At 43.2% G+C, this 144,179-nt stretch overlaps 5 protein-coding genes and 2 non-coding genes across 11 annotated transcripts in view; 4 read left to right on the forward strand and 3 right to left on the reverse strand.

Moving 5' to 3' along the window:
• Nucleotides 1-2,310: 2,310 nt before the first annotated feature.
• LOC115194207 (tripartite motif-containing protein 16-like) lies at nt 2,311-7,775 on the reverse strand. 3 transcript variants are annotated; one of them, XM_029753683.1, is made up of 6 exons: nt 7,000-7,775; nt 4,630-4,725; nt 4,088-4,321; nt 3,681-3,840; nt 3,508-3,567; nt 2,311-3,409 (listed from the first exon to the last, which is right to left on the reverse strand). In XM_029753683.1, the coding sequence occupies exons 1-6, from the start codon at nt 7,588-7,590 to the stop codon at nt 2,880-2,882; spliced, it is 1,671 nt and encodes a 556-aa protein (XP_029609543.1). In that variant the 5' UTR covers nt 7,591-7,775; the 3' UTR covers nt 2,311-2,879. The 3 variants fall into 3 exon arrangements, with proteins under 3 accessions (XP_029609543.1, XP_029609542.1, XP_029609541.1); XM_029753682.1 differs by having other exon boundaries at nt 4,031-4,321; XM_029753681.1 differs by having other exon boundaries at nt 3,995-4,321.
• Nucleotides 7,776-7,845: 70 nt separating this feature from the next.
• LOC115194205 (HAUS augmin-like complex subunit 6) lies at nt 7,846-17,265 on the forward strand. 2 transcript variants are annotated; one of them, XM_029753680.1, is made up of 17 exons: nt 7,846-8,026; nt 8,128-8,312; nt 8,522-8,617; nt 8,706-8,784; nt 8,909-9,041; nt 9,536-9,680; nt 10,097-10,159; nt 10,283-10,340; nt 10,456-10,629; nt 10,908-11,107; nt 11,269-11,398; nt 14,498-14,600; nt 14,702-14,762; nt 15,060-15,195; nt 15,583-15,681; nt 16,011-16,143; nt 16,257-17,265. In XM_029753680.1, exons 2-17 carry the CDS (start codon nt 8,185-8,187, stop codon nt 17,042-17,044), a joined length of 2,526 nt encoding a protein of 841 aa, XP_029609540.1. In that variant the 5' UTR covers nt 7,846-8,026; nt 8,128-8,184; the 3' UTR covers nt 17,045-17,265. The 2 variants fall into 2 exon arrangements, with proteins under 2 accessions (XP_029609540.1, XP_029609539.1); XM_029753679.1 differs by having other exon boundaries at nt 7,846-8,312.
• LOC115195057 (small Cajal body-specific RNA 8) lies at nt 14,843-14,973 on the forward strand. The gene has a single exon (XR_003878596.1).
• On the forward strand, nt 15,763-15,893 carry LOC115195056 (small Cajal body-specific RNA 8). Its single transcript, XR_003878595.1, has one exon.
• Nucleotides 17,266-25,613: 8,348 nt separating the features above from the next.
• Nucleotides 25,614-106,834, forward strand: LOC115194208 (DENN domain-containing protein 4C). 2 transcript variants are annotated; one of them, XM_029753684.1, is made up of 34 exons: nt 25,614-25,903; nt 56,794-57,104; nt 75,546-75,798; nt 76,198-76,267; nt 78,015-78,184; nt 78,657-78,898; nt 79,131-79,197; nt 79,361-79,419; nt 80,506-80,650; nt 80,849-81,024; nt 81,205-81,305; nt 81,702-81,920; nt 85,413-85,558; nt 85,884-85,922; nt 86,095-86,228; nt 87,229-87,361; nt 89,814-90,020; nt 90,319-90,447; nt 90,595-90,742; nt 91,029-91,190; nt 91,461-91,586; nt 92,024-92,167; nt 92,363-93,537; nt 96,174-96,378; nt 96,569-96,672; nt 99,773-99,948; nt 100,324-100,509; nt 100,799-100,979; nt 101,434-101,544; nt 102,077-102,214; nt 103,865-103,982; nt 104,224-104,377; nt 104,490-104,554; nt 104,731-106,834. In XM_029753684.1, the coding sequence occupies exons 2-34, from the start codon at nt 56,806-56,808 to the stop codon at nt 104,865-104,867; spliced, it is 5,919 nt and encodes a 1,972-aa protein (XP_029609544.1). In that variant the 5' UTR covers nt 25,614-25,903; nt 56,794-56,805; the 3' UTR covers nt 104,868-106,834. The 2 variants fall into 2 exon arrangements, with proteins under 2 accessions (XP_029609544.1, XP_029609546.1); XM_029753686.1 differs by lacking the exon at nt 91,461-91,586.
• LOC115194209 (NLR family CARD domain-containing protein 3-like) lies at nt 106,542-120,080 on the reverse strand. Its single transcript, XM_029753687.1, has 9 exons — nt 119,857-120,080; nt 112,069-112,182; nt 111,899-111,983; nt 111,590-111,791; nt 109,601-111,392; nt 109,309-109,482; nt 108,761-108,934; nt 108,541-108,587; nt 106,542-107,706 (listed from the first exon to the last, which is right to left on the reverse strand). The coding sequence occupies exons 1-9, from the start codon at nt 119,904-119,906 to the stop codon at nt 107,171-107,173; spliced, it is 3,174 nt and encodes a 1,057-aa protein (XP_029609547.1). The 5' UTR covers nt 119,907-120,080; the 3' UTR covers nt 106,542-107,170.
• Nucleotides 120,081-133,090: 13,010 nt separating this feature from the next.
• Nucleotides 133,091-144,179, reverse strand: part of LOC115194210 (phospholipase A-2-activating protein) — a 15,099-nt gene continuing 4,010 nt past the window's right edge. The window contains exons 8-14 of the mRNA XM_029753688.1: nt 137,364-137,515; nt 136,934-137,153; nt 136,598-136,663; nt 136,438-136,509; nt 136,144-136,251; nt 135,754-135,921; nt 133,091-133,806 (exon numbers count right to left, since the gene is read on the reverse strand). Coding sequence (XP_029609548.1) covers nt 133,232-133,806; nt 135,754-135,921; nt 136,144-136,251; nt 136,438-136,509; nt 136,598-136,663; nt 136,934-137,153; nt 137,364-137,515 — 1,361 coding nt within the window. The 3' untranslated portion in view covers nt 133,091-133,231. The remainder of the gene's footprint in view (nt 133,807-135,753; nt 135,922-136,143; nt 136,252-136,437; nt 136,510-136,597; nt 136,664-136,933; nt 137,154-137,363; nt 137,516-144,179) is intronic.

The raw sequence follows: 144,179 nt of genomic DNA on the forward strand, positions 1-144,179 counted from the left end.
GGGAGATCAATCCTGCTCTTTTTGCTCACCTGGATTGACCAGATTTGTGGTCAGAGATGTCGTGAGTCAGGTTAACTCTGACATCTCACTGATCATCTCCTGTTCCAGCTCAGGTAAATCAAGCCTAGTGTTGTGTGACACTGGCAGGTGATATGCCATGCAGGCTGCCCAGAAGATTGTGTTGGTTATCTCTGCCAAGCTGCGAGGATTGGAGTCACTGGACAGGCCACACCTCAAGCCAAGACCAATTCATCTATGGAGAATATGGACATTGAGGCTTCTATTGCACCGTTGCCAGGAGAGGTAATGGCTGTTATGGCTGACTCTGAAGAATGCCAGCAAGAATCAATGGATGTGTTTAGAATAATGTTGCACACAAAGTACATATTTAGGCATCAAGTTGGTGGTCTTAATTGTGTTGGTCTTAATCTGGAACAATACGCATCAGAAAAACAAATGTCTTGAAGAGCCTTATCCTATGGCTGCATGGTGAGTCAAAAAAGCTCCAGAAATGCAATGTCAACCATTGAGAAACTCTATAGTGTTGACCTAAAGTCTGAAGCTATTAGCTTAGTTCTCATTAGGTCTAGCAGAAGTCTATCTGTACAAATGTCTGCTGGCAGACCTGAGACTTCAAGTAATCTGGCCAGTCAAACAAATCTGCCAGCTATCTCAGAAGAACATTTATCTACTACAGTTAATGTGGGTTCTGAGGCCTCTGGAATTATGGAGTCGTTTGTGCGATACACTTCATATCGCAAACAATCAGATTTGACAAAAGTGAAAGCTGTCCCGGTGGCTCGTTAAAAGGTTGCAGAATATGCTTTTTTACTCTCGAATTTTGCCCTCTAAAAGCTCAGATTGAGACAAAGAGGAGAATCTAGAGCAAGCTAAAAATGTTTCTTCAAAAGTATTTTTGATCCAGTAAGAGTGAGCCTATGCTTCCAGGGGCCACCTCACCATAAGTGGTTCTTCATAGAGGTCAGAGCGAAAGCTCCTATGATGGCTCTTAGCCCTCAGATCATTCAGCTTCACCTAGACTCTACCGCTAAGGAGGTTATGAGCATGATTGTGTAATTTTACAAGCCAGAGGTTCCTGAGAATATGTCCCTTTTGGCTATTGTGTTTGTGGACAATGTCAAGGCTTGGTTAAAGGACATCTCTGCCGCAAGTTCCTCAACTTCTTCATCTGAGAATTTGTGCGTTGCTTACAGTGCAGTATTTTGTGAACTCTTAGGTGAAACGTTTCATACAAAGGCAGCTAAACGATTGAAACAAGTCCTACACCAAACAAAAATATAGACGCAGCATGTAAAGTGTTGGTCCCATGTTTCATGAGCTGAAAAAAAAAATCCCAGAAATGTTCTATAAGCACAAAAAGCTTATTTCTCAAAAATGTGCACAAATTTGTTTACATCCCTGTTAGTGAGCATTTTTCCTTTGCCAAGATAATTCATCCATCCGATAGGTGTGGCATGATTAAACAGCACGATCATTACACAGGTGCATTGTGATGGGGACAATAAATGGCCACTCTAAAATGTGCAGTTTTGTCACACAACACAATGCCACAGATGTCTCAAGTTGAGGGAGCGCGCAATTGGCATGTTGACTGCAGGAATGTCCACCAGAGCTGTTGGCAGAGAATTGAATGTTAATTTCTCTACCATAAGCCACCTCCAACGTCATTTTAGATTATTTGTCAGTACGTCCAAACGGCCTCACAACCGCTGTATGGCGTTGTATGGGCGAGTGGTTTGCTCATGTCAACGTTGTGAACAGAGTGCCCCATGGTGGTGGCGGGGTTATGGTATGGGCAGGCATAAGCTATGGGAAATGAACACAATTGCATTTTATTGATGGCAATTTGAATGTACAGACATACTGTGACGAGATCCTGATGCCCATTGTCGTATCCTTCATCCACTTCAGCATAATAATGCACGGCCCCATGTCGCAAGGATCTGTACACAATTCCTGGAAGCTGAAAATGTCCCACTTCTTCCATGGCCTGCATACTCACCAGACATGTCACCCATTTGAGCATGTTTGGGATGCTCTGGATCAACTTGTATGACCGTGTGTTCCAATTCCCGCCATATATACTGTTGGATTCAATTAATTTCCATTGTATTATTTTTATCTTATTTTTCAAAAACAGTTGAGTGTAACTCATTTGGTTAAATGTAATGTCAAACAAAGTGTTCATGCTGCTTGAGATGGAACCCTGGATAGGATAGTACACGCTCTGATTATCACTAAAGCATTAGAAGGCTCCAAATGTTAAATAAGTAGTTCACTAATCAGACGTTCAACAAATACGCTGTTTATTTATCAGTTTGCATTTGGTTCAGCATTGTCAATATTAAGTGAACACTGTAAATATAGGCTCAGTTGATTAAAAGATAATTGATACAATATGGACCTGCAGGGGACCTGTAACATGATGTATTTGAGAGTTCTAGGACAAAAAGAAATACGATATGCAGAGAAAAAAACTATGTGTAAACAGTAGCCTACATAAAAATTGCCAACATCTCTGACATAGAATACGTAACACACAGCCAGGACAAGTTGAGAGATCATTCTGAAAACAATGTATTTCCTGCCCTACTACATGCTGCTTTCAGAGGTAAAATCTCACCAGAGATATGGATTATCTGGCTAGGGAGAACATTAGATTAACTTTATTCCTAAGCGAGAACATTACATTAGATGAGCTTTATGCCTAAGATTTGGGGGAAAATAACCTCATTCTATCTAGACTAGAGAGCTCAATCTGTGAAAGTCAATCCTCAGATTTATAAAAGGAAATGTTTATCTCTGATAAACAATTCGGAGTAGTAGGGGATGGTAAAGCATCACTCTGACAGGGGCCACTACTCTAGCTCACATAGCTCAGCAGTGGTCTTAAAACAATGAAGCCAAAACCCAGGATAGAGGGGCTGAGTGAATTTAGTCTGGACTCTGTGCAGGAGGGTCATTTTGTCCGAAACACTGTAGAAGGACAGAGTGCCCGCCTGGTGATCAAGATACACTCCTACTCTGGAGGACTGAGGGCGTGCCACTTCAGTCTTGACATTATTATGTCGGAAAAAGTAACCATTACTACAGCACTCTAAACTCCAGGACTTGTCATTGTGTCCGAATTGGCAATCGTCCACAGGCCCTGATCGGCTGATGTCTTTATATGAGACGCCTGCATAAATCTTCCACCCACTCCACTCCACCTCCCAGTAACAGCGCCCAGACAGACCTTCCCTGCACAGCACCTGACACAACTGAGTGAATCTGTCTGGACGGCTGGGGTAGGAGTAGCCTTTGCGCTTCAGTTTCACCTTTCTGTTTAGCTCAGACAGAAAGAGTTGTCTGTATAATGTGTGCGGGTCAAGGGTGAGCCGACAGGAATCTGAGGGAAGAGAAATTAAGAAATACAAATATGATATGAGTGTGGGTGAGCATCATTGGAGATATGACTGTTAGCAAATTCAGGATAAAGGGACTCACATTGTAAGAAGTCGGCTCTGGTCTTGGGTTCGGGAGGGTGTAGAACATCTACTAGATTCACTGAAACACACAATCACACACAGTAAAAGACTAACGATTAGACCATATAATACAGTGAAGACGAACTGAAATCCCATCAAAGTATGCAGATGAAACTCTCATTTCTAACCTACCTCTGGTGGAAATTCTGCACCATTCTCTCTTCAAGATACCCTCTAGTTTCTCTCTCAGGTTAGACACAGCCTCACTCACATCCTCAAAGTACGGAAGAGGATGGACAGCGATGGTGGGTAAATCTGTAAATACACTGGGACTGGCGAGAGACTGATAACTCTGCAGAGCGAGAGAGAGCACATAGCCACGAGAAAATGATTAAACAGTCAATCTTCTATGCGTGAACTAATAAATTCCTCAAATGAATCACTTTGCTTTTCTACGAGAGGGATGAGTTTAAGTCGGCTAGCTAGAGAAATAACATTCTACTTACTACTGTAGATAGTTTCAAAGGCTTTGGGAAACCCACCCCAGAATAACGAGTTCCTTTTGCAATAACAGACGGATGGTCCCTCAGTGTAGCTACCTCCAGGAAATGGATGTGATCCTCTGTGTGTGCCAGCTTCTCCAGCTCAACCCCTCTCATCTTCAGCTCAGCGATCTCCTGCTCCAAACGCTCCATGAGGCCTTCAGCTTGACTCACAGCTGTATACTCCTGGGCTATGATCAGCTCCTTCATCTCAGTGCGCCTTCGCTCAACAGAGTCAATAAATTCTGTGAAGATCCTCTCACTTTCCTCCACTGCTGCCTGTGCAGAGCGCTGTTTTATAAGACCGACAAAGACAAGAGAACGGTTCATGTTAAAAAAAATCTATTATCTCTCTAACTTGGAGCCCAGTGGGATTGGAGTGGCTTCTAACTGGCTGACTGGTTAAAAAGCAGTGAAATGGGTCGTGATTCCAGGTTGTCTTTGTTGCAATTATACTGTGCATCTTAGAAGATTGCAATATCATACCAATGTGGTTCCTGAGATATCAAACACTTCTCCAGGCAGTGTGGGATCTGATAATCTGTGCAACTCTACTGCAACAAAAACAACACGGTTAATCTACTCGGATCAATACTCACACTGAGAGACTCCACAGCCTTTTGCACTTCCTTCAACTCCTTCTCCCTCTCCTGGACTCTCTGCTTGACCTTCTGCTGACTCAGCCCTATCTGCTTCTGTGGACAAAAACAAACGTTATTTGTTTGACATTTTGCAGGATGAAATCTCTTGAGATGCACCATCTCATTTTCAAGTGTCCAAATGGAAAAAAAAAATCTAACAAACAATACTTAGAAACAAGAATAATATGGCAACTACTGTTTAACAATAATTCAAAACGTACATTAACAGCAAAAAAATCTAAATGTAGTTGTACAACTACTAATAGCCCTACAGCTATTAAAAACTACTGCTACAACTACTATACAACTAATGAAACTAAGTATAATATATACATACATATTTACTAATATCGCCACATGGTGATGTTTCTAATAGTTAAACACAAACAGTTTGTTCTTGACATTTTATAAAAATGGCGTTCTTAAGTTCACTGTGTGAAATCTAAGTTGATACATTTAAAAATAAATTGGTACCAATGCAGTGGTCTTCTAGTTGGGAATGGCCATGTACTCTTATAATCTCCACCCGGCACAGCCAGAAGCGGACTGGCCACCCCTCAGAGCCTGGTTAGTCTCTAAATTTCTTCCTAGGTTCCTGCCTTTCTAGTGAGTTTTTCCTAGCCACCATACTTCTACATCTGCATTGCTTGCTGTTTGGGGTTTTAGGCCGTGTTTCTGTATAGCACTGTAACATCTGCTGATGTAAAAAAGGCTTTATAAATACATTTGATTGAAATAAATTGGATTGTTATAATGTGGGAAAGTGCAAATATTGAAACTATCGACAAAATAATAAAAAAAAATTGAATACTTCTCCTTGCCATTATTATTCACCTGATGACAAGACGTGTAAAAAAAAATGTTTTTGCTGACATATGGTGGGGGTTCCTGGGTCACCGATTTGCCCGGGAGGGGGTTCCTCTGCAAGAAAAGGTTGAAGACCCCTCCTCTATTCATCAGGTTCAAATAATGTGGTTTTAAATCAAACAAAGTCCTATATCATGCTGTTTGGTACATGGTAAATAAACTCCACAGCTGGCAATTTCAAAATTGATGCACATAATTGAATAATGCTTGAAAGTGTTGATTGTTTGAAATATCTTGGTTATCTTTTGGAAAGCATATTGTTTATATTATTAACTACAAGCTTGGCTTTCTATACAGATCTTAGAATTGTTTTACTGTAGAAAGACCTTAGAAACTCAACTGCTGCTTCCTGTCCTAGACTATGGTGACATCATCTACCAAAACCTTAATGTATTTTCTAACAATATTTGCTAATTCATTATTGGATGCCATTATAAGACACATCATTGCACAATGTATGAATCACTAAATTAACTGTCACTCCCAGTTAGAAGACAACTGCATTGGTACCAATTTATTTTTCAATGTATCAACTTAGATTTCCATGTATATATTAGGAACACCTAATTATACAGCCTATTTGCTAGAAAGGTAACTCCAAACACATTTTCGCTTAGACGTGTGTTGGCAAAAATGTATGTCCATGTCAAGAAAGCTTACCAGCAGCACTTGCCTCACTGGTAGCCTATTCGCGGTTGCTTTTTCAAAGCCTGTGTCAGATACTCCAGTGAGTGTAATTTGCTCAATATTAGGATTTGAGAATATATATATTTTTAAATAGATATTTTTGCTGACCCCATGCAGTACCTAGGACCCCCGGTTGAATACTTCTGGTATAGAGGACTGTATCATTAGTGTATAAGTGAAAATGTGAATTCTGACAAATTAGAGGCAATTCATTTATGAATATAGGGCAAATAAGTAGGCCAATACGAAGCCTTGAGGTACTCCTCTACTGAGTGAAAGGAGTTCTGATTTGTGTTCTATGAAAACAGTGTTTTCTATTGCTAAGATAGGCATGGAACCAGTTTAGTGATCTTTTAGTGAAACCAATGTTCTTAAGTTTTCCTAGTAACATTGAATGAATGATCAACTAAATCAAATAAAGATGCCACCATTTAGTTTGCCTTGGTCAGATGAAGAATTTGTATATCGTAGTAAGTTTCAGTAATATTCTAGTAGTAGTAGAATGGTTGGGTCTAAAGCCAGATTGAAAAGTGTAATATTTTATTTATCTAGGTACTGATATATTTGGGAATGTAATCATTTCTCACAGATTTTTGCTATTGAACAGATTACTATAGGTCTATAGTTATTTGGGGCTAAAGAGTTTTCACCTTTATGAAGAGGGGTCTTTACTGAGCTACATGGTATTGATGTGATGTGACAATGCCAATCTGTCTCATGCCCATCTAAATGTGATTTTTATCACAATAACTGTAACATTAGCTTGATTCTCACCTGTTTCTCCATCTTTTCAGCTGTGATTGAGACTGTATCATGGCCTTTATGTTCATCCATGGTACACAGATAACAGATACACTGCTGATCGGTCCGGCAGAAAATCTCCAGCAGTTTGTCATGATGAGAGCAGATATTGTCCTGCAATTGTGTGGTGGCTTTGATCAGCTTGTGCTTCATCAATGGAGCTATATTATAATGAGGCTGGAGATGAGTCTCGCAGTAAGAGGCTAGACACACCAGACATGACTTGAGAGCTTTCTGCTTTCTTCCATTGCAGAAATCACATTCCACATCTCCAGGTCCAGCAAAGCACATAGCAGGAGGAGTAGGCTGGAGTCCTATCTTCTTCATGTTCCCAACCACCATGGCTAGCAGGCTATTCTTCATCAGAGCAGGCCTAGGAGAGAAAGTCTGTCTGCACTGGGGACAATTGTAGACGCCCTTTGGATCATCCTTATCCCAGCAGTCCTCAATACAATTGCTACAGTAACTGTGTCCACAGTTGATAGTGACCGGCTCCTTCAGTAAATCCAGACAGATAGAGCAGCAGAACTGGTCCTGGTCCAGGAGAACTCCCTGCTCAGCCATTTTAGTTATCACTCACAAAGACCGATAACTGTATAGACAAAGACACACCCCGGCAGAAATGAATGAATCTAGGTAGACGTAAAATGTATCTCCCAGTCCAGCAGTTGAACTAGTCTAATTGGAATTAAATAATTTCATTTGTACCAGTCGTGATTTCAATTGCAGACATCAATCACAATTCAAATGTAATTGTTGATAACCGACTAGCAGCGACAGATCGATTCGAGATCGGCAGGGGGACATAATTATGCGCGACACAGGAAGTGTGCACACCAACATCCGGCTGATCTAATTATTTTCTTAAAATATTTGGCGGTTTGAGGAAGACGTTCGTAAAAATTGGCCTGCGTAATGTCGAGTAACTACATATTTATGGTGTTCATTTATTTTTTATGTCGTTAACTATATTTGTATCCTTTGTTGAATTTCGACGGCGGTAAGTCGCATTACTAACTAGCCATGTTTGCTTTCTGTTTCTGCCCAACTAGCTAACTAATGTTAACGTGTTAGCTTACCTCGTATCTGTAACGTTTTCAGTCTTCTGCTAACTAGCAGCTAGTTTTTAGATCTAAACGTTTGCAGCTCGCTGGAAGTATGTCGAACATTCAGAGAACGAATGGCAAATATCTGTGGTGGTCGCTTTTGGGTCTTGGATTTCAACCTGAAGTCGCAACATCATCAGGGGCCAGCAAAGCCAATGTCAAACACATCATTCTTGGACCGTACGTGTTGATTGTCGTGGTAACGGCTAACGTTAACAGTTAAAGTTGACAGTATCAACATCAGTAGTGCAACCCTGTTTCAATCCAGTGAGACAAATTGGCGATGGCATGACAATTAGAATAAACTAATAGATAGAGACAGACGGACTCTATTCTCTCAGGTCAGTCAAAAGCCTGTTTTGACACCAGTTTCTTTCTCTCACCAACAGAAATATGTTTGACAAACCAAACAAGGATGCTTTCTACATAGTTACCCATTTCCTGTTAGAGAAACTCAACCCCACCCGCTTCCACGATACATACAGGTATGGTGATGGTCCCATTCCCAGCTTGTTTTTCTTCACACTTTTGTAATGTTCCGCAATCATGTAATATGCTGGGTCTTGTATGCAGGCATTGCTGGCCGGTGTTGGACCACAAAGCAGATGCTGAATTCCGTAAGGTGACCTGTGCTTGGCTGCGAGATCTAATGGTAAGGATTTGGCATTCATTTCAGATGTACAGGATTTGACATACTTGTTGTAGCAGATCTATACTGTCTGTAAGTATGGCTGTTAAGCAGGTCTAAAGCATTTGAACTTGATCTGTGCTTTCAGGATGAGCAGGGCAGCACAATTCCCAAAGTGGTGGTGTCACTGTTCCTCTCGCCTGGTGGTCCCAAGTTCGTCAACCTGATGCTCCATCTAGCCAATCATGTTGAGTTTCAGGAGATGCAGACATTTTCTACAGGTAGGAGGGCCAGAGAGGAGAAGGCGATGTGTGAAGGTTGACTCCACCCAAAATCTATCCACGAACATAAGACCACAAAGTGAGGAATATTTGTATGGAGGTCAATGTGTGTAACTTTTTTGTTGTTAATTTGCTACGTGATCAAATAGAAGTTTCGTAATGAGGTTTTTAAGAATGCACTGATAAGTGGATACACACAAAGATGGCATTTCAGCAACTTTAAAAAAAAAATACTGTCGGAGTTGTGCCTGTTCACACGCGTATCTGCCCTCTCTCATTGGCTAGAATGCTACCACCTGATCTCACCTGCCTTCCATCTTTGAGGACATGTATTCCCATTGTTACAGTAGTAACTCTACTATCTTGTCAAATAGATCATCTTTGGGAAGGCCTATGTATGACTAAGGTTTGGACTAAAGGCATACTCCATCGATTTTCTTCTACCTGTGAAATTGCAAGTGTCTGTCTAGTTGTTTTTCAATGTGTGTTATTAGATGGTACGTGGGTCCCAGAGGCGGCGGCAGACCCTGCCTCTTCAGTGCAAATGGCACTGAAGCGGTTTCAGCTGGTCAAGACCAGATTCCTGAGGGGAGCTGTAGAGCAGGACCGGATCCTGCAGGAGTACCAGAGGCAGGCCCAGTAAGTCACAGGCAACTGTACAAACCACAAGCATTGGATATGTTTCAGATAGTTATTTTTCTGGACATTTACAATGCCTAGAAAAGTGTCACGTTTTTGTTGACAATTTCAGTTGGATAAAAAAAAAAAATCCTTTCATTGGGTCGGTATCATGTGATTCTGACTAATTAGCACAGGTGCAAATGATGAGCAGGCAATCAAGCCTTATTATAAAACATGGTCACAGGGGTCAACTGGACTGTGTATTCACAGGCAGATAATTATTTTCCCTAATTTATATTCTGCCCAATCAGATCAGCTCTGAAACAAAGCTGATGCAAAAAGATCAGAATTGGGCTGCCTGTGTAAACACAGCCCAGTTGGTTACTTTCTAATGTGCCTAGTTTTGCCATTCTACATCTGTCCTTTTCTTGTAGATCTCAAGTGAAGTCTTTGAGGGATTTGAGGGCTGAAGAAGCAAAGTATGATGATTTGCTCAAGTATGTATGAGATATTCCATCTGTCCTTCAATTATTTTGTTGTTGTAGTTGCTCTGTTTTCAGTTCACTTTTGGCATAAAACAATGGCAGCTGGTGAAATTCTTTATTTTCCCCCCTGCACAGGAGTCACAAGAAAGAAGCTGACAAGGAGGAAACTCCTCAAGCTGAGAAGATTCAAAAGGTTTTTCCTTAATTTCATAACTGTCTAGTTCGTAAACCGTCACTGGAAACTGACATTCATTACATTTCTATCTGCAATGTTCTGACCCTTACACCTCTGAATGAACAAACCCCAGGTGCGCTCCCTGTGGTCATCCATCGACGGAGTGCTGTCTGCCCTGGAGGAGGAGCGGCGCGTGGTGGGGAGTGTGATCAGGGGAGATGTGGACCAGTACACCCTGGACGGGACGGGCCTGGCCCTTAAAATCCCCCGGGTTCTGCTGGAGCGGCTAGAGCAGTTACCCCACGTGGTGAGAAGCACAAAAATGATATCGTTGCCTTTTTAGGTTAGTGGGTGACAGTGCATTTGAAACTTGATCCATATTTCAGTGCAATGTTCCCAAATCTCTCCTCGAGTACTCTGATGTTCCACATGTTCTAGAACTAGCACAACTGATTGATTTAAATGAATCAGTAGTGATTAGTTGACCAATTGAATCTGGTATGCTGGAAATTCATAAAATAAATGGAACTTGAAGGGTGTACTGCTCTAGTCTGTGTGTTTATCACTAAGCTGTGTGTGTGTCAGTCGAGTGTGGGCAGTGTGTACGAGGCAGGCCAGCTGAACCTCCTCAGCATGCTGGAGCTGCTCCACCAGGCCCTAGGCCTCCTGGGGGAAGAGAGGGTCAAGATGGCAGGACACACCCCCATTGCTCAGCTCCACCCCCTGCTCCTGCAAGAGAGAAACCTGCAGATGGCCCGTGCCCTGGAGGTCCTCCGACTCATGAGGTGGGTTACAGCGACTATTTATTTTTTTTATATATAAAATTGATATTTTTTAAAATATATTTTTAAAACCCATCTTGAACTGTAGTAATAAAGCTATTTTAAATGGTGTTGCTCCTTTCTCCTTGGCATCACTGCATCCCACTGTCTCGCTCTTTGTCCAGGAAGAGGATTTCAAAGGAGGAAATTCCCGAGGTAAAGAGCGTCATCAGGAAGTTGGAGATGGAGTGGGACCAGAAGTGGGCAGACTGTCTGAAACGCACGCCGCTGACCTCGTTTCTCAACGAGGATCCTGTAAGTGCCTCTTAGGGTTTGTGACCTGGATGTATTAAATGGAGGCGCTGTCCAGATATAACCAGTAGCCCTTACCCCCTGCAGGCTAGTGCTATTCTACTACGACAACTGTAATCTTTAACTTTACTGACTTTATTGTCCCCATGGAGACGTTTTGTTGCAGTGTCATGTACATGTTTAAAGTGGCATTAAATACAAAACAAATTGACAATACAACTTTCATAAGTTACATTCCAATAAAAAGAGACCAGGCTGCTGGCCTTACTGGGTCGATAGGAACATTAGCCCAAGCTATTTAGGAGGGATATCACACCTGGCACTAAGTGTCTAATTGTGTTTTTCCTGCCGGGTGGTGCCCTATACCTGCGCCCAGAGGGGAGTAGTTCAAAGTCCGGGTACAGGGGGTGGCTTGGGTCTAAAATGATTTCGTGAGCCTTGCGGGGGGCCCTGACTTTAAGGATCTCATCCAGGCCTGTCTGTTTGACTCCATGTACCTTACTTGCTGTGGTGATAATCCTTCTCTGCATATATCTCTGGCTGACAGTGGCATTGCCAAACCAACAAACAATACAAAAAGTGAAAACTCAAAAGATTTGTGAAACACTCAGTATAGTACAGTCAACCTCAAAATATCCCAGCTTTTTGAGAAAGTACAGTCTGACTTTTTGTTGTTGCTGTAGATCAGGTTTGTACATTAACTCCACTGTAGCTTATTGTCAAAGGGTGACACCCAGATATTTGTTTTCCTCTACAGCCTCTATGTTCTGACCTCCGATAGCTGTTGTAGGTGTTGTGCATAGACTTCAGGAAGCGTACATCTCTTTGGTCTTGTTTTTATTGAGGACCAAGTGTGATTCCTCACGCCACTCTACGAAGTCATTTAGGACCGGACCATGGTGTTTCTCATCATGCAACAGGCTGATCAAGGCAGTGTCACCAGCGAACTTAACAAGGTGTCTGTCAGGATGGGAACTAGTACAACTATTAGTGTACAAGAGTGGGGTCAAAATGCATCCCCGAGGAGAGCCTGTGTTGGTGGCGCGTGTGTCCGACACGTGGGGACCTACTTTGACCCTCTGTGACCTCTGGCTCATGAAGTCCAACAACCCCCCCCAATCTAAGTCTCTGGTTGATTGTGTTGAAGGCAGAAAAAAAGTCACCACAACCCTCTTGATATCCAAAGACCATGTTGAGGAGAGTAAGAATGGCATCATCAACTCCTCTGCTGGGCTGATAGGCAAACTGAAACGGGTCGAGGAGCTTCTGGTTGGAGCTTAGAATGACTTTTCACAATTTTCTCAAAGAATTTCATTACTAAGGATGTCGAGACCACAGAGCAGTAGTCATTCAACACAGTGGGATTAGACGTTTCTCTGCAATACTGGCACATGTTGCTGGTGGAGCGAGGTTTGGAAAATGTCTGTAAAAACACCAGCCAGATGTTCAGCGCAGTGCTTTAACACTTCCACTTACTTTGTCTGGGCTTTTGTGTGAGTTGCATCCCCTGAACAACTTCAAAACATCTGCCTGTTTAACAACAACCCTCTCAAACATTTCATAATGATGCTTCCGTTTGTTTTACCTCCGACACAAGGTCGTCAGATTCAAATCTTGAGAAGAATATTCAGTTCATTAGCCATGTTCTGGCCCTCATGTCTCCCAAGGTCAGCATTGGTTTCCCCCTTGCCGATGTAGGGGGCACAAGCCATGGATTTAATCCCTTGGCAGGCCACCCTAGAGTTTTCTGAGGAGAGGGTCTTCTCCACCCTTTGGTTGAATACCTCCTTGTCTGCCAGTATCTCTTTTGATCTCATGTTGTACATCTCTTAAAGCCTGTCTATCACCCTCATGAACTGCCTTCTTCCTATTAAGTAGTGATTTAAGATTTTTTTGATACCCTAGGCTTATTGTTCGGGCAGCTTTTACAGGTTTTAGTAGGCACAACTGACTCAACACAGAAGTTTACATGGTCTGAAACAACATCTGTGCGTTCATCAAGATCAGAGCTGCTGTCCTCATACCTCCCAGTCAAAACAAAACACCCTTGGAGACAAGTGATACTGTTGTCTTTTCACATCTGGACAGTTTTAACTGTGGGCTTCCCCCTCTCCAGGAGCTGACAGTAGGTTGGCTGGAGGTAGGCAACATTGTGGTCTGATGTCTCCAGGGGAAGTCTGGTGGTGGCAGAGAAAGCATTTGGTGTTGTCCCACAGCGCAAATCAAGTCTTCTTTTTCCTAGTGACATTTCACATACTGGTGGTACGTGCGCAGGACCTTGTGCGAAGTACAGTTGTTAAAATCCCCTAAAATGTGGGTGCGTCGGGAGATGGATTCCGTTTTCTGTGACGACAGATTATACATTTCGGATTTTGCTGTATTAGCTTTTGGTTGTAAGTACACAACGGTCACAAACAATTGGGGCAGCTGGTAGGGTCGCAGTGACACAGAAAACAGTTCAATGTCAGGGGTACAGAGGTCATACCAGGATTAATTTACACCACTGGTCCCTGACAAGCAGGCGGACACTCCGCCGTGAGACGGTCAGATCACGGTCCGCTCTGACCAGTGTGAAGCCGGCCGGCTCTACCTCCCTATTCGGGACTCTTGTCATCCAGCCAAGTCTCAGTTAACGCTAGCTAATCCGGTATTCGTGTTGGAAGTCCAGATTCGCTGACACTTCATCCCCTTCCCCCTCAGTGAATGGGCATTGATTAGCAAGGTGGTGGGTACATTTTTAAATGTTTTAAGTCTTTGTCTGATAACCCTGCGTTTTCCACGTTTGTAATCCACTCGCAGACAATCAGGGATTAGATGGGCCATTGGGAAATCCATCGCGTATGAGTTGCGCTGTAGTAGGAACTCTGCTCTATTAGATTTTGCTGCCACCAGCGTTTTTCATAATTTAGTCTGGTAGCGATCAACGAGATCAGTCCAACACCCAACCACTGTAAAGCCATAGTTGACAGATGGTTTACAAATAAAGTGAGCAAATTAAAGACATTTGTTTAAAACATAAGAACGCCACACCAAACGTCCCACACACTGCGGGATCCAACAGAGCCGCGCCCCCTCAGTCATTTCTCTCTCTTCCCCCTTCAGGCCCTTGACTTTCTGTGCCCCATGGCTCCTCTGTCCTTTGAGCCGGCCACAGAAGCCAGTTCTAAATCCAGCGTTTTCTCCCAGTATCCGGCGACGCTACCCAGTGAGTAGAGGGGAAACTAAATATTTCCACTTCTAAGTTGCTTTATTGTTTAACTGCATATTTTAACAATCATTACCTTGTTTTTTTTCTTTTTAACTTAGAATTTTCTGAGGAGAAGCTTGCGGAGACTGACTCCATTCCAATGGATTCTGACCTCAAACGGTATATTAATACTCAGCCTGCCTTGTTTTCATTGCTAATGGGCAACTAGTAGTCTGATTTCCTCTGTATTGTGTTGTTGATGGGAGGCAGATACCTGGGCAGTTCTGAGCTGTGCTCTGCCTGTCACTAGCCCTCCCTATAGCATACCTGCTCTCTGATGACCGGGGCGAGTTGAGTGAAATCGCAACGGACAGATACGGAGCAGACAACAATTATCCTGTCTTGTTCCTCTTTTTTTTTTCTTAACCATGAACCTCATTTGATCCACAAGTCTTTATAACGTCTCTTTTTGAACAGGCTTTGCCCTCCAGCTGTTGAGAGGGTTGCATCTCTTCTTCCTAGTGTGGTCTCTTCCCCACTGACTCCCCTCCATGCACTTTGTGAAACTCCTCTGGCTATCCCTGTCAAAGCTCCCTCACCAAGCCCCCTGCCGGTATGTGATGTGCACCAAGTGGCCTATTCCATGTTCAGACTAGTGGAGGCTGCTAAGTGGAGGATGGCTCATAATAATGGCCCGGAACAGAGCGAATGGCATCAAACACCTTAACCAGGTGTTTGTTGTATTTGATATCATTCCACTGATTGCGCTCCAGTTATTACCACGAGCCTATTCTCCCCAATTTAGATGCCACCAACCTCCTGTGGTGCAGATTGTCAGAAGGTTTAAAAAATATATTTTTTTTTAAGGCTCATTGATTTAGCTAATTTCAATATTTTAATACTGCTTTTCATTTTTAAAGGCTTTTGGCCTATGTCACTCCTGCACACAAATGTCCTTAATTCATGTTTAATCACCTGTGACAATCTATACTCCTTATAGGCCAGTGTAAGGAAGACTCGTTGGTCATCTCCAAAGATGTCTGCAGTGAAGAAAAAGGCTCAGATCCTGGACTCTGAGTTTGACAACTTGGCAAATCAGGTACAGTTTCCATACATTTCCTTACTTGAACCACAATGCAGAATGAGGGCTGACCCTTCTAGTCATTATTTTGGTAGTTGTTGGGAGGCAGATACCTGGGCAGTACTGAGCTGTGCTCTGTCCGTCACTAGCCCTCCCTATAGCATACCTGCTCTCTGATGACCGGGGCGAGTTGAGTGAAATCGCAACGGACAGATACGGAGCAGACAACCGTTATCTGCATAGACATGACTGATTTGAGTCACCGAAGAAGGTAGTCAATGTACCATGCTGCTTAACATGCCTGGAGTATATTTTCAATTGCCTTGCTAAGCGTGTGTATGTATTAGTTTGCAGAGGCTGTGACCACCAGCCCTGGTAACGGAAGTTTACAAGGACTTGCTCTGGGTGACTTACTGTGCACTCTTGGCACAGACCCTTTCTCCACCAGGAAGCAGATTCCACGCACCCCAGAGAGTTTGAGTGCGTATTGGACCTTATTTGATTATGTACTTTGAAAGGCAGAATGCTCTTTTACCAGTTTTGCTTTTTGTTGGGCAGAGGAGTAATGTTTTTATTTTATTTTTTATCATCAGTTCTGGATGTGAGGAGTTCCTGGCGAAGGGCAGTGGAGGAAGGAGAGGCTCAGAAGGCCCGTCTGTCTGATAAGTTTGACGGCGACGGCATCCTCAGGCACCTCACGGCCCTCTGCGAGGTACAGGAGACCTCCCTCAGCCCCAACGTGCACTCCCTGAGCACGGGCCTGGATCCCACCAACACCACCGAAGGTTGCAGTACTGCAGCCCCCGAGCAGACATCGCTCATGTCCACCCTGCCCTGGGACTCCTCCAACACGGAGGCTCTCCATAGCCTGAGCAGTAGCGACGTGGTCCAGTTCAGAATCGACCAAGAGGCGTTCCCAGAGCAGTTCAGTATAGATCAGGAGACTCTCCCCGAGCTGCCGGGCAACGACGGCAGCTTCCTGAGCTCCAGTGACGCATCCAACACAGAGGAGGAAGAGCTGCTCCTCCCCCACATCCCCTCCCTCCTCCCCCACATCCCCTCCCTCCTTCCCATAGAGACTGAGCCGGCCCTGCTGGTCTCACGCAGGCGTCTGGACAAGATCCAGCAGGCCTTCAGAGAGGCCTCCTTCATGGACCAACACCAGGGGGCACAAGAAATGTCTCCCCCAGAGCATGACGAGAGGAGCCCGGATGCCAGAGACTGGCTGATGGCAACGTCACTGGAGACTGCAGCCACAGTTGACGTGACGGACAAAGTCTTTTCTCTGGATCTGGACACGATACAGAGCCCTTCACCACCAAGAAAAGAGCAGTTTAGCCTCTCACAACTCCTAACATTCTCCCCCATAGAAGACCTGTAGTGCCTCCACAACATTTATATATATTAAAAAATGGGTTACTAAATAGACTACCTGAACTATCTTCTAGTTTCTCACAATTAAGTCTAAGCAACTTCACTGCACATGCAATTCAAATATTTGTACGTATGTGTGCCATAGTTGTGTTCCAATCCTATTTTTCTAAGAAACTAACATGAATTGTAAAATATTGTTAATAAATGGTCTAAATAGTTACATTTCAATCTGTTTAATCATTTTTCTGTGTGCCTTTCCCGGGCCTGTGAAGGCCTTGTTTACAATTGCATTTAGTTAGTTTCTTGTTAGGTGTAAACTATAACATTTTCTGATGGTCATTGGACTTTTCAATTGATGAAATGTCTTCTTGATTTTTTTAAAGTATTGCTTAAATGCAGTAGACAGTCTTAGGCTATAGAAGACAGCCAAACTGTTGGTAGCTTTGAGATTTCACAAAATAAATACAGTAGCACCCCCTAAACTTTTGACCAGTAGTGTAATGACTGCTGTGGTATTTAAGGTTAATAGAACACCTACTCAGTTAAAATAAAAACCGTTGAATGTTTTCTATATTGTAGAATAATAGGGAAGACATCAGAACTATGAAATAGCGTCATAACCAAGAAAGTGTTAAAATATTTTGATTTATTTGAGAATTCAAATATCCACTATTTTCCTTGACAGCTTTGCATACTCCTGGCATTCTCTTAACCTGAAATGCTTTTCCAACAGTCTTGAAGGAGTTCCCAGAACATGCTGAGCACTTGATGGACCGCAGAGTGAAGGAAAAGCAGCCAACTCCTCCCAAACCATCTCAATTTGGTTGAGGTCGGGGGATTGTGGAGGCCAGGTCATCTGATGCAGCACTACCTCACTCTCCTTCCTGGTCAAATAGCCCTTACACAGCCTGGAGGCGTGTTGGGTCATTGTCGTGTTGAAAAACATATGATAGTCCCACAAAGCCCAAACCAGATGGGATGGCACATCGCTGCAGAATGCTGTGGTAGCCATGCTGCTTAAGTGTGCCTTGAATTCTAAATAAAACATTGTCACCAGCAAAGGACCATAACACCAACTCCATGCTTTACGGTGGGAAATACACATCCGGAGATCATCCGTTCACCCACACGGCATCTCAAAGACATGGCGGTTGGAACCAAAAATCTCAAATCTGGACTCATCAGACCAAAGGACAGATTTCCACTGGTCCAATGTCCATTGCTTGTGTTTCTTGGCCCAAGCAAGTCTTCTCTTCTTATTGGCGTCCTTTAGTAGTGGTTTCTTTCCAGCAATTTGACTGACACATGCAGTCTCCCCTGAACAGTTGATGTTGAGATGTGTCTGTTACTTGAACTCTGAAGCATTTATTTTGGCTGCAATTTCTGAGGCTGGTAACGCTAATGAACTTATCCTCAACAGCAGAGGTAACTCTGGGTCTTCCATTCCTGTGGCGGTCCTCATGAGAGCCAGTTTCATCATAGCCCTTGACGGTTTTTGCAACTGCACTTGAAGAAACTTTCAAATTTCTTAACATTTTCAGGATTAACTGACCATGCCTTAAAGTAATGATGGACTGTCGTTTCTCTTTGCTTATTTTTTTATTTATTTTATTTTATTTTATTTCACCTTGATTTAACCAGGTAGGCAAGTTGAGAACAAGTTCTCATTTACAATTGCGACCTGGCCAAGATAAAGCAAAGCAGTTCGACAACATACAACAACACAGAGTTACACATGGAGTAAACAACATACAGTCAATAATACAGTAGGAAAAAAAATAAGACTATATACAATGTGAGCAAGTGATGTGAGATAAGGGAGGTAAAAGCAAAAAAATGCCATGGTGGCAAAGTAAATAAAGTATAGCAAGAAAAACACTGGAATGGTACATTTGTAGTTTGAAGAAAGTTCAAAGTTCAAATATAAATAATATGGTGCAAAGGAGCAAAATAAATAAATACAGTAGGGGAAGAGGTAGTAGTTTGGGCTAAATTATAGATGGGCTATGTACAGGTGCAGTGATCTGTGAGCTGCTCTGACAGCTGGTGCTTAAAGCTAGTGAGGGAGATAAGTGTTTCCAATTTCAGAGATTTTTGTAGTTCGTTCCAGTCGTTGGCAGCAGAGAACTGGAAGGAGAGACGACCAAAGGAGGAGTTGGTTTTAGGGGTGACCAGAGAGATATACCTGCTGGAGCGCGTGCTACAGGTGGGTGCTGCTATGGTGACCAGTGAGCGGAGATAAGGGGGGACTTTACCTAGCAGGGTCTTGTAGATGACCTGGAGCCAATGTGTTTGGCGACGATTATGAAGTGAAGGCCAGCCAACGAGAGCATACAGATCACAGTGGTGGGTTGTATATGGGGCTTTGGTGACAAAACGGATGGCACTGTGATAGACTGCATCCAGCTTGTTGAGTAGGGTATTGGAGGCTATTTTGTAAATTACATCGCCGAAGTCGAGGATTGGTAGGATGGTCAGTTTTACGAGGGTATGTTTGGCAGCATGAGTGAAGGATGCTTTGTTGCGAAATAGGAAGCCAATTCTAGATTTCACTTTGGATTGGAGATGATTGATGTGAGTCTGGAAGGAGAGTTTACAGTCTAACCAGACACCTAGGTATTTGTAGTTGTCCACAAATTCTAAGTTAGAACCGTCCAGAGAAGTTATGCTGGATGGGCGGGCAGGTGCAGGCAGCGATCGGTTGAAGAGCATGCATTTAGTTTTACTTGTGTTTAGGAGCAGTTGGAGGCCACGGAAGGAGAGTTGAATGGCATTGAAGCTCGTCTGGAGGGTTGTTAACACAGTGTCCAAAGAAGGGCCAGAAGTATACAGAATGGTGTCGTCTGCGTAGAGGTGGATCAGAGATTCACCAGCAGCAAGAGCGACATCATTTATGTATACAGAGAAAAGAGTTGGCCCAAGAATTGAACCCTGTGGTACCCCCATGGAGACTGGGATTTGAGCTGTTCTTGCCATAATATGGACTTGGTCTATTACCAAATAGGGCTATCTTCTGTATACCAACCCTACCTTGCCACAACACGACTGATTGGCTCAAACACATTAAGAAGGAAAGAAATTCCACAAATTAACTTTTAACAAGGCACACCTGTTAATTGAAACACATTTGAGGTGACTACCTCATGAAGCTGATTGAGAGAACGCAAAGAGTGTGCAAAGCTGTCAAGGCAAATGGTGGCTACTTTGAAGAATCTAAAATATGAAATATATTTAGATTTAACACTTTTTTTGGTTACATGATTCCATATGTGCTATTTCATAGCTGTGGCGTCTTCACTATTATTATACAATGTAGAAAATAGTAAAATAAAGAAAACTGGTACTGTATATGTTGCATCTGTAGCCTACTACTAGTTTATATAGATAATGCACAAAATTTCAGATAGACGGCATAAGAGGCCATGGAATCTGTGGCCTACAACCAGTGCAAAAAGATCATGCTCTACATTACAGATAGGGGGCATAAGAGGCCCATGGAAAAGGACGAAGGTTCTCGTCATCTGAACGCCATTACCGTTCTCTGAGCAGCAGGATTTTATGCTTGCTTTCGTTGGTGGATGTTTTCCCGAAGTTTAGTAAAGACATGCTAAACTTTGGTAATGTCGATTGTTTAGTGCAGTACGTGTTTTTCACAAAATTGAAACCACTTTTGAAAAAAGAAATGGATAATTTGACGTATTATCCAAATATTGTATTATTTATACCAGCATTTCTTTTGAAATTTTACAAACATACTGGTATGTTGAAGGCTGTTGTGTAGGCGATCTTTAAAGAAATACACGTAATAAAATACAGATGTTATTGGAACTATTCTGAGTCTGCAAAACTTAAATGTGTCTCTTGTGCTGAGCAACGGGTTAAATACAGAGTTCGTGACTCCTTACTCCACCCACTCCATTCACTGCAGTCAGTGATGTAAAGTACTTAAATAAAAAATACTTTAAAGTACTACCTATGTAGTTTTGGGGGGTATCTGTACTTCAATATTTATATATTTTTTACAACTTTTACTTTTACGTCACTACATTCCAAAAGAAAATAATGTACTTTTTACTCCATACATTTTCCCTGACACCGGAAAGTACTCGTTATATTTTGAATGCTTAGCAGGACAGGAAAATGGTCCAATTCACGCACTTATCAAGAGAACATCCCTGGTCATCCTCTGCCTCTGATCTGGCGGACTCACAAACACACATGTTTCGTTTGTAAATTATGTCTGAGCGTTGGAGTGTGCCCTGGCTATCCGTAAAATAAAATAACAAGAAAATAGTGCCGTCTGGTTTGCTTAATATAAGGAATTTGAAATTATTTATACTTTTACTTTTGATACTTAAATACATTTTAGCAATTACATTTACTTTTGATACTTAAGTATATTTAAAACAAATACTTTTGTACTTCTACTCCAATAGTATTTTACTTGAGTAATTTTCTATTAAGGTATTTTTACTTTTACTCAAGTATGACAATTAGGTACTTTTTCCACCACTGACTGCAATGCAATACACGGTATATGGGATACTTATTGGCTTGTAGGGAGAATTTTTCTACCGGTCTCAGCTAAAGTGGAATGGGAAATAGTCAGTAGGGTCTCTACTAACCAAATATGGTTAGTAGAGAAATATGGTTAGTTTGGGGGGGGGACTGTGTCGAACATACCCAGCAGCACTTCGTTCAGACTGCAATTTTGAGAGAATGTTGTTGAGGTCATTGTTGAGATCAAGACATTTGCAGGTAGCATTTCCTTCATGAAAGATTCTATAATGTCATATAATGTTTTGAAACCAGTGTTGAAGCAATGGTTGTGTAGTCTGTCCTGTTTTCACTGCATCCAACTGTGAAATGTCTTGCATACCGCCCCAACAGATGCACACATGATGCAATCTCTATTGCACTCCACACTGCCCTTTCCCACCTGGACAAAAGGAACACATATGTTAGAATGCTATTCACTGACTACAGCTCAGCGTTCAACAACATAGTGCCCTCAAAGCTCATCACTATGCTAAGGACCCTGGGACTAAACACTTCCCTCTGCAACTGGATCCTGGACTTCTTGACGGCCCGCCCCCAGGTGGTAAGGGTAGGTAACAACACGTCCGCCACGCTGATCCTCACGGGGGCCCCTCAGGAGTGCGTGCTCAGCCCCCTTCTGTAGTCCCTGTTCACTCACGACTGCATGGCCAGGCACGACTCCAACACCATCATTAAGTTTGCAGATGACACAACAGTGGTAGGCCTGTTCACCGATAACGATGGGAGGAGGTCAGAGTGGTGCCAGGGTACTAACTGGGTACTAACTGTGTGGTGCCAGGGTACTAACTTCTCCCTCAACGTGATCAAGACAAAGGAGATAATTGTGGACAACAGGAAAAGGAGGACCGAGCATGCCCCCATTCTCGTCGACAGGGCTGTAGTAGAGTAGGTTGAGAGCTTCAAGTTCCTTGGTGTCCATATCGCCAACAAACTATCGTGGTCCAAACACACCAAGACAGTCGTGAAGAGGGCACGACAAAGCCTATTCCACCTCAGGAGACTGAAAAGATTTGGCATGGGTTCTCAGATCCTCAAAAAGTTATACAGCTGCACCATTGAGAGCATCCTGACTGACTGCATCACTGCCTGGTATGGCAACTGCTCGGCCTCCGACCGCAAGGCACTACAGAGGGTAGTGCGTACAGCCCAGTACATCACTGGGGCCAAGCTTCCTACCATCCTGGACCTCTATACCAGGCGGTGTCAGAGGAAGGCCCTAAAAATTGTCAAAGACTCCAGCCACCCTTGTCATAGACTGTTCTCTCTGCTACCGCATGGAAAGCGGTCTAGGTCCAAAAGTCTTCTTAACAGCTTCTACCCCAATCCTGAACAGCTAACCAAATGGCTACCCAGACTACTTGCATTGCCCCCCCCCCCCCCATTTTACGCTGCTGCTACTCTCTGTTTATTATCTATGCATAGTCACTTTAACTCTACCTACATGTACATATTACCTTAATTACCTTGACTAACTTGTGCCCCCGCACATTGACTTGTACCGGTACCCCCTGTATATAGCCTCGCTACTGTTATTTTACTGCTGCTCTTGAATTTTCTTTTTTCTTTTTTTTTTCTTTTTAAGTACAGTACTTATCTATTTTTTACTTAACACTTATTATTCTTAAAACTGCATTGTTGGTTAAGGACTTGTAAGTAAGCATTTCACTGTAAGATCTACTACACCTGTTGCATTTGGTGCATGTGACCATTTTTTAAATATATTTTATTTGACTTCTGAATTGCTGATTTTGACTCATTAAATCAACTCAAATTAAATTGTATTGGTCACATACACGTGTTTAGCAGATGTTATTGCGGGTGTAGCGAAATGCTTATGCCTCTAGTTCCGACAGTGCAGCAATATCTAACAAGTAACATCTAACAATTTCACAACATATACCCAGTACACCCATATCTAAGTAAAGGAATGGAATAAGAATATATAAATATATGGACGATCAATGTCAGAGCGGCATAGACTAAGATATAGTAGTATAGAATACAGTATATACATATGAGATGAGTAATGCAAGATATGTAAACATTATTAAAGTAACATTATTATTACTCATACTGTTTGCTTTATGTAATCTTTTGTGACAGTCTTTGAAAGCGGATGTTTTCTTCAGAAATGTCAAAACAGGAAAGACCTTACCCTCAAAGTGGTTAGGGAAATAGTTGGAATAACATCAATATCTGAATCTGACTCACAGGACTGTACTTGCTCACTATCAGATATTCTGTGAAGGCCCTCATTACATAATTCATAAAAATGTATAACTCCTGCTGTATCCTCAATGTCTGTAGATTTTATAGAGATAATCTATATAGAGATTATTTTAAATTTAAGAGAGTCAAATATAAGATAGGCCCAGTAGTGTCTTTTGTTGGCATTTATCCCTGAATGACAGATTACTGAGCTCAATCTGTAGGTCAACCTCTCATTGCCAACTGCTGGAAGATCAATAAAATAAGATGGGGATACAGGGTTTCGAATTACAGTGGTGACTTTTGACCTTACACAAGAAACATAAAGTACAAAAATATCTGGAGTGCTAGTCCAAATTGTTTGTCTACTGAGTATTACTGCGCATTTACTGAATGTGTGTGGTGCTTCTCCCTTTGTAATAATTTGCTTGAAAAGAATGTCAAGCGTGCCTTTAATGTTTGGAAGTCAAATGCTAAACATTTAAGTTTCTAATAAGACAAGGGCCAAGTAATAATCTTCTCACAAATTACAATTTGGAGAGATGGGCTATGATCCATGAATCAGTCCAAAACCCGTTTCCAAAAGGCAAACCTTTGGATTGATTGCGACCAACGTGGGTTGAAGACAGTTGTTGGAAGGCTATGCATTATTGGGGTAATATAAGCCTATAGCAACATAATTTTACTAGGATACTACCTCGAAAATATTTTATTTGTCAGGCCAAGCGATTGACCTCATGCAATTTTTGGCACCATGTCAAGGCTGGCCTTGGACTGATTTAAATGTGTCAAGGTGGAGCTATTACCATCACCATTAGGTTAATCTTGGTTGTTAACAGGTATGCCAGTCCATCATTGTTTACATTGTGTCTTTGTTTACATTTTATTTCACACTAGAAGCAAACAAGGCAAGGCAACAAAAAAAAGGTGTTCAAGTGTTTGTTACAACTGATTTTCAACACAACAACAGTACATTAAGTTACTGTTTTGGAATTAATATAACATGCAGGACTAAATGCATATGTCTAGAACACAGTGCCCATCCAAAACGAAACATATTTGGTTAGTAGAGACCCTACTGAGTATTTCCCACCCCACTTTAGCTGAGACAGGTAGAAAAGTTATCTCTCTGCAAGCCTATATATATCCCATGTACAATCTATTACAGTGTATTGCATTGGGGGCTATGGAGGGGGTGGAGAACGAAGTGCTGCTGGATATGTACGACACAGTCCCCCTCCAAAACAAACCATATTTGGTTAGTAGAGACCTCACTAGGTATTTCCCACTCCACTTTAACTGAGACAGGTAGAAACTTTTTCTCTAGCCAATATGTATCTCATGTACAGTTTATTGCAGTGTATTGTATTGGAAGCTATAGAGGGGGCGGAGTGAAAAGCCAGCAGCAGGCCATGGGACACAGTCCACCTCCAAAACTAACCATATTTGATTAGTGGAGACCCTACTGAGTATTTTCCACCCCACTTTAGCTGAGACAGGTAGAAAAGTTCTCTCTCTACAGCCCAATACACTCAACATACCAGTGTCAACATTATATTTTTTCATTATTGCTCTTAATGTTTTTAAAACCCTATGTTTTATTTGTTTTCATTAATTACTTATGGCATTTTCTTGTTGGCACAATAAAAGTGGCCACTGATTAAAATGCATTATCATTTGCATGAGTTATCCACGTTGCAAAGTTTTGAAATGCAGGCTTTTATTTTGAAGGTTTGAATATTAGCATACAAAATGACGTCACTGTTTGTGCTGCTGGCAGAATACTGGTTTGAGCGCCAGTCATTATTCTCTGGGCGGTTCCATTCTGTCTCAAGCAGCGGTCTAAACAAACCAAGACTAGCTCACCAAAGTAGCTGACAAAACACGAACATGGCGCCTACTTGCACCGATAGCTACCGATAAAAGAGTGTCGCGAACAAGTGGGAAACAAAGTTTTCAAATATTATCGAAGTGCACCCACTTTGTGCCTTCAGTGGTGGATTTGGTAATGTAAAACACGAACGGAATAGCTCGAGCGGGTGAAAGCTGCAAGTTGCCTACATGACAACATTGTCTCTTATAGTGTTGTAAAGAGCTGGTAAGTATTGCAGCCTGCCTCTTTGGGTTGGGGAACAAATCACGTTTTTTTGGTTGGTTTAGGCGCTTTAAGTTTATCAGTACAAGTGGATGAAATGTTACTTTGTCATGATGCAGTTTAACGATATGATACATTTTTTAGACATTAGAAATGTCAAGTACTTTGCGTGAATATATTGCAAGAGCGGTGGTGGCATAGTAGTTTTTACTGCGCAACAGAAAGACAGGCAGCGTAATTGTATTTCCCTGCGCAAACTAACACATTTTGAGTCTCTTATTGAGAGTGAAATGTTTTGTTTTCAGACGCTGTCATGAGTGATCGGAAGTTGAAGTACTTCTAAGCCGTAGGCAAAGATGCAACAGTTGGAACATAATTCTTCCCCCGACCCCTGTAGTCTAGACCCTCATATACTATGAAGGATCGGTTCTCCTGTACTCTTATCAAACGTTGCAGGTGCTTGGGTGTGCCAACACTCTCGATAGACAATTTGTTGTCAGGCAAAACCAGCGTTTTTCTTTTGAAATATCTATTGAAATATATATTGCTTTCCCGACATGAAATTCTTTCTCTCAAAGATCAAGTCTAACAATCAGACTGACTTGTAACCAACCTAGGGTATTTCCTTGTTATTTTCTGCTAATAATGCTATATTCTCCACTGGAAATCTGACTGGGAAAATAATGTATTTTTTTTATGCCTTAATGGAACTAAAAAACAAACATGCAGAGCATTTGTAGTAGCCTAGTAATTCCGGAACAATCCTCTACTACATTATTCAAAGTGTGGACCTCAGTTTAAGCTACAAGCCTTAGTGTGTTTACTAGACCTATATCCCCAATGACCTTTGTGACTGACTGTGCAATGTCTGCATTGTGTGACCCTGACTCCTTGCAGAGGACATGTGTTGTTGCCACAGTCATAAACACGCCTATTTCTAGATTCTCTCAAATTGAAGATTTTAAACCTAACCTTAGGTTACCCTTAACCACACTGCTAACCCTATGCCTACTTGAATGTCTGTCTGAAGCTCTGTATAGGTTCCTGTCTATGTGCACTGTCTGTCACTGAGTGCAAGTCAAGGTGCTCACATATCTGTGGCTCAGCACTTGACTGATTGCCAGCAAGCAACTGAGGTGCTGCACTGACAATATGAATCAGCGTCATTCCTTACTTCCCACCTCCATGAGGCCTTCCAAGTGTGTGTGTGCCATGGTATCTCTGTGCCAGTCTGTGGCATCGGTCCCAGCAGGGCAAAAGGGATGGTATTTCACCACAGGTACTGTAGCCACATTTAGGTTTCCATTAGGGTAGCAAATATCAATGCAGTTTGTGACACTAAATTCCCTCACTCTTGTGAGGGAGGAACATGATCTGACTTGTCTCAGAGCATGAGAAACAACGCACTATGCAACTATGATTCAATCTATTCAGATTTATTGCTTGCACATCTTTTCAGGCCAACCCCTGGAATGCACTGAAATGCTGCTTTTGTAGCAAGTTGCACCCTTGTCCTAACTATATGTCTGCTGTGAGGGTATTGGAGTACATTTTTCCCCATTTCAGTGTTCTAAACTGGGTCATGTGCCCCAGGTGGGTGTTTGTCTTTGGCTGCTTTTACACAAGCAGTCCAATTCAGATTTTTTTTTTGTTCTCACAATTATTGGCAAAAGATCTGATTGGTCAAAAGATCAATAACTGTGCAAAATATCAGAACTGTGCTGCTTGTGTAAACATGTGTTTATTTAACTTCTACTTGTGTGCCACAACTAGGTGCCAGGTCTGTGACGGGAAATGAGGAAGTAAGGGAACCTTAACGGACAGGGCTCAACGGTTACCGGGCACCACTACTAGGCATTGTGGGTAGAAGAAAAGTAATAGTTCATTGGTACTGCAGCTACTTAGGTAGGACTTCTCATGTGAAAGAGAAATATGACACCATTTATATGCGTCACTTGCGCATGCAGTTTAGGTCCATAGTGTGAACAGGGGCAGAGTGCATTTTGCCATCTCATATGTGGGTAGTGGAAATAGAGATTGTGGCTCGTTATGTGTGAAGCAGATGAGAAGTACAGTATGAATGACTTCAGTCTCATAATTGACTTATAGCAATAGTTCATATGAGGGTATTTAGTTTTTAAAACAAGACGTGTGCACATCACACACAGTCAGGAAGTAGTTTATAAATGGAGATAGTTCTCCAACTTTGCTAAAGCATGATTGAAAGAATCAGGTGACTTGTTCATTTCCTTTGTGACTCGCATGACTCGCATGTCTCTGTACTGTAGTCTTTGTCCTCAACTTTCAATGGATCTGGGACCATTTTGTCTATCGCTGTAGTTAGCGAGGGCAGTGAATTTTTCCACCTCCCTGTGGAAAGAATGCTTTTTGTCTGGCTGCTCGTCACACTCGAGGAAGGAGGCAGTGAGTCTTGTGACATTTCAGCTGAGCTTTCCTTCACCCCTCAGCTACCTCTGTCTGATTCCAATGACCTGTACTTTATCTGTCAAGGACCACCACAAGCATTGTAATGGCACCAGAGCCATTATATAAAAAATATTGCAATCAAGCTTTTTCCAAGTCTATTTTAGCCTTTCTCTCTTCTCTTTCCTTTTCTCTCATTTTCTCAGTCTCACACTCTCTCCTGCTGATAGTCATCATAAGTCAAACAGATGGCCAAGATGGTATTTTTTTTCTCTCTCTCTCTCTATACCTCGTTTATCTGCTGATAGTCATATGTCAGGCAGATGGTCAATAGGACTAGCCTTGTATTTATTCTGTAGCTCCTACAGCCAACACACAGCCCTCACAGGCAGTAGATGACGTCACACCCCACAGCGCAAATCTTTTATCAGACTTGTATGTAAAGCATGTCTGCTGTTGGAAATGTTGGCGGTATGTGCTTGACATTACGTGAAAATTAAACAAAAACGTGGCAGTACTATATTTCACAGTGCTAGACTTTCAGTTGTAAACAAAGCTGTCTTAGAATGTCACACAGAGCAAGAACCTACTTTTGGGTGCGGTTGTGAGGCCGGTTGGATGTACTGCCAAATTCTCTAAAATGACAGAGGCGGCTTATGGTAGAGAGATGAACATTAAATTCTCTGGCAACAGCTCTGGTGGACATTTCTGCAGTCCGCATGCCTATTGCACGTTCCCTCAACATTTGAGACATCTGTGGCATTGTGTTGTGACAAAACAAGGTGCACGTGTGTAATGATCATGCTGTTTAATCAGTTTCTTGATATGCCACACCTGTCAGATGGATGGATCATCTTGGCAAAGGAGAACTGCTCACTCACAGGGATGTAAACCAAATTTGTGCAGAACATTTGAGAGAAATACGCTTTTTGTCCGTATGGAATATTTATTTCAGCTCATGAAACATGGGGACAACAATTTACATGTTGCGTTTATATTTTTGTTAAGTATAATTTGGTCTCCTGAGAAAATAAGCTAATTGATTGCACGCAAATTGACAATGTTAATGTATAGGATTCATATAATATTCTAGTTGATCGCTAAACAGATCTGTTAACTCAACGATAAAGTCTTGTTTCTATTTTAGTTTTATTTCTCCAGCGCTGTTGACGGTAGGTGCACCTGATTCAGCTTCCCTGCGCGCCGGGTAGGCAAAGTTTTCCGATTTTTGAACCATTTCATGTGTCTCAAGGTACAAACTCTGCTTTCCCATCAGGCCCGGTGAGCAAATCAAGTGCACTATAGGCCTACCGCTGGTCAATCGGATGGCTCAGGTTACCGTGTCTGCAGTAACGTAGTAGGCGTAAAAGAAAGTTACAGCAAAGTTGATACTGTGAGATTTCTAAACTTTTAAAGCCATCACTAGAAAGGCTGTCAACGAATACAACAATGAGCTGCTTGTTTTATGAGTAAGTTCATGTTTAATTTCTTACACAATTTCAACACTTTTATATAAGCCATACAATTTACATTCTTCCTACTTCCACTCGCGCTACAACCAGCACTGCAGCTGTAATGAATGAGTAGGAAAGTGTACCGATAGGCTTGCGTTGTTGTTCCCTATGGCTCAGTTGGTAGAGCATGGTGTTTGCAACGCCAGCATGGTGTGTGCAACGCCAGGGTTGTGGGTTCGATTCCCACGGGGGGCCAGTACAAAAAAGAAAAAAATGAAATGTATGCATTCACTACTGTAAATGACTAAAAATGTTGAAGAAAAATAAATAAATGTTAGCGGCTTTGGTCTTTTTTTAATGTCGAGGAATATGTCACTTTCTCTGTTTTTTTTATAGGAGTAACAACATGAATTTGTGCATGAGGTAGAAATAATGTGGTGCAACTCGAGTTTCCCCATCAGCTGGAACACGGTGTCCCTTTTTGGTCAGTGTCAGCGGAGGAAATGGAGAGCGGAGGGGCGATGAGAGGCGGGCCCTCAGTCTGCTGCTCTCTCCTTCCACTGAGACCGACCATCGGATGCAGGCACCATCAGCCCATTAAAATTTCAAGCAAATGATTTACTCACCTGGTCAATCTAGTCAAATGGCCAATTTGGGTGCAATTAATAAGCTTAATTTCTAAGATCAAATTAGATTTCAACAAAATATTTCAGAACAATCTGTGATGGTGGTTGTCATGGCTTGATGAAATAACATGGAACGACCCCTCATATTTAGTCAGTGGACCAACCCCATGTCAGTGTCACTCAGACCCAGGTCACAAAGTCCTTTTGACTCCAACTGGCAGTCTGCATGTCTTCTCTTTCTATAGCTGGTAGTGAAGGGAGAACTCCACTTGGAAAGCCACACATATGCATTGAGACATTGTGCTCTTGCATACTAATTTGTGCACTGTATTGTAGCCTATTGGATTGAACTTGTGCTGATTATCTGTTTTGGGGCTCTTATGCCTGCCTGAGATGCAACATGAAATTGCCTTGTCCTTGGAAAAACTCATCACTTTTGACACACCTTTTCATAGAATTGGTGCGTGGGAGGTTTACAACTTGTGGTGCATGGAATTGATTTTTCTGCCGCCTTCTCTCTCGACTGTTGCATATGCTCTGTCTGTTGAAACAGATGATGCTCTGGTGTGAAATCTGACAATTTACTAGGACCTGGAACCTTTCCTGTTTCTTGAATGAAGATTTAGCAATATGACATTATCATACCCAGAAATCAACAACGGCTGTTTTAGGGCTATGTGCACACTATGCTTGTGAATTGCGGTATTACAGCAGAAGACTGTCTTATCATCATTGTTCATGTCAGTAGTAGGTTACAGGCTATGTTTTTAGACTGAATGACCTATTTCGCTGCGGCTCTTTTGCTTTGCTTTGTCTCACACGTCAGAAATATTGACTGTTGACCCATCCGACGGATAAGAAAAGGTGTCTGGTCTTCAGTAATTGCGGGGAAAGTTCTGTCGTATTGCCCTCTCTGTCAAGAACTAGAAAGATGTGAACCACTCGTAATTCAGTGAAGACTGCTTATTTTCCAGGTTGGCTAGGATAATGCATTAGCCTAGCCAACCTGAGCTGTGTAATATATTAGTCTGGATGTCTGGAGGCACTTGGTTACCCAGAGCAGGGAAAACATCAGGAGTTCAATCTGACTTCTGTCAACAGGTTGCCTGCGCTTAAGAACAGGTGGTCCTGGACTACGTTTAATCGCTCTTTGGCCCAGTCGTGGATTTTCTCTCGTCTTGTTTGCCAATTCTGCTGGGTGGCCGCATCATTTCCTCCATCTACGTAGACAGGTTTGTTTTCCATTTTGCTGCAAATTGCAGATGAGGCCTTTATGCCTTTTGGCAAAGTGTTATAATAAGCTAATAGATATTTTCCCCTTTAACTGTGCACATCGGTGACATTTTGCGGATTGCTGCCTAATGTGTCTGGGAAAGGATTTGCAGTTCGGGCGGGGGTGTCTGTGTTTTTGTCATCATGACCTTCTTCGTGAGTTCTTCTCAGTTCTGATTGACAAGTAATAACGTGGTAAACAACATCCATTGCTGATTGCCTCATTGGCTGGAATGAGTAGGCTCAGGGATAGGCCTCAGTGTTGTTGGCCTAGCTCTCACTGAGTGGGGAATGTCTTGTGCATACTGAAATCTCTCAATGCATGCATCTTCTCCATCCCCACCCCACCCTGTTATTTTCTTTACTCTTAACCCAAAAACTGATGTAGTGAGATGTTTCAACTTTTCCTAAGCTGAAGAGGACATCTTCTCACAATACATTGTTTTGATTCATTAACAACACATTGTTTTGGTAATTACAAACCGCAGTTGGAATCCCAGCACACACGTACCTCTGCCTCTGCTCTGCTGGAATAATTGAGCCATGTCTGAACAGACTCAAGGTTGTCTGCTGTCAATGGCCACACGCGCATGCACGCAAGCACAGACTTACACACACACACACATACCAGGGTTTCCATTAGCCAGTAATAGCTGGCTTTCCCCCCCCCAAAAAATGATAAAAAGCCGATAAATAAAACTGACCAATTGTCCGGGAGAAAGAAAAAAATATTATGCTTTTTAGCCAATTCATTGATGGAAATACCAGTCGATGGAAATACATTTGACCGGTCATGCTTATATGTTAATTTGTGGAATTAAATTGGCGCGTGTGTATTAGTCATTATGTTCATCCTATTTGCATAGCATACATATACAGAGCTTATGAGTGGGAAAATTGGTCAGACAGTGCGAAGCTGCTCAAACAGCTCATTTGTTGGTTCTGGTGTGAAACGTGCTTTTATAAGCCCAATCATTGCATAACAATTTTAAAATGCAATCGAGTGTTAACAGTTTTGATGGCCACGATTTAAAGAGCTACTATTTGTATTAATTAAAGTGCGCTTCCCATTCGCCATTCAAGTGCATATAGACAACAGTAGGCAGGCTTCAGCGCATCACACACCACTTTGCAATGAGCTGGAGGCATTATGCACTTTGAAAACTTATACTTAATTGTTTGAAACCAAAACATTTTAACTTCATTATGAGACGTGTCTTACCTTGCTTCAAAGTAAAATCTGACCATAGAAACGTAAAGGCAATTATTTTAAAGACTTCCATATGCTAATAAAACCAGTAGCCTATTTCTCTCATGCTCTAATGGTCTTTCTTTCATTGTCCAGCAGCAAAAGGCATAATTCTAGTCATGTTAGCAACCCATGCTAGTTGTATCTTTAGATCTCCCCTATTTATACATTTCTAACGGATATTTTGATCTCTGTCACATGAAACCGTTCGCGTTTGACTACTGTGGTTGCATTATGGAATGAACGTTTTGCGCACTTAAAATGTGAAGAAATAATAGTTTATAAACATTTTAAGCTAAACGTTCTGATCTGTTGCATCAGCCTCATTATTTAAAATAAATAAATAATAATGTTATGAAGCCTAGTCGCACTGGTTGTATGAATTTGGGATCTATATTCCCACAACTATCCCAGAGTTTGGAATGGGCTATTTCTTTCTTGCACAGAACATGCTGACCAATAGAATGTCAACTTTTCTACTATGTGGGATATTCGTTTGACATAAGCTAGTGATTTTGCCGTTCGTTACTCGTCTGGCTGGCTGAGGAAAAGTAAATGTGGCAGTAATTCCAACGAGGGTGCCGATAGACATCTGGCTCCCAAGCAACTTTGCAGTATTAAAACAAAAAAAGAGGAAAAAAAGTGTTATTTCTCACATTTATTAGCTCAGATCAGAGCAGTGGTACCTAACCAGCATTTCGACCAGAAATATGACTTTCCTGAATTGGATCCTTTGTCAGTACACTCCTAGGCAGATCCACTTATCCCAAAGCCTGCTTCAAAATACCGCCACCCGAGAAGAGGTATTCGGAGTGGACTTTTAGTCCGACTCAGTAGGTGTGCAAACCAACCACCGCTTCAAACGTCAGTACAGAGACAAAGTGGAGTTGCAATTCAACGGCTCAGTCATAAGACATATGTGGCAGGGACTCCAAACAGTTATCGATTATAAAGGGAAAACCAGCCATGACGTCTTGCTACCGGACAAGCTAAACACCTTTGTCCGCATTGAGGACTGTGAGCTATCGTTCTCCGTGGCCGATGTGAGTATGACATTTAAGCGTGTTAACCCTCGCAAGGCTGCCGGCCCAGACGGCATCCCTAGCCGCGTCCTCAGAGCATGCACAGACCAGCTGGCTGGTGTATTTACGGACATATTCAATCTCTCCCTATCCCAGTCTGCTGTCCCCATATGCTTCAAGATGGCTACCATTGTTCCTGTACCCAAGAAAGAGAAGGGAACTGAACTAAATTATTATCGCCCCGTAACACTCAATTCTGTCATCATGAAGTGCTTTGAGAGTCTAGTTAAGGATCATATAACCTCCACCTTACCCGACACCCTAGACCCTCTGCAATTTGCATACCGCCCCAATAGATACACGGATGAGGCCATTGCACTGCACACTGCCCTGCGTCTGTACAAGAAGAACACCTATGTAAGAATGCTGTTCATCGACGACAGCTCAGTATTCAACTCCATAGTACCCTCCAAGCTCATCATTAAGCTCGAAGCCCTGGGTCTGAACCCCGCCCTGTGTAACTGGGTCCTGGACTTCCTAACGGACCACCCCCAGGTGGTGAAGGTAGGCAACAACACCTCCACTACGCTGATCCTGAACACAGGGGCCCCACAAGGGTGCGAGCTGAACCCCCTCCAGTACTCCCTGTTCACCCATGACTTCGTGGTCACGCACGTCTCCAACTCAATCATACATTTTTGCAGATGACGCAACAGTGATAGACCTGAGTTCCTACAACGACGAGACAACCTACAGGGAAGAGGTGAGGGCCCTGGCGGAGTGGTGCCAGGAAAACATCTCCCTCAACGTCAACAAAACAAAGGAGCTGATCGTGGTCTTTAGAAGACAGCAGAGGGAGCACCCCCCCCCATCCCCATCGATGGGGCCGAAGTGGAGGAGCTATTCAAAAGCTTGAAGTTCCTCAGCATACACATCACTGACAATCTGAAATGGTCCACCCACACAGACAGTGTGGTGAAGAAGGCGCAACAGGAGGCTGAAGAAATTTGGCTTGGCCCCTAAGACCCTCACAAACTTTTACAGCCTGTCGGGCTGTATCACCGCCTGGTACAGCAACTGTACCGTCCACAACCAGAGGACTCTCCAGAGAGGGGTGCGATCTTCCCAACGCATCACCGGAGGCAAACTACCTGCCCTCCAGGACACCTACACCACCCGATGTCACAGGAAGGCCATAAAGATAATGAACGACATCAACCACCCAAGCCGCGGCCTGTTCGCCCCGCTACCATCCAGGAGGCGAGGTCAGTACAGGTGCATCAAAGCTGGGACCGAGAGACTGAAAAACAGCTTCTATCTCAAGGCCATCAGATTGTTAAACAGTCACCACGAGCCGGCCTCCGCCCTGTACCCTGCCTTGAACTTTAGTCTCTTACCCCCCCGGTTACTCAACCCTGCACCTTAGGGCCTGCCTCTAAGGACATGCCTCTATGTGTACATAGACATGGAACACTGGTCACCTTAATGTTTACATACTGTTTTACTCACTTCATTTGCATATATACTGTATTCTAGAGAAGGCCTATCCTATTTAACAATTGCTGTAAATCTTTTTTTTAATTGATTTTATTAACCTTTATTTAACCCTTGTGTGGTCTTAAGAGTCAAAAATGACCCGCCAGTATTTTTAACAGCAGAGAGAACTTGAAATTTTATGACTTTTCCTAAAGTGACCCCAACATTAGAAAAAGTGAGACATCGCCTTCATATTTCCATGAAAGCTGTACACCACCAGGGTTTAAAGATTGTCTTAGGGCAGTTATAAAATCATTTACACACCACAAAAAACGAAAAGAGACACACACACACACACACACACACACACACACACACACACAATGAGAAATTGAGATTGTGTGCTACTGATTGAACTTGAACTTTCTTGTGCATGTGCAGCATCTCCCCTCCACGACCCCACACATGACTCACGTTCACAGTGCACGTTTCAGTGCCCAACAGGTCGTTGATCAGATTTTTTCGGATGTCCAGGAGGAACAAGAGAACAATGATTTAGAGGCGGTAGTATCTGAAGAAGAAGACGGGGAAGAATATAACCCAGAGCACGATGCATCATCTTCAGATGAAGAAATCCCCCAAGCTGAAAGAGACATTTTTGTCAAAGAACAGCAAAATAACATGGTCCTTGTCACCATATGACAACCAGGGCAGGATGCCAGCACAAAATGTAATAAGGATGACCCCAGGGCCCACAAGACATTCTACATGTTCATCACACCAGTCATCGAAAAAATCTTCATGGAGATGACACATTTGGAGGGTTTCTGTAAATATGGAGACAAATGGAAAAGGATGGATGAGATTGACCTGCATGCCTATTTAGGGCTGCTAATCTTAGCGGGTGTGTATAGGTCCCGAGGCGAGGCTACATGTAGTCTCTGGAATGCAGAGAGTGGAAGGGCGATTTTCCATGCCACTGAAAGTCTTTCACACTTTCTCAAGAATGCTACGATTTGATAACTGTGAGTCAAGACCTGCAAGACGTTTGAGAGACAAACTGGTGGCCATAAGAGAGGTCTGGGAGAAGTGGGTGGAGCGTCTGCCATACCTCTACAACCCTGGGCCTGAAGTAACAGTGGATGAGCAACTGGTTCCATTCAGAGGTACATTTTTATTTTCATATCTGTAATCAAAGTGATTTACGCTGTTAATTTTATTATGTATTGCTGTAATATCATTGATTTATGTGATTGTTTTCTGTGACACTGATACTAATTACTGATAGTCATCTCTTTTGTCAAAAGGTCACTGTCCTTTCTGGCAGTATATGGCCAGCAAAGTATGGCATCAAGATTTGGGTGACCTGTGGCGCACAATCCAGCTACGCTTGGAAGATGTCCACTGGTCTACACAGGGATGCCGACCAGTGGAGGCCCGGAGAAGAACCAGAGGACGCGGGTTGTGCTTGATGTGACAGATGGACTGAGGGGGCACAATGCCACGTGACAATTTCTTCACCTCTTATGAACTCAGCCAGCTGCTCCTGAAGAGGAAGACCACCATGGTTGGCACAGTTAGAAAGAACAGGCCTGAGCTCCCCCCTGCACTCCTTGCATCAAAGGGGAGAGAGGCCTTCTCATCGAAGTTTTGACTTCACCACCACTCTAGTTTTTTACCTCCTAAAGAGGAACAAGAATGTGGTCCTCCTGATCACACTGCACAAAACAGCTGAGATCAGTGATTGTGAGGACAGGAAGCCAGCCATCATCCTGGACTATAACCACAACAAAGGAGGCATGGACATCCTGGGCAAGGTGATTGGAACTTACAGCTGCAGAATGATGACTGCCCGCTGGCCCCTGGTTATCTTCCATAACATCATTGATGTGTCCTCATACAATGCCTTCGTGATATGGAACAAGATCAACCCTACCTGGATGCCTGATAAGCGGAACAAGAGGAGGGTGTTCCTGGAGCAGCTGGGAAAGGCACTTGTAACCCCACACATTCAAAGAAGGGAGCGCCTCCCCCGCCCAGAAGCCTCTGCAACGCTTGTGAAAGCTATTCAGGGGTCTGAATCTTGTCCTGATCCACCTGAGGCTGCAGCTGGAGCAGGCAAGTGGAGGATATTCCAATTCTGCCCCTAAAGAAGGACTGTAAAACAAATACTATATGCTGCACATGTGATAAATACATCTGCAAAGTCCATGCACACACACTTGCATGCTGTCCTACATGTGCTAATTAGTTGATTGGTTAATGTTCTTCACATTTTTGTTTTGTATCTATCTTATCTTATTTTATTCTTATTGTTGTTGTTTGTCCCCACCCACAAGGTGTATAATGGTTAAAAAAATGGGAGAAGACTAGTATTTTGTAGTTGAAATCCTCATAGTGATATACTATTATATACTATACAATCTTGCCAAAAACGTTCAAGACTGTTGTTTCCCTTCAATAAAATGCATTCAAAACTACTTTCTGCACACTTCTGCTACTTTCTTAGGCTCTGCAAGTGCAATCTCTTGCTAAACAATTAATGTTTACACCTATGCAGTACCTTTTTAGCAGTAATAATGAACCTCTACTTTAGTAAAGAGAACAATTATGACAGGTGTGTTGTAATAAAAATGAGTGGTGTCCACTGATTTAAATGCATTCTTTCTGCATTGTGAAGAAGGAAAACCCACATATTCACAAAGTTTGATGAATTACTGCTTGTTTCTTCATGCAAAATAGCTAGCTTTATTTTAGGGGTTAAGTGAAGGTGGGTCATTTTTGGCCCATAGGACAAAGGGAGAATACAGAATGTTGAGACTACACAAGGATTAACTAGGCAAGTCAGTTAATAACAAATTATTATTTACAATGATGGCCTACCCCGGCCAAACCCTGGACAACGCTGGGCCAATTGTGCGCCGGCCCATGGGACTCCCAATCACGGCCGGATGTGATGCAGCCTGGATTCGGACCAGGGACCACAGTGTACATAAACTATTCTATCCTGTGTATTCTTCAGATATACTACATAATCTATCCATATATTGTCCATAATGTCTATACGTCCCATCATGACCAAAAGTATGTGGACACCTGCTCGTCCAACATCTCATTCCAAAATCATGGCCATTAATATGGAGTTGGTCCCTGTGCAGCTATAACAGCCTCTACTCTTCTGGGAAGGCTTTCCACTAGATGTTAGAACATTGCTGTGGGGACTTGCTTCCGTTCAGCCACGAGCATTCGTGAGGTCGGGCACTGATGTTGGGCGATTTGGCCTGGCTCGCAGTCGGTGTTCCAATTCATCCCACACTTTGTCATGCTGAAACAGGAAAGGGCCTTCCCCAAACCGTTTCCACAAAGTTGGAAGCCCAGAATTGTCTAGAATGTTATTGTATGCTGTAGCATTAACATTTCCCTTCACTGGAACTAAGGGTCCTAGCCCGAACCATGAAAAAGAGCCCCAGACCATTATTCCTGCTCCACCAAACTTTACAGTTGGCACTGCATTTGGGCAGGTAGCGTTTTCCTGGCATCTGCCAAACCCAGATTCGTCTGTCGGACTGACAGATGGTGAAGCGTGATTCCTTCAGCGAGAGGGTCTTCCTCTGACACTGCCTGGTATAGATGTCCTGGATGGCAGGGAACTCTGCTCCAGTGATGTGTTGGGCCGTATGCACTACCCTCTTTAGCGCCTTGCGGTCGGATGCCAAGCAGTTGCCATACCAAGTGCTGATGCAGCCAGTCAAGATGCTCTCAATGGTGCAGCTGTATAACTTTTTGAGTATCTGAGGGCCCATGCCACATTTTCAGCCTCCTGAGGGGAAGAGGCATGGTCGAGCCCTCTTCACGACTGTTGGTGTCTGTGAACAATGATGGATCTTTAGTGATGTGGACACCGAGGAACTTGAAGCTCTTGAACCACTCCACTACATCCCAGTTGATGTGACTGGGGGCGTGCTAGGACCTCCATTTCCTGTAGTCCACGATCAGCCCCTTTTGTCTTGCTGACGTTGAGGCAGAGGTTGTTGTCCCGTCACCACACTGCCAGATCTCTGATCTCCTCCCTTTAGGCTGTCTCATCATCAGTGATCAGGCCTGCCACTGTTGCGTCGTCGGCAAATTTAATGATGGTGTTGGAGTTGTGCGTGGTCATGGGTGAACAGGGAGTACAGGAGGTGACTAAGCACGCACCCCTGAGGGGCCCCCGTGTTGAGGGCCAGCATGGTGGATGTGCGCACACACACACACACACACACACACACACAGCCTTTTGCTGTGGGGTTTTCAGCTATTTTTCCCCCCATTAAAAGCCTGATTCCTCCTCCAGACGAGAACACATGGTTTTCCTGTTCTTTTCAAATGGGGGTTTTGTTGCTGCCTTATCCCGGCTCTGTGCCGCAGACACCATACTGTGATGACAGGTGGCAGGGCCACTATTTTGCCATGGGCTCTGTGGAGACTACAGCCATGGAGTGGTACTTTAGAGAGACATGGGTCCTGCACTTATGAGGTGTAAGTCCAAGCTGTCACCAGATTGATGAAAGGGGCCACATACTATATGTTTTGGGCTGGCTTTACATAAAATGCTGTTGCGTGTTGTATATGAAAGTCTTCCAAAGGATATTCCGTTTAAAAATCAATATACCGATTCCTAAAGTTATATGGATGAGACAAAAACACACATTGTGCTTCTCTTTCTAGAATGTAGGTTAGAATTGTCAGAGCAATATTTGCTGTGTGAACTGGAATGAGCCTCAAGTTGATGTGAATTCATTTGCTTTGCTGGACCTCAGGAGCCTCTGGATAGTGGTTTGTGTTATATCTGTGTTCTATTTGACGCCCTGGAGATATTGTTGAATCCAGTAAGTGATTGGTCATAAGTATTGTTTGCTTATAGTACTCTAAAAGGGAAGGTGGCTTACTAAATTGTGTAGTGTAGGTTTTCAAGACAGTAATTTAGATCGGTGAAAATCAGACATGTTATAGGTTCATGTTATTGTAACATATTCAAATGTTCTTAAACATTTGTCTAGAGAGAAATGTCTATGCTTTGGTAGGCAAACTCTGTCAGTCTTTTCTGTGATATGCTCATATTTCTCTGTATGACAGTGTTGTGTGTGTCACTCACTGCCATTGCCATTCTCCTCAGACAAGTTGGTCCCCGGTCTCCAATGAATGGAGCTTCATGACAGGGCCTCTGCTCTGCTGGAATAATTGAGACAGGCTTGTCTGAACAGATACAAGACTGTCTGCTGTCCATGACCACACACACACACACACACAGAAGAGCCCCCGCCCCCCACAAGACCTAGCGTCCAGGGTCTGTTGTGTGACAGGAATGAGATGACTGACTGTAGAGGAGACCATTGGGGATGGAGTTGGGGGTGTTCCACTCCGTACAGCTCATGCTGAAGAGTGAACCGTTCTATAACCCTAAAGATATTTCCCCCTTACAGCTTATTTGCTTGATTTATGTGGATCTTGCTTATAAGATGACAACGTAAAATCATTAACGTTATAAGAGTGTTTGGGAGAGACTAGAGTGCTGTTAAAATTGGACGATAGCTTGGCACTTGGCACAATATGTGTGTGGTGAGGGTTCCTAGAAGAGTCCTCCTCTGCCTGAGGGCCGTTGGACTGGCATTGCTGGCTTTTGTCAGGTTTTCAAGTTGAGACCAGCACCACAGCCAAGAATCATGACCTTCTGTAATACTGGCCCCCTTTTCCCTGTGAATGGAATGACTCAATGGAGAGTAAAATATAATGAGTGAGGAATTGGCCAGCATGCACCCCACCCCCCCTGTTGACCAATGGCCAAAGCCAAGGGGACCTTCTGCCATATTGCTTACAGCAGGGCCATGTTCATAAGGGCACAGTGTAGTGAAATGTTCAGGTAGTGCCTCATCCATTTCTATATTTTTTTCCCCCATGGCTATATTCGGTAGGGCACACCGTAGCAAAACGTTTTGCAACAAAAACAAGTGTTTCTTTAACCCAGGTTGTCGCTCCATTTTTTTCTGTCCATTTTCTCCTGTTTGGTGTAAATACGACACAGCACTGGTGAACGTTGGGTGAAACAAGACTGGTTAGACAAGTGTTTGCACTTGCTATAGGCCTCTGTTGCTCATTCACACAGCCATCCCAGTGGAGACGGTGCTTAAATGAATGCAGAAAATTGCAAATCAAAACTTTCTACCACAGCGACTGTCATTTTTGCAAAGCCTATTTGAGTCGGAGTTCGGACATTTAAAGTTTGTATTTGAACTATTTCTAAGATGCATACTTCCGGTTTTTCTGAACTCACTTCACTCGGGCGCAAGAGGGAGGCTTGCGCTACTGGTGCTGGCACATGCGCAGATCAAGTACACAGCTGGAATGCTGATTAAGCCGTTAACATGCCCTAATAATTCCAAAGATTGCTCAGAAAACCAGGTTTTAATGGGCGTATGCTTACTTCGATTTTGACCCTACGCCCATTTAAGATAAACAGAGTAAAGTGTTTACATGACTAATGCCATACTCGGCCTACTGCCATAATCAGTTTAATATTGAATTATTAGTGTGCATGTAAACGTACTCCGTGTGACACCCAAGTAGTTCAGCTCTGCCCCAGAGTTACACAGGGAAATGTTTTTGTTAAGGAGGTGACAAACTGTTCTGTTTATAACCTTTTTAGTGACAGGGGTTCAAGTTAAAACATTAGGAAAGACTAGTACAATGGACATTTCACAGACCAGTTCAATTGGCCTTTAATATTATTCAACTCTGTGCTTGTTAATGCTCTCGTTGTATGAGGATGTATTTTATTAACCTACCTGCCCACGCCTGAGGCCTGCAGTTGTTTTAGAGTCAATGTTTTGTCTAAACACATTTATTGCTGAGTCATTTATTTTGATGTCAGATTGTAAGACAGTTAGTTCTGGCTACGCAATCTGATTGGCCGATTCCTCTTTCATGTTCCCTGTAGTCTACAGGGCCGCTATCCTCACAAGACAAGATGGCCGAACGTGAAAGGAGCACATGCCAGCTTCTGTTTACAATATCCTCAAAGGCTTTTAGTTTAATCCCTTCTCCTTCTCCCAAAGTACTGGCACGCACAGTTTATGGCTGAGAATTTATTTTTTATTTGCTTTCTGAATGTTTAACGTGTACTTTCAAAACGACCCTTCCCCGCTTTTATTCACAGTAGGCCAACGTCTTCATTGAACTGTTTTGTAGGCCACAGAGTTCGTGTAGGCATACATTCTCCACGTGACGCCCTTTAAAGAACCACACCGGATCGATTTCCTGCGGGGACTCACCTCTACTCAGTGTGTGTGCATGTGGCCTACATATGTAGGATCTTAATTTGATCACCCTGTTGCAGGAGAACTTTCTCCGGGATGCTGGCCTTCTAGGCGGAGTTGTAAAGACTGGCCAATAAAAAGAAAAGATTAAGATGGGCAAAAGAACACGGACACTGGACAGAGGAACTCCGCCTAGAAGGCCAGCATCCCGGAGTTGCCTCTTCACTGTTGACGTTGAGACTGGTGTTTTGCGGGTACTATGTAATGAAGCTGCCAGTTGAGGACTTGTGAGGCGTCGGTTTCTCAAAGTAGACACTCTAATGTACTTGTCCTCTTGCTCAGTTGTGCACCGGGGCCTCCCACTCCCCTTTCTATTCTGGTTAGGGCCAGTTTGTGCTGTTCTATGAAGGGAGTAGGACACAGTGTTGGGAATAGCCTTCATTTGTCAGAACAAGAATAGACTGATGAGTTTCAGAAGAAAGTTATTTGTTTCTGGCCATTTTGAGCCTGTAACCAAACCCACAAATGCTGATGCTCCAGATACTCAACTACTCTAAAGAAGGCCAGTTTTATTGCTTCTTTAATGAGGACAACATGTTTCAGCTGTGCTAACATAATGGCAAAAGGGTTTTCTAATGATCAATTTAGCCTTTTAAAATGATAAACTTGGATTAGCTAACACAACGTGCCATTGGAACACAGGAGTGATGGTTGCTAATAATGGGCCTCTGTACACCAATGTAGATATTCCATAAAAAAAATCTGCTGTTTCCAGCTACAATAGTCATTTACACTTTATTTCTGATACATTTTATGTGAAGTTAATGGTCAAAATTTTTTATTTTCTTTCAAGAACAAGGCAATTTCTAAGTGACCTCAAACTTTTGAACAGTACTATATATATTATATATTCTCTCTCATATATTTAATTTTAAAAAATTCTCCGTCCGGAGGAATGTGATCTGGGACTCTGTCTCATTAGGATAGTCATTAGTGAGGCTTGGCCTGGTGGATTAGGTGTTTGGCAGGCAGCTGATATCATCCTTGCTTTCACTGAGTTGTTCTCTCTCAAGCTTGACACCTTGACTTTTTCTCACGTCTCCCTACAACACACTGACCGTGTTGTGTGGGGTGCGTACATGCGCGTGTGTTTTGTTGGGGGTACATTTCGAGGTGTAGGTGTTCAGCAGGTAATCCACTGTGCTGCAGAATTTCAAGCGACGGGGTTGGTTGAGAGTGCTGTTGTCAGGGAAACGTCGATGGAGCCAAACACTTTGCCAGGACCGTGTGCTGAATACGAAGCCGTGATGATGCTGCTTCTGTTTCAATGAACTCAGTCCCATCTTTAGCTCAGGGGGAATAGACGAATCATCATCCAAACCAGACATTATTATGAAGGGTGACGTTTCCTCTCAGTTGAATCCCATTCAAGGTTGTGTTTGATATGAGATTCTGTGTGCATGAGTTTACATACTCATAATGTAGTTTATATAGGCCTATTTGTTGTGGTTGTAGGAGAATTAGTTAGATGTAAAAGGATGGTAAAGTGTGATATTTTTCCTAATGGTAGGCTGATGGGACTAATGGGCTACTATTCCCGAATATTGGGATATGAGGTCTTTTTGGCATATGTTTTGTCTGAGCCTTACCAAGTACAAGGCCTAACGGTACATAACACGATGGGGGCGACAAAACAACGGAAGCCTCTACTTTTCAATGGAGGGAAGCGAAGTGGGCGGGGTGACCGTTGGGCGATTCGAGCCTGTGGTAATGTAAACGGGGGAGACCTAAATTGTGGAAAGCTGAACTTTATGCAAATACTCTGCGATGTCACGGTGCTATTGACCAATTGAAGCACATTATAGCTTCCAGCCCTACTGGATTGGCTGTTGATATTTAGCAGTACCTAGCTAGCACCCAAACGAGGGCGAGGCTGGCGTGGCGAGGCAAAATACAAGTGCTAGTTAACAGGGCCGGTAACAGCGTTGGCAGGATTGTGGGTTGGCAGGACTTGTACAGTGTTTGTTTGCAGATCTCTGTTTCTGTTTACGTTTTGTCTTGTGGATCCTTTCATTACCAACCGCGCGTGTGTGTTTATTTATGTGAGAGATCAGGCGTCTGCCCACGCTGCCAGGAAGCTGGCATGGCTATAGCATGACCGTGAGTCATACCCACCACCACTCTGTGATACCAGTTTGCTCCTGACTCCTACTGGCACCATACTATCAGCTTGAGAATAAGGGTCTCTGTTTGTGTTACAGAGTGGTCTACCGTTAAGTATCCAAAGAAGAAGAAAAAAATGCTTCTTGTACGCCGGGTAGTGTGGTACTTGGTCTTCAATAATCCAGTGAGATTGTAAATGTATGGTTTGACTAGGTCATTGTATTCAACAGGTAGGCAATATGATTTGTTACAGTGGATTTTACTGGCCTACTTATCCTGACAATGTGTCCATAGTCCATCAATATGGATATTTGAATTGTCACATGGCACTTAGCAAGCTGCATTAAAAGACAATGCAGCTCAGCCTCGTTTAGCTATTGGTGATTCAATGCATGATTTAGATATGGTACCAAGATGCATAAATAACTCACTCCCAGTTGCGTGAAAAATATGTTATTGATTACATCAGCCACTTAAGTTGTGTGTTTTGTTTGGACTGCTGCAAATACCCATTAATTGAACAGTATGAACCTGAGCCTTCATCCTTAATCGTGTGCGTGTGCATGCCAGACGACGCAATTCAAATGCCACTCTTGATCTTCGATTACCCATGCAAGCATGTTGACTCTGAAGTCTTAACTATTCATGACATCTGAAATATATGCCGTGGGAGGAGCTTCTTCAAACCTTGAGCTGTAAGGTATATACGCTGAGTGTACAAAACATTAAGAAAACCTTGCTTGTATGAGTTGCCCTCAGACCAACCTTAATTCGTCGGTGCGTGGACTCTACAAGGTGTCGAAGGCGTTCCACAGGTATGCTGGCCTATGTTGACTCCAATGCTTCCCATAGTTATCAAGTTGGCTGGAGGTCTTTTGGGTGGTGGACCATTCTTGATACACACGGGAAACTGTTGAGCGTGAAAAACCAGGCAGCATTCAGTTCTTGACACAATCAAACCGGTTCGCCTGGCACCTACTACAATACCCTGTTCAAAGGCACAAATCTTTTGTCTTTCCCGTTCACACTCTGAATGGCACACACACATTCCATGTCTCAATTGTCTCAAGGCCAAAAAATCCTTCTTTAACCTGTCTTCTCTTCATCTACACTGATTTGAAGTGGATTTAACAAGTGCCATCAATAAGGGATCATAGCTTTCACCTGGTCAGTCTATATCATGGAAAGAGCAGGTGTTCATAATGTTTTGTACATTCAGTGTATACCACTGTTACAGACCAGGGTTGTTTCTGTTTAAAAGCCTGATGTACTACTTTCTGAGTTGTGATCTGAAATGTCTGGTACGGCTTTGAGAGAGCCAGACCCCTCTATGCATTCGCATTAAACACTAACAAGACAAGTTGTTTTCCAGTCACAAGTCCACTAACCACCACCAGACAAACACATTCTTTGTGCCATAAGAGCATTGATCTAGAACACATTTAATGGTGTGCTTTATTATAAGGCAAAAAGTGTATTAAGAATGAAAGCTAGCTCTGACAGTTAACTGTGAGGTGTAACCATGGATACGGTGATTTAAATCTCTGCAGAAAGTAGTACCAACAGTGGCTTGTCTCCTCTGTCTGCTATAGTGCACTGCATAGCATACTAAGGACTCAGTTCAATCAAACTAACTCACTATCTGGATGGTGAAGGGGTCCGGACGAACAACATTATTTTTGTGATATGAGAATGCACGGCCAGATTCATTTGGATGAGAACTTTGTTTACTGCGTGAAGCCAAAACTAAATAAACTTGACTGCATTTTGATTTGCACACACACATTCTCAGAGGAAGAATTGCTGCCTGTGGTTTTGCCCCCCTCTGAGCAAAGTAAATGGCCCAGGGAAAGAGCATGTTATGTGGGATGTATCTCAGCTCCTTTGAGCCTGAAGCCCAGTCCCACTCACTCTCTCCAGAATCGTTCCATGTCATTTCAGCAAACCATGACGCCACCCATCTTCGATTGTTCTGAAATCTTTTCTGCAGTTAGAAACCGATAAGATAAGCATTCCTGTAACATTATTTTGTGAAATATAATTTGAACTCTGAAAAAATGTAGCTAATAGATTGCACCCAAATTGTACATTTTCATTTATGGATTCAGAAAGTATTCAATATATATATAGCAGCTATCATTTGATTTGGACAACATCTTCCTACCAGTGAGTAGTAATACATGAGGAATTCCCCAAAAATTCAGAATGCCACCAATGGACCCCCCCACACCCCATGCCAGTCCCACCCCAACAACTAGTATCTGTTCTCCATGTCTGACAAGTAGTATGAAGCTGCGGTTTGGAGTATTGCTTCTTAATACTATAATGTATTCCTAGTGATTTTGGTAGTGGTTATGTTCCCCTGTTCAGAGAATTTAGACATTTGAAGTCTCTTGCCTTAATTCCCATAATAGAGTGGGAAAGTACCAGGTTTTGCCCAGTAGATAGTGCTATTCCTGCTACCCACCCTTGTATCCAGTTTGCTGGTCTCGTATTTATTAAATTGATCACAATATTTTCTTTGAAAGTTTGGGTAGAAAACCATTAGCTCTAGCTCATGGTGATGACAAATTGTGTGGCCATCCTCACAAGTCAAGCCAGTCCTCCATGAAAGCAATTTAGTTTGTCCTTCTCTAGCAACCTAATGGTTCAACCCAACTCTCCTTTAATAGTCTAACAAATGGTAGCTCTCTGAGAGGGCTTATTCCTATGGTGCAATTCTCATGAATACTTTTCCTACAACTTGGAGAAATGAGCTAGTGACGAAACTGCTCTGAGACCCCTAATAAAATTAAACAATTATAAACCATTGTGTGGCAGTCTTATGTTTTCCAATACAATTATTAGAAAACATCTCTATGGGTAGTATGATAAGTGACATTTACCATTAAACCCAATACCAGTGCCATTGTGTTGTTGGGACTTTCACCATTGTAGACCATTAGAGACCATAACATTTAAACCATTAGAACTGCTGTAGCCTAATGGTTTGCTTGTTCACCAGGAATGGTCTAACTAATACACCACACACTCAAAGGTGCTGTTTCCTGGACAAAGATTAATCCTAGACTAAAAAGCATTTTCAACTGAGTTTTTCCATTGAGTTTCGCTGTTCTGTCTAGGCTTAATCTGTGTCCGGGAAACAGCCCCTCAATCCATTCTCAACCAATAGAAACTCATGATGCTGAAAAGCCCTTGGCTAAATAAATAAATGATCTCTCCAATACATTTTAATAGAAAGTTAGCAAAATTAGATAAGATCTTGATACCATAGAAAGGAAAATAACTGTCTATTTGTGGAAAAATCACCCTGATTAACTCTTTAGTCATCACAGTTTACCTAGTGACCGTTTTTTAAAATTAAATGAGCAAAAAATATTATTTTATTTGGAATGGCAAACTAGACAAAATGAAAGGTCCTAGATATATAATGAATATGAATTAGGAGGGCAGAAATTAAATATTAAAGCATTAGAAATTAAATATTAAAGCATTAGACCTCTCACTAAAGGCATCAGTCATACAAGAGCTATAGTTAAATCCAAAATGGTTCTCCAGTAAATTAGTAAGAATGTCTCACCCCATGTACAAGAATTGCCCTTTTCCCTTTATTCAGATTACAACTGCTCACTTTCGGTTATTTGAAAACGAAATCAGCTCCAAAATATTGTTATTTTTTAAACAAGCCATAGAAAGTTGGTTGCAATTTCAGTTTAATCCACCTGAAAAGACAGAACAAGTAATACAACAAATATTGTGGTTAAACTCAAATATACTAATTGATAAAAAACGTAGATTTTTTTGATAAAATGTAAAAAAATATATATATGATCTTGGTAAATTATATCATAAATAGGACTGGTGGAGTTGTCACACATGCAGCTAACAAAGACATATGGAAATGTCTGCTCTACTCAAAATTACAACCAACTAATTGCAGCATTACCGCAAAAATGTAAGAAGCAAATGGAAGGGGGAAAAGTAAGGAACTTGTCTGTCGGCCCTGCATTAAAGACCAAAATAGGTTCAAGAATATTGTGACAAATAAAAATATATACGAAGTTCATTTAAGGACCAAAAAAATGACAGCTGCACCACATAAATTGTAAAATAGTTGGGAAGAGATCTTTGACGTACCGATTCCATGGTACAACGGCGCCGGATTCAAAACTTCAAATTCTTCTATTTTAAATGATTCTACAAAATTCTTGCAACCAATAGAATGTTATATACAGTTTAAGTCGGAAGTTTACATACACCTTAGCCAAATACATTTAAACTCAGTTTCACAATTCCTGACATTTAATCCTAGTAAATATTCCCTGTCTTAGGTCAGTTAGGATCACCACTTTATTTTAAGAATGTGAAATGTCAGAATAATAGTAGAGAATGATTTATTTCAGCTTTTATTTCTTTCATCACATTCCCAGTGGGTCAGAAGTTTACATACACTCAATTAGTATTTGGTAGCATTGCCTTTAAATTGTTTAACTTGGGTCAAACGTTTCAGGTAGCCTTCCACAAGCTTCCCACAATAAGTTGGGTGAATTTTGTCCCATTCCTCCTGACAGAGCTGGTGAAACTGAGTCAGGTTTGTAGGCCTCCTTGCTTGCACACGCTTTTTCAGTTATGCCCACACATTTTCTATAGGATTGCGGTCAGGGCTTGTGACGGCCACTCCAATACCTTGACTTTGTTGTCCTTAAGCGATTTTGCCACAACTTTGGAAGTATGCTTGGGGTCATTGTCTATTTGGAAGACGCATTTGCGACCAAGCTTTAACTTCCTGACTGATGTCTTGAGATGTTGCTTCAATATATCCACATAATTTTCCTGCCTCATGATGCCATCTACTTTGTGAAGTGCACCAGTCCCTCCTGCAGTAAAGCACCCCCACAACATGATGCTGCCACCCCCGTGCTTCACGGTTGGGATGGTGTTCTTCGGCTTGCAATCCTCCCCCTTTTTCCTCCGAACATAACGATGGTCATTATGGCCAAACAGTTATATTTTTGTTTCATCAGACCAGAGGACATTTCTCCAAAAAGTATGATCTTTGTCCCCATGTGCAGTTACAAACCGTAGTCTGTCTTTTTTATGGCGGTTTTGGAGCAGTGGCTTCTTCCTTGCTGAGCGGCCTCTCAGGTTATGGTGGTCCCATGGTGTTTATACTTGCGTATTATTGTTTGTACAGATGAAAGTGGTACCTTCAGGCGTTTGGAAATTGCTCCCAAGGATGAACCAGACTTGTGGAGGTCTACAAAAATTTTTTCTCAAACTGGATGGACATCAGAAATTGAGGAAGGTCAGGACTAAAAACAAACAAAATATAACTATTGTAAAATAGATTGTGTCTGTAAAATGTATGTAGTATGCATAAGGTTGGAAGTAGAAGCCGACATGTTATTGTTTATTAGTTTACTCTAATTGGGGGAGGGGTGGTAGTGTTTGCTGGGAGTAGTAAAGGAAAATATATTCTAAGAAGATGTGTATTTGTATGTGTGCATATGTATATGTGTGTGTGTGACACATAGCGTTGTACGAGATCTTCAGTTTCTTGGCAAATTCTCGCATGGAATAGCCTTCATTTCTCAGAACAAGAATAGACTGATGAATTTCAGAAGAAAGTTCTTTGTTTCTGGCCATTTTGAGCCTGTAATCGAACCCACAAATGCTGATGCCCCAAATACTCAACTAGTCTAAAGAAGGCCAGTTTTATTGCTTCTTTAATTAGAACAACACTTTTCAGCTGTGCTAACATGATTGCAAAGGGTTTTAAAATGATCACCTTGGATTAGCTAACACAACGAGCTATTGGAACAAGCTATTGCTGATAATGGGCCTCTGTACGCCTATGTAGATATTCCATTAAAAATCTGCCGTTTCCAGCTACAATAGTCATTTACAACATTAACAATGTCTACACTGTATTTCTGATCAATTTGATGTTATTTTAATGGACACATTTTTTTTTTTCTTTCAAAAACAAGGACATTTCTAAGTGACCCCAAACTATTGAACGGTAGTGGGGATTGGAAATTATGCAGGCAATTACATTGATGGAAGCGACAATAAATAAATAAAAAAAAATATATATTTTTAAGAAATAACTCTTAGATTGGTCAACCAATCCTAATCCAACCATTCCTTATCATGACCATAATGGTGAATTTGTACTGGATATGTAGTTGTTGGCATCCTCTGACTGGATACAAATATAGTAGAAACAGTGCCATTTAGTGGGCAAAACATGGCTGTATACCAAAAAAGACTGTATAGTGATTGTTGGGGTGCAGTTGGTGTGGGGGGTCCATGTGTGGCTTTTGACCATTGTTTTCTATTCCTCGTGTCTTACTCATTGTAAGGAAGAAATTGGGTCCACGTCGGACGTTGGGAACTCTATCTATTGAATATTATCGTAATCCTATAAAGCAAAATTGCCAATCTGGGTGCGATCAATTAGCTTAATTTCTCAGCAATGAAATTATACATATTTATAATTTTGCAGGAATGCTAATCTTACCTGTTCCTTAATGCAAAAACTGTTTCAGAAATCCTCCTTGTGCTTTTTGAGGTGGAATGCCCCTCCATTAAGCTAGCCAAAGAGCCAATGTGTTCACCCCCCCTCGCCATTTGACCGCTCAAGGGAACTTTAGCATTTACATTTACTTCTTTTACCCTGGAGAAACCAAACCACATCAGAGGGGGCGCCACCCCTCCCTCATTATTTAAGGCGTTTTTTATTGCCTTCCTTGTTTGTGGAAACCCTGAGTCATTCATCCTTGATCTTTCACTTAACATGAAACTGTGTTGTCTCGCTCTGGACCATTATGCAATCCTTTTGAGGGGTGAAATCCAACAGGGGTGCACCACTCAGGCTCTTGAGTAGTACTGGGAAATAACCGAGTAAATAAACTTAACTTGTGCCCATCTAAGGACTATGATGATGCATCATGGATGAATACAACTTTATTAAAAAATGATTGGCGTTTTCACCGGAACTTGAAAAAGTGACACTGTTTTTACTTAATAAATATTATAGTTTAATGTAAACTTTGACTTCTTACATTTTTATGATTTATGGACAAACTACAGCAACATATTTTGTTTTATTCAAATAAATTAGGTTTTTCTAAAGTACAATTGTACTTTAATGACTCGAGTTTAGTCCGGACACATTTCTGTAAAAAGAATTAACGGTGAAAAAGTACAACATTCTGGCAAAAATATATATATTTTCAAACAAGACACTTTGCCAAAAACTAGACATCTTAGTCTTCAGAGTGATAGTTTATTTTTGCAAATGCATCATGGTTTTGTAACTACATTTAGCTACAGACAAGTTTAAAGCTAGTTTAATGAGAATCACCTAACCCTAATTCTAAACCTAAACTTCACCCCATGCCTAAAATAGCCTTTTCTTTGTGGGGACCGCTAAAATGTCCACACTTGTCAGAATTTTCCTTGTCCCCACAAGGATAGTAAAACCAAACAAACACACAAACACCGACTTCATGGCATCCCACCTACCACGGCTGTTTGAGTTTAAACATACCCTTTCACTTACTGTAGACCGTATGTGGTTCATTATTGCTTCTGTCCAAATATGTATAGTTGTGAATGCACAAGTGCAAAACTCAGTACTTCTTGTCCCTGTCCTTTCCTTGTACAGACAGGACACAATACCCATGTAGCTTAGTGCATGACATTTACTTGGAACAAACGGGGCACAATTTGGGTCAACTTTCTGACATGGTGAGAGAGTGTTATGTCTTTTTATGGACCCAACTGCAGGGGTACAAATGTACAGTAGTCTGTAACCTAGGTGACAGCCCTGTTGTGAGGTCCCAGTCTTTGGTCTACATAGGGCTGGCACAATTATTGTATAATCGTGTAACTGACAATTATGGACAATAACAGTGAACTTTAAGAAAATGATCGCCATCGTCTTAATACATTTATTTTAGGTGAGAGAGGGATTCAACTGTATATGCAAGTAGATATAGTTTACCTAATATGAGTTCCCGTGTGGCTCAGTTGGTAGAGCATGGTGTTTGCAACGCCAGGGTTGTGGGTTCGATTCCCACGGGGGACCAGTACGGGGAAGAAAAAAAATGTATGAAATGTATGCATTCACTACTGTAAGTCGCTCTGGATGAGAGCGTCTGCTAAATGACTAAAATGTAATGTAAAGTGAGTTTGTGGTGGTTAGAGTTGGTAATAATTTTACGAGCAGAACAGCGTGGTCGGGAGAAGAAGCTTAATTTCCAAAAGTTCGAAGCGGTTAAAATCATTAACTGTTTTTTAGATAGGGGTGTCAGCAAGGCTGTGTTGTATTTATTCGGTGCACTACATGGCCAAAAGTATGTTGTCGAACATCTCATTCCAAAATCATGGGCGTTAATATGGAGTTGATACCCCCCCTTTGCTGCTATAACAGCCTCCGCTCTTCTGGGAAGGCTTTCCACTAGATGTTGGAACATTGCTGCGGGGACTTGCTTCCATTCAGCTACAAAAGCATTACTGAGGTCGGGCACTGATGTTGCGCGATTAGGCCTGGCTCGCAGTCGGCGTTCCAATTCATCCCAAAAGTGTTCGATGGGGTTGAGGTCAGGGCTCTGTGCAGACCAGTCAAGTTCTTCCACACCGATTTCGACAAACCATTTCTGTATGGACCTCGCTTTGTGCACAGGGGCATTGTCATGGTGAAACAGGAAAGGGCCTTTCCCAAACTGTTGTCACAAAGTTGGAAGCACAGAATCGTTTAGAATGTCATTGTATGCTGTAGTGTTACGATTTCACTTCACTGGAACGATGGGGTCTAGCCCAAACCATGAAAAACAGCCCCAGACCATTTTATTCATCCTCCATCAAACTTTACAGTTGGCACTATGCATTGAGGCAGGTAGCGTTCTCCTGGCATCCGCCAAACCCAGAATCGTCTGTCAGACTGCCAGATGGTGTAGCATGATTCATCACTCCAGAGAAGGCGTTTCCAGAGTGCAATGGCAGCAAGCTTTACACCACTCCAGCCGACTCTTGGCATTGCGCATGGTCCTTTTAGGCTTGTGTGCGGCTGCTCGGCCATGGAAACCCATTTCATGAAGCTCCTGACAAGCAGTTCTTGTTTGAAACTCGGTAGTGAGTGTTGCAACCGCGGACAGATGATTTTTATGCGCTTCAGCACTCTGCGGTCCCTTTCTGTGTGGCCTACCACTTCGGGGCTGAGCTGTGTTGCTCCTAGATGTTTCCACTTCACAATAACAGCATTTACAGTTGTCCTGGGCAGCTCATTTGACGAACGGACTTGTTGGGAAGGTGGCATCCTATGACGGTGCAATGTTGAAAGTCACTGAGCTCTTCAGGAAGGCCAGGCTACTGTGAATGTTTGTCTATGGAGATTGCATGGTTGTGTGTTCGATTTAATACACCTGTCAGCAACAAGTGTGACTAAAATAGCCAAATCAACTAATTTGAAGGGGTGTCCACATGCTTTTGGCCATGTAGTGTATGTCTGAGCAAATTTTCGAAGGTGCATTATGATACACTACAAGCTCAAAACATTTTTCTACAAAAATTACGACTATGACAATCCCCATGTCCATTTGCGTGACAGTGTATCGTTTCCCAAAAATCCAGAATCGTCATAGCCCATACTTGACGCTGAGAGTTGTATGAAGAAGTGGGTCAAGTTGTTGTGACCACAATAGGTTATGTTACGATTATGACAAGAAACGTTGGAGAGGGAGAGCGCAACAAAACGGATACACAGCCAGGAGACAGCAAGAATCATTTGCGGTCTTCTGGCTGTGTATCCGTTTTGTTGCTCTCTCCCTCTCCAATGTTTCTTTGATCAACAACAATGAACAAAAATATAAACGCAACATGTAAAGTGTTTCATGAGATGAAGGGGAGAAAAAAAAATCCCAACATTTCCTATACCTTATTTCTTTCTATAAATAATGGCACAAATTTGTTTACATACCTATTAGTGAGCAGTTCTCCTTTGCCAAGATAATCCATCCACCTGACAGGTGTGGCATATCACAAAGCTGATTAAACTGCATGGTCATTACACAGGTGCACCGTGAGCTGGGGCATTACAAGGCCACTTTAAAATGTGCAGTTTTGTCACAACACAATGCCACAAATGTCTCATGTCTTGAGGGTGACTGTAGGAATGATTACCTGGGCCTGGCTCCACAGTGGGTGGGCATATTTTCCTACATGAACTGTAACTCAGTAAAATCTTTGAAATTGTTGCATGTTGCTTTTATATTTTTGTTCAGTATACAATGCAAACTAGAGTCTGACATTCAAATTGTTTCCAGATTATGAAGGCATTTTTTTGGGGCCTACATTCAGGTTTGACACTCGATACTCTAAATGTGATGGTTTTGGTGTGTTTCTGCGTTGAGTATGGTGATATTTATCAGTACTTCCGTGTGCTTGTTCATGCCATTGGTTTTCCCTGTATTGTACTCGATAGCATCTCCTCATCAAACTACACGTGAAACACCAGATAACATCTGACCAATTAAGTGTCAAGGATGAGGTCACAGTGCCGTGCTAAAAGTCTCTGAGACCGAGATTATTAAACACTGTTATGAAGTGGGCTAAATTAAGTCCAGAGCCTGCCGGGTGCTCCTCCTTCAGTTCAGAGGGGCCACGTTTCTCTCCTGCTCCTGCCCCATGCTGCAGCTGACTCACGACTGGAAAATGTCACTTCCTGCATGATTTTCCACCGCTCTTTGAAGAGAATGGGATGTTTGCTTTCTTAGCTTTTCTTTCTTCTTAGACAGCCGTTTGCTTCTTTTTGCCGTATCCTCCTCCCAAAGCCCAGTGTTTTTCTTGGACGTCTGAATAACCGCTTTTTGCACCGTAAAGTAGTTATCCTAACTGTATAAATCAAAATGGTCAGTCTTTAGAGGTCCCCCACTCTCCCACAAGCAAGGTAACCTGGGACTTACGCTGCCATGTTATTTGAGACTACCGTTGACAGTATTTATGCCTGTGCTTATTGTGCACAGTAAATGGCTTGTTCAAGGTATATGTTGAGGGATTTCAGTAATTTACAGACTATAATAAGTTATTAGTTATAATATCTACCAGCAGAAGAAACAAGCTGTGATAGTTTCCAATCCCTCTCACTGAGAGCAGAGGGTTCGCGCTCCATTAGCTGTTAGACTAATTCCATCTAATTACTACCTCTATGCCATAGTGCTCGTTATGGCTAATTGATGAATCATTCTACTTCTTCTACAGCAGGAAATCGAAGCATCTGATTAATCCTCGCCCAGCTTTAGCATATGGTCGTCTTGAATCTCGGGAAGGAAGCGTTTTTATATCCCAAGTGAATAGAATAACAGGACCCCATGCTCTCGTTTTCCAGAGAACGTTTTGTAACACTCGTGTCATCTTGATTTATGCTTACAGTGGTGTTTTGGTGCATTCCGCTCGGCTCTGCCGCTCTCCTCTGCCTCTCCCTAGTCACCGACGCTCCTAACTCTCTCCATGTCCCTTAGTATGGGACTGGGAAGTGATATACAGTGACAGGAGTGTTTGTGAATAAGTCGCGTCGTTTCACAAGACCCCTGTCATTCCTTAGTACTTTATGGTGGGATGCTGTTTAGACACGTATACAGTCATTAGGGATTCCACATACACTGTTAGAATGTAAAGGATTGTCCTATGGTGCCTGTGTGATATAAGGAGCAGGTCGTTCCCATGTGACTTGCTCTGTACCATTTTATAGACTAAGACCTAGGCTGCATTGCTCTTACAGGATAAGGCCCAAATTCAGCCCAAACTCCATAGACATATCCCTACTTTGATAACAAACCAAAAACATTTTCCGATTCTCTGACCTCTATCCTCACTTTTGACCTTGCCCCAACCGTCTCTTCTCTCCCCAGGCACGACCAGCCATGATTGAGGACAAGGGCCACCGTGTGACCGACTACTTTGTGGTGGCCGGGCTGACGGACAAGTCCACGCCCCTGGAGCAGGACCTGTCGGAGACCAAGTCCAGCGGGCCCAAGGCGCCCATTACTGACCTGGCCATCATCAACAAGTCAGCGGGCGAGACTGTTCCCGAGGGCTTCACATGCATGGAGAGCACCTACAGTGGGCAGCAGGCCAACCTCAACCACGGCAGCCTTAAGAGCCACGAGCTGTTCCTCTGCTACAAGAGGGACCGCGACAAGCCCCCGCTCATCGACATCGGGTGAGTCCGTCTGTGTGCGCTTTACTGTGAAACCCCCCCCCCCCCCAAAAAAAAGGGTGTTTCACAATGGTATCATTAGGGTGAACTCTGAAACAGGTGCGCCATAGCCTCATAATCCCTTCCTCGTCCCAATGAGACCAATTACCAGAATAGTCATCTCTAATAGAGCTGCAAAGTACATCTACCTTAATCCCTTTCTTTGAAAACGACACTGATAGGAGAGAAAATGGTAATGAAAATTGCTTCTTGTCTATTATTGAGCTATTGTGGAATAACCCTCTGCAATGTAGGCCTATTGCTTGCTTATTATTTGTAGTGCTTTTGGGTTACAGTGAGGGGGAAAAAAGTATTTGATCCCCTGCTGATTTTGTACATTTGCCCACTGACAAAGAAATTATCAGTCTATAATTTTAATGGTAGGTTTATTTGAACAGTGAGAGACAGAATAACAACAAAAGAATCCAGAAAAATGCATGCTAAAAATTTTATAAATTGATTTGCATTTTAATGAGGCAAATAAGTATTTGACCCCCTCTCAATCAGAAAGATTTCTGGCTCCCAGGTGTCTTTTATACAGGTAACGAGCTGAGATTAGGAGCACACTCTTAAAGGGAGTGCTCCTAATCTCAGTTTGTTACCTGTATAAAAGACACCTGTCCACAGAAGCAATCAATCAATCAATCAGATTCCAAACTCTCCACCATGGCCAAGACCAAAGAGCTCTCCAAGGATGTCAGGGACAAGATTGTAGACCTACACAAGGCTGGAATGGGCTACAAAACCATCGCCAAGCAGCTTGGTGAGAAGGTGACAACAGTTGGTGTGATTATTCGCAAATGGAAGAAACACAAACGAACTGTCAATCTCCCTCGGCCTGGGACTCCATGCAAGATCTCACCTTGTGGAGTTGCAATGATCAAGAGAACGGTGAGGAATCAGCCCAGAACTACACGGGAGGATCTTGTCAATGATCTTAAGGCAGCTGGGACCATAGTCACCAAGAAAACAATTGGTAACACACTACGCCGTGAAGGACTGAAATCCTGCAGCGCTCGCAAGGTCCCCCTGCTCAAGAAAGCAAACATATACATGCCCGTCTGAAGTTTGCCAATGTACATCTGAATGATTCAGAGGACAACTGGGTGAAAGTGTTGTGGTCAGATGAGACCAAAATGGAGCTCTTTGGCATCAACTCAACTCGCCGTGTTTGGAGGAGGAGGAATGCTGCCCATGACCCCAAGAACACCATCCCCACCGTCAAACATGGAGGTGGAAACATTATGCTTTGGGTGTGTTTTTCTGCTAAGGGGACAGGACAACTTCACCGTATCAAAGGGACGATGGACGGGGCCATGTACCGTCAAATCTTGGGTGAGAACCTCCTTCCCTCAGCCAGGGCATTGAAAATGGGTTGTGGATGGGTATTCCAGCATGACAATGACCCAAAACACACGGCCAAGGCAACAAAGGAGTGTCTCAAGAAGAAGCACATTAAGGTCCTGGAGTGGCCTAGCCAGTCTCCAGACCTTAATCCCATAGAAAATCTGTGGAAGGAGCTGAAGGTTCAAGTTGCCAAATGTCAGCCTCGAAACCTTAATGACTTGGAGAAGATCTGCAAAGAGGAGTGGGACAAAATCCCTCCTGAGATGTGTGCGAACCTGGTGGCCAACTACAAGAAACGTCTGCCCTCTGTGATTGCCAACAAGGGTTTTGCCACCAAGGACAAAGTCATGTTTTGCAGAGGGGTCAAATACTTATTTCCCTCATTAAAATGCAAATCAATTTATAACATTTTTGACATGCGTTTTTCTGGATTTTTTTGTTGTTAGTCAGTCTCTCTCACTGTTCAAATAAACCTACCATTCAAATTATAGACTGATCATTTCTTTGTCAGTGGGCAAACGTACAAAATCAGCAGGGGATCAAATACTTTTTTCCCTCACTTTATTTGCTAGATTAATTGAATGCATCCCCCCATTTGTGAAGTAAATCACATTTAATTTTAAAGCACTTTACTTTCTATCAGGGAAATAACAGCACCCCGTAGTGTTGCGTTTTGAAAGAGTAATCAACCACTATCCTCAAATGAGTGTTTAGCCTTGATCCAGGGGGTTTGTTGGCGCCTGTCATTCTACGCTGTTAGATTTGCTAGCCACATATCTCCACTCTTCTTAACCAAACAACAAACTGGAGTTTCCAGTTACTTGGCTCGACTGATTTAAAAAAAAAAAAATCATCTTTCTTGCTTTGGGAACACACATGTTTCTCTTCAACCGTCACTGACTAGAGTGTAAACAGCAGATCAAATATCAAGTGTTTACCCAAATAAATTACATAATCATACTCTGGCTAGTTATAGGCTCGTGAAGGACACGTAAAGGACACTTCTGGGAGTGGAGAGAGAGAATTCCATCTTGGATTTAGGTAGTTCCAACGTAGCATAATTATCGGAAACAGACATGGTTTGGGATGTGGAGACTGAGAATTCATTTTGTTGTTGAGCTCCTTGCAGGTTTGTGAGATTGAAGGATGAGAATAGAGGCTTAAAGCTATTGCCCCAAGGCTTCGTCTAGGCTTTGACTGCTAACTCAATCCAGTGTAGAGCTACAATCCAGACCCTTTATCCTAATATACTTCTACTCCACAGCAGGCAAAGTGTGTTTAAATTGTCATTAAAACCCACATTACTACTAGTTTAATTATATGATTTCAACCAATTTCACCCCTGGGTCCATGTAGCTAATACCCACAGGGTCAAAATATCCAGCAGTCATTGGTTAAGACAGACCCGGCACCAGGATAAAGTGACTAAGAGGGTAGTTGAAATCTGTAAGGGGGCACGATCATGGCCTAAAATGAACTTTTTGGTCCACCAGCCATTAAAAAAAATCTCCCAGCCACTCATATTTTGTATTTATAATTTATTTTTGTGATTTCTACACCCTTTTTTCTCCCCAATTTTGGGATTACGTACTTGTCTCATCGCTGCAACTCCCCAACGGGCTCGGGAGAGGCGAAGGTCAAGTTATGCGTCCTCCGAAACATCCTTAATGTTACATCCTGAATTTAAAATGGATTAAATATATATTGATGTCACTGGCCTACACACAATACCCCATAATTTCAAAGTGGAATTATGTTTTTGGAAATTTTTACAAATGAATAAGTATTCTCCTTTGTCATGGAAAGGCTAAATAAGTTCAAATTTGCTTAGCAAGTCGCCTAGAGTGAGTCCATATATTTTACTATGTGCAATAATAGTGCTTAACATGATTTTTGAATTACTACCTCATATTTGTACCCCACACATAATTATCTGTAATGTCCCTGAGCAGGGAATTTCGAACACAGATTCAACCATAAAGACCAGGGAGGTTTTCCAATGCCTCACAAAGAAAGGCACCTATGATTTGAATATCCCTTTAAGCATAAGTTATTAATTACACTTTGGATGGTGTGTCAATACACCCAGTCCAGACAAAGATACAGGCGTCCTTCTTAACTCAGTTGTCGTAGAGCTGCGTACTCCCTCTAGCAACTGGGTCTGCGCACTATCAAATGTTGTTTTTTGCCATCGTTGTAAGCCTGCCACACACACTATACGATTAATTTGTTAAACACAAGAATGAGGTTGAGTTTTTGTCACAACCTGGCTCGTGGGAAGTGACAGGTCTTGTAGGACCAGGGCACAAATAATAATATAATAAGAATTAATAATTTTGGTCTTTATTTATGCCATCTTACAGATAAAACCATATTTATTCATAAATTGTGAATAACTCACCACATATTAATGACAAGGGTGTGCTTGAAAGGATGCATGTAACTCTGCAATGTTGGGTTGTATTGGAGAGAGTCTCGGTCTTCAATCTTTTCCCACACACAGTCTGTGCCTGTATTTAGTTTTCATGCTAGTGAAGGCCGATAATCCACTCTCACATAGGTACTTGGCTGCAAAGGGCATCAGTGTCTTAATAGCACGATTTGCCAAGGCAGGATACTCTGAGCGCAGCCCTATCCAGAAATCTGGCAGTGGCTTCTGATTTTAAATAAGACATTTACAGAACCGCTTGTTGCAATTTTGATGAGGCTTTCTTGTTCAGATATCGGTAAGCGGACTGGAGGCAGGGCATGAAAGGAATAACGAATCCAGTTGTTTGTGTCGTCCGTTTCGGGAAAGTACCTGCGTAATTGCGCACCCAACTTACTCAGGTGCTTTGCTATATCACATTTGACATTGTCCGTAAGCTTGAGTTAATTTGCGCACAAGAAAATCCTACAGTGATGGAAAGACCTGTGTGTTGTCCTTGTTAATGCAGACAGAGAAGAGCTCCAACTTCTTAATCATAGCCTCAATTTTGTCCCGCACATTGAATATAGTTGCGGAGAGTCCCTGTAATCCTCGATTCAGATCATTCAGGTGAGAAAAAACATCACCCAGATAGGGCAGTTGTGTGAGAAACTTGGCATCATGCAAGCGGTCAGACAAGTGAAAATTATGGTCAGTAAAGAAAACTTTAAGCTAGTATCTCAATTAAAAAAAACTTGGCAATACTTTGCTCCTTGATAACCAGCGCACTTCTGTATGTTGTAAAAGCATTACATGGTCGCTGCCCATATCATTACATAATGCAAAAAATACACAAGAGTTCAGGGGCCTCTCTTTTACAAAGTTAACCATTTTCACTGTAGTGTCCAAAACGGCTTTCAAGTTGACAGGCATTTCCTTGGCAGCAAGAGCCTCTCAGTGGTTGCTGCAGTGTACCCAAGTGGCATCGGAAGCAACTGCTTGCACGAGCGTTACCACTCCACTATGTCTCCCTGTCATGGCTTTTGCGACATCAGTACAGATACCAACACATCTTGACCACCAAAGTACTTTTGATGTCATAAAGCTGTCCATTACTTTAAAAACATCCTCTCCTGTTGTCCTGGTTTCCAGTGGTTTGGAGAAGATGATTTCTTCCTTAATTGACCCCCCAAAAACGTAAGGGACATATACCAGGAGCTGTGCCAGGCCCGCCACGTCTGTTGACTCATCCAGCTGTAACGCATAGAATTCACTGGATTTTATGTGAAGCAGTAATTGTTTCAAAACATCTCCTGCCATGTCACTGATGCATCGTGGAACAGCGTTGTTTGATGAAAACATTCTGTATAGTCTTTTTGGGCCTTTTCCCCCAGCGTTGTCCCAGGTATATCCGCGGCAGCAGAAAGAATGAAGTCCTCCACAATAGTATGGGGCTTGCCTGTCCTAGTCACTCGGTAGCCCCTTACTAATGGTATCTTTTGCTTTTATACATGTCTTACTACTCGAAAGTCGTCTTAATTCTCATTCAAAAAACTCCTGTGACTTATTTTTCAAATTGTCATGTTTCGTTTCTAAATGTCTCCACAAGAGTGAAGGTTTCATCAAGTTGTGAGATAGTACTTTTGCACATATATCACACTGTGGCTGAGGAAAGGCACTACTCCCAATATAAGTGAACCCCAAATCAATGTAGTTCTCATCATATTTGCGCCTCTTCGATGTTCCAACGTCCGTGTCTGTTCGGTGCTTTCCCGGGTAAGGGGGCAGTAGCTCTTCGGCTGCATCAGATTCACAACTGTCAGTGTCCATGCTAGCTGGACTAGCAACAAATGTAGAATTACTGACGCTAGCATTGGATGTGCTCCTGGAAGCAGAACAACTTGTGTCGTCGGCAGGTGTAGTACTGCTGATAGTAGCAGTACTACCAGTAGAGCTGGTATGTGTCGCTATGGATGCGGGCCTTATCTTTTTTAACCATTTATCAATTTTCGAGCAAACGGAATGAGCAGCAGCTACGTTTGGCTACATACGGACCGTTAGTGGAATTCCCGCGAGAGAGTAACGGTTAATGTGATTGGATGTTAATTATTTGACTAGGCTACCTGTATTTTGCATTGTTGTTATTTCGCTGAACACTAGATGGTTTAATTTTATTTTTGGTGGGAAAAAAACAAACTCACCCAAATGTATAGTGATTCATATGTTGATGTAAAAAATATATGCTGATCTGTGGTGTGTAATGAGGAGCAACCAGATGCTGCACTTGACGCATAAATGAAACTGCTTATTCCAGTTACTAATAAGAACACACCCATTAAGAAAATGACTGTAAAAACTGTTAAATCCCCTTGGATTGATGAGGAATTGAAAAATTGTATGGTTGAGAGGGACGAGGCAAAAGGTATGGCCTCCCTGTAGCTCAGTTGGTAGAGCATGGTGTTTGCAACACCAGGGTTGTGGGTTCAAATCAAATCAAATTTATTTATATAGCCCTTCGTACATCAGCTGAAATCTCAAAGTGCTGTACAGAAACCCAGCCTAAAACCCCAAACAGCATGCAATGCATGTGAAAGAAGCACGGTGGCTGGGAAAAACTCCCTAGGAAAAACTCCTGAGAAAGGCCAAAAACCTAGGAAGAAACCTAGAGAGGAACCAGGCTATGAGGGGTGGCCAGTCCTCTTCTGGCTGTGCCGGGTGGATATTATAACAGAACATGGTCAAGATGTTAAAATGTTCGTAAATGACCAGCATGGTCAAATAATAATAATCATAGTAATTGTCGAGGGTGCAACAAGCACGTCCGGTGAACAGGTCAGGGTTCCGTAGCCGCAGGCAGAACAGTTGAAACTGGAGCAGCAGCATGGCCAGGTGGACTGGGGACAGCAAGGAGTCATCATGCCAGGTAGTCCTGAGGCATGGTCCTAGGGCTCAGGTCCTCCGAGAGAAAGAAAGAAAGAGCGAAAGAGAGAATTAGAGAGAGCATATTTACATTCACACAGGACACCGGATAAGACAAGAGAATACTCCAGATGTAACAGACTGACCCTAGCCCCCCGACACATAAACTACTGCAGCATAAATACTGGAGGTTGAGACAGGAGGGATCAGAAGTTCGATTCCCACGGGGGGCCAGCACAAAAAAATTTATGAAATTGTATGAAATGTATGCATTCACTACTGTAAGTCGCTCTGGATAAGAGCGTCTGCTAAATGACGTAAACAAATAAGTCTGGCAGCCCAACTGATTGGCAAATGTACTGCAAATGAAGAAATCATGTGACTAAACTAAATAAAAACAAACTACACTATGAAAGAAAGAAATTATATGAAGAATGATAGTAAAAAGCTTTGGGGCACCTTCAATTAAATTTTGGGGGAAAAAGCCAACTCGGCTTCTTCATTCATTGAATCAGATGGCTCATTCATCACAAAACCAACTGATATTATCGCAAACTAATGACTTTTAACATTGGCAAGATAAGCAAACTTAGGGATGACATGCCAGCAACAAATGCTGACACTACACATCCAAGTATTTCGGACCAAATTATGAAAGACAAGAATTGTACTTTTGGAAGAGGTGAAAAAAATGATTGTTGTCTATCAACAATGAAATGCCACCGGGGTCTGACAATCTGGATGGAAAATTACTGAGGATAATAGCAGACGATGTTGCCACTCCTATTTGCCACATCTTCAATTTAAGACTACTAGAAAGTGTGTGCCCTCAGGCCTGGAGGGAAGCTAAAGTCATGCCGCTACCCAAGAATAGTAAAGCCCCCTTTACTGGCTCAAATAGCCGACCAATCAGTCTGTTACCAACCCTTGGTAAACTTCTGGAAAAAATTGTTTGACCAGATTACAATTTCACAGTAAACAAATTGACAACAGAATTTCAGCATGCTTGTAGGGAAGGACACTCAACAAGCACAGCACTTACACAAATGACTGATGATTGGCTGAGAGAAATTGATGATAAAATGATTGGGGGGGCTGTCTTGTTAGACTTCAGTGCAGCTTTTGACAATATCGATCATAGTCTGCTGCTGGAAAAACTTTTGTGTTAAGTTTGGGGGGGACAAGATCATACTTTTTGTAGAAATGTCCTTTGGTCTGATGAAACAAAAATAGAACTTTTTGGCCATAATGACCATTGTTATGCTTGGAGGAAAAAGGAGGAGGCTTGCAAGCCGAAGAACACCATCCCAACCGTGAAGCACAGGGGTGGCAGCATCATGTTGTGAGGGTGCTTTGCTGCAGGAGAGACTGGTGCACTTCACAAAATAGATGGCATCATGAGGGAGGAAAATTATGTGGATATATTGAAGCAACATCTCAAGACATCAGTCAGGAAGTTAAAGCTTGGTCGCAAATGGGTCTTCCAAATGGACAATGACCCACAAGCATACTTCCAAAGTTGTGGCAAAATGGCTTAAGGACAACAAAGTCAAGGTATTGGAGTGGCCATCACAAGCCCTGACCTCAATCCCATGTAAAATTTGTGGGCAGAACTGAAAAATTGTGTGCGAGCAAGGAGGCCTACAAACCTGACTCAGTTACACCAGCTCTGTCAGGAGGAATGGGCCAAAATTCACCAAACTTGTTGTGGGAAGCTTGTGGAAGGCTACCCGAAACGTTTGACCGAAGTTAAACAATTTTAAAGGCAATGCTACCAAAGACTAATTGAGTGTATGTGTGCACAACCGGTAATACCGTATATATTCTGTGATGGCATGGTGTGAAGGTATAGAAATCTGGATACTGCACAACCCTAGTGGGTAGGCTCTGCACGCGGAGCTAGCTGGAGCTCGGCAGCATCATCGCTGTTGGGCTTGACGGCGGCCTTGGTGGTTTGATGCTGCTGATCATCACTCTCCTTCTCTTTTGGCTTTGTTTGGGTACTTTGGCGAAGCCAATTTCTGATGCCCATCGTGGCAGATTAGCTGGTTTGAGCTAGCTAAATAGCCGAAGGCAGATAACACTAACACTTTTTACAGCTAGCTAAGAAGCTTACTAAACTCTATAGTGGTGGTGTGTATGGCAGAGTTGAGTGAAGCAGCTTCAACAGTAAACTTGACCCCGCCCTTATAAATCAAAATCAAATATTATAGGCGGAGGCGTGTCACGTTATTCACTTAGCCTACAACAGATGAGAAGTGTCCCCCCCTGCTTTTTATGGAAACCCAAAGGAGTCATACCTAACCGCTCTGGTGGCTTTCCATAGCCCCCATACACACACCGTGTCACACTCTGTCCATTATGCTGACACAGCACAGCGGAGATAGATTTTTTTTCTGTCACTCAATCATTTGAACTTTTTTTGCTATATCGGGACATCAACTAAAACTGAGGGGGCACACATTTCAACTGAGGGGGCAAAGTCCCTTTTTGCCCCCATCGTGGAGCTGGGCCCGGTTTAAGAAGGGACTGATTTGGTGTTTGCAAGTCTGGATACAAGTGTTATGAACTGCAAGCCTCCTTGGCTGTTGTTCCATGGGATTCCTTCACTGGCTGACTTGGTAAAGGTTTCAGAAGAATCCACTTCTTGTCAGAAAAGGGGGAGGTAGAATTGGGGATGAGGTCATAACATATTTTTGGCTCAGTGCCGCTCTCCCATCCATCTCAGCCATCTACGGATGGCTATTCCACATCATGCTGTTATTCATCTCTGTCAGAAAGTTTCAACATAAGAATGGGCAAAATAATAAAAAATGGCACCTGTAAATTATTCATCGTCCTTCTGCTCTTCTCAGCAGTTGCAAGACCCCATTTCCTTGCCCCCCAGCCCCTGTGTTCAGTGTTTCACCATTGACTGTCACTGTTCCAACTTGTTCTTGTGTGTTAATTAGGAGTTCACTGGCGCTTGTCCTTCCTATGCGGCCTCTTTGGATTCTTTCGCCTCCCGTTCAGAATGAATGGTGCACCGGCTGCCAGATACAAAACATAAGGGCCTGGGACCTGTCTGTGTTCCTTCTCATGTCACAAAGTGTCCCTTCCTTGGCTCTTGTGACCTTCCCAGGATTGCAATTACTTGGTACAAGGAGGGCACAGCTATTGGCTGTGCCCAAGGCATGCTGCATATAAGAGACTGTCAAATCCTTGAAGGATATAAGGTCGGCGGAAGCAAGGATTTGACTTTGACTGCTAGTAACGTTGCTTTGGAACTCCTGCAGTAATTGCTGTCAACCAGAGTATAGGTTGTAGTGGTAGACTGATTGCATTCCTGATTACATCTAGATTCCTGTTTTTAATAATAATTTTAAAAAATGTTACCCATATTTTACCAGGTAAGTTGACTGAGAGCACATTCTCATTTACAGCAATGACCTGGGAAATCTTTGCAGGGGACGGGGGGATGAATGAGCCAATTGGAAGCTGGGGATGATTAGGTGGCCATGATGGTATGAGGGCCAGATTGGGAATTTAGCCAGGACACCGGGGTTAACACCCCTACTCTTACGATAAGTTCCATGGGATCTTTAGTGACCACAGAGAGTCAGAACACCCGTTTAACGTCCCGTCCAAAAGACGGCACTCTACACATGGCAATGTCCCCAATCACAGCCCTGGGGCATTGGGATATATATTTTTTTAGACCAGAGGAAAGCGTGCCTCCCACTGGCCCTCCAACACCTCTTCCAGCAGCATCTGATCTCTTATCCAGGGACCAACCAGGACCAACCCTGCTTAGCTTCAGAGGCAAGCCAGCAGTGGAATGCAGGGTGGTGTGCTGCTGGCCTGTGTGGGTGGATGCGGTGAGGTAGTTTTAAAAACCATGGAATGCTGAAATCCGAAGACTTGCATTTTGATAATACTTAATACACAATATATTGCTTCGCCCTTCGGTCAACCTCTTGTGTAGTACTTTAGAAACATCAATGCATGATAGCGCCGCGCTAGAATGTGTCTTTCTCCAGTTTGCTCTCAACTGTCTGGAAGGTTGAAATGAGTCATGTGCTAAAGATGTCTGACTCAGATTGCCCAGTGAAGAGGCTGACCAGGGTAGTTCTATTCAGAGGAAGAACTGACTCGGTAAAGGGGAAGCCTGGATGGAAAACCAGCCTTGTCTTCAGAAACAGGCAGTTCTGGCCACAAATTGCCCCCCCCCCCCCCCCCCTCCCCCCCTCCCTTTTAATACTGCACAAACTACCAAAGTTCCTCAACACAAATAGAAAACCATGATTACTTGCCATGGCTATATTTCTTCTAAACATGCCCTAGGAGGGCAAGTGGAGACAACTGTACCTTGCATTAAACTGTGTGTTTTTAATATATGGATGAAGCGATCACACATTCACCTACCCCATCATACATCCCTCTACCTGTGGGAGTGTACTTGATCTCACAGCGAATTCGGGTGGTAGCCCGACCTGTCAGTTCAACACCTTAGCCCTTACACCAAGAGGTTCAAATCCCTTCGAGGTTGCTAATTGTTGTACTAAGGTTGCTAGAATATGTTCGGCAACAGTACCTAGTCTCTGGCCTGAGTGTCAGTCTGTTGGTGCTACCGTATCAACTCCTTGTAACTTATTGTCTCGCCTATAATGTCTGGCTTGACAATGACCTCAATGGAGTTGACGAGCACAAACCGATCTGGGACCAGGCTAGCTAGTCTATAGCCTGCCATGTTGAGCTCGGTTCACTTCAGAACCCTGGTCGGTTCGCTTCAGAGGCTATGGAGGAGACTGAACAAGTTTCTCAACAATTCCTTGAGAAGAAACCACAGTTATTCCCCAACCATCAGAAAATATTCACTCTCTTCCTTTGAGATTTGCCTTCGCTGCATGTTTTTGTTTCCAGCAGGCATGTGACATGTGGTCAGAGTGAGAGGTGCGTAGAAATTACCCCTATTGACTTGACTTGAAATATGACCACACTGAACTTGCAAAATGTTGCACCATGGAAACACATCAAGATTCCTATACCTATTTTGGTGTTGCGAGGTTGAATAAACCTAAAACTTAAAAATACCTGTTTATTTACCATTTGTATTTGTTTTCTGAAGGATCCTTTATAGTATATATTGGAGTTAAACTCTAGAGAAAGCTCAGTTAAACCTGCATAACTTTACTGTGGTAGTATAGACCTACTAGTTGAGAGACTGTCTGCATAGAGAGAGAGAGAGAGCATTCTGATTAGTGTGGCTCTGATTGTGTGGGCAGGAGTCATTCTGCTGCCAGCACTTTGGCAGATAGCAGAGTGGTGCAATCTCAGCTTCCTCACATGCTGTTGACACTCCGGCCTGTTGAATGCAAGTCAAAGGCTAGCCACATGAGCGAAGACATGATTCTGTCTCACTCTCGCTCCTCTTTCTGTCACTCTACCCTGCTCTCTACCTCGCTTCCTCTCTCTCATTCTCTCTACCTCCCTCTGGCTATCTGGCCATCTTTTCCACTTCTTTCTCTGCAGTTTGCTAAGCAGTGCAAACGGATATCCAACATCAACACCAATAAAAAATACTGCATAGGGCAGTTCACCTGTGGTCCTATATGGCCTCAGGACAGACTTGTCATCGAAGGCCATGGGATAGTAGGTGGTACAAATAGGATTTTGCCATGAATTAATTACATTCCTGCACTCTAGGTCACTCTAAATGCACTGTATGTGGAATCCCTCTATTATGCTACTTGCCTAAGGCCAGGCAACAATGGATGGCAGTATTTTTGTTAGCGGGTGGGTACATTTATGAAACTGGACCCAAGGCTATCCCAGCTTGAGCCCAGACGCTCCATTGTGATACAAGGTCATGGTGATTTGATTGCCCATTGTTGCACTCCGATACAACGTAGGCTAAAGTATTTAGATGGCAGTTGAAACCGAGTAGCTGTGTTAGTTGTTACATACTGTGGGATATGGCGGTATTTCGTCTTTTTAAGGCACTTTCATTCTTTCCAGTTTATGAAAGACTATACCTGTCCACAGAAGTGGGTAAATCATTGCTCCCCAACCTCCAGTCTGCTTCACCATTTGTAAAATAATTCCGGCCTGTGTTCGGCCATATTACCAGCAACAACGAGACAGCCCAAAGGGAGGAGGTGAGGGCCCTGGTGGAGTGGTTCCAGAAAAATAACCTCAACGTCAACAAAACGAAGGAGCTCATTGGGGACTTCAGGAGACAGCAGAGGGAGCACGCCCCCATCCAGATCGACGGGGCCGCAGTGGAAAAGGTGAAAAGCTTCAAGTTCCGCGGCGTACACATCATTGACAATCTGAAATGGTCCACCCACACAGATAGTGTGGTGAATAAGGCGCAACAGGAGGCTGAAGAAAGTTGGTTCGGCCCATAAGACCTTTACAAACTTTTTACACATGCACCGTTGAGAGCTTTCTGTCAGGCTGTATCACCGCCTGGTATGACAACTGCACAGTCCGCAACCGCAGGGCGCTCAAGAGGGTGGTGCGGTTTGCCCAACACATCACCGAGGCACACTGCCTGCCCTTCAGGACATCTGCACCACCCGATGTCACAGGAAGGCCAAGAAGATCATCAAGCTTCTGAGCCACGGCCTGTTGACCCCGCTATCATCCAGAAGGCGAGGTCAGTACAGGTGCATCAAAGCTGGGACCGAGAGACAGAAGCTGTTTTTCAATCTCATCACCCTCGCCATCACTAGCCGGCCTCCACCCAGTACCCTGCCTTGAATTAAGTCACTGACACTTGCCGGCTACCACTCGGTTACTCAGCCGTGCACCTAAGAGGCTGCTGCTCTATGTTCATATACATTAAATCAAGATTTATTGGTCACATACACATGCTTAGCAGGTGTTATTGTGAGTGTAGCAAAATGCTTGTGCTTCTAATTCGAACAGTGCAGCAATATCTAACAAGTAATATCTAACAATTCCACAACAAATACCTAATACACACAAATCTAAGTAAAAGAATGGAATGAGAATATATACATATATAGATGACTAATGACAGAGCAGCATAGGCTAAGATGCAATAGATAGTATAGAATACAGTATATACATATGCAAGATATGTAAACATTATTAAAGTGATTAGCGTTCCATTTATTAAAGTGGGCAATGATTTCAAGTCTATGTAGGCAGCAACCTCTCTGTGCTAGTGATGGCTGTTTAACAGTCTGATGGCCTTGAGATAGAAGCTGTTTTTCAGTCTCTCGGTCCCAGCTTTGATGCACCTGTACTGACCTCGCCTTCTGGATGATAGCGGGGTGAACAGGCAGTGGTCTGGTGGTGGTTGTCCTTGATGATATTTTTGGCCGTCCTGTGTTATCGAATGCTGTAGGTGTCCTGGAGTAGAGGTCGACCGATTTATGATTTTTCAACGCCGATACCGATTATTGGAGGCCCAAAAAAGTCCGATACCGATTAATCGCCGATTTTCTTTTTTTAAACTCGGGAGTTGATAGGCTTGAAGTCATAAACAGCGCAATTCTTGAAGCAAAACGTTTTTTCATTCAGTGAAATACAGAACCGTTCCGTATTTTATCTAACGGATGGCATCCATAAGTCTAAATATTCCTATTACATTGCACAACCTTCAATGTTATGTCATAATTACGTAAAATTATGGCAAATTAGTTCGCAACGAGCCAGGCGGCCCAAACTGTTGCATATACCCTGACTCTGCATGCAATGAACGCAAGAGAAGTGACACAATTTCACCTGGTTAATATTGCCTGCTAACCTGGATTTCGTTTAGCTAAATTTTCAGGTTTAAAAATATATACTTCTGTGTATTGATTTTAAGAAAGGCATTGATGTTTATGGTTAGGTACAGTCGTGCAACTATTGTGCTTTTTTTGCAAATGCGCTTTGGTTAAATCATCCCCCGTTTGGCAAAGTCGGCTGTTTTTGTTAGGAAGAAATAGTCTTCACAGTTCGCAACGAGCCAGGCGACCCAAACTGCTGCATATACCCTGACTCTGTTTGCAAGAGAAGTGACACAATTTTCCTAGTTAAAAGAAGTTCATGTTAGCAGGCAATATTAACGAAATATGCAGGTTTAAAAATATATACTTGTGTATTGATTTTAAGAAAGGCATTGATGTTTATGGTTAGGTACACGTTGGAGCAACGACAGTCCTTTTTACACAGAAGTATATATTTTTAAACCTGCATATTTAGCTAAAAGAAATCCAGGTTAGCAGGCAATATTAACTAGGTGAAATTGTGTCAGTTCTCTTGCGTTCGTTGCACTCAGAATCAGGGTATACAGAATCTGGCTCGTTGCGAACTAATTTGCCAGAATTTTACGGAACTATGAAATAACATTGTAGGTTGTGCGATGTAACAGGAATATTTAGACTTATGGATGCCACCCGTTAGATAAAATACGGAACGGTTCCGTATGTCACTGAAAGAATAATGTTTTCGAGATTATAGTTTCCGGATTTGACCATATTAAGTCCATATAGTTAAGTCTATGATTTGATATTTGATAGAGCAGTCTGACTGATCGGTGGTAGGCAGCAGCAGGCTCGTAATAGTCAAAGGTATATGGTTTAGAGAGAAATAGTCGACGTGTCATAATTCCTGTAATAACTTGCGGCTGAACTTGAAAGGGGTTCCTTCGTTATTTTACCATTCATGTCTTTCATAGAGAATGTCTTGATCTACTTCAAATAAGGTCTGTGTTTTGTGCTTAAACCGCCTCGGCGTTTTGATACCCGTGTAAATCTCACTAGGTAACGTTTGTCAACATATTTTCATAAATCCACTCTACAAAAAAATTTATCTTCGCTAATATTGATCAGAGTTATATCCTATGGATATCTACATTGTTATAAAATTGGCAAGGTGGTGTAAGCCTAAACCAAACACAGACCTTATTTTAAATTAATCTAAACATATCCTATGGAATAAATGAAGGAACCGCTTTTCAGATTTTGCTAGAAGGTGTCATGGGAATTATGACTCGCACTTTGGTAGTCAATTCTTACCATGCCCATTATTAAAATAGGATTTCCTGCATATAGAAATTAGTTTTTGTTTTCAGCATTCATCACAGGTAACTTAAACTCTATTTTTATTATTCAAACAGTTGAGTATTTGTCTCCTAAGCAGACTCTTCAGTATCGTTGTCACTTCAGAGCTGTGTGTGTGTGTGTGTGTGTGTGTGTGTGTGTGTGTGTGTGTGTGTGTGTGTGTGTGTGTGTGTGTGTGTGTGTGTGTGTGTGTGTGTGTGTGTGTGTGTGTGTGTGTGTGTGTGTGTGTGTGTGTGTGTGTGTGTATACATATTCTAAAAAAGCATAGCAATAATCGGCCGATTAATCGGCATCGGCTTTTTTGGTCCTCCAATAATCGGTATCGGCGCTGAAAAAACCCCCCCCCATAATCGGCCGACCTCTACTCTGAAGCATTTATTTGGGCTGCAATTTGAGGCTGGTAACTCAAATAAAAAATAAATAAAAACATGTTTAACCTTTTTATTTAAATTAGCAAGTCAGTTAAGAACATATTCTTATTTACAACGACGGCCTACCATGGCCAGACGCTGGGCAAATTTTGTGCCGCCCTATGGGACTCCCAATCACGGACGGTTGTGATACAACCCAGGATCGAACCAGGGTCTGTAGTGACGCCTCTAGCACTGAGATGCAGTGCCTTAGACCGCTGCGCCACTCGGGAGCTCCAAAATACAGTGTCATGTCAGCCAGGAGACACACACAGACAGACATACAGTTCAAGTCGGAAGTTTCCATACACCTTAGCCAAATACATTTAAACTCAGTTTTTCACAATTCCTGACATTTAATCCTAGTAAAAATTACATGTCTTAGGTCCGTCAGGATCACCACTTTATTTTAAGAATGTGATATGTCAGAATAATAGTAGAGAGAATTATTTATTTCAGCTTTTATTTCTTTCATCACATTCCCAGTGGGTCAGAAGTTTACATACACTCAATTAGTATTTGGTAGCATTGCCTTTACATTGTTTAACTTGGGGCAAACGTTTCGGGTAGCCTTTCACAAGCTTCCCACAATAAGTTGGGTGAATTTTGGCTCATTCCTCCTGACAGAGCTGGTGTAACCGAGTCGGGTTTGTAGGCCTCCTTGCTCGCACACGCTTCTTCAGTTTGAGGTCAGGGCTGTGTGATGGCCACTCCAATACCGTGACTTTGTTGTTCTTAAGCCATTTTGCCACAACTTTGGAAGTATGCTTGGGGTCATTGTCCATTTGGAAGACCCATTTGCGACCAAGCTTTAACTTCCTGACTGATGTCTTGAGATGTTGCTTCAATATATCCACATACTTTTCCTCCCTCATGATGCCATCTATTTTATGAAGTGCACCAGTCCCTCCTGCAGCAAAGTACCCCCACAACATGATGCTGCCACCCCCGTGCTTCACGGTTGGGATGGTGTTCTTTGGCTTGCAAGCCTCCCCCTTTTTCCTCCTAACATAACGATGGTCATTATGGCCAAACAGTTTCTTTCATCAGACCAGAGGACATTTCTCCAAAAAGTATGATATTTGTCCCCATGTGCAGTTGCAAACTGTAATCTGGCTTTTTTTATGGCGATTTTGGAGCAGTGGCTTCTTCCTTGCTGAGCGGCCTTTCGGGTTATGTCAATATAGGACTTGTTTTACTATGGATATAGATACTTTTGCACCTGTTTCCTCCAGCATCTTCACAAGGTCCTTTGCTGTTGTTCTGGGATTGATTTGCACTTTTCGCACCAAAGTACGTTTATCTCTAGGAGACAGAGCGTGTCTCCTTCCTGAGCAGTATGATGGCTGCGTGGTCCCATGGTGTTTATACTTGCGTACTATTGTTTGTACAGATGAACGTGGTACCTTCAGGCACTTGGATATTGCTCCCAAGGATGAACCAGACTTGTGGAGGTCTACAATTTTTTTTCTGAGGTCTTGGCTGATTTCTTTAGATTTTTCCCATGATGTCAAGCAAAGAAGCACTGAGTTTCAATGTAGGCCTTGAAATACATCCACAGGTACACCTCCAATTGACTCAAATGATGTCAATTAGCCAATCAGAAGCTTCTAAAGCCATGACATAATTTTCTGGAATTTTCCAAGCACAGTCAAAGGCACAGTCAACTTAGTGTATGTAAACTTCTGACCCACTGGAATTGTGATACAGTGAATTATAAGTAAAATAATCTCTAAACAATTGTTGGGAAAATGACTTGTGTCATGCACAAAGTAGATGTTCTAACCGACTTGCCAAAACTATAGTTTGTTCACAAGAAATTTGTGGAGTGGTTGAAAAACGAGTTTTCATGACTCCAACCTAAGTGTATGTAAACTTCTCACTTCAACTGTACATCGGACTCCGACATTGCTCGTCCTAATATTTATATTTTTCTTGATTCCATTATTTTACTTTTAGATTTTTGTGTATTGTTAGATATTACTGCACTGTTGGAGCTAGGAACACAAGCATTTTACCCGCAATAACATCTGCTAAACGTGTATTGACCAATAAAATTTGATTGGAATGTGTTGTGGATGTGCATGAATATGTGTTCATCATTGGCTCATATTGTTGAGTGTGTGTGTCTCGGGTGCTCTACGATGATTCTGGCCTAGATCTCATTAGTGAATGTGTTTGGTGTTGTATGTATTAATGCACGTGTGGGTGTATGTGAATATGTACATAGTCATTGACTCATATGGTTGTCTCTCTCTCACAGGGTGTTATACGAAGGGAAGGAGCGTCTCATCCAGGGCTGTGAGGTCATTCAGGCCACGCCGTACGGCCGTTGTGCCAACGTCAACAACAGCTCTGCCACCTCGCAGCGCATCTTCATCACCTTCCGCCGCGCGCCGCCCGTTCAGCCCCAGAACTCACTGGCCGTCACCGACATCTGCGTCATTGTCACTAGCAAGGGAGAGACGCCGCCGCACACCTTCTGCAAGGTGGACAAGAACCTCAACTGTGGCATGGTGAGTCCTCTGGTCCTCTGTGGCTCAGTTGGTAGAGCATGGTACTTGTAACGCCTGGATTGTGAGTTTGAGTCCCGAAAATGTACGCACGCATGACTGTGGTTAAAATCATCTGCCAGATGTCATATCCTTTACCATTGGTAATGAACTAAACCCACATGCTCAATTTCTCCAACACACACACACATATATATATATATATATATATACTTTTTTTTATGGTTTGCAACATTTCAATCCCTGAAAGGATCTTCTCCTTAAAAGGAGGGTTTGGGGGGAATGTACGGGGCTGGAATATACCTATTTTGAAATTGAGGCCATGGCACTCACCCCGAGTACGTCCTGTTGAAAATGTTGTTTTGAGCCCAAACTCAGATGGTCTTATTTTTCATCCTCCAGTGGGGCTCCAGTGTTTTCCTGTGCTACAAGAAATCAGTGTCCGCGTCCAACTCCATCAATTACAAAGCCGGTGAGTCTTCATTGTTGTCTCTAATCTACCATCTTTTCGCATCGGCCTGCCTGTTTTGTTCACATTGACGGATAGTTATTATTTCCTGGCCTTTGTTCAATGCTGTTTACCATATATTTCCACTTGCTTCGCGCCTGAGTCGGCTTCAAAGTAATCGTATGTTGATCTCTTATGATTCATCTGAATTGACAGGAGCTTTCCCGTGTGCTGTAGATAAGACTAAATGCACTGGTATATGCCAGCTCTGTTATCTGTCACTCAAACACCTGTAAACTGATGATTCCTGGAATAGATGGCTGGAAAATGGCACGATTCATTTGGGGGGGGTTTTGTCGCTCTACTGAATCTTAAGATATGGGTTGCGTCTCAAATGGCACTCTGTTCCCAATAGGCCCTGGTCGAAAGTAGTGCACTATATATGGAATTAGGGTGCCATTTGGGACACAGTCCTAGTTTCAAATCAGTGCATCTATCTGGAGTTTGGAAAAGGGCAGAGCCTCGCATGAGAATGGCTCACGGCAACTCGGAACTCTTAATGCTCCGAGTGTTTCTCATCAGCATTCCAAGCCTTATTTCTGGTCCCAATTTATTTCAAGGTGGAAAGCGGTGTCATTGTGCACCATTGCAATTGCCCTCTTTTTCGCGTTTTGGTTTTTCACTTTAATGACCTCCAAACAGGTTCTTATGGAAAATAGAATAGCATGTGTTCTTACTATACACTAGGAAAGGTAATGTTTCTGAGGACAGCTAGCCCAGAATCAGACATTTTGTAAGGCCCTATTCAGCTGGTTTCCCTCCATGTACCAGTATCCACATTCTTGTAAATACAGCAGAGTTGTTCCCTGTCTCGCACTTGCTGCTTTCTGAGGTCAGAGCTGGGTGTTGGCTTAGACAGGCCCCTGTTCAGATACTGCTCACATGCGCCTTATCTCCACTAGGCCTTCTTCCTGTGAGGTGACGCTTTTTATTCGGCAGACTGCTTCCTACCCCGCCTACTCTTTCGATCGCTTTATTTTGACAACGTTCTCTGGAATTCACAAAAGGCCATGGGTGACACAGGCCTTGATCAGCAAAGTGTTATGCTTTGAAAATAATGTGTTCTGTATCTCAGCACACTGGCTCATGTCAATGAAAATATGACGAAGGGAAAAGGGGTTTGATTTTATTCCAACAGCCAAGTGAGACAATTTTTGTCCTTCCTTCCCTTCTCCAGTTTTCACTTCATAGATGTTATTGTGTAGTGTGATCTGTAGACATCATTTTCCTTTATATATGTAGTATAGTGCTTTCAGTGTACCCTAATGAAATGATGAAAATGAAAATAAATTACATGAATTGATGTCCTTTGGGTGGTGGATCATTCTTGATACACACAGGAGACTGTTGAGTGTGAAAAACCCAGCAGCGTTGCAGTTCTTGACACACACCAGTGGCGCCTGCCACCTACTACTGTACCCATTTCAAAGGCACTTACATTTTTGGTGTTGCCCATTCACCCTCTGAATGGCACACACAGACAATCCATGTCTCAAGGCTTAAGAATCCTTCTTTTACCCGTCTCTTCCCCTTCATCAACACTGATTTGAAGTGGATTTAACAAGTGACATCAATAAGGCATCATAGCTTTCACCTAGTCAGTCGATGTCATGGAAAGAGCAGGTGTCCTTAATGTTTTGTACACTCAGTGTATGTCTTATGTGTCACTTGCCATATAAAAAAGATTGTTTGATTGCTCTCTTTCCTCCAGGCCTCATCTTCCGCTACCCAGAGGATGACTATGAGTCCTTCCCCCTGTCTGAGTCTGTGCCCCTGTTCTGCCTCCCCATGGGGGCTAAGATCGAGTGCTGGGCCCCCAACACACGCTACCCTCTGCCCGTCTTCTCCACCTTTGTGTTAACCAACTCCTCTGGGGAAAAGGTAGGTGTAACAGCAATGGCCTTATATCAGTTAACGTGATTTACATTGAATCGTGAATAGATAGTTATGGATGGCTGTTATGGATGGCTGTAATAGTCAACATTCAAGTCTCACTTCCTGAGCTGCATGTGACATTGGGTGACTGTGGGAATGGGTAGAATAATTTGTTTCCTCATCAGGCTGTGTGTTTCAATGCACCTCAATGTCAGCTGCCGCTTGAGCAAACTTTTGGTTTTGTCCCAAACCACGTCACATCTCTCTGAGCTAGAGTAATGAAATTGTACTTTGTTGTGTAAATGGTTGAATGCCAGTTGAGATGACGGGTGGCGTTCAACGTTAAACGCATTTAGCAATTTAGTGTAAAGTGTGCACAAACGCTACTCTACCATATCATTAAAATGCGCGAAGGGCGTTTGTTAACATCCCTTATGTTAACACAGGAATCGATCTGTTATAATTTGATCTGTCCCAGATGTACGGCGCTGCCATCCAGTTCTACGAGGCCTACCCCATAGATCTCCTCAGTGAGAAGCAGAAGGTGCAGCTGGGCCTGCTCACCACAGTGGAGAAGAAGATGATCCCCAACCGGACGGTCAACACCAACAAGTGCATCTGCCTGCTCTCCCGCTGGCCCTTCTTCGAGTCTTTCCGCAAGTTCCTCATGTTCCTCTACAAGCTGTCCGTCTCGGGTCCCCACCCGCTGCCCATCGAAAAGTAAGGATTGCGTAGTTTGTCATGTTGGAGGCTTGATTTAGCTTGTGGTTTGCACTTTTGGGACTATACTATTGGTTCCATTGTACCAGGACAACTAAATCAGGCGCAGCTCAAGATGTATGTGTTTTATACATGTATTTGACTTTTTTATAAATTTGATAGTTTGGAGAGGGGTAGGTGGGTGTTGGTAGAGACTAATGTGGTTTTGTTCGCTGGTTTGTTTCATTGACAGGCACATCTCGCACTTCATGCACAACGTGTCCTTCCCTTCACCTCAGAGGCCCAGAATCTTGGTCCAAGTGAGATGTCATAGTGTTTTTTTTGTGTGTTAGAGAGGGAAGTTTGTTGGTGTTTTTGCTTCTGTGTCTGTACCTTTCTGTGTGAATGAATGTGTTTGATGTGTGAAAAAAAAAAAATGGTGTCGTGGCAGGGTGACATTTTTTTTTTTCTTCTCTCTTTCAGCTCTCCGCACACGACACATTGATGCTCGCACAACCTGTGTGTACTCCTCTCCCTCTCAGGTACGACCTATTTAAAGCTGGCTGAATGGATCCATGCGAATGTGTGGTCTCCTGGACATTATCAGCTGTTTCAAAGGCTCAATCTGATTTTGTACTTGCACGCATTTAGAACACAAACACACAATGAAAAAATCAGAACTGTCATTGTATCCTCCTAGCTTGATTTCAGACGGTACGTCCTCCCCACAAGTTTAGAGCTGTGAAAGTCTAGGCTTCAGGAACAGAAAGAGAAACGAGGCCCAGTTATTGTTATCATTGCAGATCATCAACCACATATTTTCCAAAGGAAATACCGGGGTTAGAAAAAAATCAATCATCCAGCACCCTCCAAAGGTTCTAGTTTGGTAATGCAAAACGCATTCATTCTTGTCAGTTTTCCCGAGGTCAAATAGTCACGCTTTGAAACAGCCAATAGAAAACAGGCATTAGGACTGCCAGAAACGGCACTGCCTGTCTGTCACATTGTGGACAGGTCCTTCATTATTAAGTGCATAAGCCCAGCCTGTACATATTAAATAAACTGTTATGCTGCCATTGCATTCTGCCAACAAACCTCAAAATGTTCTGAAAATACCAGATGTTCCGTCATTATCATCAAGCTTTTTCCTCTCCAGATTTATAATTTCACAGTGGAATATGTTGTTGTTGGTCAGCTAGAGAGATCATGACATTTGGCACTGGAAGACTTGCTGGCTGGTGCCTTTGGGACAGATTTACAAGTGTTTGCTGCTTTGGAAAGTTTGAACTTGTTATTCTCTGAAAAGAAAAGTACATTCCCCTGAAAAGGTTTTTAAAATAACAGGTTTTGTCGCAAGGGCTCAATGTAACCTGATCTTCTGTCTCAATCCAGTTTACCTTCACCCCTTCCCTCCTTATTTAACCACACACCTTCTCAGTGCGCCTGTACCAATTACAAACCTCCCTTCAAAGACGGCTGCCCTTCATCCAATCCAACCTTTGATGACCCAGCCGTTGTATCCCCGAGTCTGGTTTGAATCGTTTTCCCAATCCCTCTGTGCTCCTCTCTTCCCAACTTGCCTCTCATCCCCTCCTCTCTCTCCTCCTCTCCTGTCCTCCTCTCCTCAGTGGGGCAGACTACAGTACGTTGCTGATGAACTTGGGCTCGGAGAACTGTGCCACGCTGCTGCACTTTGTCCTGCTGGAGAGTAAGATCCTGCTTCACTCCCTGAGACCCGCTGTACTCACCGGGGTAGCCGAGGCCGTAGTGGCGGTGAGTGATACAGGATATGGTCATTCAGCTTTTAAAATGTTGTAAAAAAAAAAGGACTATTCGAATAAATTGTCATTGTTAGTTGGTTGGAGTTTTTATCCAGTTGCCTTTTATATACAGCGTGTGGTCCATGTAGGACTGATTTTAGGTTAAAAAGTTAGATCAAAATGTTAAATAAAAGTTAGAATTTCTCTCCAGATGATCTTCCCGTTCCAGTGGCAGTGCCCGTACATCCCCCTCTGCCCGCTCTCCCTGGCGGGGGTCCTCAACGCCCCCTTTCCCTTTATAGTGGGCGTGGATTCCCGCTACTTTGACCTTTATGACCCCCCGCCGGACGTGGTCTGTGTGGACCTGGACACCAACACTATTTACCTGTAAGAGCCAAACACTTTAAAGGAGCATTTCCCCCATTTTGACATGTGGATCTGTTTACACTCTTTACCCTGTTGTCGATATCCCCAAACAGTTTTTCGGTACATATATCGCATGTTAAATATTTTGTTATTCACACGATGAGCATATTCCAAAAACACTATTCTGAACCAACTGTGCAGGTCTGATGAGAAGAGACACAGTAACTGGAAAAACCTCCCAAAGAAACCCTGCAAGAGCCTGTTTAACTCCCTGGCCAACCTGCACCACCAGCTGGGCATCGGTAGGTACACATAGTCACAGTCACCTCAGCGGGTTTCTCATAGCCAGTGCATTCAGGATAAAAGTACACCAATTGTACGTATGATATAGAAGTGAATTCTTTATGAATATCTGTCTTTAGATATAAATTGTGAAAGAATTCTAGCTATCCAGCCGATGATGAGGAAATGGTGCGTTCAGCTTCATATGCTCATGTAATGTAATATAATAACAATATATTTGCTTTAGCAGATATTTCCTATTTCCAGTCATGCGTGCATACATTTCACGTACGGGTGTTTCTGGGAATCGAACCCACTAGCTTGGCGTTGCAACTGAGCGACATCGGACCACCTTTGGTATGTTAAATTTGAATAAAACGAGAAAGGTAACTATCCGGTCTGGTGGCTGTTTTCAGTGCGTCGGACAGCCCAGGAGGGCTTGGCGGTGGAGATGACCCCCATCGAGGCGGACTTCACCTGGCACAAGAAGATGACCTCCCTGGAGATGGAGATCCAAGAGGCCCTGCTGCGCTTCATGGCCAACATCCTGAAGGGCTACCGCTCTTACCTCAAACCCATCACCCAGGCCCCCTCCGAGAAGGCCACCTCCGCAGACTCACTATACGACCTACAGGGTTAGTGTGTGGCTGTGTGTGTGTTACCGCTCTTTCCTCAAACCCATCACCCAGGCCCGCTCCGAGAAGGCCACCTCCGCAGACTCACTATACGACCTACAGGGTTAGTACAGGCTGTGTGTGTGTTACCGCTCTTACCTCAAACCCATCACCCAGGCCCCCTCCGAGAAGGCCACCTCCGCAGACTCACTATGTGACCTGCATGATAACAATGGAGAATGGATGGATAATTTTTAGTCCTTAGTCCTTCATTTATTTGCCCAGACAATTCATCGCAGCACGCAGAACAAAATCTTATGCAGGCGCTGTTTTGTAGTTCTCAAGAGACTACACAAAACAGACAAAAGAATAGACAAATGGGTTGTCGATGTAAAAACAAAAAAGGAAGAATACTTTGTATACTAACACATCAGAAAAAGAAGGGACCCGCACACTGCTCTCGATAGCATCACTGCTCTTTAATAAGCTTTACGTATCGGCCTCACGGCCTTCGTCAGAGCTTTTTAAATCAGCACCCTTATGTAGACCTAGCCCCACCCATATCCGTTCCACACATCGAACGGGGTTGGAGTCGAGGGAAAACAAATCAGTGCTACCAAATATAACAATATGCATTTCAGAACTATTCAAATAGTGTGTACATAAAACGCATTAAACACGTCTGTAAAACCACAATGAGGACATCGACCTACCAAGCAAGTTTTCAGAAATCATTGGGTACAACGCAAGAAAAACGTCAGAGTAATCTGAAATAGGGGCTGAATTCATGTTCACATTTACAACATAACATACATAGGCATTTCATCATAAAGACCTTTAGGAAATAATGTCTGGAGGGTGAAAATCCCAAAACATTCTCTTTTACTCAGAGTATTATTAATATCACCTCCCCTGTCTATCTTAACTTTCTCTATGCCACAAAATGTGTGGATGAAGCTCTTAATTTGGCATTGGGGAAAACACGAGATGAACTGCAACATAAAAGACCCACTAGAGCGAAAGAACCCTTTGTAATGTTCACAACCACATATACTTTGAACTCGCGAAAAGTGGGAGATGCTGTCAAGAAACACTGGCATATTTTATCATCGGACCCAGCTTTGCCTGCTGAATTTAAGAACCCGCCACTTATTGTATATAGGAGAGGTCGCAATTTACGCCATAAATTGGTCCATGCCAACTGCCAACCACAAAAGAAAATCAGCCAGGCTCTTTTTTTACGCCCTTTTCCAAATGGTAGCTATAAATGCAGAGGTTGCACACAGTTCAACAACATGATGAAGTGTGAATATTTCTGCCACCCACATACAGGAAAACGGTTCCAAATAAATGACATTATTACGTGTTCCACCACTCATGTTCTCTACATTATTAAATGTCCATGTGGGCTGTGCTATGTAGGTAAAACCTCTCGTTCTCTTAAACAGAGAATCAGTGAACATAAAAGTTCAATTAGGAGAAACGACAGGGATTATCCAGTCGCAGTACATTTTAATGATCTAAAACATGACATTTCTACCTTTTAGATTTTGTGGCATAGAGAAAGTTAAGATAGACAGGGGAGGTGATATTAATAATACTCTGAGTAAAAGAGAATGTTTTGGGATTTTCACCCTCCAGACATTATTTCCTAAAGGTCTTAATGATGAAATGCCTATGTATGTTATGTTGTAAATGTGAACATGAATTCAGCCCCTATTTCAGATTACACTGACGTTTTTCTTGCGTTGTACCCAATGATTTCTGAAAACTTGCTTGGTAGGTCGATGTCCTCATTGTGGTTTTACAGACGTGTTTAATGCGTTTTATGTACACACTATTTGAATAGTTCTGAAATGCATATTGTTATATTTGGTAGCACTGATTTGTTTTCCCTCGACTCCAACCCCGTTCGATGTGTGGAACGGATGTGGGTGGGGCTAGGTCTACATAAGGGTGCTGATTTAAAAAGCTCTGACGAAGGCCGTGAGGCCGATACGTAAAGCTTATTAAAGAGCAGTGATGCTATCGAGAGCAGTGTGCGGGTCCCTTTTCTCATCTTATTCAACTGTTACCATGCCCCTGCAGAAAAATATAGCTCAGATGTGCGAGTGCCTTCGAATTTTGAGTATACTAAAACATCAGAAAAATCCAATTTTAATTTCTTGCAATCTGTCACATTTCTCAAAGTATTTAAATTGCGCAATGTATTTAATGCGTTATGTTGATGTCAACAGAAACCATATCTGACTGCTCCTCCAAGTCTTCATAGCAGGCAAATGTCCTATTTCACAGGTCTACTTAGTGATTGCTCAGTGTCGGAAATCAATCATCCATGGCATTGGCTGTAAAGACTTTCCACTGACGTAGGCTTTTTTGGAAAGGCATCGATCGCATCCTCATTTAGGTCCATGAAGGCCAATGGAAGCTGCAGAACCAGTGGGGAAAGAGCTGCACATTGATTATGGCTAGCTTTATTGGCTATAACCTGGGTTGAATACCTTCACTTTCTCTTATATAATGCATTCTGAAGAAAATGTAGTGATATACGGTGCATTCGGACAGTATTCAGACCCCTTGACTTTTTCCACATTTGTTACATTACAGCCTTATTCTAAAATGAATTAAATAGTTTTTTCCGACATCAAACTACACACAATACCCCATAATGACTGTAGCAAAACAGGTTTTTAGAGGTTTTTGCAAATGTATTAAAAACGTAAATATCACATTTACATTAGTATTCAGACCCTTTACTCGGTACTTTGTTGAAGCACCATTGGCAGCGATTACAGCCTCGAGTCTTCTTGGGTATGACCCTACAAGCTTGGCACAGCTGTATTTGGGGAGTTTCTCACACATTTTTCTATGCAGGTCCACTCAAGCTCTGTCTGGTTGGATGGAGAGCGTCGCTGCACCGCTATTTTCAGATCTCTCCAGAGATGTTCGATTGGGTTCAAGTCCGGGCTCTGGCTGTGCCACTCAGGGATATTCAGAGACAGAGACACTCCTGCGTTGTCTTGGCTGTGTGCTTAGGGTCGTTGTCCTGTTGGAAGGTGAACCTTCACACCAATCTGAGGTCCTGAGCACTCTGGAGCAGGTTTTCATCAAGGATCTCTGTACTTTGCTCCATTCAGCTTTCCCTCGATCCTGACTAGTCTCCCAGTCCCTGCCACTGAAAAACATACCCACAGCATGATGCTGCCACCACCATGCTTCACCGTAGGGATGGTGGCAGGTATCCTCCAGACGTGACGCTTGGCGTTCAGGCCAAATAGTTCAATCTTGGTTTCATCAGACCAGAGAATCTATTTCTCATGGTCTGAGCAATCCCCCGATTGCTCAGTTTGGCCGGGCGGCCAGCTCTAGAAAGAGTCTTGGTGGTTCCAAACTTCTTCCATTTAAGAATGATAGAGGCCACTGTGTTCTTGGAGACCTTGAATGCTGCAGAAATGTTTCCTGAGTGTTTCCTATGAAATAGGCCCATTGACCTGGCTCTCTGTCCTCTCCCAGGGTTTCTGAGGAGCAGGGAGCGCACCCACCAGAAGTTCTACTCCCAGCTGACCAAGACTCAGATCTTCATCCGCTTCATCGAGGAGTGCACGTTCGTCAGCGACAAGGACACGGGCCTGGCCTTCTTCGACGACTGCATTGAGAAGGTGAGCATTGACAACAAACAGGGATCAGTGCTGGGGCCAATTCCATTCTGACTCCCATCAAGCCGGGAAGTGAATTGAAAATGTACCCCCAGACCATGCTAGACAAGAACATGTCTTCCCTCCATCATCCTAGTGCCTCAGACAGACGTCAATTTTCGAACCCAATTTCTGTGGACTTTTTCAGTTTCCACCGTTCCCCATGAAATACCTTTTTTGTTACGTGTTTTATTGTTGACTCAGTCGTAACATTCCTCCAAGGGAGACGGACGGAGGAAGGCTCATTTCCTCTGATTGAATATGTTCCTTTCACTTTTCCCCCCTGCAGCTATTTCCCTCCGATAAAGGCAACGACAAAGGCAGTAAGGTAATCCCTCACACCGTAATCATGTTTTAACACCTCCTTTTCCAACTGGGGTCTGTCAACTTTTTATGCATCGATTAGAAGAATGGTTTTGGATCTGGTTGTAGTGATTTGATTTGTCTGTGTGTGTACGGCCATGTGTGTGGACTCTGGCGACATGTTTTCCTCTCCATAGGTGGAGGGTGAGTCCTCAGAGGACACCAAGCTTATGGAACTAGACGAATCACAGAAGAGCGAGCACACCGTCTTCGTCATGCCCCCAGAACCCCCCGCCACCGAGGAAGGGTCCGACCCCCCTGCCCACTACAGGTGAGCTTATACCCTTCTAATTCCTGCTGCACCACTAACACATTGGCGTTACTATAACACCAGTGAGCCTGGTAGTGTTTTATAGTGTGAGCGTAGTATGTGTAAATCTGTGGTGAAAGGTTGACTGTGCACCTGGCCAGGAGGATCGGAAGCGGGTCTGCATTGGCTTTACTCTCATACCTGTGGCATCTCCCTTTTCTCTTCTCTCTCTGTCTCTCTCCCTCTCTCTCTGTCCCTCTTTCTCTTTCTGTCCCTCTGTCTCTTTCTGTCCCTCTCTGTCCCTCTGTCTCTCTTTCTGTCCCTCTGTCTGTCTCTCTCTCTCTCTGTGTCTCTCTCTCTCTCTGTGTCTCTCTCTCTGTGTGTCTCTCTCTCTCTCTGTGTCTCTCTCTCTCTGTGTCTCTCTCTCTCTGTGTCTCTCTCTCTCTGTGTGTCTCTCTCTCTCTCTGTGTGTCTCTCTCTCTCTCTGTGTGTCTCTCTCTCTCTGTGTCCTCTCTCTCTCTCTGTGTGTCTCTCTCTCTGTGTGTCCTCTCTCTCTGTGTGTCTCTCTCTCTGTGTGTCCCTCTCTCTGTGTGTCTCTCTCTCTGTGTGTCTCTCTCTCTGTGTGTCTCTCTCTCTCTGTCTCTCTCTCTCTCTCTGTCTCTCTCTCTGTCTCTCTCTCTCTCTGTGTCTCTCTGTGTCTCTCTCTGTCTCTCTGTGTCTCTCTCTGTGTGTCTCTCTCTCTGTCCTCTCTCTCTGTCCCTCTCTCTCTCTGTCCCTCTCTCTCTCTCTGTCCCTCTCTCTCTCTCTCTGTCCCTCTCTCTCTCTCTCTGTCCCTCTCCTCTCTCTCTCTGTCCCTCTCTCTCTCTCTGTCCCTCTCTCTCTCTCTGTCCCTCTCTCTCTCTGTCCCTCTCTCTCTCTCTGTCCTCTCTCTTCTCTCTGTCCTCTCTCTCTCTTCTCTCTCTCTCTCTCTCTCTCTCTCTCTCTCTCTCTCTCTCTCTCTCTCTCTCTCTCTCTCTTTTAGTTATAAAAGTTTTCCTCGGTTGTGTATGGACCTGTTTGACCGCCCCAGGGAGGTGATAACAGCGCTGAGGAGTAGTACACCTGGGGCCAGCCTGTCCAGCAGCCCTGCACTACTGGCCAAGAGGACCAAGCAGGTACACGATCACACAGTCAGACAGATAAGCAGGTGCAACAGTTTGCTTTATTGCAGCTTTGCAGGGAAGGGGGTAAAACAACAAAAGAAACTAACAAATTCTGGTACTTTCCTGATCGTTCTGGTTCTACCCACTGTAAGCTTGCTGTACTGTACTGCACTGACCACCTAACCACTTCCCCAGTCAGGGAATAACCAAGCCTGCAATGGACACAGTCTGCTGCGGAGTCATTTTCTCAGGCTGTGATGGTTCCAATAACAATAACTGACTCACCACAGTCACCAGCAGAAACTTATTTACAGCAGGTCAGAGGGGTTCAAAGCCAGTCTGCACGCATCAGCCTCCAACACTAGCTTTTATTTGGACAGTGATGGAAGAGCGAGGCATGTGTGTGTGTGTGATAGAGGCATGGCCGATTAATTAGGGATGATTTCAAGTTTTCATAACAATCGGTAATCTGCATTTTTGGACGCCAATTATGGCCGATTACATTGCAATCCACGAGGAGACTGCATGGCAGGCTGACCACCTGTTACGCGAGTGCAGCAAGGAGCCAAGTTAAGTTTCTAGCTAGGATTAAACTTATCTTTATAAAAAAACAATCAATCTTCACATAATCACTAGTTAACTACACATGGTTGATGATATTACTAGGTTAACTAGCTTGTCCTGTGTTGCATATAATCAATGCGGTGCCTGTTAATTTGTCATTGAATCACAGCCTACTTCGCCAAACAGGTGATGATTTAACAAGCGCATTCGTGAAAAAAGCACAATCGTTGCACCAATGTAGCTAACCATAAACATCAATGCCTTTCTTTAAATCAATACACAAGTATATTTTTTTATACCTGCATATTTAGTTAAAAATAATTCATGTCAGCAGGCAATATTAACTAGGGAAATTGTGTCACTTCTCTTGCGTTTCGTGCAAGCAGAGTCAGGGTATATGCAGCAGTTTGGGCCGCCTGGCTCGTTGCGAACTGTGTGAAGACCATTTCTTCCTAACAAAGACCGTAATTAATTTGCCAGAATTTTACATAATTATGACATAACATTTAAGGTTGTGCAATGTAACAGCAATATTTAGACTTATGGGTACCACCCGTTCGATAAAATACGAACGGTTCTGTATTTCACTGAAAGAATAAACGTTTTGTTTTCGAAATGATAGTGTCCGGATTTGACCATATTAATGAACAAAGGCTCGTGTTTCTGTGTTTATTATAATGAAGTCTGATTTGATATTTGATAGAGCAGTCTGACTGAGCGGTGGTAGGCAGCAGCAGGCTCGTAAGCATTCATTTAAACAGCACTTTACTGCGTTTTCCAGCAGCTCTTCGCAATGCTTGAAGCACAGCGCTGTTTATGACTTCAAGCCTATCAACTCCCGAGATTAGGCTGGCAATACTATAGTGCCTGTAAGAACATCCGATAGTCAAAGGTATATGAAATACAAATGGTATAGAGAGAAATAGTGCTATAATTCCTATAATAACTACAACCTAAAACTTCTTATCTGGGAATATTGAAGACTCATGTTAAAAGGAACCACCAGCTTTCATATGTTCTCATGTTCTGAGCAAGGAACTTAAACGTTAGCTTTTTTACATGGCAAATATTGCACTTTTACTTTCTTCTCCGACACTGTGTTTTTGCGTTATCTAAACCAAATTGAGCATGTTTCATTATTTCTTTGAGACTAAATAGATTTTTATTTATGTATTATATTAAGTTAAAATAAAAGTGTTCATTCAGCAAAGTTGTAATTGTCATTATTACAAATATATATATATATGTATATAAAAATCGGCCGATTAATCTGTATTGGCTTTTTTTGGACCTCCAATAATCGGCATCACCGTTGAAAAATCCTAATCGGTCGACCTATAGTGTGTGTGTGTGTGTGTGTGTGTGTGTCTGCGCAGAGGGAACGGGGGCCACTGTGACCTGTTTTCTAGAATAATAGACCTCCCAGGAAACAATACTTGTTGTCTTTTCTCCCTCTTTCGTGGGAGGCCAATATATTGTTCCAGTTCCGACAGAACTGTATGTGTAGCTTTGTCTGGCATATTAACATATTCACGCATATTCTCACCACAGGCACAAACACATTGTGTAGTTGTGGGTGTCGGGACAGGATGTCAAGCCAGTGTGTGGGCGTTGTTATGTCTAAGCTGCTCTTGTCTACGCTCTCGCCTCAGAAGGCCACGAGCAGTATTTGTTGGCCATTGTTCTACGGAGGGACGGGAGGTTCACCATTAGGAACGTGCACAGTCACACTCACTCCAACTCTCTCCTCCCAACTCTGACCATCAGGAAATGGCGAAGGAGAATAATCGGAAATACATCATCTGAAATCAATCATAATCAGTCAATTGCGTGCACGTCCCCCACCCCTATAAAAGGGACAAATAAAACTCATTGAACTGAACTCTGTGTCCCGCCACAGGAGATCAAGCTGGCCTACAAGATGGCCAAGCGCTTCTACTCCAACCCTCCGCTGTGGGCCAAGTGTCTGTTCAGCCACTGCTACAGCCTGTGGTTCATCTGTCTGCCCGTGGGGGTGAGGCTGGCTCAGTCCAAGAGCTGGGCCATGCAACAGGCCTACAACGTCCTGCTCAAGATGAGGACCTCTGAGGTGGAGGTGCTGGATGAGGTGAGGGGAATTGGGGGTAAGGGGAGCTTGGGGTTTATTGGGTGTGTGGAGGGGGTAGGTATAGGGTCGTGAGTGCTTATGGTTGGTTGTCTGTCGACGTATGCGGACATAAGTGTGTGTGTGCATTTGTCTGAGAATGTTTGTGAACGAGTCTTTGTGTGTTTGTGTATGTGTGTGTATGTTCTACTATTATCGCTTCCACTACAGTGATGACAACTTCAGTGGAAGTCTACTGTAGCCATTCGGTTTTTATCTTGTTGTGTCCTCTCACACATAGCCACCGTCTGTCCCTCCATAGGTGTGTTACCGTGTAGTGATGCAGCTGTGTGGTGTGTACGGTCAGCCTGTCATGGCCGTCCGTGTTCTGGTGGAGATGAAGAAGGCAGGGGTGCACCCTAACGCTATCACCTATGGATACTACAACAAGGTAGGGTACTTACACCAGCCCATACACATGCATACGCTCCCATTTAAAAAATGTCAACAATCTCGCATTATCCCTTTAAACTAGCCTATACAAATACCTCAATCCAAAGTAGGTCTGTGTTAATCTCCTCTCCACTCATTTCTCCAGGCTGTTCTGGAAGGCCCCTGGCCCAGTCGGAACCGCAGTGGGCTCTTCATGTGGGCCAAGGTGCGCAACGTGGCGCGCGCTCTCTCTCAATTCAAACAGGCAGTCCACCGGACGCCCGCCATGGAAGGGCCCACCGTCACCACGACAGGTGAGGGTGTCCGAACACTACAGAGACAGAGCATGGGAGAGAGTCAATCACTTAGGTTGGAATGCAATCACCACAGTTGTTGCACCAAATGCATATCACATTCTACTTTTTTCATATATTTTAACTATGTAATGTACCTGTGCTTGCATGTAGGACAATACTCTCCATTTACAATATACTGTAGAGGCTCCCTTGCTTTATTGTTTGTTTGTATTGCTCTTACATGTTTAAGTGCAGTAGCTCCCTTTTTTAGCTTGCTCACCTAAAACTCTGATCTGGGACACAGGAAGTGATTTAGGCCCGTCAATGGGTGGCTCGGCGAGCAGCGACGGCGACCGGCTGAGCCACGGGAGTGCGGACAGCTCCAGCGAGGCGAACGGAGAGGATCACACCCTGTTCACACGCAGCCTCATCATAGGAGACGCCGCAGACAACCACTGCAGCGGAGGTAGACTGCAGGCTGGAGACACTGGACCAAGTCCCTACATGTACAGCTTCCCCAAGCCCCTAACTATTAGCCCCTAGCTACTCGCCGGTTAGCCCCTAGCCTCTCGTCTATAGCCCCTGGCTACTAGTCCCTAGCCCTTAGCCCCTAGCCTCTAGCTCCAACACCCTAACTTCTGGCACCTACAGCTCCGAGCCTCTAGTCCCTACCCTTCAGAAGTGCACAGATCTGAAAAGACTGGGTAGATTAAGACAGTATGTTTGTGTCCCGCAGGAGTTCAGTCTGATCAAGGCTACGGCTCTAAAGATGAGTTGCACCAGGACCTAGTGGATTTGGCTCAATCAGCAGCACTTGTAATCGCTGTGGATCAGTGCAGCAAGTCCGCAGCACAGCACAACGGTAACCAGCTCAGCCCCCCGTCCCCCGTCCCCCATCTCAGGCATAACATAAGATAGTCATGGCGAGAGTTCATCTGCTAGATGGGAATGCAGTGTGTCAGTCCTTGTATTCATAGTTTTTTTTGATGAGCATAAATAAAATAACAAATAATTCAATGGCGAAGGTGCATAAACATGGCGGCCACCATGTACTTACCACACATGCCTCGTTTGCTCAGTTTGCAGTATTGTACATTGCTCTCCGTTACTCTTATTTGTTTTTGTATCGGCAGTAGCACAGTATACGTGTAGATTGTACTGGTTTTATTGGCACGTTGAACCATGTCGTGCGCTGTACTTTAAAAACCCTATGGGTACTGCTAAAAACAATGACGTCATATCTGAATTCCTCTGATCTTCATGCACCTTCGCCATTGGCGTGCAATCTTGTCTCGTCAGGTGGGGGCATAGCTGGCTCGGTGGACAGTGCAGTGGCTGTAGCGGAGCCCCCCAGCCCTGTGAAAGCACTCCCACATGTCCCTAGCATCGTCAAACTGTCCACAGGGGCGAGTTTTGATACCGCCATAAAGAGAGGAGACACTGGTGAGTGATGGGAGCAGACTCAAACCTAAATCTAAACCTTATCTCATATCTGAGGTTTACTCATTTGATATTTGGGGTAACATGTTTGTCTTCAAAACAGCACTGAACTCTGCTTATGGTTATTGGGGGAAATTATGGAAAGAAAATGTCCCCCCGGTATTGAAGGCATGCCTATGTGTTCATCTCTACCGCCAGCCCCTGGGAAGCTGTTCTCTCTGCGCAGCCAGAGCGAGGACATCTCCCTGCCGGTTGAGGGTAAGTCTGCAGCTCCGGGTGGCTCTGGGGTGGCGGGGCCTGCGGTCCAGGTCCAGCGCCAGAAGGCCTTCTCGGAGCGCAGCTGCAGCTTCAGCGCCGAGAGCCGTGCCGGTATGCTGATGGAGAAACATGGTGTGGACCACATCGTCAGCCGCATGGGTGCCGATGCACGGATCTTGGCGGCGGCTCTCTCTGGGGGCGGCACCACCCCCCCGCCTACGAAGCCGCTTCCCAGTGCGGCCAAAGCCCTCTTTAAGGACCTGGAGTTGGAGTCTGAGGAGGGGCGGGGTCCGACGCTGGGGAAACTGTCAGAGGAGGAGGGGCCAGTAACGGACCCAACCCCACTGGAGGAGGGGCTAGGAAAAGAGGAGAAGAGGATGAAAGGTGACAGGAAGGAGGCAGGAGGGGAGGATGAGATGGGTCTAAAGTTGGAGGAGGAAGATGAGGAAAGAGATTCAGGGGGCAGGGGCTCTATTTCTCTGCCAACCTTGGAGATTAAGGAGGTGCAGGTAGGGGCAGACCCCCTCTCCCTCCTTGTCTCAGAGCATGAGGAGTTAGCCTCCGTAACAAGTCAGGAGCTGCCGCAATCCCTGCCTGCCGTGGTGTCCCGAAACCTGGCAGACGAGATTGAGATGTATATGAGCCTCCGGAGCCCGCTTGGCCCCAAATCCTGTAGCATGGAGCTCCACCAGGAGGGCCAGGGAGGGGACCCTTCCCCGGATGCTGCCCCAGTGAAGCAACCTCTAGAACGGAGGTCCAGCCTCCCCGTGCCCCCTGTCAAACACCCAGGGGGGTCAAGCGGGGACACGACGCCTAAACGCAGCCCCGCAGCAGTCACACGCTCCAAGACCTTCGCTGTGAAGGCCTCCAGGAGCCCTGCCTCTTCCAGGGGTGTTGTGGCCAGCCCAAGGTCGTCGCCGCTGACTGCCCTGGTGAGGTCGTCGCAGAGCGGTTCGCTGGGGTCGGTCATCAATTCCATCTCGGGCATGAAGATGGACACCCTGCTCTCGGGTCCCAAGATGGACGTGTTGAAGTCAGGCATGAAGCAGGCAGGGAACCTGGCCAGCAAGGTGTGGGGGGCTGTGGCCTCAGCCTACTCTTACTCTGACGACGAGGTGAGTGGGGATGGACCGCAGAACATGCATGCATAACTAGATTAACTAAAAGATAAAGTAAAATGGTAATTAATTGCACAATAATAACCTGCGACAGCCGGATGACATACAGTGAGGTCTGAAATGATTGACACCCTTGATAAAGATGAACAAAAATTATTGTATAAAATAAAGAATTCAAATACTGAGCTATATTGTATGCAAAAAAAAAGGTAAGTAATCTTATTTTATTCTAATACAATTGTTTGGTGAAAGAGATTTTGTTTAAGAAGTAAAACTTTTTTTCTCAAAAAGTTGGGGGTAAAAATGTACACCTCTGTTTTAAATACCTTTTAATACCACACCTTACAAGGATAACGGCACTGAGCCTTTCAAAAAATTGGAAGACACATTGGGAGGGATCTTAGACCATTCCTCCATACAGAACCTTTCCAAATCCTTGATATCCTTCATCTGCTCCAGGGGAGAACGACTGCCCCTCCTCTCATTGAAGCCATGGAAGTTCAAGACCGACCGTGGTACTGCAGGCATTGTTAGCAGAAAACAGGACCCCCCATTATAGTAAATGGAAAAATTGCGATCTTTGTGTAAATACAAAAAATAGTACCAATAATTGCTTCTAATACACCAGATGTATGTCCTTGAACCGATTATTTTAAAATCGCACATATAAGGATCATTAAGTTGCTTATGGCAGCCTACGTACTGGTCGTCCTTCAACTTGAGTTACTCAGTGAGAGGGGCAGCACTGAGCTAGCCTGCAACGTCACTTCCTGGAGCAGCTCAAACTGTACATGTTGTGTCTACAAGAGACGCCATCTTAACCGACTTCATTTGGCTTCAATGCGCTATTGAGTCTTCACATGGTAATTAATAGTGTCACTTGATTGATGGGTTTGTCCATTCATATATATACAGGAATTGGTCTGCACTTATAGAAGCAAAATAGCCCCATAACCAATGTTTAATTTGAGACGGATCCTGCCGGAACAGGTTTATGATTTGCGCAACATTGTAGCCTTTTGACCAATGTGTGGCCATTGCTGTGGTGAGAGAGAGAAGCGCACCTGTATCTCTCACAGAACTAGAATGAGATTCACTTTCTATGATCTCTCTCTGCTCTGCTAGACATGAGCCTGCAACTACCATCTCTCCAGAGTCATTTATTTCCTTCTAGAATCATAGCCATGGGAAGGATGCTGGTGGTGCTGCAGCACCCCTGATAAATTTAAATACATTTGCCAAGTTCTAGAATTACTGCTGTCTGTCATTCAGAAGACTACACTGGGAGTAGCCACCGAGGATCAATAGACTTTTTAATTATTGCCTAGCTGTGGAGTGTAGCCCAATCACAAGGCATTGCCTACAGTTGGAAATGCGCGGCAAATCTGTCAGTGAACAGCATGCAGCCAAAACACGCCTTTCGCAATACTTCAAATACAATCGTGGGAAAACACAGATTGGAAAGTAAATGGCTCCTGCTGAAAAGAGAAGACTAATCTGCCTGTAGGCCACTAAATATGTTATCAACTTCCAGATAGACCTATTGAGCGAACAACATTTTTTACAATGTAAAACACGGGGCCGTTGTACAATGTGTCTCCGCACACCTAGGCTATTGATAGATTCAAGACAAGGTCGTCTTTATTGATCTCAGATTCTCGTCAGCGTCAAAGTAGACTGTCATTTCGATCATTTGTGAGGTATAAAAGAATGAAGTCTTCAGTATGAAATGATTTTTTTGTACATTTTTTTTGTTATGTAGAATTGCATGCGATGTATTTATAGAAGGCAAACCTTTTCCCAGACCCTAGGCTACAAAACGTTATCCCCATGTGTGCAACTTCTTCATTCGCCTCTACTTAACTGCTCTATGCTTGTGCCCAAAAGCGAGGATAGTGCATGCAATGCTTTATTATAAAGGTGATTTTTTTAAATATTTTTTTATATATATATATATATATATTGTTTTGCGTTCCGATACCTTCCGCTGGTCCTGGGGCCCTTGTTAAGGTCAACGGCATCATGAACTTTACCAAGTACCAGGAGAGGTTTGCCCAGCCAGAGCCACAAAATCAACATTTTGCAATGGCCATCTGTCTCCAGACTTGAAACCCATTGAATACGTGTGGTTTTAATTGAAGAAGGCAGTCCATACACGCAGACGAAGGTTCCTCTTCTCTGTATGGAGGAAACTCCCTCCCAATGTGTTCTCCCATCTCATAAACCATTTTAGAACAAGGTTTGGTGCCGTTGAAAACGGGTGTCAATAATTTTGACCCCTACATTTTTGAGAAAAAAAAAAAACACAATCTCTTTCTCTATGCAATTGTATGAGTATAAAATAATTACATTTCCCCACTTTTTTTTGCATAAAATCTAGCTAAGTATTTGAATTATTTATTTTCTACAGTTATTTTTACAGTTATAAGTGTCTCAACTTTGGACCCCACTGTAGATACCACACTGTAAAACACCATTATATACAGGACAATGATGCAAGCAGAGCATCTCAATTCACAGGTTCATCTTGCAAACTTTATTGCAGAATGCATTCAATTTTGTACAAGTGAGTAACATGAACGTTCACAATCGTTTAGAAGTTTACATTTGGCCTTATTTCCCCCTCTTCCCAGGATGAACTGGGCCCCGGCTATAGGGAAAGGGACAGTTTCCCTACCGGGCTGGATGAGTCCATGCTGTTGGGGGGTGGAGGAAGTGACAGTCCCACCCACAGAGGGCCCACCCAAGGCCTGGTGTCCAACGGCCTGACCCAGAGCAGCACCAGCCTGGGCAGCAGCAGTGGGAGCAGTGACACAGGGAGAGGACCCCACTCCACACGTAAGCATACACACACACACAGCTTATATAAATAAAAAAGTATGTAGGCACACACACACACACACTGTTTATTCATGCACGAGAAGACAAACAACATTACCCGTATACCCATAAACAAACACACTCACAAGATGTGGAAGGGTGTATGGTTGAAAGTGTGTGATTGTATACTCTGTGTGTGTGTGTGTAGATGTGACTCCAGGAAGGCCAGGCAGAGGTCCAGACTCTGAGAGGTCAGACCAAGGATCCCACCACACCAGCTCCTCTAGTATCTACCAGAACTGTGCCCTGGAGGTGAGTCTATCATACTTTATATATACAGTTGAAGTCAGAAGTTTACATATACCTTAGCCAAATACATTTAAACTCAGTTTTTCACAATTTCTGACATTTAATCCAAGTAAGAATTCCCTGTTTTAGGTCAGTTAGGATTACCACTTTATTTTAAGAATGTGAAATGTCAGAATAATAGTAGATAGAATGATTTATTTCAGCTTTTATTTATTTCATCACATTCCCAGTGGGTATACACTCAATTAGTATTTGGTAGCATTGCCTTTAAATTGTTTAACTTGGGTCAAATGTTTCGGGTAGCCTTCCACAAGCTTCCTACAGTAAGTTGGGTGAATTTTGGCCCATTCCTCCTGACAGAGCTGGTGTAACTGAGTCAGGTTTGTAGGCCTTCTTGCTTGCACACGCTTTTTCAGTTCTGCCCACACACTTTCTATGGGATTGAGGTCAGGGCTTTGTGATGGCTACTCCAATACCTTGACTTTGTTGTCCTTAAGCCATTTTGCCACAACTTTGGAAGTATGCTTGGGGTCATTGTCCATTTGGAAGACCCATTTGCGACCAAGCTTTAACTTCCTGACTGATGTCTTGAGATGTTGCTTCAATATATCCACATAATTTTCCTGCCTCATGATGCCATCTATTTTGTGAAGTGCACCAGTCCCTCCTGCAGCAAAGCACCCCCACAACATGATGCTGCCACCCCCGTGCTTCGCGGTTGGGATGGTGTTCTTCGGCTTGCAAGCCTCCCCCTTTTTCCTCCTAACATAACGATTGTCATTATGGCCAAACAGTTCTATTTTTGTTTCATCAGACCAGAGGACATTTCTCCAAAAAGTTCGATCTTTGTCCCCATGTGCGGTTGCAAACCGTAGTCTGGCTTTTTTATGACGGTTTTGGAGCAGTGGCTTCTTCCTTGCTGAGCGGCCTTTCAGGTTATGTCGATATAGGACTCGTTTTACTGTACCTGTTTCCTCCATCTTCACAAGGTCCTTTGCTGTTGTTCTGGGATTGATTTTCACTGTTCGCACCAAAGTACGTTCATCTCTAGGAGACAGAACGTGTCTCCTTCCTGAGCGGTATGACTGCTGCGTGGTCCCATGGTGTTTATACTTAGATGTCCTAACCGACTTGCCAAAACTATAGTTTATTAACAAGAAATTTGTGGAGTGGTTGAAAAACAAGTTTTAATGACTCCAACCTAAGTGGGTGTAAACTTCTGACTTCAACTGTAAGTGGCTACCGTACTCAATATATGGTCTCACAAAGACTGAGTACATACAGTGCATTCAGAAAGTATTCAGACCCCTTTTTCTACCTTTTCTTACGTTACAGCTTTATTCTAAAATTGATATCAAAAAAAAATCCCCATATCAATTTACACACAATACCCCATAATGACAAAGCAAAAACAGGTTTTTAGAAATGTTTGCAAATATATACAAAAATAAAATAACTGAAATATCATATTTAAATAAGTTTTCAGATCCTTTACACAGTACTTTGTTGAAGCACCTTTAACAGCAATTACAGCCTCAAGTCTTCTTGGGTATGACGCTACAAGTTTGGTACACCTGTCTTTGGGGAGTTTCTCCCATTCTTCTCTGCAGATCCTCTCAAGCTCTGTCAGGTTGGATGGGGAGCGTCACTGCACAGCTATTTTCAGGCCTCTCCAGAGATGTTCAATCAGGTGCAAGTCTGGGCTCTGGCTGGGCCACTCAAGGACATTCAGAGACTTGTCCCAAAGCCACTCCTGCTTTGTTGGCTGTGTGCTTAGGGTCGTTGTCTTGTTGGAAGGTGAACATTCGCCCACAGTCTGTGGTCCGGAGCTTTCTGGAGCAGTTTTTCATCAAGGATCTCTCTGAACTTTTTTCCATTCATCTTTCCCTCAATCCTAACTAGTTGCCCAGTCCCTGCTGCAGAAAAACATCCCCACAGCATGGTATTACCACCACCATGCTTCACCGTAGGGATGGTGCCAGGTTTCCTCCAGACGTGACGCTTGGCATTCAGGCCAAAGAGTTCAATGTTGGTTCCATCAGACCAGAGAATCTTGTTTCTCATGGTCTGAGAGTCCTTTAGGTGACTTTTTGCAAACTCCAAGCAGGCTGTCATGTGCCTTTTACTGAGGAGTGGCTTCCGTCTGGCCACTCTACAATAAAGGTCTGATTGGTGGAGCGCTGCAGAGATGGTTGTCTTTCTGGAAGGTTCTCCCATCTTCACAGAGGAACTCTGGAGCCCTAACCAAGGCCCTTCTCCTCCAATTGCTCAGTTTGGCCGGGTGGCCAGCTCTAGGAAGTGTTGGTGGTTCCAAACTTCTTTCATTTAAGAATGATGGTGGCCACTGTGTACTTGGGGACCTTCAATGCTGCAGAAATGTTTTGGTACCCTTCCCCAGATCTGTGCCTTGACACAATCCTGTCTCGGAGCTCTATGGACAATTCCTTCGACCTTATGGCTTGGTTTTTGCTCTGACATGCACTGTCAACTGTGGGACCTTATATAGACAGGTGTGTGCCTTTCCAAATCATGTCTATCAATTGAATTTACCACAGGTGGACTCCAAGTTGTAGAAACATCTCAAGGATGATCAATGGAAACAGGAAACATCTGAGCTCAATTTTTAATACATTTGACAAAATTTCTAAAAACCTGTTTTCACTTTGTCATTATGGGGTATTGTGTGTAGATTAATGAGGAAAAATTTATTTTAGAATAAGGCTGTAATGTAACAAAATGTGGAAAAAGTGAAGGGTTCTGAATACTTTCCGAATAGTATTGTATGCTGTAGTAATCTGGCAGTTCATACGTACAGAGCTAGAGGCTCATAATGGACTGTGACCTCTTTCTATCCGTAACTGATAAGAGTTTGTTACTTAGCCAGGTAGCTTCAAGTAGCCTATGCCAGGTGCATCTGTAATCTTTCTCTCTCTCTCTCTTTCTCTCTCTTTCTCTCTCTCTCTCTTTCTCTCTCTGTCTGTCTGTCTGTCTGTCTGTCTGTCTGTCTCTCTGTCTGTCTGTCTGTCTCTCTGTCTGTCTCTCTGTCTGTCTCTCTGTCTGTCTCTCTGTCTGTCTCTCTGTCCGTCTCTCTGTCTGTCTCTAGGTGCTGATGTCCAGCTGCTCCCAGTGTCGATCCTGTGAGTGTCTGGTGTACGATGAGGAGATCATGGCGGGCTGGACGGCAGACGATTCCAACCTCAACACCACCTGTCCCTTCTGCCGCACCGCCTTCCTGCCCCTGCTCCACGTCGAGTTCCACGACCTGCGCACCACCACAGCGTGGGTGTTTGTCTGTCTGGGCCTTGAAGTATACACTTGTATAATAGTGTATTCAATAAAACAGGATGAGAGATTTTCTATGCTAATGTTTAAATTATACTTACTAGTTCATGAAGAACTCACTAAATTGACTTTTGTTGTGAGACACGGTACTATTCAAATAAATCTGTTTACATGTACAAAACCAGACAATTAAGCACACTTACGGAAACGGCTACATAAGAAGATGCGGGGGCTTTGACATGGGCATTAAATACATTTTAACCTGCTACAATTGGACATACTTCATTATCTTCGTCTAAGTCATTCAAATGTTCTATGTGGCTGGATGTGTGTGCTCTTCCCTTGTTTCATTGTGTGTGATCTCACCTACAGGTTCTACCTGAACCCCAGCGCATCAGGAGACAGTATCCACAGCACCAGCCACCAGGCCACAGCTACAGGCTCCACCGAGAACAAGGTAGGGGCTGCAGTGGACACCCCGAGCCCGGGCCTCATCAGCTTCCCAGAATCTGAGGACCCAGGAGAGGCCCCGGCCAGCCAGACTGCCACGCACAAGAGGTCGGTTCACAGAAGTGCCTGTCTCAAAAACGCATTTAATATTCTGTCACCATCGTTATTACCTTTATCCTTCATCTGATTTGGTGCCTTCTATTCAGTAAATTAAAGAGTTAGCGTGTACCCTAATGATGCTAATGTGTAGCTAAGCGAACTTGTTCATCTGTCAATTGAACTGTAAGAACTGAAAAATCACAAGCTGAAAACTTGACGTGGCTCACTCTTGCGTTACATTTTTCTGTTGTTAAAGATCCTCTGTCTTTGCCCTCTCCTGTCTCTGTCCGTCCGTCAGTTTGATACCGGAGCCGGCTCAATCGGATCCCCTGGGCCTGCTAGAGCACCAGGCAGGGAAGAGGGGGACGTCTCTGACACGCAGCAACAGTGTGGGCGGGCCTCTACAGAGCCTGGTTGCCCAGAGAGAACCAGGACACAGCGTCTCCACCACCAGCCTGCCTTGCAGCCTGATAGAGATGGTGAGTGTCCTTAAAATGTCCTCGCAATCCTTCCCACTCAGCGCACCAGGGCTTGAGTCAATTCAATTTCAGGTCAGTAAATTCAGGATATGAAATTTAAATCAATTCAACGCTTATGAATCGAAAATGAATTATTGTTTTCTCTATGTGGACTTTAATTGAAATAGAATTTACTCTGAAACTGCAGCACATGTACAGGCCATGCGTTTCTATTCTATTGAGAAAGTGAAGAGGTTGTTTACACACACTGCTGTCAAACCACATTTGTCAATATCCAGAAATAAAATGACTTGGGATACATAATCAGTGGTCACTGTCCAGTGGAATAGGTGTTTCACTGTGTGTATGTAGGTGGGAGGCAACAAAGGTTCTATTTATGTGGATGGTCAGGAGTTATGCAACTGACTAAAGCGCTGTGTGTGTGTGTGTGTGTGTGTGTGTGTGTGGTTCTCAGGATGGCCTGGGACAGAAGCGGCCCAACCCAATGCCGGTGTCTGTGCCCTACCTCAGCCCCCTGGTCCTCCGCAAAGAACTAGAGACCCTACTGGAGAACGAGGGAGACCAAGTAACACACATTTAACAGATCTAAGAATATTTTCAGAAAGAAGCAACATTACAGGACAGCAAAATGGGGCCCATAGATTCTCACATGTAGTATGACTTACAGTATGTGGCATTTTTACATTTAAGTCATTTAGCAGACACTCTTATCCAGAGCGACTTACAAATTGGTGCATTCACCTTATGATATCCAGTGGAACAACCACTTTACAATAGTGCATCTAAATCTTTTAGGGGGGGGGGGGGGTTAAAAGGATTACTTTATCCTATCCTAGGTATTCCTTAAAGAGGTGGGGTTTCAGGTGTCTCCATTTCAGGTGTCTCCATTGATGTTGAAGGGCCCCTGTGTTTTTAAAAATGTCATAAATGTAGCTAGCTGTTGTATGTGTCCCTTGATGTTCTGGTCATTTGTCGCCCTCGCTGTTGCTGCTTCCATTTTTATTTTTATTTAACCGTTAACCCAGTGTCTTTACAGATTTGAACATTAAGCTGTAGTATCACTTAACAAGCACAGTTTAATTTGTTTTCTCCATCAGGTCATCTACACCCACAAGTTCCTGAGCCAGCACCCCATCATATTCTGGAACCTGGTGTTTTATTTCCAGCGCCTGGATCTGCCCAGCTACCTGCCTGGCCTCATCCTCACCTCAGAACACTGTAACAATGGAGTACAGGTACATAACCATGCAGAGCTCACACACGCTACTCATCTATACAAATATTCACACACAGCTTACAAACAGTGCTCTCTACTCGTGATCACCTCAGAGCGATCAGCCACTGTTTTTAAACAAAAATATTTTTTAATTTAACTAGACAAGTCCGTTAAGAACAAATTCTTATTTACAATGGCCATCTACCGGGGAACAGTGGGTTAACTGCCTTGTTCAGGGGAAGAACGACAGATTTTTACCTTGTCAGCTCGGGGATTTGATCCAGCAACCTTTCGGTAACTGGCCCAACGCGCTAACCACTAGGCTACCTGCCGCACCTGTTAAAGGTCATGAACTATCAAAATCAGGTTTTTCATTAATGATGACATTTGAAGGGAACCAGATCAAAGAATGATGACCAAAGTATGAAAAATGACTGTTGCTTCTACGTTGATGTAACAGTGTAGGTTCCGTCCCTCTCTTCGCCCCAACCTGGGCTCGAACCAGGGACCCTTGCACACATCACCAACTGACACCCACACAGCATCGTTACCTATCGCGTCACAAAAGCCACGGCCCTTGCAACGCAAGGGGAACAACCACTTCAGGTCTCAGAGCGAGTGACGTCACTGATTGAAACGCTATTAGCGCGCACCACCGCTAACTAACTAGCCATTTCACATCGGTTACACTCACCCCCCTTTTGACCTCCTCCTTTTCCGCAGCGACCAATGATCCGGGTCACGGCACCAATGTAACAGTGTAGGTTCCGTCCCTCTCTTCGCCCCAACCTGGGCTCGAACCAGGGACCCTTGCACACATCAACAACTGACACCCACAAAGCATCGTTACCCATCGCGCCACAAAAGCCGCGGCCCTTGCAACGCAAGGGGAACAACCACTTCAGGTCTCAGAGCGAGTGACGTCACTGATTGAAACGCTATTAGCGCGCACCACTGCTAACTAACTAGCCATTTCACATCGGTTACATTGATAACGTTTGATCATAAAGTTACTGGTCTCCTCCCCCATGTCAAACACGTGGATTCATTATTAAGGGGACAAGGTGACATCACCTTAACTCTCTTTTTAATACAGCAATGGTATCATGCTATTCTTTTACCTAATTTAAATCTGTACCACCTTGTAACCAACATGGGAGAAGACATGGTGGTTTATAGCTAGCTAGATAGCTACTCTACTGGTGCCAAAATTTGACGGTAGGGTGTCAGCAAAAATAATGTATAGTTTACCCTATTCATCTATGGCAAAGACACATATGTTTCCCCTTTCATCCGTGTCTGGTGTTAGCTAGTTACTGACTAGCTAGGTTTTCATCTGGGTCTGGTGTTAGCTAGTTACTGACTAGCTAGGTTTTCATCTGGGTCTGGTGTTAGCTAGTTACTGACTAGCTAGGTTTTCATCTGGGTCTGGTGTTAGCTAGTTACTGACTAGCTAGGTTTTCATCCGGGTCTGGTGTTAGCTAGTTACTGACTAACTAGGTTTTCAGCCAGCATGGAACAAAAGGGGGGGATCGTTCAAAACTCTGATGCAGTTGTCATGTCAACACAGCCATGAGAGAGAGAGTACTTTTCAGAATGACTGTTCAGGACCTTTAAAGCAGTGCAACAGTAACTGTGTGTGTGTATTTTCCATTCACTATGTCCACAGCTCCCCCAGACATCCCTGTCTCAAGACAGTAAACAAGTGTATGTTCAGCTGCTGTGGGACAACATCAATTTGCACCAGGAACCTGGGGATCCCCTCTACCAGAGCTGGAGGACCCTGAGTGACTACACACTCTCTCACACATACATAGCTCTCATGCATCTAATCGAGCAATCATCCTCTGAGCATTGAGCAGTCTGGCTGTGTCTGTCTGTATTGCCTTTTTAACATGCATGTCCTGCTCATATTTGTTAATGGAACACATTTTGAGATAACAGCTAATGAAAAGAGCCATATACATAAAACCAATTATTCTAATGTACTGAATAGTGACTGAGTACTGAACCATCTCTGTTTCCCAGTGGAGAAGAAGGGCACCCTGGCCCCCACGGACTACCAGGAGACACGGACCATCTTGAACAGCATCGTCCGCAGCATCCAGACCAACGACGTCTACGGCCCCATCAACCTGCTTCTCCGGGAGGTCAAGAGGAACCCAGAGGTCAAACGCCAAAGGTTAGTCCTCTAAAGCTTATATGTGGGGGTGATACATTTGATTTGTGAGCTAATGCACTGAGCTAATGTCAAGGTTTGGTGTGAACTGATCTATTTATTGGTCTCTTATCAGGGGAATCTATAGGGAGATCCTCTTCCTGGCGCTGGTGGCATTGGGACGGGAGAACATTGACGTCGGTGAGTGAACTACATGACACAACCAGTCTTTTTTAAACCAAGACTTGGATTTAGGTAATTCCAATCATCCAGTGTCTTGTTCTGATGGCTATAGTTACCACAACTACTATGTGCTTTTCTATCCTGAGTTTGATGAGCTAAATGATTGTTTTTTTTCTCCCTTGTCTCCCCAACAGAGGCTTTTGACCGTGAATACCGCCTGGCCTTTGATGAGCTGAGCCCAGAGCAGCTCAAGGCCCTGCACAAGATCGACCGGCCACCCAACACCAACATCCAGTGGTGCCTGAAGTGCTTCGGTGCTCCAGTCATCTGATTTGGCCACTGCTGCCATCTGCTGGACGGTCTGAGGACCTCACTCACACTGGAGAGAAGCAGACAAGAGAAAGGGGGAAAGGAATTTGATGGGTGAGGGTGTAAGGGAGAATTTTGTACAGAGAATTTTTGCACCTTCATATCGCCCAAAGATGGTACTTTTTATCTCGGAAGTCCCTTTTGTTGTTGTTTCTGCTTCTTGCAGCTTTTCCCGCGGGCAACTCATTGTTATTTATGTAAATACTCTGGAAGGTCAGGAAAAGAGAGCCTTGTTTATAAAATGGTGTGTTTCTTTACCGATGGTGTGGTGAGAATGAATGTCGCTTGTACAGTGTTAGTTAGTCCCTTTCATGATCGAGTATGCGTGTCTCTCACTGCCCAGTCCTGAGTGGCCTTGCTCCATCTCTGTCCTATAGCCCCAGGGTCTGGCCCTAGAACCACTTTGTAGTATTCTAGTAGACGATTTACCCATGGACAGAATACTGATCGTCACTGTCATTGATGTGCACTTTTAGAAACGGTAGCTTTACCAGTCCGTTGGTTGTCTTTTTTGTACATATTTTTCTACATGGGGGATGCCGATAATGATTTCTACAGATTCAGTCTTCACTAATGTTATTGTGGGTGTTTGTCTTGGAATGCAATTCATTTTTGAGAAGTAGATTTCTCTCGTTTTCTGTGTAAATAAGTGTTGGAGATCAGTTCGAGAACATTCCAGAACCCTGCAAACGTGTCTTAAAAGAAAAGCCTGAACTAAATGTTTTATTCTTACAACATAGACATCCCAATGGGAGAGAAAAGGAATCCGTCGCAGCGTACTCAACCTAGAATGTTTCAGGTTTAGCCACCAGCCATTTTGGGGCTAAAAATTAAACGTAACCATGAATAGGAAGGGAACTGAGATGCCAAACTACTGAAGTGCAGCTCTTTCCTTCTCGCTCCATGCCTTGAGCAAAAGACGAGAGCCGTTCTGTCACAGGGAAAGAAACCATGGTAAGTTACTGCGGTGCCTCAGTACAAGACAGTCAGTCCAACCTGTAATGTTTTTAACTGCAAAAATACAGTTCAACTATTATGGTAATATATGCTTTCATGTGATTAAAAATCTGCTTGTGTACATGCTTGGGTTACTCCATAATATATAGACAGTATATCTGACTGACATAGAAATAGCCCTCCCTTTGAAAGCTTAACCATCATGAAGCATTGTAGTTAAGGAAAATACTGTTTGCTTTGGATAAGCTAGCTTTTTACGGTTTCCATATTAGTGTGGTCTGCCTTAATTCATTTTGTCCCATCTCTTGTTTTCCTTTTATTGTGAATGGAATTTTGACATTGAACAGCGGAAGAGACTTTACACAGCACATAAAGGGCTCATTCAAACCATTGTGGTATAGTGTATTTAAACAGGAGAAATATGCACAGGGCCTGTAGGAGTGAGTGCTGACCTAGGATCAGGTCTACATAATCTTTATTATTTGAAAGGCAAAACTTATCCTAGCTCAGCACTCCTACTCTAAGAATACGAACCCAGATGACATTACATAAAGTATCACAACTCACTGCTTAGATTATTATGTGATTTAACCCCAATAGGGATCATCTGTTCCAACATCTTCCAGGTCAAACTTTACCACCCATTTCTTTACAAAACAGAAAATGTGATGACAAAATCTAAAACCTCCATCCAACAGTTTATTATTATAACATATGGACTACAGAACATGTATCAAGCCAATCACAGTGGTGTTATACATTTGATAACTAAGTTCTTATATCGAAGCGATTCCATCATATGACATTTGAGCATTTCCTGTTGGCTAAAAGCTTATGATGTGTTCGTCAGCGGATGTACAGAAAATACTGTACTATACAAAATGGTTCAATCAGCCGTCCTGTGGAATGCATGTGAATGTCTATACACTATTGTACTGCAATAAATGAGTTGTGACCTGATTCAAAACAAAACCTGCCAGTAGTGATGCATTTTTATACAGTAGTCAAAGCATGGGTTTGGGGACAATTACTCTTCAACATTGCATTAAGGGAGTACTTTTTGCCATCACAACACAATTCTGGAAAAGTTCCTGAAGAATGAATGATTTAAAATAGTTAAATGCATTTTGGCTTCACATGTTGAGGATTATCATCATAGCTCTCTTACAGCAATCGCTCAATAAAATATAAAGTACAAGATCATAAACTGTATCGGAATATTTAACATATTACTCAGTTCCCTCTGTGGTCTGCCAATAATAGAGAAACGCATCTTACAAGTTCTTCTACTCCGCCTGGCACAGGATGCTATTCTATTTTGCAAAGGGACACTGACGTGCCATTAGCCCAAACCCTAAAGGCTGGATAGACAGGCTCAGAGAACTTTGTGTGGAATGTATGAAGATGGGTCAATGTGCTACAGGAGACACTGTAAAAGGACAGAGTGCCAGCTGCCCAGTCCAGATACAGTCCCAGTTTGTTGCAGTGGACAGAGGGGACAGGTATGACAGTGTTCGCCATATTGTGCCAGGCCATGTATTGGTCATCAGCACAACACAGACTCCAGGACTTGTCATTGTGTCCGAGGAGGAGGTCGTAGTGCCTTCCTCTCCTGCTGATCTCTTTGTATGCTACTCCTATATAAGTTGAATACTTGTTCCCCTCCACCTCCACCTCCCAGTAACAGCGTCCAGTCAGGCCCTCTGTGCATAACACCTGTGCAGGGCGCTCAAACCTGTCTGGGTGATCAGGATATGGTTGCATTTCTCCTCGGGTGACTCTTCTCTCAGACAGAGAGAGCTCTCTGTGTGCCGTGTTTTGGTCCAGTGTCAGCTCACGGGCATCTAATAGGAATGACAGACGAGAAACAAAAAAATACAAATATTTCTATTCATATCCATTTAAATGATATATACTGATAAAATATAAACATGCCACAATTAACGTTTTTACTGAGTTACAGTTCATATAAGGAAATCAGTCAATTGAAATAAATTCATTAGGCCTTAATCTATGGATTTCACATGTGGGCCTGAGAGGTCATAGGTCCACGCCAGGCCCAATGAATTAGAATTAGTTTTTCCCCCACGAAAGGGCTTTATCACAGACAGAAATGCTCCTCAGTTTCATCAGCTGTCTGGTGGCTGGTCTCAGGTGATACCACAGATGAACAAGCCGGATGTGGAAGTCCTGGACTGCTGTGTTTACACATTGGACGTACTGCCAAATTCTCTAAAACGATATTGGAAGCAGCTTATGGTAGAGAACTTAGTATTAAACGCTCTGGTGGACATTCCTACAGTCAGCATGCCAATTGCACGCTCCCTAAAAACTGGATGTCTGTGGCATTGTGTTTGTGTGGCAAAACTGCACATTTTATTGCCCTTTTATTGTCCCCAGCATAAGGTGCACCTGTGTAATGATCATGTTTAATCAGCTTCTTGATATGGTACACCTGACAGGTGGATGTATTATCTTGGCAAAGGATAAATGCTCACTAATGGGGAGGTAAACAAATTTGTGCACCAAATTTGAGAGAAATAAGCTTTTTGTGCCTATGGAACATTTCTGGGATTTTTTTTATTTCAGCTCGTGAAACATGGGACCAACACTTTACATGTTGCGTTTATATTTGTTTTCAGAATTTAGGTTTATTAATCAGAACATTCTTGACTTACAGTTCTTCAGGCCAGCTTTTAACCAGCATTCTGCATCATGTTCAACACTAAAGAAGAAGCAGAAGATTAGATAGTGTTTGAGTGATATACACAATCTACAGTCCCTTCATAGCCATAGCGTGCCTGTGTGCAGAAAGGCCACACAATTGTCACACTGACAGCATAGATAAGTTATAATGGTTTCTACATTTGTAGTTACCAGATGGTCTATGTTTCCTACCTGAGTTTCCCAAGATTATAGAGTGGGTCCTCTAGTAAAGTAGAGAGCAGTTTCACTCCTGGCTCTCCTGGGTTGTTGTAGCTCAGATCCAGTTCTTTCAGGCATGAGGGGTTTGACTTCAGAGCAGAGGCCAGAGAAGCACAGCCTTCCATCGTGACTCCACAGAATGGCAACCTGCAGTGCAAAGATTTCCGTATTGCGGAACATCCACGTTAGCTCGATTTGAAATGTAAAGGCAATGATCCCACGTTCGCGGAGACCGCATTTACAGTAAATGATGCATATGTCGGCGCAATCGGAAATTACCGTTACATTTTAACGAGGATCTTCCTCTATACTTCTGTGTTACAAACTGAATCCAGACCTTACTCTAGACATGGACTCACTTATATGGCAAGTTAATTTTCTCAAGAATCACAAACTCTTTGACCCCAATGTCCTACTTTATATATACTATTTTATTCGGTTATGAGAGAGCAATACTTAATCAGAGTAGTTGTCGTTCAAGGTTTTTTCGAGTAGGCTACTTTTGAGGGGAAACCTATTACCTCAGTGTCTCCAGTTTACATTGTGGATTCTTCAGTCCAACAGAGAGCAGCTTCACTCCTGAATCCTGCAGGTCATTGTCGCTCAGATCCAGCTCTCTCAGCTGTGAGGAGTTTGAGCTGAGAGCTGAAGCCAATGCTTCACAGCATTTCTCTGTGAGATTGCATCCATTCAACCTTAAGAAAATGTTGAAATACAGCATAGTCAAGAGCTGACCAGTATGAACACATAAGTCAATGCATTTATAGTGTATTGTTTTTGTTTGTAAAATAGGCAAAGTATTCAAGTTCTTACATAGCCTTTCTAGAGGCTTTGACCACTGGCAGCAGCCTCCGAAGACCTTCCTCTGATCTGGAGTATTTCTTCAGGTCAAACACATCCAGCTCCTCTTCTGAAGTCAACAACACAAAGACAAGGGCTGACCACTGTGCAGGTGATAGTCTCTCAGAAGCCAAACTTCCTGAGCTCAGGGAGCTTTGGATCTCCTCCACTAGGGAATGGTCATTCAGCTCAATCAGACAGTGGAACAGGTTAATGCATCTCTCTGGAGAAAGGTTTTCTCTGATTTTCTCCTTGATGTACTTGGCTGTCTCCTTGTTGGATTGTGGCCTGATATTGGTCTGCGTCAATAAACCTTGCAGGAGAATCTGATTGGACTCCTGTGAGAGACCAAGTAGGAAGCGAAGGAATAGATCCAGGTGTCCGTTCTTGCTTTGTAAGGCCTTATCCACTGTACTCTTGTGGAGGATGCTTGTTGGCATGTGGGTGAGCAGTGGTTTCTTTGAACTGGGAGGTTCTTCTACCATCAGATTGTCACTGTTGTTGCTGAAGATGAGAAAAACATACAAAGCAGCAAGAAACTCCTGAATGCTCAGATGCACAAAGCAGTACACCTTCTTTTGGTACAATCCAAACTCTTCTCTGAAGATCTGTGTGCACACTCCTGAGTATTCTAAGGCTTCTTTGACATCAATGCCACACTCTCTCAGGTCTTCCTCATAGAAAATCAGATTGCCTTTTTCCAGTTGTTGAAAAGCCAGCTTTCCAAGTGACAGGATGGTTTTCTCATTCCTTTGCTGATTCATCTCATGTTCTCCATGGTACTTCAGGTCCATCTGTTTAGTCAGGAACGTCAGGAAGTGTGTGTACATTTCAGTTTGAGTCTTTGGCATTTCTCGTTTCTTTGCTTCAGACAAAATGTTATCCAGAACTGTCCCTGAAATCCAACAGAAGATGGGTATGTGGCACATAATGTGGAGGCTCCTAGATTTCTTCAGGTGCGTGATGATTTTGCCAGCCAGGTTCTCGTCACAGAATTTTTTCTTGAAGTACTCCTCCTTCTGTGGGTCATCAAACCCTCGTACTTCCGTCACCTGCTCAACACACGTAGGGGGGATGCGGTTGGCTGCTGCTGGTCGGGAGGTTATCCAGAGTTGAGCTGAGGGAAGCATATTCCCCATGATGAGGTTGGTCAGCAGCACATCCACTGAGGTTGACTCTGTGACATCACAGCAGTTCTTATTGTTCTGGAAGTCTAGAGGAAGTCGACACTCATCCAGACCGTCAAAGATAAACATGACTTTGTATTTGTCATAGTTGGAGATGCCTGATGTTTTGGTTTCCAACAAGAAGTATTGAAGAAGTTCCATCAAGCTGTACTTCTCCTCCATCAAATTCAGCTCACGGAATGGCAGTGGAATTATGAGTTGAATATCTTGATTTGCTTTTCCTTCAGCCCAGTCCAGAATGAACTTCTGCACAGAGATTGTTTTTCCAATGCCAGCAATTCCCTTTGTCAGCACAGTTCTGATCGGTTTGTCTTGTCCAGGTAAGAGTTTGAAAATGTCATTGCATTTGATTGGTATATCTTGTGTTGCTCGTCTCCTGGATGCTATCTCAATCTGTCTCACCTCATGTTCATTATTGACCTCTCCACTTCTACCCTCTGTGATGTACAGCTCTGTGTATATGTTACTGAGAAGAGTTGGGTTCCCCTGCTTAGCTATTCCCTCAAATACATATTGGCTTCTTTTCTTCAGATTGGCTTTTTGTTTCCTTTGGCACACTGCTAGCTCACCTAAAAAAACTAATAACCCAGAAAATAACGTTATTAATCTGACATTAAATCTATGTGAGAATGGTTCTTTATCACTTTTTATGAATTTTGTATGACTCCTTTACACAGATAGTATCAGATAATTTAATTAATATATTTTGGTCGTTCCACTAAGTAAGTAAGAGGGTAACATGAATAATTAAAAAGTGAAGACAGTGAGGTCTTACTTTTTTCCAGTGAGCTAGCAAGTTCTTCTTGGTTCATCTTCCTCAGCATGTGCAGTGTGATCTTCAGAGCCCCCTCTCTGGCGCTGCTGTCCTGCTTCTCAGAATCTGTTCCTACCACTTCCTCATACTTCTCCAGACTCAGAAGCTTATTAAACCTATTCAACTCAGTCTTCATAAAAGTATTGACATTGTCTTCAAGCAACTGAAATACACAAAGTAAATTAACATTTACAGATGTGACCTTGATAAAAAAATAAAGATTGTGTCACAAACTGAATAGCAGCATGAATAACAGCAATGACAGCATACCTTGAATATGGAGGACAGGTCCATGTCATTATTCTGGGCAGACTGTTCACTGTCATTCTCTGATTCTGATATATTCTGCTGATCTCTGTGAACAAAACAGAAGATAACATCAACTTGCCTTCACTATGAAAAGGTAGTGATAGTTCAAAAAAGGTGCAAAAAGTTCTTACTCTTGGTCAGAAGAGATGGCTTCTTTTCTGAACATAATTGTCCTGTCTATCGATTGGTCACTTTTGAAAGACACAATGCTTGGTGCAGGTAACTCTGGTCTCTTCTGCTGGACTCTGTCAAAAGGGCACAGTGAGTGATTAAACCTACATTAAAAGTAAACTATTTTTTTAGGTTGATTAAACCATCAGATTCAGTTTCCTTTTGTAACACTAACTAGGTTCCATCCAATTGGCGACAGATTTTCATGCAAATATTCTAAAGAATTGAAGAAAAAAAAAATATATATATATATATATATCCCACCAGGTGGGAAGGTGTTTCCATCAAACTGACTTTGCTGTGAGTGATGATAAAAGCACTTATGCGCTTAAGTTTTCATGTACAGAACGAAATAAAGTACGTTTAGTCCCAGCTAGCACATTTGGTTCTTTGGAAGTTGTGGGAATTTACGTTTTTGGTTTCCCTTTGGTTCTGGGAACGAAGCCATAAGTTTCCTGACTGGTACAGCAAAAACTTTTATAAACGTTCTGAGAAAGGAGGTGAAAATATTGCACGTTCTAAGAACGGAAATGTTTACGTTGCAGGGAGGTTCTGAGAATGTTTTACTATGGTTCCCTGAAAGTTTTCCTGGGAGGTTTTATTAACGTTCTGCGAAAGGAAATAAGTTATTTGGAGATTTTTTAATAACTTCCACTAAATGTTTCAATAAGACTTTTAACCCAATGAGTCGCACTGTCACGCTGGCGTGATTTAGAGTTCTATCCCCTTTTAAACATCATGTTTGAGCTACAGACTTCTGGGTTGTACCATTGGATTCATCTATACATCTTTCTTCAACCATTAGTCTGTGTGATTGAAGTTAACAGCGCCTGTTAATGTTACACATTTTGCCAAGTGTCAGACATTTTTTTTTGTTTTATATACTGAACAAAAAAATAAATGCAATATGTAAAGTGATCCCCAAACTTTTCTGTACACACAAAAAGCTTATTTCTCTCAGATTTTGTGTACAAATTTGTTTACATCCCTGTTAATGAGCATTTTTTTTATTTTTCTGAGATAATCCATCCACCTGACAGGTGTGGCATATCAAGAAGCTGATTAAACAGCATGATCATTACACAGGTGCACCTTGTGCGAGAGACAATAAAATACACTCTAAAATGTGCAGTTTTGTCACAACACAATGCCACAGATGTCTCAAGTTTTGAGGGAGTGTCCAATTGGCATGCTGACTGCAGGAATATCAAGGAATTTAATGTTAATTTCTCTATCAATTACTGTGTAAGTCAGTGGAAGGGGGTGAGAACCATGAGTCTCCTAAGTTTTGTACTGAAGTCAATGTACCCAGAGGAGGATGGAAGCTAGCTGTCCTCCAGCTACACCATGGTGCTGCCCTACAGAGTGCTGTTGAGGCTTTTGCAAAATAGTGTGTTTTAATCAATTACTTTGTAACGTGATTATATTTAGTATAGTTTACATTTAAAATTGTTATGAAATTCACTGAGGAGGATGGTCCTCCCCTTCCTCTGAGGAGCCTCCACTGGTTACAGTTCAAATAAGGAAATCAGACAATTTAAATAAATTCATTAGGCCCTAATCTATGGATTTCACATGACTGGGAATACAGATATGCATCTGTTGGTCACATATACCTTAAAAAAAAGGTATGGATCAGAAAACCAGTCAGTATCTGTTGTGACCAGCATTTGTCTCATGCAGCGCAACACATCTCCTTCACATAGAGTTGAACAGGCTGTTGACTGTCGCCTGTGGAATGTTGTCCCACTCGTCTTCAATGGCTGTGCAAAGTTGCTGGAATTTGGCAGGAACTGGAACATGCTGTCGGCATCTCGATCCAGAACATGCAAAACATGCTCAATGGGTGACATGTCTGGAGAGTATGCAGGCCATGGAAGAACAGAGGTGTTCAGCTTCCAAAAAGTGTGTACAGATCCTTGCGACATTGGGCCGTACATTACCATGCTGAAACATGAAGTCATGGCGGCGGATGAATGGCCAAAAATGGGCCTCAGTATCTCTGTGTTGTTATATGTGTCGAACTGCTTTGCTTTATCTTGGCCAGGTTGCATTTGTAAATGAGAACTTTTTCTCAGCTTGCCTACCTGGTTAAATAAAGGTGAAATAAAAATTAAAAAATAAATAAATCTCTGTGCATTCAAATTGCCATCGATAATTGTCCGTTGCATTGCAATTGCGTTCATTGTCTGTAGCTTATGCCTGCCCATACCATAAACCCACCGCCACCATGGGGCACTCTGTTCACAACATTGACACCATCAAACCACTCACCCACATAACGCCATACACGCTGTCTGCCATCTGCCCGGTACAGATGAAACCGGGATTTATCCGTGAAGAGCACACTTCTCCAGCAAGCCACTGAAGGTGAACATTGACCACTGAAGTCAGGTCAAGACCCTGGTGAGGACGACGACGAGAAATTTGTGCAGAAATTCTTAAATCGTGCAAACCCAGTTTCATCAGCTGTCTGGGTGGCTGGTCTCAGACGATCCCACAAGTGAAGAAGCTGGATGTAGAAGTCCTGGGCTTGCGTGGTTACACGCGGTCTGTGTTTGTGAGGCCGGTTGGACGTACTGTAAAATTCTCTAAAACGACATTGGAGGCAGCTGTGCTTCCCGACTACAAAGGGAAGCACAGCCGCGAGCTGCCCAGTGACACGAGCCTACCAGACGAGCTAAATTACTTCTATGCTTGCTTTGAGGCAAGTAACACTGAAACATGCATGAGAGCATCAGCTGTTCCGGACGACTGTGAGTAAGACCTTTAAACAGGTCAACATTCACAAGGCCGCAGGGGCAGACAGATTACCAGGACGCAAACTGCAAGCATGCGCTGACCAACTGGCAAGTGTCTTTACTGACATTGTCCCTGACTGAGTCTGTAATACCAACATGTTTCAAGCAGACCACCATAGTCCCTGTGCTCAAGAACACTAAGGTGACCTGCCTAAATGATTACCGACCCGAAGCACTCACGTCTGCAGCCATGAAGTGCTTTGAAAGGCTAGTCATCGCTCACATCAACACCATTATCCCAGAAACCTTAGATCCACTCCAATTTGCATACCGCTCGAACAGATGATGCAATCTCTATTGCACTCCACACTTCCCTTTCCCACCTGGACAAAAGGAACACCTATGTGAGAATGGTATTCATTGACTACAGCTCAGCGTTCAACATCATAGTGCCCTCAAAGCTCATCACTAAGCTAAGGATCCTGGGACTAAACACCTCCCTCTGCAACTAGATCCTGGACTTCGATGGGCCGCGCCCAGGTGGTAAGGGTATGTAACAACACATCCGCCATGCTGATCCTCAAAACGGGGGCCGTGCTCAGTCTCCTCCTGTACTCCCTGTTCACTCATGACTGCATGGCCAGGCACGACTCCAACACCATCATTAAGTTTGCCGATGACACACAGACAACGATGAGACAGCCTATATGGAGGAGGTCAGAGACCTGGCCGTGTGGTGCCAGGACAACAACCTCTCCCTCAACATGATCAAGTCAATGTAGATTATTGTGGTCTACAGGAAAAGGAGGACAGAGTACACGACCATTCTCATCGATGGGGCTGTTGTGGAGCAGATTGAGAGCTTCTAGTTCCTTGGTGTCCACATCACCAACCAACTAGAATGGTCCAAACACACCAAGACAGTTGTGAAGAGGGCATGACAAAGCCTATTCCCCCTTAGGAGACTGAAAAGATTTGGTATGGGTCCTCAGATCCTCAAAAAGTTATACAGCTGCACCATCGAGAGCATCCTGACTGGTTGAATCACTGCCTGGTATGGCAACTGCTCGGCTTCCGACCCCAAGGCACTACAGAGGGTAGTGCATACATTTACATTTAAGTCATTTAGCAGACGCTCTTATCCAGAGCGACTTACAAATTGGTATATGCATACGGCTCAGTACATCACTGTGGCCAAGCTTCCTGCCATCCAGGACCTCTATACCAGGCGGTGTCAGAGGAAGGCCCTAGGAATTGTCAAAGACTCCAGCCACCCTAGTCATAGACTGTCCTCTCTGCTACCGCACGTCAAGTGGTACCGGAGCGCCAAGTCTAGGTCCATAAGACTTCTTAATAGCTTCTACCCCCAAGCCATGAGACTCCTAAACAGCTAATCAAATGGCTACACAGACTATTTGCATTGCCCCCCCCCTTACGCTGCTGCTACTCTCTGTTTATTATCTATGCATAGTCACTTTAATAACTCTACCTACATGTACAGTTGAAGTCGGAAGTTTACATACACCTTAGCCAAATACATTTAAACTCCGTTCACAATTCCTGACATTTAATCCTAGTAAAAATTCCCTGTCTTAGGTCAGTTAGGATCACCACTTTATTTTAAGAATGTGAAATGTCAGAATAATAGTAGAGCGAATGATTTATTTCAGCTTTTATTTCTTTCATCACATTCCCAGTGGGTCAGAAGTTTACATACACTCAATTAGTATTCAGTAGCATTGCCTTTAAATTGTTTAACTTGGGTCAAATGTTTCAGGTAGCCTTCCACAAGCTTCCCACAACAAGTTGGGTGAATTTTGGCCTATTCCTCCTGACAGAGCTGGTGTAACTGAGTCAGGTCTGTAGGCCTCCTTGCTCGCGCACGCATTTTCAGTTCTGCCCATAAATGTTCTATAGGAATGAGGTCAGGGCTTTGTGATGGCCACTCCAATACCTTGACTTTGTTGTCCTTAAGCCATTTTGCCACAACTTTGGAAGTATGCTTGGGGTCACTGTCCATTTGGAAGACCCATTTGCGACCAAGCTTTAACATCCTGATTGATGTCTTGAGATGTTGCTTCAATATATCCACATACTTTTCCTCCCTCATGATGCCATCTAATTTGTGAAGTGCACCAGTCCCTCCTGCAGCAAAGCACCCCCACAACATGATGCTGCCACCCACGTGCTTCACGGTTGGGATGGTGTTCTTTGGCTTGCAAGCCTCCCCCTTTTTCCTCCAAACATAACGATGGTCATTATGGCCAAACAGTTCTATTTTTGTTTCATCAGACCAGAGGACATTTCTCCAAAAAGTACGATCTTTGTCCCCATGTGCAGTTGCAAACTGTAGTCTAGATTTTATATGGCGGTTTTGGAGCAGTGGCTTCTTCCTTGCTGAGCGGCCTTTCAGGTTATGTCGATATAGGACTCGTTTTACTGTGGATATAGATACTTTTATCCCCGCTTCCTCCATCTTCACAAGTTCCTTTGCTGTTGTTCTGGGATTGATTTGCAATGTTCGCACCAAAGTAAGTTCATCTCTAGGAGACAGAACTCGTCTCCTTCCTGAGCGGTATGACGGCTGTGTGGTCCCATGGTGTTTATACTTGCGTACTATTGTTTGTACAGATGAGCGTGGTACCTTCAGGCATTTGGAAATTGCTCCCAAGGATGAACCAGACTTGTGGAGTCTACAATTATTTTTCTGAGGTCTTGGCTGATTTCTTTTGATTTTCCCATGATGTCAAGCAAAGAGGCACTGAGTTTGAAGGTAGGCCTTGAAATACATCCACAGGTACACCTCCAATTGACTCAAATGATGTCAATTAGCCTATCAGAAGCTTCTAAAGCCATGACATAATTTTCTGGAATTTTCCAAGCTGTTTAAAGGCACAGTCAATTTAGTGTATCATCTTCTGACCCACTGGAATTGTGATACAGTGAATTATAAGTGAAATAATCTGTCTGTAAACAATTGTTGGAAAAAATTACTTGTGTCATGCACACAGTAGATGTCCTAACCGACTTGCCAAAACTATAGTTTGTTAAAAAGAATTTGTGGAGTGGTTGAAAAACGAGTTTTAAATGACTCCAACCTAAGACTTCAACTGTATATATTGCCTCAACTAACCGGTTCCCCCGCATATTTACTCTGTACCTGCCACGCCCTGACCAGGTGAACTCGGGTATATTGGGTCAGGGTGTGTCATGTTAGGTATTTTTCCTTGGTTTGTGTTTTGTTTACGTTTTAGCCTTGTGTAGGCTCTAGGTGGGTAATTCTATGTTGGGTTCTGTCGATTCTCAATCAGAGACAGCTGTCGCTAATTGTCTCTGATTGGGATCACATTTAAGTTGCTGTTTTACCCACGCTGTTTGTGGGGTGTTGTCTCTTTGTCCGAGCAGTTAACGTATCGGCATCTTTTCTTGTTTTGGTGTACGTGTTTATTCCAGTGTGTTGAATAAACATGTGTTCGCTCCCAGCTGCGCTTTGGTCCGCTTCCTCATTACCTGACGCCGAACGTTACAGTACCGGTACCCCCTGTACATAGCCTCACTTGTTATTTTGTTACTTATTTTGTTATTGTTACTGCTGCTCTTTAGTTGTTACTGCTATTTAAACATTTTATTTAACACTTATTTTTTCTTAGAACTGCATTGTTGGTTAAGGTCTTGTAAGTAAGCATTTTACTTTAACGTCTACACCTGTTGTATTCGGCGCATGTGAAAAATACAATTGGATTTGATTTTGAATTATTACAACTTCCAGAGGACATCCTCCAACCTACCAGAGCTCTTGCAGCATGAACTGACATGACAATCAAAGGATCAGAAAATGAATCCAGTACCCTTAAGCATAAGCTACAGCTAGCTAACACTGCAGTGTATAAAATGTGGTGAGTAGTTGACTCAGAGGAAGACAGTAGTTAATTTATTCCAAAATGAAGGAGAAGCAAGAGAGAAAGTGTCATTTTTTTCACTTTCACTTACTTTGCTAGAAAATTCAGCAGGCTAGTTTAGCCTACTGAATCATCCTGCTCAGACAAAGGGACGTTATGTTAGCTTGCTGGCTATGACTGTGTTTAGCGGTTTGGCTTGGAAAGGTTTTTTCGCCCGGTCACATACAGCTGATGTGTTGTGCGTTGAAGTCCACAAGTGAAGGACAAGGTGAGAGGAGGAGAGCGCATAGATGCAAGAAGGAATAACAACGTGGCTGCTATGAAAGTGTTTACTCTTGATCAGATTCATTCTGCTGATTCTGTTGAAAAAGGTTTATTAAACGGAAGCAAATGGAACAAAACGGGAATAAACATACCTGAATTTCTCCAATAGAAACTCTCGTTTGCAACTGTTGTACTAATGATTACACCCTATATCAACTAGATGCAGGCACATTTGTCTCTCGACCTGTGTGCACCTACGCTGTAAACTGTCATTCATAGGCCAGGTTTTATCAACCTCATGTGTATAGGGAAAATATGAGTATCATGTTGTGGCCTAAACCTATTGCTGTTATATTGAACTAGGTGAATAAAATATGAATGACAGTCATCCAATATGCTGTAATAGAAATAAGGCCATGCTCATAAAAAAGAAAATCGCCCCCCCTTAAATGGCACTGACGGCAACTGACTGTAGAATTGTTGAAATTGTTGCACGTTGCGTTAATATTTTTATTCAGTGTAAACATTGATTTAAGAATATAACTATATATAAACGGGGCTGGCGAGTTAATTCACTTATGACTATAAATCCCTCATAAGCATAGTTCAACTGTCACACCTGTCAGAACCCAAAATATAAGAGCGCAGTCGGCCACCAATTACTTCCTGTTCTACAACATTATCAACAATGACATGAACGTATTCTTATGTATGCAACTAACGTTATTACCTCCCCTGCAGTGTAAAGTTAATACATTTCTGCCCAGAACTCAAAATTCTTCCTTTGCTACTTTTCTTTTTTTTTTACCCACTCACACATTTACGCACACACCCTATTTCTTACCGGTTTAATTCATCCTTCCCCTCTTCTGCTTGACACTCCATTTTTTTCATCTGATGGTAGGAGTTATGCGTTTTGATTTTAATGTACCCAAAACCTTTTCACGTGTAAGTTCCAAATATATCTAACCGTCGCCCCATCGTGAGTATTTATATTTTTTGTTATGTCAGAATACACTCACTGTTCCAAAATGTTACGCAACAGGACAGTTTACGCCTTGGTCACACCCACAGTGAAATGGCATTTTGGTACACCAGAAGTAAATCCACTTCCAATGGAACGCTGCGTTTGCCTTGCAGCATTGCGCTGCAGAGGCAGTTGCAGTGCTTCTGTGTGGTACATATGCTGGATTTATCAAAGGTATGCTTCAAACTGTATGTGTGGATGGCTTGACAGAAATGGAACCAGAAAGTGAATGTTGAACTTTTGTTGCACACATATCCAGATGATGATGCTTATAGGCTATTTTTTTACTGGTCAATTTGAAATTGTATTTTCTAACAACAGTTTGAATTGAGGTGTGTTCCACCTCATTAATTCACATAGAAAGAGGCCATTTCACTTTTGCCTCAAACATAAATTGTCTGCTTTACTGAACAGGACAAACTTCGATGAGAGCCCAAGCACCTCCCAAGTGTTTCCCCAGATCAAATATGCAGACTTTTCCCCCTGGGAAAGGCTCTCACATCGCCTTCATTGTTGTTTTCCTGAAAAATAATAACTGTGGACATGTGGCATTCCAATCAAAGTAAGTGCCTTATTTTCTGTATATCGTGTTGTCGTTTCTACTGTAGCACATCGTATCTACAGTCATTAAAACTCATTTTTCAACCACTCCACAAATTTATTAACAAACTATAGTTTTGGCAAGTCGGTGAGGACATCTACTTTGTGCATGACACAAGTATTTTATCCAACAATTGTTTACAGATTATTTCACTTATAATTCACTGTATCACTATTCCAGTGTGTCAGAAGTGGACATTCACTAAATTGACTGTGCCTTTAAACAGCTTGGAAAATTCCAGAAAATGTCATGGCTTTAGAAGCTTCTGATTGGCTAATTGACATAATTTGAGTCAATTGGAGGTGTACCTGTGGATGTATTTCAAGGCCAAAAGAAATCAGCCAAGACCTCAGAAAATGTATTGTAGACCTCCACAAGTCTGGTTCATCCTTGGGAGCAATTTCCAAATGCCTGACGGTACCACTTTCATCTGTACAAACAATAGTACGCAAGTATAAACACCATGGGACCACGCAGCCGTCATACCGCTCAGGTATGAAGATGCTGGAGGAAACAGGTACAAAAATATCTATATCCACAGTAAAACGAGGCCTATATCGACATAACCTGAAAGGCCGCTCAGCAAGGAAGAAGCCCCTGCTCCAAAACCGCCATAAAAAGCCAGACTATGGTGAAATGTCCTCTAGTCTGATGAAACAAAAATAGAACTGTTTGGCCATGATGACCATTGTTATGTTTGGAGGAAAAAGGGGGAGGCTTGCAAGCCAAAGAACACCATCCCAACCGTGAAGCACAGAGGTGGCAGCATCATGTTGTGGGGGTGCTTTGCTATAGGAGGGACTGGTGCACTTCACAAATTAGATGGCATCATGAGGGAGGAAAAGTATGTGGATATATTGAAGCAACATCTCAAGACATCAGTCAGGATGTTAAAGCTTGGTCGCAAATGGGTCTTCCAAATGAACAATGACCCGAAGCATACTTCCAAAGTTCTGAAGAAATGGCAAAAAGACAACAAAGTCAAGGTATTGGAGTGGCCATCACAAAGTCCTGACCTCAATCCTATAGAACATTTGTGGGCAGAACTGAAAAGCATGTGCGAGCAAGGAGGCCTACAGACCTGACTCAGTTACACCGGCTCTGTCAAGAGGAATAGGCCAAAATTCACCCAACTTATTGTGGGAAGCTTGTGGAAGGCTACTGGAAACATTTGACCCAAGTTAAACAATTGAAAGGCAATACTAATTGAGTGTATGTAAACTTCTGACCCATTGGGAATGTGATGAAAGAAATAAAAGCTGAAATAAATCACTCTACTATTATTCTGACATTTCACATTCTTAAAATAAAGTGGTGATCCTAACTGACCTAAGACAGGGAATTTTACTAGGATTAAAGTCAGGAATTGTGAAAAACTGAGTTTACATACACCTTAGCCAAATACATTTAAACTTCTGACTTCAACTGTATGTGAGAATGGTGTTCATTGACTATAGCTCAGCGTTCAACACCATAGTGCCCACGAAGCTAAGGACCCTGGGACTAAACACCTCCCTCTGCAACTGGATCCTGGACTTCCTGACGGGCCGCCCCCAGGTGGTAAGGGTAGGCAACAACACGTCTGCCACGCTAATCATCAACACTGGGGCCCCTCAGGGGTGTGTACTTAGTCCCCTCCTGTACTCCCTGTTCACCGATGACTGCGTGGCCAAACAACTCCAACACCATTAAGTTTGCTGACAACACAACAGTGGTAGGCCTGATCACCGACAACGATGAGACCTCCCTATAAGCTGAGGTCAGAGACCTGGGAGTGTGGTGCCAGGACAACAACCTCTCCCTCAATGTGAGCAAGACAATGGAGATGATCGTGGACTACAGGAAAAGGCGGGCCGAACAGGCCCCCATTAACACTGGTGGGGCTGTTGTGGAGCGGGTCGAGAGTTTCTAGTTCCTTGGTGTCCACATCACCAACGAACTATCATGGTCCAAACACACCAAGACAGTCGTGAAGAGGGCACGACAACACCTTTTCCCCCTCAGGAGACTGAAAAGATTTGACATCGGTCCCCAGATCCTCAAAAAGTTATACAGCTTCACCATCGAGAGCATCTTGACCGGTTGCATCACTGCCTGGTATGGCAACTGCTCGGCATCTGACCGTAAGGCACTACAGAGGATAATGCGTACGGCCCAGTACATCACTGGGGCCAAGCTTCCTGCCATGCAGGACCTAGAGGAAAGCCCAAAGAAATTCTCAGACTCCAGTCACCCAAGTAATAGACTGTTTTCTCTGCTCCCGCAAGGCAAGTGGTACCGGAGCGCCAAGTCTAGGACCAAAAGGCTCCTTAATAAGCTGTTATGGCTAGACGTTCCCGACAACATCGGGTGAAATTGCAGAGTGCGAAATTCAAATTAAATTAGAAATATTTATCTTTCATAAAATCACAAGTGCAATACATCACAATAAAGCATAACTTCTTGTTAATCCAGCCACTGTGTCAGATTTCAAAAAGGCTTTACGGCGAAAGCAAACCATGCGATTATCTGAGGACAGCACCTCACCATACAAACACATGAAAATCATATTTCAACCAAGCTGGTGCGACACGAAAGTCAGAAATAACGATATAATTCATGCCTTACCTTTGAAGATCTTCTTCTGGTGGCACTCCAATATGTCCCAGAAACATCACAAATGGTCCTTTTGTTCGATAAACTCCTTTTTATATCCCCAAAATGTCTATTTATTTGGCACGTTTGATTCAGAAAAACACCGGTTCCAACTCGCCCAACATGACTACAAATGATCTAATAAGTTACCTGTAAACTTTGTCCAAACATTTCAAACAACTTTCCTAATCCATCCTTAGGTATCCTAAAACGTAAATAATCAATAAAATTTAAGACGGAATATACTGTGTTCAATAGCGGATGAAATCAATGTGGAGCGAGCTACAGGTCGCACGCCCCAAACAAAAGAGTCCACTTGGCTTGACACTCATTCTGAATAGCCGTACTTCATTTCTCAAAGGAAAAACATCAACCAATTTCTAAAGACTGTTGACATCTAGTCGAAGCCATAGGAACTGCAACCAGGTGCCTCATAAATCCAGTTTCCCATAGAAAACACAGTGAACTCCATTTTTTTCCCAGGATGGTTTGTCCTCGGGGTTTCGCCTGCCAAATAAGTTCTGTTATACTCACAGACAATATTTTAACAGTTTTAGAAACTTTAGAGTGTTTTCTAGGCCTAGACTGTTTGCCCATATTGTGCAGCCCTACGTGGCAGTGTGGAAATGATTCCAAATGAGTGCAGGAAATGCAAAAGATGATAAATGCTTCACATTTTTATTGAACAGAAATTAACAGAATAAAACATTCAGAATGGAGAATGACCCATTGAAATCACTTAAAATGTATGTGTTGTCACACACTACTCATGAAGCAAATTTTGAACTTTTATTATTCAAAAACACTGTCAAATACCGTCATACCATTAAATGTTTTTAAAATACTTTGATATATTTTTGGCCCATATTGCACAGCCCTACCCCCGCCCCACCCAGATGATCCCGCAGGTCAAGAAGCCGGATGTGTAGGTCCTGGGATGTCTGTAGCTTATGCCTGCCCATACCATAACCCCACCGCCAGCATGGGGCACTCTGTTCACAACATTGACATTAGCAAACCACTCAGCCACACAACGCCATACAAAGTGTCTGTCATCTGCCCAGTACAGTTGAAACTGGGATTCATCCATGAAGAGCACACTTCTCCAGCATGCCAGTGGCCATCGAAAGTAAGCATTTGCCCACTGAAGCCGAACTAGTCAGGTCAAGACCTTGGTGAGGAAGACGAGCACGCAGATGAACTTCCCTGAGAAGATTTCTGACAATTTGAGCAGAAATCCTTTGGTTATGCAAACCCACAGTTTCAGCAGCTTTCCTGGTGGCTGATCTCAGATGATGCCGCAGGTGAAGAAGCCGGATGTAGAGGTCCTGGGTTGGTGTGGTCTGCGGTTGTGAGGCCGGTTGGACATACTGCCAAATTCTCTAAAATTACATTATGGTTGAGAAATGAAAATGAAATTCTCTGGCAGCTCTGGTGGACCTTCCTGCAGTCAGGATGCCAATTGCACACTCCCTCAAAACTTGAGACATCTGTGGCATAACTGCACATTTAAGAGTGGACTTATTGTCCCCAGCACAAGGTGCACCTGTGTAATGATCATGTTGTTAAATCAGCTTCTTGATATGCCACACCTGTCAGGTGGATGGATTATCTTGGCAAAGGAGAATTGCTCACTAACAGGGATGTAAACAAATTTGAGAGAAAAGCTTTTTGTGCGGGTGAAACATTGCAGCTCACCAGGATCAGAACTGCCCACCTCTGCACTAGTCTAGTGGGATAAACCCAAATCCTGCCCAAGATGTGTGTTAGCCTACCTTCTGGCCAGTGGGAGGTCTTCCAGAGCAGGCTGATCTGCTCTGTGATGGGCTGCTCTGAGGCACAGGGGAATACAGACAAGACACTAGTAGTTTCTTCAAGACCTCCTCAGAGAGCCTGTATTCCCCAGGGGCCCCACCGGTGGAAGGGCAACGTTAATATACAGAGGCGCTATTGAGAATGAAACAGACACTTTATAATACCCGGTATGTATTTACTGTAGTGAGGTTACCATACAGTGAGGGGAAAAAAGTATTTGATCCCCTGCTGATTTTGTACGTTTGCCCACTGACAAAGAAATGATCAGTCTATAATTTTAATGGTAGGTTTATTTGAACAGTGAGAGACAGAACAAAAAAATCCAGAAAAACGCATGTTAAAAATGTTATAAATTGATTTGCATTTTAATGAGGGAAATAAGTATTTGACCCCCTCTCAATCAGAAAGATTTCTGGCTCCCAGGTGTCTTTTATACAGGTAACGAGCTGAGATTAGGAGCATACTCTTAAAGGGAGTGCTCCTAATCTCAGCTGGTAACCTGTATTTAAAAAAAGAAAACAAATATTTCACCTTTATTTAACCAGGTAGACAAGTTGAGAACAAGTTCTCATTTACAATTGCGACCTGGCCAAGATAAAGCAAAGCAGTTCGACACATACAACAACAGAGTTACACATGGAGTAAAACAAACATACAGTCAATGATACAGTAGAAAAATAAGTCTATATATAATGTGAGCAAATGAGGTGAGATAAGGCAGGTAAAGGCAAAAAAGGCCATGGTGGCAAAGTAAATACAATATAGCAAGTAAAACATTGGAATGGTAGATTTGTAGTGGAAGAAAGTGCAAAGTAGAAATATGTGTATAAAAGACACCTGTCCACAGAAGCAATCAATCAATCAGATTCCAAACTCTCCACCATGGCCAAGACCAAAGAGCTCTCCAAGGATGTCAGGGACAAGATTGTAGACCTACACAAGGCTGGAATGGGCTACAAGACCATCGCCAAGCAGCTTGGTGAGAAGGTGACAACAGTTGGTGCGATTATTCGCAAATGGAAGAAACACAAAAGAACTGTCAATCTCCCTCGGCTTGGGGCTCCATGCAAGATCTCACCTCGTGGAGTTGCAATGATCATGAGAACGGTGAGGAATCAGCCCAGAACTACACGGGAGGATCTTGTCAATGATCTCAAGGCAGCTGGGACCATAGTCACCAAGAAATCAATTGGTAACACACTACGCCGTGAAGGACTGAAATCCTGCACATTTACATGCCCGTCTTAAGTTTTCCAATGAACATCTGAATGATTCAGAGGACAACTGGGTAAAAGTGTTGTGGTCAGATGAGACCAAAATGGAGCTCTTTGGCATCAACTCAACTCACCGTGTTTGGAGGAGGAGGAATGCTGCCTATGACCCCAAGTACACCATCCCCACCGTCAACTCGGAGAGGGTGGAGAGGAGGATCTGATGGTTCACAGTATCAAAGGCAGCAGATAGGTCTAGAAGGATGAGAGCAGAGGAGAGAGAGTTAGCTTTAGCAGTGCGGAGAGCCTCCGTGACACAGAGAAGAGCAGTCTCAGTTGAATGACCAGTCTTGAAACCTGACTGATTTGGATCAAGAAGGTCATTCTGAGAGAGACAGCAAGAGAGCTTGCCAAGGACGGCACGCTCAAGAGTTTGAGAGAAAAGAAAGAAGGGATACTGGTCTGTAGTTGTTGACATCGGAGGGATCGAGTGTAGGTTTTTTGAGAAGGCGTGCAACTCTCGCTCTCTTGAAGACGGAAGGGACGTAGCCGGCGGTCAAGGAAGAGTTGATGGGCGAGGTGAGGTAAGGGAGAAGGTCTCCGGAAATGGTCTGGAGAAGAGAGGAAAGGATAGGGTCAAGCGGGAAGGTTGTTGGGCGGCCGGCCGTCACAAGTCGCAAGATTTCATCTGGAGAGAGAGGGGAGGAAGAGGTCAAAGCATAGGGTAGGGCAATGTGAGCAGGACCAGCGGTGTCGTTTGACTTAACAAACGAGGATCGGATGTCATCAACCTTCTTTTCAAAATGGTTGACGAAGTCATCCACAGAGAGGGAGGAGGGGGGGGGAAATTCAGGAGGGAGGAGAAGGTGGCAAAGAGCTTGGAGGGGAGTTGTAGTGAGATTAGTAGAAGAACAACATCTAGTAAAGATGAGGTCAAGTGTATTGCCTGCCTTGTGAGTAGGGGGGACGGTGAGAGGGTGAGGTCAAAAGAGGAGAGGAGTGGAAAGAAGGAGGCAAAGAGAAATGAGTCAAAGGTAGACGTAGGGAGGTTAAAGTCACCCAGAATTGTGAGGGGTGAGCCATCCTCAGGAAAGGAACTTATCAAGGTGTCAAGCTCATTGACGAACTCTCCAAGGGAACCTGGAGGGCCAATCTTCATCCAGCGGCTGTTGGCCACGCTCCACTGATACACCTTCCCGTTCTGGCCCTCTTTGATAAGACGTGTCTGGCCGTCCCAAACACACACGCACTACAATACAACAAGGATGTTATTTGGATTACTCCACTTTCATGTGCATATGTGGTTTTAATAAAGCTTGATGATTGGTCAGATAAGTTGATCATTCATGTAGGATGTCAGTGACTGTAGATGCAAAAAACAATAATAGCCAAACAGTGTTTCTGTGGATGTAATGTCTTTATAGTTTATATTCATTGAATATATACAGTCAGGTCCAAAGTTATTGGCACCCTTGATAAAGACAAGCAAAATCTACTATAAATTAAATAATACAAATACAGTTGAAGTCGCAAGTTTACATACACCTTAGCCAAATACATTTAAACTCAGTTTCACAATTCCTGACATTTAATCCTTGAAAAAAATTCCCTGTCTTAGGTCAGTTAGGATCACCACTATTTAAAAAATGTTAAATGTCAGAATAATAGTAGAGAGAATGATTTATTTCAGCTTTTATTTCTTTCATCACATTCGCAGTGGGTCAGAAATTTACAAACACTCAATTAGTATTTGGTAGCATTGCCTTTAAATTGTTTAACTTGGGTCAAACGTTTCAGGTAGCCTTCCACAAGCTTCCCACAATAAGTTGGATGAATTTTGGCCCATTCCTCCTGACAGAGCTGGTATAACTGTGTCAGGTTTGTAGGCCTCCTTGCTTGCACACACTTTTTCAGTTCTGCCCACACATTTTCTATTGGATTGAGATCAGGGCTTTGTGATGGCCACTCCAATACTATGACTTTGTTGTCCTTAAGCCATTTTGCCACAACTTTGGAAGTATGCTTGGGGTCATTGTCAATTTGGAAGACCCATTTGCGACCAAACTTTAACTTCCTGACTGATGTCGTGAGATGTTGCTTCAATATATCCATATAATTTTCCTGCCTCATGATGCCATCTATTTTGTGAAGTGCACCAGTCCCTCCTGCAGAAAAGCACCCCCACAACATGATGCTGCCACCCCGTGCTTCACAGTTGGGATGGTGTTCTTCAGCTTGCAAGCCTTCCCCTTTTTCCTCCAAACATAACGATGGTCATTATGGCCAAACAGTCTTATTTTAGTTTCATCAGACCAGAGGACATTTCTCCAGAAAGTACGATCTTTGTCCCCATGTGCAGTTGCAAACCGTAGTCTGGCTTTTTTATGGCGCTTTTGGAACAGTCGCTTCTTCCTTGCTGAGCGGACTTTCAGGTTATGTCGATATAGGACTCGTTTTATTGTGGATATAGATACTTTTGTACCTGTTTCCCCCAGCATCTTCACAAGGTCCTTTGCTGTTGTTCTGGGATTGATTTGCACTTTTCGCACCAAAGTACGTTCATCTCTAGGAGACAGAACGAGTCTCCTTCCTGAGCGGTATGACGGCTGCACGGTCCCATGGTGATTATACTTGCGACCTATTGTTTGTACAGTTGAAAGTGGTACCTTCAGGTGTTTGGATATTGCTCCCAAGGATGAACCAGACTTGTGGAGGTCTACAATGTTTTTTCTGAGGTCTTGGCTAATTTCTTTTGATTTTCCCATAATGTCAAGCAAAGAGGCACTGAGTTTGAATGTAGGCCTTGAAATACATCCACAGGTACACCTCCAATTGACTCAAATGATGTCAATAAGCCAATCAGAAGCTTCTATAACCGTGACAATTTTCTAGAATTTTCAAAGCTGTTTAAAGGCACAGTGAACTTAGTGTATGTACCCACTGGAATTGCGAAACAGTGAATAAGTGAAAATCTTTCTGTAAACAATTGTTGAAAAAATTACTTGTGTCATGCACAAAGTAGATGTCCTAACCGACTTGCCAAAACTATAGTTTGTTAACAAGAAATTTGTGGAGTGGTTGAAAAACAAGTTTTAATGACTCCAACCTAAGTGTATGTAAACTTCCGACTTCAACTGTAGCTACACTGCCTTCAGAAAGTATTCACACCCTTTGACTTATTCCACATTTTGTTGTGTTACAGCCTGAATACATTGTTTGGCCGTTCAGGAGTAAAAATGTGCATGGACTCATTCTGTGCAAAAATAGTGTTTAACATGATTGTTCAATGACTACCTCATCTCTGTATCCACACATAATTGTAAGGTCCCTCAGTCGAGCAGTGAATTTCAAACAGATTCACTGACAAAGACCAGGGAGGTTTTCTAATGCCTCGCAAAAGGGCATCCTATTGGTAGATAGGTATTAATAAAAAAAGCAGACATTGAATATCCCTTTGATCATGGTGAAGTTATTAATGACACTTTGGATGGTGTATCAATATACCCAGTCACTACAAAGATACAGGCGTCCTTCCTAACTCCGTTGCCGGAGATGAAGGAAAACGCTCAGGGATTTCACGAGGCCAATGGTGACTTTAAAACAGTTAGAGTTTAATGACTGTGATAGGAGAAAACTAAAAACGGAACAACGTTGTAGTTACTCCACAATTCTAACCTAATTGACAGTTAAAGGAAAGCTTGTACAGAACAAAAAATATTCTAAAACATGCATCAAGGCACTAAAGTAACACTGCAAAAAATGTGGCAAAGCAATTAACTTTTTATCCTGAATACAAAGTGTGTATATTTGATTTGCCCCAAACATATTACGGAGTACCACTCTCCATATTTTCAAGCATAGTGGTGGTTGCATCATGTTATGGGTATGCTTGTAATCGTTAAGGACTGGGAGTTTTTCAGGATAAAAAAGAAATGGAATGGAGCTAAGCAAAGGCAAAATCATACAGGAAAACACAAGGCCAAATCTACACTGGCGTTGCTTACAAAGAACACAGTGAATGTTCCTGAGTGGCCGAGTTACAGTCTTGACTGAAAACGACTTGAAAATCTATGGCAAGACCTAAAAATGGTTGTCTAGCAATGATCAACAACCAATTTGACAGAGCTTTAAGCATTTTTAAAGAATAATGGGCAAATGTTGCACAATCCAGGTGTGGAAAGTTCTTACAAACTTACCCAGAAAGACTCATATTTTAAATTCAGGCTTTAACACAACAAAATATGGAATAAGTCAATGGGTATGAATACTTTCTCAAGGCACTGTATGTATACTGAACAAAAATAGATGCAACAATTTCAAAGTTCATATAAGGAAATCAGTAAATTGAAATCCATTAATTAGGCCCTAATCTACAGATTTCAAGACTGGGAATACAGACATGCATCCGTTGGTAACAGAAACCCTAAATAAAAGTATGGGCGTAGATCAGAAAACCAGTCAGTATCTGGTGTAACCCCCATTTGTCTCATGCAGCGCAACACATCTCCTTCGCATAGAGTTCATCAGGCTGTTGATTGTGGCCTGTGGAATGTTGTCCCACTCTTCTTCAATGGCTGCGTGAAGTTGCTGGATATTGGCGGGAACTGGAGCATGCCATTGTACACGTCTATCAAAATGGGTGATGCTCAATGGGTGACATGTCTGGTGAGTATGCAGGCCATGGAAGAACTGGGACATTTTCTGCTTCCAGGAATTGTGTACAGATCCTTGCGCCATGGGGTCGTGCATTATCATGCTGAAACATGAGGTTATGGCGGCAGATGAATGGCACGACAATGGGCCTTAGGATCTTGTCACGGTGTCTCTGTACATTCAAATTTCCATCGATAAAATGCAATTGTGTTTGTTGTGGGGCACTCTGTTCACAACGTTGACATCAGCAAACCGCCCACGCGACGCCATACACGTGGTCTGCGGTTGTCAGGCTGGTTGAGCGTATTGCCAAATTCTCTAAAACAACGTAGGAGGCGGCTTAGGGTAGAGAAATGAACATTCAATTCTCTGTCAAAAGCTCTGGTGGACATTCCTGCAGTCTGCATGCCAATTGCACGCTCCCTCAAAATTTGAGATAGCTGTGGTATTGTGTTGTGTGACAAAACGGCGCATTTTAGAGTGCCCTTTTATTGTCCCCAGCACAAGGTGCACTGACTACAGTGCCGTGCTGGCCACCGGCAGACACTGGGCCTTGGCCTCCAGGTCAGGCTGGCCGTGGAGTGAGCCGGCGTAGTTGAGAACGAGAGTCGCGAGGGCGATGTGAATGTTCTTGTTGCAAAAAGAGCAGAGGTTGGCGGCGTGGGACAGGACAGCCTCCCGTTGGGCCAATAGGAGGGCCCGGCCTCCCTGCCAATGTGTTGTCCAATCTCATAAAAACATTTTAGAAAAAAGACTCAGTGTCGTTATCATCGCAAGGTGAGGTATTGAAAACAGGGGTGCCAATAAATTTGAATGATTTCTTGTTAAAACAACATTTCTTTCTCTGAGCAATTGTGTATAAAATACAAATATCTCATGCTTTGTTGCCTACAATATAGCTCAGTATTTGTATTATTTATTTTATAGTATTTTTTGCTCATTTTATCAAGGGTGGCAATAATTTCTGACCTGACTGTTGATATACCAGTACATACAGTGAGCTCCAAATGTATTGTGACAGTGACACATTTCTGGTTGTTTTGGCTCTGTAATCCAGCACTTTGGATTTGAAATGATACAATGAGGTCAAAGTGCAGACTGTCAGCTTTAATTTGAGGGTATTTTCATCCACATCGGTGAACCGTTTAGAAATTGCAGCACTTTTTGTACATAGTACCTCATTTTAATGGACCAAAAGTAAATGGGACAAATTTACTTGTGTATTAAAGTAGTCAAAAGTTTAGTATTTGGTCCCATATGCATAGCACGCAATGACTACATCAAGCTTGTGACTACACATTTGTTTGTTTTAGTTGTGTTTAAGATTATTTTGTGCCAGAAATGAATGGTAAATCATTATTTTGTGCCAGAAATTAATGGCAAATAATGTATTGTGCCATTTAGGAGTTACTTTTATTGTATATAGGAATATGTTTCAAAACACTTCTACATTAATGTGAATGGTACCATGATTACAGATAATCCTGAATGAATCGTGATTAGTGAGGAAGTTACAGAAGGACAAATATCATACCCTGCCAAAAAATGCTAACCTCCCATTATTGTAATGGTTAGCGTGTCTTGGGGGTACGATATTTGTGTGTCTAACAAAGATATTCAGTGATATCTGGCCCCAGAACTACCACAATATTTGTAAAGGTCACTGTGGTTAGTGGGTGATTTCTTTCACCTGTAAACATCCAGGATTCCAGATGGTCTTGTCAGCTGATCCAGACAGCATGAGGCCTTGTTCAGGTAATATGACTACCGCCCACACTGCTGCTGTGTGTCCCTACAATACAAAGAGCACAACTTGCCATGGTCACTCACCTGGGTTGTGTTCAATAGGGAGAAAAAGTATTGAAACTTATCCAATTAGAACAGATTTTAATTTTATGTTCCAAAAGGTTTTGCTACAGTGAGCCCTACTGAACATGACCCAGATCAAAGTTAGACAAGTCTCAGACACTTTACCTGTAAGGTCATCATGAGTGTTCCAAACGTCAGAGGACAGAGTACACACTGTGGATATACATAACATGGACAGTTTCAAAGCATTAGAAATGTCCCTCATTTCACTATTTCTACTTACTCACCAACTCCATTTATAATTAATAAAGACAAGTCAGGCTCCATGAAAGATTCAATTTGTACATACTTTTATTGCAGCACATGCAATCCAAGTCTCAAAAGTAATTTAAACACTTGAACAGAGACTAGTAATAATATAAGGAGAGGAAAGGGGAAACCAGTGTGTCTTAAGTCACAGGAAATCAGATCACTGCAGTTCTTTTAAAACCAGCTGGCAGCACTCGCCGACCTTGGCTGGGTCGGTGACCGAGGTGTACTTGGCGATCTGTGACATGACCCCCAGTGACTTGGCCAGGTCCTGGGCTGTCTGGTCAGATGCCACTGTGGTCCCCAGGGCCACCAGGAGCCTGAACACTGCCTCCTTGTCCTGCACCGACTCCAGTGCAGCGCTGGCCACCGACAGACACTGGGCCTTGGCCTCCAGGTCGGGCTGGCCGTGGAGTGAGCCAGCGTAGTTGAGAACGAGAGTCGCGAGGGCGATGTGAATGTTCTTGTTGCAAACAGAGCAGAGGTCAGCGGCGTGGGACAGGACTGCCTCCCGTTGGGCCAATAGGAGGGACCGGCCTCGCCAGCCACTGAAGCAGTTGCACAGTATCCGCAGCGCCAGCATCTGATTGGCTGGCCGACCCTGAGGCTTCATCAGGCTCAGCAGGTGGTTGCAGAGCGCCACGCCATCATCCGCGTCACCGCCGCACAGGCTGTCGTTGACCTGCGGGTGGCGCACCGCCAGCCTCAGGATGTCCAGGACGGGGAAGACGATGTCTGCAGGACAGGAGAGAACAGGTGATCACAGCTCAATGAAAATGGTACATTACCATATGTTCAATTATTGTAATGGGCAACGGTTTCACATACTTGAAAAGGCCGATAGGGCCTTTTATTCTTAAAACAATGAAACTGAAGTAAAACAATAAAATGCTTATCAGGACTTCAGAGGGTAAAGTGCAAGAGTGGGCAATAACAGTGCTGGGGGCTTGCAGTCCACTAACACACCTGACCATATTTGCTTGACTATCTATACTGAACAAAAATATAAATGCAACATGCAACAATTATAAAAGATTTTATTGAGTTACAGTTCAAATAAGGAAATCAGTCAATTGAAATGAATTCAATAGGCTCTAATCTACGGACTTCACATGACTGGGCAAGGGCGCTGCATGGTCAATACTGCATACGCAACAATGAAGACAACGATGCTGTTTTCACTTTGCTTCTTAATATAAATCCACTGGCCTTCTATAATTAAACTATTAGTTTGCTTCTTTTTTTAACCCTTTTTCTTCCCAAGTTTGTGGTATCCAATTGGTAGTTACAGTCTTGTCTCATCGCTGCAACTCCCGTACGGACTCGGGAGAGGCGAAGGTCGAGAGCCGTGCGTCCTCCGAAACACAACCCAACCTAGCCGCACTGCTTCTTGACACAATGCCCACTTAACCCGGAAGCCAGCCGCACCAATGTGTCGGAGGAAACACTGTACACCTGGCAACCGTGTCAGCGTGCACTGCACCCAGCCCGCCATAGGAGTCGCTAGTGCGCGATGGGACAAGGACATCCCTGCCAGCCAAACCCTCCCCTAACCCGAACGAAGCTGGGCCAATTGTGCGCTGCCCCATGGGTCTCCCGGTCGCGGCTAGCTGCGACAGAGCCTGTAGCTATACAGTCTGATAATACAAATGATGGTGTAGACCTACATCTGCATGTTTTTTGTGCAACAGTATCTTCTAAATCAAATATGCAAAGCAAGAATATGTTAACTGCATGAAGTTCTAAGATGTACCCAAAGATTGTAGGGCCCCATAGGAAACACTTGTCAACACTTTGGTTCCTACCCTGTCACAATAACTACAGTTTAAACTGGGATTCATCCATGAAGAGCACACTTCTCCAGCATGCCAGTGGCCATTGAAGGTAAGCATTTGCCCACTGAAGCCGAACTACAGTCAGGTCAAGACCTTGGTGAGGATGACGAGCACGCAGATGAGCTTCCCTGAGACGGTTTCTGACAGTTTGTGCAGAAATTCTTTGGTTGTGCAAACCCACAGTTTCATCAGCTTTCCTGGTGGCTCGTCTCAGATGATCCCGCAGGTGAAAAAGACGGATCTGGAGGTCCTGGGCTGGTGTGGTCTGCAGTTGGACATACTGCCAAATTCTCTAAAACAACATTGGAGTTGGCTTATGGTAGAGAAATTAACATTAAATTATCTGGCAACAGCTCTGGTGGACATTCCTGCAGTCAGTATGCCAATTGCACACTCCCTCAAAACTTGAGACATCTGTGGCATTGTGTTGTGATAAAACAGCACATTTAAGTGGACTTTTATTGTCCCCAGCACAAGGTGCACCTGTGTAATGATCGTGCTGTTAAATCAGCTTCTTGATATGCCACACCTGTCAGGTGGATGGATTATCTTGGCAAAGGAGAAATGCTCACTAACAGGGATTGCAAACAAATCTGTGCACAAAATTAGAGAGAAATAATATTTTTGTGTGTGTGGAAAACTTCTGTGATCTTTTATTTCAGCTCATGAAACATGGCACCAACACTTTAGATGTTGCGTTTATATTTTTGTTCACTATAAATCAGTTTGCTAGTGACTGGAAGCAAAAGCCTGCACACATTGCGGCTCGCCAGGATCAGAATTGCCCACCTCTGCACTAGTCTAGTGGGATAAACCCAAATCCTGCCCAAGATGTGTGTTAGCCTACCTTCTGGCCAGTGGGAGGTCTTCCAGAGCAGGCTGATCTGCTCTGTGGTGGGCTGCTCTGAGGCGCAGGGGTTACAGACAGACACCAGCAGTTTCTCCAGGCTCTCCAGGACCTCCTCAGACAGCCTATATTCCCCAGGGGCTCCACCATTCAGCTCCTTCAGCTTGGCTGGTGAAAGGGCAAAGTTATTATAAAGAGATGCCATTGAGAATGAAACAGACACTTTATAATACCCAGTATGTATTTACTGTAGTAAGATTACCATATAGCTATCCACATTATTTCAGTTCAGCCACAGTGCTGGTTGATCAGTTTTGTACGCTGAATAAATAGACACCGACTATTACGGCTCGTAAAATATCAAAAAATCATGGTTTGTTCAGTGCTTACCCATTATCTGTGTTGCGTTAGCCTGCTCGAAGGTCACACTGTCTGTTTTTGGGAAGTAGATGTTTGTGGAGGTCTGCCTCGAGGCAGCCGAGGAGTAGGCACCCTCACCTGGGAAGACAAGAGGGGGGTAGAAGTGTTAGCCCTACCCCTCAACCAAACAAAAGATTATCTGCTTTAGCAGTGATATTGGGTTTTGTCTTTTATGTGTAATTTTTTGGGGGAAAAACACATTTGAGTGTTAATGTGACCTCTGATTAAACCCTTGACATTGAAGGAGTTGCTATAGTGACAAACCTGTGAAGGGGTCTGCCACTCCCACCGGAGCCCCTGTAGGAGTCCCCGATCCTGGGATGTACCGCCCAGTGCCTGGGGAAAACACCATATTAAACGTATTAGAACAGCATGTCCTCATCAAACTGAAATGTACAAGAAAATTATATTTGTGTTTATTTACCTGTGAAGGGGTCAGCCCCAAAGCCTGCTCTGTTGTCAGCAGCTCCAGGAATGTATCGGCCTGAGCCTAATGGTGAACATGATAAAAGCAGGGTGAAAATACAGTTAGTGTGCTATTCTAAACTCAATTTGAATTTCCATGACCTGTCTATTTCAAATGTTACGGTAACTTTGCGCACCGTGTCTTAGAAAAGGGAACGATCATCCTATAGAGTGAAAATGGCCAGTCGGCCCTACCAGTGAATGGGTTGATACTACTGGGCTGGGCCGGTGTGTGTTAAGAATCTAAAAAGGTAATGTAGCAGCCTATAGTATGAAGATGGCTCAGTGGCCCTACCAGTGAACGGGTCAGCAGCGCTGGGCGCGGCGGCTCCCAAGGTGTGTCCTTTGGTGTTTTCGATGATGAAGTTGGCCACCTGGTCCAGGAACATGGGGCTGAGCTCGTTCTTCTGCAGGAAGTTGTGGGCCGTCAGCCAGGGGTCGTCCGTCACGTTGTAGGGCAGCTTCATGGACGGGCCACCCTCGTTGATGTCGATGGTGAAGACAAAGTCGTACTCCTGGAAAATCATTCAAAAGATGGCTTGGACCTGTGTTGAGAGATTCACTGTGTGACAGCTCGCTTCAGTTAAGTGTAGATGAAATCCCTTGTGAATAATGTGCCTCGTGTCTGTACTCTGGAAATTGATTGTAACAGCATACAATAATTTTCCTCTGTGGAAAATGTTCTATTGTTATCACCATTCACCCAACGTTGGGGTGCACATCACCTTCCCCTCATAGTTGACTTTCTTGGAGGTCTGCTGGTTGGACCCTCCCACCACATCTCCAATCTTCATCCAGCGGCTGTCGGCCACGCTCCACTGGTACGCCTCCACGTTCTGGCCCTCTTTGATAAGCCGTGTCTGGCCGTCCCGGTTCCCTGGGAGACAGACAGACATCTTAATGTGTAATCATATTGTATGCACTACAACACAACAAGGATGTTATCTGGATTACTCCACTTTCATGTGCATCTGTGGTTTTTAGTTATGCAGGTTTTACTAAAGCTTGACGATTGGTCAAATAAGTTGATCATTCATGTAAGGGGTCAGTGACCAGTGACTGTAGATGCAAAAAACAATAATAGCCAAACAGTGATTCTGTGCATGTAATGTCTTTATAGTTTATATTCATTGAATATATCCAGTCAGGTCCAAAGTTATTGGCACCCTCAATAAAGAAAAGCTAAATATACTATAAATTAAATACAAATACTGAGCTACTGTATATTGTATGCATTTTTTGGGGGTGAAAATTACATTTTATACTCATTCAATTGCTCAGAGAAAGAGATTGACTTTTTTCTCAAAAAGACAGGGGTCAAATTATTGGCACCCCTGTTTTCAATACATCACCTTGCGAGGATAACGATAATGAGATTGGAGAACAGAACACCATTCCTCCATACATAATCTTTCCAGATCCTTGAAATCCTTCATCTGCACTTATAGACTGCCACATGTTTAACCACAGGTTTTCAAATGGAGTTCAAGTCAGGAGACTGAGATTGCCATTGCAAAATGTTGATATTGTGGTCAATTAACCATTTCCTTGTGGATTTTGTTGTGTGCTTGGTGTTATTGTCTTGCTGGAAGATCCACTTGCGGCCCAGTTTCAGCCTCCTGGCAGAGGCAACCAGGTTTTTGTCAAAACTCTCCTGGTACTGGGTAAAGTTCATGATGATGTTGACCTTAACAAGGGCCCCAGGACGAGTGGAAGCAAAATAACCCCATACCTTCAAAGATCCACCACCATATGTCACAGTAGGAATGGGGTTCTTTTCTGTTTATGCATCTTTCTTTCGACGCAAAACCCACCACTGGTGTGTGTGGCCAAAGAGCTATATGTCATCTGATCATAGCACCGGTTTCAATCCAAGTGCCAATGCCGTTTCGCAAACTCCAAGCGTTTACATTTGTTTGATGACATGAAAATAGAGCTCTTTGGCCACGCACACCTCACAAGGTGAGGTATTGAAAACAGGTGTGACAATCTGAGAGATTTTTTTCCCTTGTTAAACAAAATGTCTTTCTCTTAGCAATGGTATTAGTATAAAATAAACATCTATACAGAAAATATTCATACCCCTTGACTTATTCCACATTTTGTTGTTACAGATGGAATTCAAAATGGATTAAATTATATGTTTTTCTCTCACCCAAAACAAAATCAAATTTATTTGTCACATAAACGTGTTTAGCAGATGTTATTGTGGGTGTAGTGAAATGCTTGTGTTTCTAGCTCCGACAGTGCAGTAATATCAAACAAGTAATATCTAACAGTTTCGCAACATATACCCAAAATACACGGAAATCTAAGTAAGGAATGGATTAATATATATATATATATATACACATACATACATACATACATACATACATACATACATACATACATACATACATACATACATACACACACACGTCAGAGCGGCATTGGACTAAGATACAGTGGCATAGTATAGAATACAGTAAATACATATGAGATGGGTGATACAATATTTACACGCAATTAAAGTGACTAAGATACTGTAGAATAGTATAGAGTACAGGTTATCCATATGAGATGTTTAATGCAAGAAACGGAGACATTATTAAAGTGGCTAGTGTTTCATTTCCTTAAAGTGGCCAATGATTCCTAATCTATGTCTATAGTCAGCAGCCTCTGATGTGCTGGAGATGGCTGTTTAAGTCAGTGGTGTAGTATAGAATACAATATACACAAATGAAATGGGTGATGCAATATATAAACACAATTTAAGTGACTAAGATGCCGTAGAATAGTGCGGAGTGCAGTTTATACATAAGAGATGAGTAATGCTAGATACGGAAATATTATTAAAGTGGCTAGTGAGCCATTTCTAAATGTGGCCAGTGATTCCTAATCTATGTCTTTAGGCAGCCGCCTCTGATGTGTTAGTGATGGCTGTTTAGCAGTCTGATGGCCTTGAGATAGAAGCTGTTTTTCAGTCTCTCGGTCCCAGCTTTCATGCACCTGTACTAACCTCTCCTTCTGGATGGAAGCAGGGTGAACAGGCAGTGGCTCGGGTGGTTGATGTCCTTGATCTTTTTGGCCTTTCTATGGCATCGGGTGCTGTAGGTCTCCAGGAGGGCAGGAAGTTTGCCACCGGTAATAAGTTGGGCAGACCGCACCCCCCTCTGGAGAGCTTTGCGGTTGTGGGGGGTGCAGTTGCCTTACCAGGCGGTGATACAGCCTGACAGGATGCTCTCAATTGTGCATCTGTAAAAGTTTGTGAAGGTTTTAGGTGTTCAGCCAAATTTCATTAGCATCCTGAGGTTGAAGTGGCTCTGTTGCGCCTTCACCACACTGTCTGTGTGGGTGGACCGCTTCAGTTTGTCAGTGATGTGTACGCCGAGGAACTTGAAGCTTTCCACCTTCTCCACTGGTGTCCCATCGATGTGGATGGGGGGGGGGGGGTGCTCCCTCTGCTGTTTCCTGAAGTCCACAATCATCTCTTTAGTTTTGTTGACGTTGAGTGAGAGTTTATTTTCCAGGCACCACACTCCCAGAGCCCTCACCTCTTCACTGTAGGCTGTCTCATCATTGTTGGTAATCAAGCCTACTACTGTTGTGTCGTCTGCAAACTTGATTGAGTTGGAGGTGGGCGTGGCCACACAGTCATGGGTGAACAGGGAGTACAGGATGGGGCTGAGCACCCACCCTTGTGGGGCCCCAGTGTTAAGGATCAGGGAAGATGTGTTTCCTACCTTCGCCACCTGGGGGCGACCCGTCAGGAAGTCCAGGACCCAGTTGCACAGGGCGGGGATCAGACCCAGGGCCCCGAGCTTGATGATGAGCTTGGAGGGAACTATGGTGTTGAATGCTGAGCTATAGTCAATGAACAGCATTCTTACATAGGTATGCCTCTTGTAAAGATGGGACAGGGCAGTGTGGTGGGGGCGATTGCATCGTCTGTTGATCTATTGGGGCAGTAAGCAAATTGAAGTGGGTCTAGGGTGGCAGGTAAGGTGGAGGTGATATGATCCTTGACTAGTCTGTCAAAGCCCTTCCTGATGACAGAGGTGAGTGCTACGGGGCGATAGTCATTTAGTTAAATTTCCTTTGCTTTCTCAGGTACAGGGACAACGGTGGCCATTTTGAAGCATGTGGGGACAACAGACTGGGATAGGGAGAGATTGAATATATCGGTAAACACACCAGCCAGCTGGTCTGCGCATGCTCTGAGGACGCGGCTAGGGATACCATCTGGGCCGGCAGCCTTGCGAAGGTTAACAGGCTTAAATGTCTTACTCCGGCTCCGGAGAAGGAGAGCCCACAGTCCTTGATAGCGGGCCGCATCAATGGCACTATTATCCTCAAAGCAAGCGAAGAAGGTGTTCAGCCTGTCCGGAAGCAAGACGTCGGTGTCCGCGACGTGGCGGGCTGTCCTTTTATAATCCGTGATTGTCTGTAGACCCTGCCACATCCGTCTCGTGTCTGAGTCGTTGAACTGGGACTCAACTTTGTCCCAATACCGACGTTCAGCCTGCTTGATTGCTTAGCGGAGGGAATAACTACACTGTAGTTTTGTGCAAATGCTCCCATACATCCACAGTTTCTGGTTGGGGTAGTTTTAATAGTCACAGTGGGTACAACATCTCCTATGCACTTCCTGATAAACTCATTCACCGTATTGGTATGTGCGTCAATATTATTTCCTCCCCCATCTACACACAATACCCCAAAATATGGTTTTAGAAATGTTTGCAAATTAAATGCATAAAATACATTTACACCACTGAATCAATACTTTGTAGAAGCATCTTTGGCAGCAGTTACAGCTGTGAGTCTTTCTGGGTAAGTCTTTAAGAGCTTTCCACACCTGGATTGTGCAACATTTGCCCATTATCCTTTTAAAAATACTTCAAGCTCTTTCAAATTGGTTGTTGATCATTGCTAGACAACCATTTTTCGGTCTTGCCATAGATTTTCAAGTAGATTTCAGTCAAGACTAACTCGGCCACTCAGGAATATTCACTGTTTTCTTGGTAAGCAACTCCAGTGTAGATTTGGCCTTGTGTTTTTGCCTGTGCTTAGCTCCATTCCATTTCTTTTTTTTATCCTGAAAAACTCCCCAGTCCTTAATGATTACAAGCACACACATAACATGATGCAGCCACCACTATGCTTGAAAATATGGAGAGTGGTACTCAGTAATATGTTTGGGGCAAATCAAATATAACACAACACTTTGTATTCAGGACAAAAATTGAATTGCTTTGGCAAATTTTTCACAGTGTTACTTTAGTGCCTTGATGCATGTTTTGGAATATTTATTTTTGTACAGGGTTCCTTTTCACTACCAATTAGGTTAGTATTGTGGATTAACTACAACTGAGGATGGAACAACGTTTTCTCCTATCACAGCCATTAAACCCTGTAACTGTTTTAAAGTCACCATTGGCCTCATGGTGAAATCCCCGAGTGGTTTCCTTCCTCTTCGGCAACTGAGTTGGGAAGAACGCTTGTATCTTTGTTATGACTGGGTGTAAAGTGTAATTAATAACTTCACCATGATCAAAGGGATATTCAATGTCTGTTTTTTTTTATTAATAACCATCTACCAATAGGATCCCTTCTTTGCGAGGCACTGGAAAACCTCCCTGGTCTTTGTCAAGGAATCTGTGTTTCAAATTCACTGCTCGACTGAAGGACCTTAGATGCATGTGTGGATACAGAGATGAGGTAGTCCTTGAACAATCATGTTAAACACTATTATTGCACACAGAGTGAGTCCATGCACATTTTTACTCCTGGACTTATTTAGGCAAAAAAATGTATTCAGGCTGTAACACAACAAAATGTGGAAAAGGTCAAATGGTGTGAATACTTTGAAGGCACTGTAGCTATTTGTATTATTTAATTCAGTCTTTTTGCTCATCTTTATCAACGGTGCCAATAATTTTGGACCTGACTGTAAATATTAATACATACAGTCGTGGCCAAAAGTTGAGAATGACACAAATATTAATTTTCACAAAGTCTGCTGCCTCAGTTTGTATGATGGCAATTTGAATATACTCCAGAATGTTATGAAGAGTGATCAGATGAATTGCAATTAATTGCAAAGTCCCTCTTTGCCATTCAAATGAACTGAATCCCCAAAAAAACATTTCCACTGCATTTCAGCCCTGCCACAAAAGAACCAGCTGACATCATGTCAGTGATTCTCTCATTAACACAGGTGTGAGTGTTGATGAGGACAAGGCTGGAGATCACTCTGTCATGCTGATTGAGTTCGAATAACAGACTGGAAGCTTCAAAAGGAGGGTGGCGCTTGGAATAATTGTTCTTCCTTTGTCAACCATGGTTACCTGCAAGGAAACACGTGCCGTCATCATTGCTTTGCACAAAAAGGGCTTCACAGGCAAGGATATTGCTGACAGTAAGATTGCACCTAAATCAACCATTTATTGGATCATCAAGAACTTCAAGGAGAGCGGTTCAATTGTTGTGAAGAAGGCTTCAGGGCGCTCAATAAAGTCTAGCAAGCGCCAGGACCGTCTCCTAAAGTTGATTCAGCTGCGGGATCGGGGCACCACCAGTACAGAGCTGGCTCAGGAATGGCAGCAGGCAGGTGTGAGTGCATCTGCACTCACAGTGAGGCGAAGACTTTGAGGATGGCCTGGTGTCAAGAAGGGCAGCAAAGAAGTCACTTCTCTCCAGGAAAAACATCAGGGACAGACTGATATTCTGCAAAAGGTACAGGGATTGGACTGCTGAGGACTGGGGTAAAGTTATTTTCTCTGATGAATCCCCTTTCCGATTGTTTGGGGCATCAAGAAAAAAAGCTTGTCGGGAGAAGAGAAGGTGAGCGCTACCATCAGTCCTGTGTCATGCCAACAGTAAAGCATCCTAAGACCATTCATGTGTGGGGTTGCTTCTCAGCCAAGGGAGTGGGCTCACTCACGATTTTGCCTAAGAACACAGCCATGAATAAAGAATGGTACCAACACATTCTCCGAGAGCAACTTCTCCCAATCATCCAGGAACAGTTTGGTGATGAACAATGCCTTTCCCAGCATGATGGAGCACCTTGCCATAAGGCAAAAGTGATAACTAAGTGGCTCGGGGAACAAAACATCCATATTTTGGGTTCATGGCCAGGAAACTCCCCAAGCATTAATCCCATTGAGAACTTGTGGTCAATCCTCAAGAGGCGGGTGGACAAACAAAACCCCATAAATCCTGACAAACTCCAAGCATTGATTATGCAAGAATGGGCTGACATCAGTCAGGATGTGGCCCAGAAGTTAATTGACAGCATGCCAGGGCGGATTGCAGAGGTCTTGGAAAAAAAAGGGTCAACACTGCAAATATTGACTCTTTGCATCAACTTCATGTAATTGTCAATAAAAGCCTTTGACACTTATGAAATACTTGTAATTATACTTCAGTATTCCATAGTAACATCTGACAAAAATATCTAGACACTGAAGCAGCAAACTTTGTGAAAATAAATATTTGTGTCATTCTCAAAACTTTTGACCACGACTGTACATTGAGCTCCAAAAGTATTGGGA

Source organism: Salmo trutta, chromosome 5, assembly GCF_901001165.1.
Source record: "Salmo trutta chromosome 5, fSalTru1.1, whole genome shotgun sequence".
Taxonomy (NCBI): Eukaryota; Metazoa; Chordata; class Actinopteri; order Salmoniformes; family Salmonidae; genus Salmo; species Salmo trutta.

Bases quoted from the DNA above. Each gene is read 5' to 3' on its own strand.
- LOC115194207 (XM_029753681.1), bottom strand. From the start codon at position 7,590: ATGGCTGAGCAGGGAGTTCTCCTGGACCAGGACCAGTTCTGCTGCTCT. The intron at 4,726-6,999 runs GTGAGAATCAAG...TTTTGTCCACAG, and splicing joins CTGAAAAGATGGAGAAACAG to AAGCAGATAGGGCTGAGTCA. The intron at 3,841-3,994 runs GTAAGTAGAATG...CTCGCTCTGCAG, and splicing joins CTTTGAAACTATCTACAGTA to AGTTATCAGTCTCTCGCCAG.
- LOC115194205 (XM_029753679.1), top strand. From the start codon at position 8,185: ATGTCGAACATTCAGAGAACGAATGGCAAATATCTGTGGTGGTCGCTT. The intron at 15,682-16,010 runs GTACAGTTTCCA...TGTATGTATTAG, and splicing joins TTGACAACTTGGCAAATCAG to TTTGCAGAGGCTGTGACCAC. The intron at 16,144-16,256 runs GTGCGTATTGGA...TTTTATCATCAG, and splicing joins ACGCACCCCAGAGAGTTTGA to TTCTGGATGTGAGGAGTTCC.
- LOC115194208 (XM_029753684.1), top strand. From the start codon at position 56,806: ATGATTGAGGACAAGGGCCACCGTGTGACCGACTACTTTGTGGTGGCC. The intron at 57,105-75,545 runs GTGAGTCCGTCT...TCTCTCTCACAG, and splicing joins CCCCCGCTCATCGACATCGG to GGTGTTATACGAAGGGAAGG. The intron at 104,378-104,489 runs GTTAGTCCTCTA...GTCTCTTATCAG, and splicing joins CCAGAGGTCAAACGCCAAAG to GGGAATCTATAGGGAGATCC.
- LOC115194209 (XM_029753687.1), bottom strand. From the start codon at position 119,906: ATGAAAAAAATGGAGTGTCAAGCAGAAGAGGGGAAGGATGAATTAAAC. The intron at 108,588-108,760 runs GTAGGAAACATA...CTTCTTCTTTAG, and splicing joins TATAATCTTGGGAAACTCAG to TGTTGAACATGATGCAGAAT. The intron at 107,707-108,540 runs GTAAGTCAAGAA...CATTCCTATTAG, and splicing joins AAAAGCTGGCCTGAAGAACT to ATGCCCGTGAGCTGACACTG.